The sequence below is a fragment of the Dermacentor albipictus genome, chromosome 2 (assembly GCF_038994185.2).
Source record: "Dermacentor albipictus isolate Rhodes 1998 colony chromosome 2, USDA_Dalb.pri_finalv2, whole genome shotgun sequence".
Lineage (NCBI taxonomy): Eukaryota > Metazoa > Arthropoda > Arachnida > Ixodida > Ixodidae > Dermacentor > Dermacentor albipictus.
In genome coordinates this window covers 51,064,837-51,209,015 of record NC_091822.1, presented here as the reverse complement: position 1 = coordinate 51,209,015, position 144,179 = coordinate 51,064,837, and the positions used below count along the sequence as shown (strand labels likewise).

The 144,179-nt window shown below is 46.4% G+C and overlaps 1 protein-coding gene and 1 pseudogene across 5 annotated transcripts; both read left to right on the top strand.

The window, feature by feature from the left end:
- The first annotated feature begins 66,654 nt into the window (after nt 1-66,654).
- On the top strand, nt 66,655-117,728 carry LOC135904319 (uncharacterized). Of its 5 annotated transcripts, XR_010565092.1 has the most exons (9): nt 66,655-66,704; nt 68,488-68,692; nt 69,296-69,340; nt 75,403-75,555; nt 75,638-75,886; nt 78,033-78,206; nt 86,348-86,534; nt 87,404-87,886; nt 87,963-88,407. XR_010565092.1 is itself a non-coding variant. In XM_070533594.1 (6 exons), the coding sequence occupies exons 1-6, from the start codon at nt 77,925-77,927 to the stop codon at nt 117,724-117,726; spliced, it is 1,128 nt and encodes a 375-aa protein (XP_070389695.1). In that variant the 5' UTR covers nt 76,257-77,924; the 3' UTR covers nt 117,727-117,728. The 5 variants fall into 5 exon arrangements, 2 of the variants coding, with proteins under 2 accessions (XP_070389695.1, XP_065291015.1); XR_010565090.1 differs by having other exon boundaries at nt 87,404-88,407; XR_010565093.1 differs by lacking the exon at nt 86,348-86,534 and having other exon boundaries at nt 87,404-88,407.
- A 22,785-nt stretch (nt 117,729-140,513) lies between these two features.
- Nucleotides 140,514-143,964, top strand: LOC139055412 (uncharacterized; annotated as a pseudogene).
- The last annotated feature ends 215 nt before the right edge of the window (nt 143,965-144,179 follow it).

Below are 144,179 nucleotides of genomic sequence, written 5' to 3'. Positions count from 1 at the left end.
GGTCCTCCAAGGTAGTCCCTTCGTCGTCCACTAAGGGCAGGGGGTGGATTTGTTGCCCTGATCTTTCGTAGGCCATTCCATACTTTGGACTCGTGGGTGTAGGCAGTGATGCCCGAGAGAAACGTCTCCCAGCTAGCCCTCTTTGCCTGTCTCCGTGTGCGCCTTCCTTGTGACTTTGATGATGTGTGTTGTTTTGTGGCGCAAGGGCCAGGTTTGGCCAAAGAGCGCCATGACTGGTGGTAGTGTTATGGATGTATTATGGAAGATGTGACTTGGTTGTAAAGTGGCCTAAAAATAGTCGCTGTAAAGTGCGTAAAATCTACGTGCTATAAAATTATGGCGATGACTAATGACGAATACTATGAACTTTAAAATCCATCGTAAAAGATGGATGCAATGTTTAAAATATGCGAGATGTTAAATTCCTTACAGCACTACTGCCTCGCCAGAGCCCTTGAACCACAAGGGCCTAGAGGCATGTGCTATTAAAAATAATTATCGCAGCGGCATCCTCTGGAGAGAAGAAGCGCTACGAACGTGTGGGGCTAATAACATGCAACACGACATCTTTCAAAAAACCTAGGACGGCGTTGGTGCCAAACAGTGGTTCTGGACCAAGTAACATAACAGGATGAAGGGGGATGTGGTGGCGGTATGCTAAGAGAAAATGTTTTTTTTCTTTCGGATTCAGCTTCCCGACACTCCAGTAGGACGTGGAGGACGGTCAGCCTCTCCCCGCATCTACCACAGGTTGGAGGCTCGTTTCCCGTGAGTAAAAAGTTATGTGTGCCAAAAGTGTGTCCTATTCTTAGACGGCAGAATAGGACATCTGTCCGACGGGATTTGGTTACAGGAGGCCAGAAACCTAATTGTGGCTTTATTACATGGAGTTTATTACTTATTTCTTCGTCCCACATGCGTTGCCAGTGGCTTCGTAGTTTCCTTCTTAACATTCCTTGTGACTTTGCGAGTTTAAATTCCATGAGGTTTTCTGCAGTCGGGGAGCGACGCAGCAAACCCCACGCTTTGTTTTGTTTCTTTCGTGCCAGTCTGCACTGTTCAGTTCACCAGGGTACCCGTCTTTTACAAGTGAGACCTTGTGTTTGGGGAATGAACTTTTGAGCTGCGTCGATTATAAAACAAGTAAAATATGCTACTGCATGTTCTATGTTAAAATCAGTGATAAGATCTCGTGATAAGTAAGTTGCTTACTTAAAATCGTTCCGTTCGGCGGAGGCTAGTTTCCACCGGGGTGTATGTAGGGGGCATTCATGTTGAGGCATTGAATTTAACATTACAGGGAAGTGGTCACTTTCATAGGAATTTTTTATTACATGCCATTGCGAGTCCGGGAATATTGAAGCCGAGCCAATAGGCAGGTCTATTGATGAATATGACTGATTATGAATTTTATAATAACTTGGCTCCTTCTTGTTGAAGAGGCATGCACCCGAGTTCACAACAAAGTTTTCAATGAAACGACCTCTAGCGTCACATCGCGAGTCTCCCCACATGGTGTGGTGGGCATTAAAATCGCCTGCGAGTATGTAAGGGTCCGGAAGCTGACTGATTAGGTTATAAAAATCACTTTTTTCCAAATGAAAATTGGGGGGTATGTATAAGCAACATACAGTGATCAATTTATTAAAAAGAATCGCCCGAATTGACACTGCCTCAAGGGGCGTATGAAGGGCGACATGGTGACAAGCTACGGACTTGTCCACAACTATTGCTACACCGCCAGACGAGAAATTCGCCTCGTTGCGGTCTTTGCGGTATAAGGCGTATTGACGAAGAAAGTTTCTTTGTGTAGATTTAAGATGTGTCTCCTGAACACACAGCACCTTTGGTTTATATTTGTTTAAGACTTCTTTAATGTCATCGAGGTTGTGGATAAGACCTCTAACGTTCCAGTGTATTATATGTGTAGCCATATTGTTCGTGTTTTTATGCTGTGTGTCAAGAGGAGTTAAGTTAGAGCGATGACTTACGGAGCCGTTTCAGGCCCCGTGATTATGGTGCGGGTTCTGTCTTTTTTGGAGCGGTCGTGAGACTCGCGGTGCTCCCGAGGCGCTGGATGCGCCTTCTGGCTCGGGGTTGTGTCCATCGACTCCTGGGAGCCGCTGGACCTCCGCTCACTAGAGCGGGGTGTTTTCAGGGTAGGCCTTGCCTCGAAAAGCAGAGCCTTGGAGGCCACCAACCCCGAGGTCGATGGGCCCTCCTTTAGAGACGGCGCAGCAGCGCTCGCTACTGTCGCCTGGGGGGCTGAGGACACTGCCGTGGCCACACTCTTTGTGGGCCGGGCTGATGCCCCAATCTGCTGCGGTGCTGCCCCCCTACGCGCCGCACCAGCATACCCTGCGGTATGGAGAAAAGAAATACGCTTTCGTGCTTCTTCAAAAGAAATGTTCTCCTTGGTCTTTAATGTGATGATTTCCTTTTCCTTCTTCCAAGATGCACATGACCGAGAGTATGCAGGGTGGTCACCCTCGCAGTTTGCGCAGCGGTATGCCTTGGTACAATTATCGGCAGGGTGTTCGTTTGAAGCGCACTTTGCACATGTGGTACGGCCCCGGCAGCTCTGATAGCCGTGACCAAATCCCTGGCACTTAAAGCAGCGGCGCGGGTTCGGAATGTAGAGTCTTAGTTTTATTTTCATATAGCCTGTTTCAATATACCCTGGTAAAGTGCTTGTGCAGAATGTCAAAATTAGGTGTTTAGTGGGGATCTCTTTGTCATCCCGCCTGATCTTTATTCTTTGCACATTTGTCACGTGCTGTTGCTTCCAGCCTTCAAGCAGCTCGGTTTCACTCAAATGAAGAAGATCTTGTTCAGATACGGCTCCGCGTGTGCTGTTCAAAGAACGATGCGGATTTATCGAGACGGGGGTACTATTAATTTCAACAAGTCCAGATAGATTCTCGTACTGGTTTTTCTCACTAACTTCGAGCAACAGATCACCGCTGGCCATTCTCGTGACCTTGTAGCCGGGACCTAGTTTCTCAGTAAGAAACTTTGCGACAACAAATGGTGATAGGGTTCTTGCTGTTTTATCAGGGTTTCCACAACTTAAGACATGGTACTTTGGATGAATTTCTTTGGTCTGGCCAAAAAGTTTCAGGGAGTCATCGGTGCGCCCTCTCCTGGAAAGTGGGCGATCAGGGAGTCGGGGGAATGATGAAAAAGCCATCAAAATAAATATCCCTTCGGTAGCTATGCCAGCCACCCACCACAGAAACCAACAAGGGGACGCTACGAAGCCCAACAGCTACGAAGACGCCAGCTGTACATAGTCACTACAACCTAATATACGATACCCAAGGTTGGATAACTACCCCAGGTTAACCCTCGCCACCTGGAAGTCTGGAAGTAAGAAGACGCGAAGAGAAGACAGGAAAGACTGAAAGTGAGAGAGAAAGACGAAGATTGAAGAGAAGGACAGGAAAAGCTGACTGCCGATTTCCTCCAGGTGGGTCAGCCTGTAGGTGCCGTCTATGTGAAGCCGAGGCCGAAGAGGTGTGTTGCCTCCGCCGGGGGGCCTTAAAGGTCCAAACACCCATCATCGTCTCAACCGCCAGGATCCCCTTTTCCCGAGACACGGCTAAGCCGCAGGCGCTTACACGCGGGAGGGTCCAACCTTCGTGTGCTCGGGTATGTGCTGTCGCAACACACCAAACGCCTGCTGACGCAGATGCCCCTGCGGGGAAGAGATTTCATGTGTGAAATGAAAGTAAGCCTGGAGTCAAGTATAACACCTGGAAATTTGTGCTCTTTGTTGACAGGAATTTGTCAACAAAGAGCACCAGGCCTCTCTTTCTTGTAAAGAGAACACAATAACTTTCTGGGGCGTTGATTTTAAATCCACTTTGGTATACCCACTTGGACACCTTGTTTAAGCCTTGCTGTACCTGTCTCTCACACATTGTAAGGTTGCAGGATATGGATTAAGTTATTATTCTACGTAGACGATATACAAATAGTATATCGTCTACGTAGACGGAATCAAAAATAGCTGGTGGCAAGGATGCACAAAGCGTGTTCATCGTAACGACAAAGAACGTAGAACTGATGGCGACACGTGGGGTTCCCGAGTTTCCTGTATGAACGTAGGTGACAGAGCATAACCTACATTCACCCGAAATGTACGGTCGTGTAGGTAGCTTTCGATAATGTTTAACAAGTTGCCGCGGATGCCCAGTGCCGACAGGTCGCACAGAATTTCCTACCGCCAAGTTGTATCGTACGCCTTTTCCAAGAAACACAGTTAAGAACGATTGTTTATGTACGAAGGCATCGCGAATGTTTGCTTCGATGCGCACGAGATGGTCGGTTGTAGAACGCCCTTCCCTAAAGCCTCACTGAAGTGCGTCAAGCATTTTGCTGGACACTAGGAAATGTACGAGACGGCGATTGATCATTTTCTCAAAGAGCTTACAAAGGCAGCTCATAAGCGCTGTAGGACGGTAGCTGGTCAGCAATGATGTATCTTTACCGTGCTTCAAAACAGGGATCACAATAGCTTCTCTACATTTAGATGGGAGGCACCCAGTGGCCCAGATAGTATTGAAAAGTGTGAGTAGCGTCAATAGTATGTCGGAGTGCAGATGCTTAAGCATATCGTACATGATTTTATCGAGGGCCAGGGCAGAGCTCTGACATGATGGTAAGCCTGCTTTAGGTTCGGCAATGTTAAAAAGACGGTTATAAGGATCGTTTGGGATACATTTTCGATTCAGTGGATTAAGTTCTTCTACTGCTTTATGTTTCAGAAAGTTATCCGAATAGGGGGTGGAGCTAGACAAGCGCTCGAAGTGTTCACCGAGAGCATCGCCCTGATCCTCCAACTTGTTTCCTTCTTCATAAACCAGAGGCAATGGATGAATTTGTTGTTGCTCAAGTCTCCTTAGACCGTTCTATACTTCTGCATCCTGTTTGTATGAACTAATGCCGTACAAGAACCTCTCCCAGCTTGTCTTCTTAGCTTGCCGTCGCGTTCGTATTCCCTGCGATTTAATATTTGTGGCCGCTGCAGCCGTCGCGCTGTCATGGGTGAAAATAGCAGTAGTTTGTGTACGTGCGATAAATGTCTCTGAAACAAGACAAAAAGAAAAAAAGCAGAAGTGAACCCCGAGTAGCCTAATTATTACGGGGAGATCGGCCACAGCCTTCCTTCGAAGGGCTGTAGTTCACATTTGGGCGATAATACCTATACAATTATTTAATGATTACCTGACCTCGGAGCGCACAGCTTCGCAATGTTCACCGCTGTCTAAAGCATACTATAGTAATCTAGCATTAAGACAGTCTCAGTTTAGTGAGTTGTTTGCAGCTGCTTGCGAAATTAAGCACACAGGGAATGAGCGCATCATAGAACTAGGAAGTTTAGTTATGCCTGAAATACCACAGAAGCGCCAAGTAGGAACCGAATTTAAGTGTTCCATACATATTCACTATAGAATAGAGGAAAAAGTGCAGATCCTTTACTTTGTCAAAATATCTGTGGATAGCCAAAGTATCCGGTGTCACTGATTTCGCTTTTGTAGGCGCTCTCTCAAAGGTATCACACAAGCTATTGAGTCGAGCCAACGAGAAGTATGCGGACGTTATCTCTTAATAAGTTGAATGCTGACTCCGCAATTTCGACAAAAAGTATTATTGTCCACGAACAGCGCATCATTAAAACTCTCTTTGAAGTTGTTAATACGCTTTTCATCATAGGGCTGGAAGGCGGATGTGGTGACCTTATTCCACAGATCCTTCACTTAAAGATAATTTCTTAATTTCCCAGTAGACGCTTTGTTCCCAAGCGCGTGAACGCCAACCGCATGTTTCCCTTGCAATTTTTCGTTACGATTTCATTTACTCATGACTACCTCAAACAGCTTCATGAGTGGGTATTACGTGAGGCATGAGCCGTTGCATCCGTAATGTGTGCACTTAATGACAACCTAGAAACGCCGCGGATCAAAGTGGAGCACAGTGTCGAAGGTGGAAATGTCGAGTAGTCCTGGGCTATAGCCCCGAAAAAAAAAGATGCAAAGTAGTCTGAGCAAACGCGCTTTCTTTTCTTTTCATTCTTTTTTTCTTTCTTATTTTTATAGCCAACCTGTTATAAGCTAGGTTCTGTCGGTTTGTGTGCGTAGGCAAAAAAAATATAAAGAGGAGATGGCGCCCACACCAGAGCTAAAACAGCTAAAGCATAAAGCAAAAGCCTATAACCGGGTGTAGCCCAGCTGCGTTTAATCGCGAGAAATGTCAAAACGTATTGTGATAAAAAAATATCATAATAAACATAAAATTCAGTGCCCTTCCAATCTGTGAAGAAGTATGACCAACGAAACTGAGCTGCAGCTCTGTCAGGGGTCGGCCCGGCATTGCACTATCTTCAGCATCGGCACACGCATGAAATGTTTTTGGTCTGTGTGCACGCAGATGAGATCCGCCATAACCTAGCCATAAGCAGCTTCGCTGTAAAACTAAAACCCGAATAGACACTGTTCAGTATGGATTGCGGTTTGACGTCACTGGTTCTACGGGCAAACCACGTAACCTTATCTCAGTTCCCTTTCCCCGTGTAATGGCTGCGGATGAACAGCGGGCCTAGAAGAACACCGACGTGAATAGAAGCGGGAATGTGTGTGGCGACAGCGGGCGGCACGTAATACGGACGAAGCTCATGCCGCATACGCCAAGCGTGCCCACCTTTGGTGGAATCACCCCTACCGACTCCATTCCCATCGTAATAGTGGGCGATTTCAACACAGACGTGTCCCGGCCCGAAGAAAAGTGGTTCGTGGCGTATCTTTTGGAAAGGCTCGGCATTCAATGCTAAACCAACAACAGGCTGCCCTTGAGGCGGCATCGGTCGTGTATGGACCTCACATTGCCCAAGAAAGTTCCCATGTCGCCACAGCCAGTGTCTGTATATAATAGTGATCATAAAGCGAAAGTCATCAAATAATAAATCTAAAAAAGCAAGCAAGAGACGGTTAAAATTCAAAAAAGCATTGGCTATGCAATTTCATAAAACCACAAACAAAAATCGTGAACAGAGCCGCTATCTTCTACACGTTCGAAAAGCCGACGTTCGATTTCGCCTCACGCGATAGGACTAGATTGACCTAGGCCGCGATATCGGCGCAGCCTGAAGAATCGCGCGAGGCGAAATCGAACGTCGGCTTTTCGAGCGTGTACAAGATAGCGGCCCTGGCGAAATTCATTCTGATATGTGCCTTTTCTCAATCAACATATTCATACACTACAATACATTTTATTAACTCTCTCAAGGTTAGATCAGCAACAAAGAAGAGGTGACGCAAGGCAAAAAGCTGCATTGTTGCAGCTTGAGAGCCACCCTGCGCCCTCTGCCGGGGTGCATAGCCCAGCAGCTGATGACAACAGCAGTCAGTGGAAGAGCGCACACCTGCCGTGGTTGCTCAGTGGCTATGGTGTTAGGCTGCTGAGCACGAGGTCGCGGGATCGAATCCCGGCCACGGCGGCCGCATTTCGATGGGGGCGAAATGCGAAAACACCCGTGTGCTTAGATTTAGGTGCACGTTAAAGAACCCCAGGTGGTCAAAATTTCCGGAGTCCTCCACTACGGCGTGCCTCATAATCAGAAAGTGGTTTTGGCACGTAAAACCCCAAATATTATTATATTATGGAAGAGCGCACTTAGAAACACAAAAGAAACACAGCCACAAAATATCTACATCTGACATTTGCATGAATTTATGCCTCTACTATCACGGGACGTTATTTGAGAAAAACTACTCCACATATCCTATGCACAGGAAACTCATTTACAATTAACCGAGATAGAATGCAAGTAAAATGAAGGTACACGAAGCTATATATATATGTTCTAATCGCGAACTATATACATTCAAACATGAAAATAAGTTTGACTAATTTATGCAGTTTATCGCCATATATATACAGCTCCGGTGGTCATCAACCTTACAGTAAAATGGCTCTGAATTTTTTTTGCCGCTTACACGGCAAGATAAACGGTACGTTGGTCCAAAGGCTAAACGTACTAGGAGAAAGATCAGAAAGCTTGTAATAGCGGTTGGCTAAAAAGTTCTTGCGCTTAGTATATTCAACACGAATACGTGAAAAAGCAAGATCTGAAGATAAGAGTTCACGAACAATATATTTAGAACACTAATCGCACCAAAGCTAGGTCATTTTGGTGGCTGAAAGTCGCTCGATGGTGAATTTTGTTGCATCAGTGGACCGCAGTGAACGACGGTGTTGCTGAGAGAAATATGCTTGAGAAGCGCACAGCAGCTATGGCGGTGGTTTGACGTCAAGAAGACATCCAAAACATACGACTTCTGCAATATGATCGAGCACAAAAAGAAATAGTGTTTGGCGATGTTTCTAATCGAAAGTCCACTCTTACAATACTCCTTTGCCAATCGTCTCTCTACATTTTCTGTTCGAACTACTTTCTGACAATTCTGACTGCCTTAGGAGCTGGTAAATTACGAGCGTTTCCATTCCTGGCTGAATGCTTGGCTGCAATACTCTCCTGAAAATATCGGAGAGCTAATCGGATTGTTTTGTAAGAAACACTAGTGAACTCGGCCATTTTCTTATGCCAAGTCCCAGACCCGGAGAGCAGCACAATCTCGGTCCGAAGGCAATTAGAAGCTGCTACATCAAAAGTGCGGAGTCAAGCAATATCATAGTTTATATACCATAAAGTTTATATATACCATATAGTTATATATACCATACCATATAGTTTATAGACCAAGAATATAAAGAAAGAAAATTAACATTGAAATATTGTCCAAGAACTCCTGCAAATGTTGCAGCTTGTAAAATAGAGGGAGGCGCACTGCATTTACTGCATTTAGCGGTCACCCGATAAATGCAGTAAAAAACGTGACGGCTTATATCTAGATTTGCCATTCCTACTTTCAATTTCAGTTGACAGACACTAGTGTGACAGGAGTAATCAGAACAAATAAATCGAGCTGCGCTACATTGAACTGCTTTTGAATGCTAAAAATGGAAGTATTCTGCGCTCCGCAAAGAAAGCATCTGTGTTCCCCATTAGCGTTTTATTTAGTTATCAGCCAATGAAGAATTTATTTGCACCCAGTGAGTCATATGTTCTTCATTTTTTCTGATGGAGGTTTGAGAGTTCGCATTTTTCATTTCTTTTGCTGATGGTGGGACCATACTGCAGCCAAAGAACATCTCCCTGCTTTTGGCATCACGGCGATGTTACTTACTTTCATGGGCAACGCAAAACAGCGCACAAGATAACACAAAAGCTGACGAAAATTCTGCAGCGTTCAAGTTTGTTTATTTACTTCATACCTCTTTTTTTTCTCCAGATTACGGCACCAACGTTGTTTGCACCTGGACTAATACAAGCATTGTATTGTGAGGCATGACTTGAAGTAATATTAGTAGATGTACTGCTAAACTCCTCTAGCGTTGCGTCGCATGTTCATTCCTAAATACTAGCGCATAATTTCCTAACGCTGAATATCACTCACGCCCACATTTATTCAGTTCTTCAACTTTCCACTGCTGGGTGAAACGTTACTAAATGCGCTATAAGTTAAAGGGTCTAAGGCTCAATTCAATGTCGTCTTTCTTTTTAGTGGGGGGGGGGGGGGAGGGGGAGGAACAACCCCACGAGCAACACGCCGTGGCACAAGTAAAACTCGTTTATTTATTTTAAAACATTAAAACGTGTGAGAAAATTGCAGACTATACGGACAACAGATTCAATGCGGTCAACGTACGGTAAGATACTCGCGACAACGAGTATTTCCCACTCCTCAACCCTAGATAACAAAGATAAGGCAATAAACGCCCGAGTCTCACAACATTTCTGCAGTACACTATTCGGTGCGGAAATGCCATTCGCGCCAGAATGGAATTTATTTACAGCAAATATTTCTGAACACTTTTTTGCCGCGTAGATTCGCAATTGCAGCGATTTGCCCGCTGATATTGTGGAGAGTTCAATGACTTCATATTTGAGCTCGCATGGTACCATGCTTTAACACGATCCGAAAAGTTTTTCTAAGCTTCAAAGGTGCTTCTTTTCTTCAGTTTATTACACTGTATTTTTACTAGGTCAACAAGCAGTGACATTCAGTTCCGCTTTTCTCACCCGCGTGCTGAATAAGCGCTTATGTTTCTTTCACATAATTGCGCTGTTCGCTAGCGTTTGCTGAACAAATCATCACTATGTAACGAAACTCCTGTGAGTATGTATACTTGCTCGTGCCTAAGGCCCGGTATTAACGTTGGTACTATGCATTAAATGAACTAATAGAGTGCGGCAAGCTCTTAGCGGCACAGAAGGGAAGGCGACGCGGCGGGTTATACGTATCCACGGTACACACAGAGTCGAAGACCGCCGTCACTTACAAGTGCTCCTGCCGGCGCAGTCAACGCCATGCGCGCAGCATGTGGAGCCCAGCTGCAGAGCCGTAGTCGGACAGCTTTTCCGGTCGCATCCTGCGAGGTTCATCGGTGCTGATAGCGGGCCGCCGAGGGCGCTATTTTCCATAGTAGAGCTGCTGTACCACTGACAACATACGAAATGAGTCGACCCAGCGCACTCGATACATAGCGTAGCAGAGGGAAAGATAGGAGCGGCTACCAGAGCCATCCCGCGGTCAAGCGTGAGCTTGTCTAGCTATACTGCTAGATTGCTTCGAAACAAACAAGAAATAATGCTGTAACGCGTGCTTTATTACCTTGAACTAAGAATAATGCAATAAAAATACGCGACAGTAGGAGTAATCCCTCTCTCAACAAAATATTGCGACCAGCTGCGGCTGTGTCCATGACTCACAGCGGATCCCACAAAATGCGAAGCATTACCGGGCTCTGTTGCCGAGCTCGTTTTAGTTGGCTCGATTGGTTGATTGATATAAAGGGTTTTATGGCGGAAGAGCCACATATGGTCATAGAGCGGCATACACATAGTGATGGCTTTTTAATGAATCGTTTATGAAGTAGAGAAATGTACTTTGATTTGTAGGTGTAACATGGCGGTAAATACGCCTTAAATCAGTGGCTGTAACTTGCGAAAAATATACAAGTATTGAAAACATGACCAGAGATGTAGACTATGACCGCAATGTTCTGTTTCGCAGAAACAATGTAATAAGATGTGTAGGTGAACGTAGCATTACTGCCTCATCAGGGCCCTTGAATACAAGGGCCGGTAGACACGTGCTGTACTACACTGCAAAAAAAATCCGTAATTTAACGTAGAAAACATACGTAAAAAAATACCGACAGTTTCACGTTTCATCAAAACGGAGGGAGTCTACGTAAAAAAAAAACGGACGACACTTCTGTTTTGTTGAAAACGGAGGAAACATACGTTAAATAGACAAAAAAAACGTGTTTATCATCCATGTTTCCAAATCAGAGAATTTCCGTAAATTGTGGCTGGCGCATACAGCAAGAGTGGAAAGTGCAGGTATAGCCGCATGTCTCTTTGAGTCGATGACTGTTATGATAAATAAATATAAGAAAATTTTGTGCGGTCGAGGTGATGCATTCATTATCACGCGTACTCACTAGTTAGTACTTATTAGCTGTCTAGCGGTAACACAACTATGGACTGCGCAAGCGAAAGGTGGCGACACTTCACTTAATTTCGGTTCGCTGCTCCTGTAGTCGTCAGGTTGTCCGGTTTTCATCAGCGCTCTGTGACCCGTCTTTTGCCAAGTATGTCGTTGCTGGACTTTTGATTTAAAATCAGGTAAGCTTTATTTCACTACTTTCGTCAGTGCTCTTATGCACAGCAGTTGCAAGCTACGCGGAAAAGCCCTAAAGGCCCATAACTGTTGCGAGTCGGGCAGAGTCGTACGCGCGAGCCCTATAAGGAATTCCGTTGGCGAGGGCAAAGAGCTCGCGCGTTCGATGTTTTCAGCGCTTATGAGACATGTATAAACTGAGACAACAGCAGCTCCGGAAAACGAATGTGGCAACAACTGTCCTTTAGCTGCGGGAGCGCTTGACAATACTCTGGATTGGCCTTTGTTGCTGTGAAGCTAGGACTGCGACTTCATTTCTGTCGCCCGTCCAAAGGCAGGATACTTTGTGCTTGCGTTTCGCATGTATGCCGTGTTGCCTGTTTTCCTAAGTTGCGAACTGCGCAAAAATTTACTGCCAGTAGTAGCGCGCTTCAGAATAAAATGACACGTGGTTTACACTTGTATATTTGCGAGAGTTCTCGCGTCCCTTCACAGCATTACAAAGCTGTCGTGGAGTGAAGCCATTATGGAATGCATGTCAGACCCGTGCTCCAGAACCTTTATATGTAGCGTCGTGTAGGCTGAAGTCACAGCCCTTTCAATTAACTTATTTTTTACCTATGGTGTGGCATCTGCAGAGTACGTGAAGGAGCAGTGTGAAGGCATTGCGCTCTTCTGTCACGTCACGCGAGTCCGTGAGTTTACTTGTTATGTCGGTGTCACACTGTCACTTGATCACGATCGGGCCCCATGCGGATCGAATTTCTCGATTGGGATCGACACCGATCCCTGCTACACGGCCCAACGATCCGGATCCAGTCTGGGCGAGCTCAAGCGCACCAGTTGCCGTAAGCGGGTTCGAAGAACTTATGAAATTTGTATAAAATAGCAATATAAAACTCGTTTTTTTGTCAAGAAAACATTATTTCGTTTGTCGTAGTCGGTAAGGAGGTTACCTGATTGTCTGCGTCTCTCAGAACTGCATGGTCGTTAACCTGCGATCGCGATCAGGCCCGATCGCAATGCACGGATCGCGAATTGTGTGGATCCGCAACAAGCTCTATGCGGATTGGTTCCTATCGCGATCGAAAGTGACCGTGTGACACCGGTATTAAAGCTGACATTGTACTTCAGGATGCGCAGTCATTTTTATCAAATGTACGATCTATTTGCGGTTTATGCTCAGACTCATTCCTTTGCTGATGCTCACTTTATGTGAAGAAATCACACTCGGTAATACACCCTACTCTTATTGTGCAGCCGATGCGGCTTTCACATATCCTCAAAATGTGAACTTGTATCTTCATTAATGGCAGACTATATGGACAGCGTCAGTTTAATTGTATTGCTCCATTTGTGAATGTATATGGCCAGATCATGTAATTCTCACATTTGATGGTATTTGTACGAATATGCTTCTGCTTTAAAAAATAGAAGCAGTATTAGTATGAAATAAAGAAAATTACCATTAGCTGACCTGCACATAAATCATCAGAACTAATATACTGGTGTGGATCTCATTATAATACAATGGAAATATTCTTATATTATTGAATAGTTCCGTATATTATTGAATAGAAGGAATTCCGTGAGGTGGTCAATGATCACACACCACTCGCGAAACATACGCTGACCTCGGCATCTACTTCGAAGCAAGTCTTTGAACAGCCTCGCCTGGCGCCATCACTCACTCTTGAGAATTTTGCATATTCTTCTGTTGTGTCCCGTAGACGGACGTAGCCAGCCACAAAGCGCTTGTAATTCCAAAGGGCAGGTATCATACCGGCAGTGCCACGACGCGGTGCGAGCTCCTTTGGAACACGGTCCGAGCATCCCTTCCGAAAGGCACAAGAAGTATCCCTGCAGAAGGAAAGCTGCTGGTCCTTGGAGACGTCGTTTTGGATTCAAAGTATGAAAAGACCCTGCGCCTTGGACCTAAGTTCTGCCTGGACCCGGGTCTGAGAACCGTTGAAAAGTTGGCCTTCGCCCATAATGTGTCATCTAAGGCTCAGCCCGAGGACAGAACTAGGTGTGTATCGGAGTGTGCCGACGCTGTGGCTAGTAGTAGCAGCGCTAAAGTGCGCAGCAATAGGTTTCGGTTCAGCGCCGTGTCTGTCTCCTCCTCATTCTGGTCCCGTCGTTTATGCGCTGTTTGAATTTTTATTGTTACCATGCAACGCCAACTCGCCCAATCCGCTGCCCTTCTGCAGTTCATTTCTTGTACATGGGCTTCTTTTATGTGTCAAAATATTGATCTGTCAAGTCCGGCTGCACTCTCGCCCATCATCGCCGTGTGCATCTGCCGAGCTCGCACCGCGTCGTGGCACTGCCGGTATGATACCTGCCCTTTGGAATTACAAGCGCTTTGTGGCTGGCTACGTCCGTCTACGGGACACAACAGAAGAATATGCAAAACTCTCAAGAGTGAGTGGTGGCGCCAGGCGAGGCTGTTCAAAGACTTGCTTCGAACTAGATGCCGAGGTCAGCGTATGTTTCGCGAGTGGTGTGTGATCATTGACCACCTCACGGAATTCCTTTGGAACACGGTCCGAGCATCCCTTCCGAAAGGCACAAGAAGTATCCCTGCAGAAGGAAAGCTGCTGGTCCTTGGAGACGTCGTTTTGGATTCAAAGTATGAAAAGACCCTGCGCCTTGGACCTAAGTTCTGCCTCGACCCGGGTCTGAGAACCGTTGAAAAGTTGGCCTTCGCCCATAATGTGTCATCTAAGGCTCAGCCCGAGGACAGAACTAGGTGTGTATCGGAGTGTGCTGACGCTGTGGCTAGTAGTAGCAGCGCTAAAGTGAGCAGCAATAGGTTTCGGTTGAGCGCCGTGTTTGTCTCCTCCTCATTCTGGTCCCGTCGTTTATGCGCTGTTTGAATTTTTATGTTTGCTGAATGTGATTAAGGCCTTCACGACGCTTAGGGAGTCTGTATAGATCGCTGCTTTTGGAAGTTTCGATTTTCTTCTATGCTTCACAGCAGAGAGTAATGCGTAGGCCTCGGCCGTAAATATGCTTGTTTCCGGATGCAGTACGTCGGATTCCGAGAAGGATGGGCCGACGGCTGCATAGGATTCCCCGGCATTTGACTTCGAAGCGTCTGTGTAGAACTCTGCACAAGAATGCTTGTGCTGGAGTTCTAGGAAATGCATTCTGATTTCGGCCTTAGGAGCGTGCTTTGTAACTTGAATGAAAGATGTGCCGCATTGTGTCAGCTGCCACTCCCAAGGAAGTAGCAGCTTGGCTGGATGCATTAGGCGAAGCTCGAGGAGTGGAACATGCATTTCTTCACTAAGCTTTCTCACACGCAGCGAGAAAGGCTGTCTTACGGAGGGAAGATTGCGAAGGAGTGTAGCATATGTCATGTCATTAACGGTATTAAAACACGGATGTTGAGGATTTCAGTGGATTTTCACAAAATATGCTTGGCTGATGTATGTTTTCTGCAGATGAAGTGACCACTCATTTGATTCTACATATAGACTGTCGGGCCCTTGGCCCTCTCTGCAGTGCGCACGGGGGAAGCCTTTGAATCGCGCGCCACAACGGCACTCATCGCATGGAGCATGCGCATCGATCGCGGTATCGTAAGAACTCGCGCGGGGACTGCCGGGAAGGCGGCTGCCCGATAAGAAGGCACCGGAGACTGCACTCGGGGCTTTTTTGCGGTGTGCGGGCCTGGGGAGGTGCTGGTGGTGCGTGGCCCGTCTAGGTTTCCTTCCGAGCGTGCTGCAGAGCTCGGGAAAGAGCGTTTTTTGCATTGTGTCCGCATGAAAGAGTGCTCTTGTTGTTCGCTTTTGGGACTGTGTCTGTGCGCCTGGTTTGGTGCTTGCTTGCTCTCTGCGCTTTATGCATCCTGTTATCGCCCGAAAGACTGTGTTGGTTGATGGTTTGTAACGGCCGTTATTTCGTCGCTCCCTTCGACTTATATATTTTGTTGCCTCGTTGTTCTGCTGCTTCCTCCTTTGCCTTGTTCTTTTTTCTGTTATTGACCGCGAGGCTGCGGTAATTGTTTGAGTATCTCATATCATAAATTAAAGCGGTTTTTGTTCTTTGCGCCATTGGGCCTTTGTCGTGCTGGTCGCGGCTCGCGGACCCCCTGAGCGAAGGCGAGGGGCCTTCAAAACTTTGTATGGGACTAGTTCTGAAAGCACCAGTGGCCAGTCGGATTCCTAGATGGTGGACTGGGTCTAGCATCTTTAGCGCGCTCGGGGCGGCTGAGTTATATACTACAGCACCATAATGCAATCGAGACCGAATTAGGCTCTTGTATAGGTTCATTAAACACTTCCTGTCACTACCCCATGTAGTCTGGGATAGAAGTTTCATTAAGTTCATTGTTTTTAGACATTTTTCTTTCAGAAATTTAATGTGTGGAATGAAAGTGAGTCTGTAGTCAAGTATGATACCTAGGAATTTGTGCTCTTTGCTGATAGGTATTCGTTGTCCACACAGTTCTAAGGAAGGATCCGGAACCAGGCCTCTCTTGTAAAAAGCACACAAGAGCTTTTGTCAGGATTGATCTGAAATCCATTCTTGCCAGCCCACATTGAGACTTTGTTCAGGCCATGCTGTACCGGTCTCTCGCACACTGCGAGGTTACAGGATTTGAAAGCTATTTGTATGCCTTCCACGTAGACAGAATAGAAGATTGTCGGTGGTAATGAAGCGCGAAGCGTGTTCATCTTCACGATGAAGAGTGTGCAGCTGAGCACGCCTCCTTGGGGTAGACCCGTTTCTTGCGTAAAAGGACGCGAAAGTACATTACCGACTTTTACCCGGAAGGTACGACTGGACAGATAGCTTTCTATTAGGTTTATCATATTACAATGGATGCCCATTTCTGACAAGTCTCTTAAGATTCCGTAACGCCACATCGTATCGTACGCCTTCCCCATATCGAGAAATATGGATAAGAAACACTGTTTGTGTACAAATGCGTCCCGGATATTTCCTTCTACACGTACAAGATGGTCAGTTGTGGAGCACCCTTCTAGGAAGCCGCACTGATAAGGATCAAGCATTTTGCTCTGTTCTAGGAAATGAATGAGTCGCCGATTTATTATTTTTTCAAACACCTTGCAAATGCAACTTGTGAGGGCTATCGGGCGGTAACTTGCCACTGAGGAAGGGTCTTTGCCTTGTTTCAAAACAGCGACCACAATGGCTTCCTTCCACGCGATTGGAAGGTACCCTGCATCCCAGATGGTGTTGAAAAGTGTGAGCAGTGTAACTTGCGTATCATTGTGTAAATTTTTGAGCATTTCATACATGATTCTATCAGATCCTGGTGCGGAGCTCTTGCATGCGCTCAAGGCAGCTCTCAATTCAGCAATACAAAACGGACGGTTGTAAGGCTCATTCTCTCAACCTTTTCTTGTTAATGGCTTACGTTCTTCTGTTTGTTTGTATTTGAGAAAGGATTGTGTATAATTTGTTGGACTTGACACGCTCTCAAAATATTCCCCAAGTGAGTCTGCCTGGTCTTGCAGTGTATCGCCCTGTGTGTTTTCCAGGGGGAGTGAATGTGTTTGCCGCCCTCTAATACTATTAACTCTGTTCCAGGCTTTGGCCTCATCCCTAAACGAGCTAATACTCGATAACTCATTCCTAAACGTAAGGAGGATGAAAGCATATTCATTCTTAATGTCTATAGTAGCCCAAAGTGCCGACGTCACAAGTTCGGAACTCTATTCAGGAAGGTTCTCAGAATCTCCCAACAAAAGGCCATATTATTATTAGGTGACTTTAACGCTCCCCACACTGCATGGGGATACCGCACAGAGGTAGTCAAAGGTCGTAATCTTTGGCTAGAAGCCCAACAACAGGGACTGACTCTGATCACAGACCCCCAGACACCCACCCGTATCGGGAATAGTGTCAGTGTTGACACCACTCCCGACCTAACTTTCATCAAAAACATAGGCAACTATGATTGGACTAATACCGGGGAAAGCCTCGGTAGCGATCATTATGTCATAGAAATCCACATTCAGGCGGGTCCACCCCGCAAGAAAGGCAAACGAGTTTCGCTCACGGAATGGGACCGCTTCCGCCAGATTCGGGAGACAACCGCCACCGAGCATATAAACGATCTCGAGGCCTGGATCGGGGATCTCAGAGATTGCGTGAAACGCGCCACGAGGGAAATCCCTGAAGACGATGGTCTGGTCGAGGTGGATAGCCGCCTCCTACACTTGTGGGAAGCCAAAAATAGCATGCAAACCCGCTGGAAAAAGAATAAACTAAATCGTACACTCCGCTTGCGCATCGCGCAAATTAACATAGAAATCGAGGAATACGCTAACCAATTAACCAAAAACCAATGGGAAAAGGTATGCGACAGCATGCAGGGACAACTCGGTCTAGCCAAAACGTGGAATCTCCTCCGATACCTTATGGACCCGGATAAGAGTAAATCCGAGCAGAGGAAATGCCTCAATAAGATCACTCACCAATACCAGGGCACGAACGACGAGCTCCTCACAGAGCTCAAAACCCGGTACATAGGCACAAATGCACAAATCCCCCAGAAGCCATACACTGGTCCGGAGAATCTTAACCTAGACGCACCCATCCTAGAGGCTGAAGTACGAGCCGTCTTGCTGAAACTCCGAACTAAATCTGCACCAGGCCCCGATGGAATAACAAATAAGACCCTCCGAAATCTAGACGACGTATCTATCACTGCCCTAACAGAGTACTTCAACCGCTGTTGGGAAACAGGTTCTATCCCCTCGCAGTGGAAGCATGCACAAATAATATTCATACCTAAACATGGTAAGCGACTACAGCTCGAGAACTTGCGCCCCATCTCTCTGACCTCATGCGTAGGAAAACTCATGGAGCACGTTATACTTAACCGCCTCCACAATTTTGCGGAGGACAACAACTTATTCCCGAACTCCATAATTGGCTTTCGTCCAAAACTTTCCACGCAAGACATCATGCTTCAGCTTAAACATCAAGTTCTGGACCACATACCCAAGAATGGTACCCGGGCTGTCCTGGGCCTTGATCTTATAAAGGCCTTTGACAACGTAGCGCATCAGGCTATACTAGAGAATCTGCAGCACCTAGGTGTGGGCCAGAAGACATACAACTACATCAAAGACTTCCTCAACCACCGCACAGCGGAACTAAGAATAGGAGAACTACAATCGGACAAGATCCCTCTTGGAAGTCGTGGCACCCCGCAGGGATCAGTTTTATCCCCGTTCCTCTTTAATTTAGCGATGATAAGATTACCGGAACAACTTAATCAGATTCCAGGTCTACACCACAGTCTGTATGCAGACGACATTACCCTGTGGGTGGTTAAAGGTAGCGATGGAGATGTAGAAACCACGCTGCAACAAGCTGTAGACACGGTCGAAAAGTACGTTACCGACAAAGGCCTCGCCTGCTCCCCGCAAAAATCAGAACTCTTCCTACTCAGAGCCCCTACAAACCGCAAATCCGACACTGCGCCATCCCCGGAAATCACTGTGCGAGCCGGAGGAGGCGCGATCCCGGTGGTGACCACCATCCGTGTACTAGGCCTCTTCATGCAAGCTCACGGGCGCAACGGCAACACAATTCACAAACTGGAAGCATGCGTTCAGCAAACGATGCGACTCATTTCAAGAATTGCCAACCGACACTCTGGCATGAAAGAAGCCAACCTCATAAGGTTGGTACAAGCCTTCGTTCTCAGCCGCATCACCTACATCACCCCGTACCTCTGCCTCAAAGCGGCTGAGAGAGAGAAAATAGAGGGGATTATCCGGAGAGCCTATAAACAGGCTCTTGGGCTACCTATAAGAACGGCCAACGCTAAATTGCTAGCCCTAGGTGTGCACAACACCCTCGATGAACTAGTAGAAGCGCACCTTATATCTCAATACGAAAGGCTAGCTCAGAGTGCCGCCGGGCGAAACATCCTCCAGAATCTCGGCATCAACTACGAGTCGATGCAAAGCATTAAAGTAGACATTTCTCACGATCAGAGGCGCCATCTCAAAATTAATCCACTCCCTAAAAACATGCACCCCGAATTCCACAAGGAAAGGAGGGCCGAGCGGTCCAAAGCCCTACATCAGAAATTCCACGCCTTCAAAGACGTAGTCTATGTCGACGCAGCAGAATACATAGAACGCAACTGTATGTCCCTTGCAGTGGTGGACTCCTCAGGTCAAATACGCGCTGGTGGTTCAATTCGCACCAGAAGCTCTGAAACAGCGGAAGAGGCGGCTATCGCTCTGGCAATAGCCTCCACACATTGTCATTACATTATTAGCGATTCCAGAGCAGCAGTACGCAATTTTGCGAAAGGTCGGGTCTCGGCTCCCGTAAAACACATAATAGACACAAACCAACACCCACGACCAATCCACATCATTTGGGCACCAGCACACTCCTCCCTACCCGGCAACGATGCCGCCCACACCACCGCTCGAGGACTCGCCAACCGAGCACCCGGACGGCTCACGCTAGGATCAGGGAGGGATCGCATGGTCAGTTACCAGGAAATAACTCAGCACTACAGGTTAGCCAGGACAGTGTACCCGCCAGCACACAAATCGCTTAACAAGCGACAAGAAGTAGCTTGGAGACGACTTCAGACGAACACCTACCCCAACCCCGTAGCCTATCACTACTACTACCCGGACCAATACCCTAATACATGTAAGCATTGTCAGCAAAAAGCGGATCTATTCCATATTATGTGGTCGTGCCCAGCCGAAAATCATACAAATCACGAAATAAGTAATACTGAGCAGTGGGAGGCCGTGTTGCTCAGCTCCGACCCTGACCTGCAGGCCAAGGTCATCGAGAGAGCTGAAGAAGCCGCCCGGGCCCAGGGGCTCGTGGCTGCCTAACAACAAGGTCATCCGTCAATACCTTGTTTTCAAATAAAGTCTTTACTCACTCACTATCAGATCCTGGTGCGGAGCTCTTGCATGCGCTCAAGGCAGCTCTCAATTCAGCAATACAAAACGGACGGTTGTAAGGCTCATTCTCTCAACCTTTTCTTGTTAATGGCTTACGTTCTTCTGTTTGTTTGTATTTGAGAAAGGATTGTGTATAATTTGTTGGACTTGACACGCTCTCAAAATATTCCCCAAGTGAGTCTGCCTGGTCTTGCAGTGTATCGCCCTGTGTGTTTTCCAGGGGGAGTGAATGTGTTTGCCGCCCTCTAATACTATTAACTCTGTTCCAGGCTTTGGCCTCATCCCTAAACGAGCTAATACTCGATAAAAACTTGTGCCAGCTTTCTCTTCTGGCCTGTCGGCGGGTTCGCCTGCCTTGGGACCTTATTTTTTTAAAGTTCATAAGATTCTCTGCAGTGGGAGAAGCGCGTAGCAACCCCCACACCTTGTTCTGATTCTTACGGGCGATCCTACATTCGCTGTTCCACCACGGTACAAGTCGGTTGCATGCCAGACCACTCACTTCGCAGATGCATTTTGATGCTGCATCTATTATGAATGGTGTAAGATACTCCACAGCAGCATCAATTTTTAAAGAAGATATGTCGGCCCATGAGATGTTAGTGAGAGTTCGAAATTTCTCCCAGTCGGCTGTGTCTATCTTCCACCTAGGAGCTTGCGGAGGATATTCGTTTTCTTTAGATGTTCTTATCAGTATAGGGAAGTGGTCGCTCCCGTAAGGATTGTTCGTAACTTCCCATTCGAGTTCGGGCAGTATCGACGGGAAAACTGTGCTAAGATCTATTGAAGAAAAGGTTCTGTTTGCTAGGGAGTAATACGTAGGTTCCTTCTTATTCAGCAAGCACGCACCTGAAGAAAAAAGGAACTGTTCAACAAGACGACCTCGCGCGTCTGTACGAGAGTCGCCCCACAGGGTGCTGTGCGCATTGAAATCGCCCAGATGGATGGATGTGTGTTGTTTAGTGGCGCAAGGGCCAGGTATGGCCAAAGAGCGCCATGACTGATAATGTTGTGTTAAGCGCTGATTTGTGAGTGGCGATGGTGGAATGTAACATGGCTGTAAAGTGGCCTAAAATCAATCAGTGACATGGAAGCGTAAAATAGGATATAGCATAAAATTATGATAGTGATACATGTAGTGGTCTCTGGATATAGTACGCGTGATAAGTGATCATGGAGCTAAAATGCGAGAATATGTAAATAGCACTAATGCCTCCGGGGGCCTTTGAGTACAAAGGCTGAGAGGCAGGTGCTTTCTTTTATTGCACCTACCGCAGCAGAAACCTCTGTTAGAGGCTGTGCTACGGATTTCCTGGGGCTATAATATGGAAAATATCTACATCTTTTAAAAATCTAAACAGGGATTCATGTTTGAAGAAAGGTTCTATGCCTACAATCATTTGAGGATGAAGTGGAATTTGTTGCCGGTGAGGTAATGGAAAATGCTTTTTCCTATTTGCATCTAATTCTCTGCATTGCATCAGGATGTGAAGCACGGTAAGTGGCTCACCACACTTATCACACATGGGTGGATCACCACCTGACAAGAAGTATGCGTGTGTACTGTATGTATGTCCTATTCTAAGTCTGCAAAGTATTACTTCCGTGTGGCGGTTCTTTGATACCGGCGGCCAGTTGCCAAGATATGGCTTGATAACATGGAGTTTATTTTCTGTTTCTTTATCCCACAACCGCTGCCAGAAAGCCCTCAGCGCTTTCCTTATGGAGGGCTTAAGGTCCATTACAGGGACAGTCATGGAAATGTCTGCAGCGTTCGCGTGGATGGATGTGTCTAGCTGGTCAGCCAACACGTTTCCTTCAATCTCGCGGTGCCCCGGCACCCAGCATACCACGATTTGCTGCTTGGAAGCATAGGTGGTTAGTAATGCTGAGTAAAGAGATACAATGATAGGGTTTTTATATTTTTTGACAGTTTTCAAAGTGTTTACAACGCTCAATGAATCTGTGTATATAATTGCCTTTGGGATATTACTTTCTTTAATGTGTTTAACGGCAGCCAATATGGCGTAGGCCTCTGCTGTAAAGATACTTGTGCTCGTGTGCAGAACACCGGTATCCGAAAAGGATGGACCGACTGCTGCGTAAGATACGCCAGAATTACACTTTGATGCGTCTGTAAAGAATTCAGGACATGAGTATTTGTGTTGTAATTCCAAGAAGTACATTCGTATATGCGCGAGAGGAGCGCGCTTTGTAACAGTTATGAAGGATGTATCACACTCTATTGGTTGCCACTGCCACGGTGGGGGCCGTATAGCAGGGGACATAAGGTGGTATTCAAGCAGGGGAACTCTTGTATCTTCAGCTAGGTCTCTGACACGCAGTGAGAAAGGCTTTGCCACTGTGGGCCGGTTGCGAAAGAGTTGACAACTGGACAGATCGTTTATGGTGTAATATGCGGGGTGCTGACTGTTTCCGTTTACTCTAAGAAAATACATGAAAGAGGAGTATGTTCTCTGCAGTTCAAGTCACCATTCATCCGATTGATGATGGATATTGTTTCTTGGCGCAAGGGCCAGAAATGGCCAGAGAGCGCCATGACATTTGATTATGAATGGAAATGAGTATCGTTGAATATGGCGTGAAACGAGTGGCTGTATATTGGCCTAAAATATTCGCTATAAAGGGTGTAAAATCTGTATCTAATAAAATAATGCCAATGAAAAGTGAGTTCTATGGTTGTAAAAGTACGTTGTGAATGAGTAGATACTAAAACGTGTTAATTTATAGCAGCACCAGTGCCTCTGCGGAGCCCTTCAGCGCAAGGGCTGCGAGGCATGTGCTTTGTGAGTGATTCCATTGCAGCTACAGCCTCTAGGCAGAGGCTGTGCTACAAATAGCCTGGCCAAATAATGTCTATTGTATTTGTTTCTTCTAAGAAGTTCAGTACTAATTTAAAATTAAATAGAGGGTCATTGCCTAAAAACAAGACTGGGTGTAAAGGTACATTATGACTGTATAAGAATGGGAAGAACTTTTTTCTCTCCCTTTCTAATAATGGGCACTGAACGAGAACATGAAGGACTGTAAGTCTTCTGCCACACCTAGTGCATGTAGGAGGGTTAGTTCCAGCTAGAATGTACGAGTGAGTGCTATAGGTATGCCCAATTCTTAATCTACAGAGCAGTACTTCCTGATGTCTTGTTGTTTTCTCAGAAATCCAGTTCCCTATCTTTGGTTTGATTAAATGCAGTTTGTTGGATACCTGAGTGTCCCATTGCCTTTGCCAATATTTCCGTAGTTTATATTGTAAAAAAGGCTTAAGGTCTGTGTAGGGTACAGGTATACTGAAGTTTGCGTCACAAAAAGCTACAGATGTAGCCCTTTCGTCAGCAGCTACGTTGCCCTCTATGCCTCTATGGCCAGGCACCCAACAAAGAACAAATATTTGGTTCGACATGTATGCTGAGCATAGAAGGTTGTAGACTTCATTAAGGATAGGGTTTTTGTGTTTTCGCAGACTTGATATGCCATTAACAACGCTTAATGAATATGTGAATATGACAGCCTTTATTATACCTGTTTGTTTTATATGTTTCACAGCAGAAAGGATCGCATATGCCTCCGCTGTGAAAATGCTGGTGTTTGGATTTAGTGCACCGGACGTTGAGAATGACGGTCCGAGAGCTGCATAAGCTACACCATAAGTTGACTTTGAAGCGTCTGTATAAAACTCCGCGCAGGAGTACTTAGCCTGGAGTTCGAGGAAGTGTGAATGTATGTGTACCTCAGGCGCATGTTTTGTTATAGCGACGAAAGACATATCACACTGGATATTCTGCCATTCCCAAGGTGGTGCAATGTTAGTGGGAGTCATTAGGACTGTTTCTCGATGTTGAATAGCAGTTTCATGAGCCAGTTGTTCTAAGCGCACAGATAGAGGAGGTCGAACAGATGGGCGGTTATGGTAAAGTATTGCAGAAGATAAGTCATGTACAGTTGAATAACACGGATGTTCGTTATTCGATTTACATTTTAAAAAGTAGGAGAAGCTTAGATACGTTCTGCGCAGATGTAACGAGCATTCGTTCGCCTCCACATACAGACTTTCCACAGGGCTTGTCCTAAATGCACCCGTTGCCAGCCGTATGCCTAGATTGTGGACTGGGTCGAGGATTCTGAGAGCACTATCCGATGCGGATTGGTACACCACGGCTCCATAGTCGAGGCGTGATCGTACAAGGCTCCTATATAGGCTAAGCAAACACCTCCTGTCACTGCCCCAGTTTGTTCGAGAAAGTAGCTTCAGCAGGTTCATTGTCTTCAGGCACTTCGCTTTGAGATATTTCAAATGTGGAATAAAATTAAGTTTTGAGTCCAAGATAATACCTAAAAATTTGTGTTCAAGGCTGACCGACAGTCGTTGTCCATTAAGGTGAAGAGTGGGTCCTGGTGATATGCCTCTCTTGTTTGAGAAGAGGACACATGTGCTTTTTTGAGGGTTAAATTTAAAACCATTTTCTTCTGACCACTTTGAGAGTTTGTTTAGGCCGAGCTGTAGCTGTCTCTCGCAGATGCTAAGATTACACGATCTAAAAGCTATCTGTACATCGTCTACATAAACCGAGTAAAAGAGTGTGCGAGGTATGACGGTGTGTAAGGAGTTCATTTTCACAATAAAGAGTGTACAGCTCAGCACTCCACCCTGCGGTACACCTGTGTCTTGTACGAATGATCGTGACTCCACATTGCCAACTCTAACACGAAACGTTCTGTCAGACAGGTAGCTTTCAATAATGGTCAGCAGGTTGCCACGTATACCCATTCCAGAAAGATCCCGAAGGATCCCAAAGCGCCACGTGGTGTCATACGCATTTTCCATATCAAGGAACACAGAAACGGCAAGCTGTTTGTGGATAAAGGCTTCACGGATGTACATTTCCATGCGGACAAGCTGGTCTGTCGTCGACCTGCCTTCCCTGAAACCGCATTGGTATGGGTCTAATATTTTGTTGGTTTCAAGATAGTGGAGCAAGCGTTTATTCACCATCTTTTCAAAGAGTTTGCATAGGCAGCTTGTCAACGCTATCGGTCTATAACTGTTTGCCAAGGAAGGGTCCTTACCCTGTTTCAAAATGGGAATTACAATGGCCTCTTTCCAGGCAGAGGGAATCTGGCCAGAAGACCATATACCATTGTAAAGAAAAAGAAGAGTTTTTAGTGTTTCAGATGGCAAATGTTTTAACATTTCATATATTATGCGGTCAGAGCCTGGGGCAGATTTGTTGCAGCCGTTTAGTGCTGCTTCAAGTTCTGCTATGCCAAATGGTCTATTATATACCTCACATTTTGCAGTTTTTCGTACTAGCGGCTGCCGTTCTATTCGTGTTTTATGTCTTTGAAATGTGTCAGAATAGTGTGACGAACTGGATATGCGTTCAAAATGCGTGCCTAGATAGTTCGCCTGGTCTTCCATACTATCTCCCTGTGTATTTACTAAGGGTAGCGAGTAAGGTTGTCGGCCTTTTATTCTGTGCACTCTATTCCAGACTTTTGTCTCATCCGTGTAAGAGTTAATTCCTGATATATATTTTTGCCAACTCTCTCTTCTAGCTTGTCGGCGCGTTCTCCTTCCCTGAGATTTGACATGCTTGAAATTAACAAGGTTTTCTGCAGTTGGAGAATTGCGGAGCAACCCCCATGCTTTGTTCTGCTTTTTACGCGCGTTACGACACTGCTCGTTCCACCAGGGAACACGGCGCTTGTTAGATGATCCCTTTGTTTCTGGGATACATTTCGTTGCGGCATCAATCAGAAAAAAGGTGAAGTATCCAACCGCAGCTTCTAGGCTTAGAGCACAGATGTCAGTCCACGATATGAGAGTGATTTTTGAGAACTGTTCCCAGTCGGCTGAATCAGTTTTCCACCGAGGAAACTGTGGGGGACATTCATTCTTCTTCGGTGTAGACAGAATTATCGGGAAATGGTCGCTACCGTATGGATTTCCAATAACATTCCATTTAAGATCAGGTAAAAGGGTGGGAGATGCAATACTGAGGTCTATAGAGGAGTAGGTTTTATGTGCAGTATTATAATATGTAGGTGCCTTACTATTCAAAAGGCATGCACCAGATCAAAAGAGAAACTGTTCAATCAGTCGACCTCGCACATCGCAATGAGGGTCGCCCCATAGGTTGCTGTGTGCATTTAAATCTCCCAGAACCAAATAGGGTTGGGGTAATTGATCTATTAATTTATGGAATTCATGTTTATGGAGCTGGTAATGCGGAGGTATATACAGAGAGCAGACGGTAATAAGTTTGTTTAGAAGTATGGCTCGAACGGCCACTGCCTCTAGGGGCGTTTGTAGTTGTAGATGTTGGCACGCTATACCTTTGTCGATTATAATGGCTACACCGCCAGATGATGCGATAGCATCATCACGATCTTTACGAAAAATAACACAATGACGAAGAAAGTTAGAGTGTTTAGATTTAAGATGGGTTTCCTGTACACACAGCACTTTTGGAGTGAGTTCGTAGGGAAGTTCTTGAACATCATCAAGGTTTCTGAGGAGACCTCTGACGTTCCACTGCATAATTAGCGTGTCCATAATGAAGTTAATTTGGTGCTGTGTGTACGGAAATAGAAGTTATGCCTTAGACTACAGAGCCCTTTCGAGGCCCTGTAATCGGGGTCTTGCCCTTTCTGGAGCGTTCGAGTGAACCTCGCCGCTCCTTAGGCGCTTGGCGCCCCTGGAGGATAGGTGTAGTGTCCATTGCCTCTTGTGAGGCGCCGGACACCTGCTCTTGCGAGCGAGAAGTTACCAGGGAAGGGCCCGCCTTGGAGGGCAAGACCCCTGCGCCCACCAGCCCGGAGGTCGATGGGGTTCCCTGGGGGATTTGGCTGCGCCGGCCATTGCCAGCACTGGAAGGGACCTGGGAGGTTGAGGCAGCCTCAGCTGCGCCCACCTTCGGGGTCGATGGCCCCTTTTCCTCGGTTGGCGGAGCAGCGCTAGCTGCAACCACCGTGGGGGCAGATGGCGTAACTGCCGACTCACTGCGTGTGGGTCGGACAGTCGCCGGAGGCCGTTGTGACGCTGCCCCCTGACGCGCCACATCGGCAAAGGTTTTCTTGGGCAGGTATGATACCCGCCTCCGTGCCTCTCTGAAAGTTATGTTTTCCTTGACCTTGATTGTAACGATTTCCTTTTCGTTTTTTTCCAGGAAGGGCACGACCGCGAGTACGCGGCGTGCTCACCATCACAATTAACAAAATGCGGAGTGTTCTGGCACGTTTCAGAGGAATGTTCTTTGTCACTGCACTTGGCACAAGTCATCCGGCCTCGACAGTTCTGTGAACTGTGGCCGAAACGTTGGCACTTAAAGCATCTGAGAGGATTGGGAACGTATGGCCGAACACGAAGTTTGATATAACCAGCCTCGATGGACTCGGGAAGGACACTTGAGCCGAAAGTGAGTATCAGGTGTTTCGTCTTGATCTCTTTTCCATCTCGCCTCATCTTAATTCGTTTAACATTTACAACATTCTGGTCACTGAAGCCCTCCAAGAGTTCAGCCTCAGTGAGCTCCATCAAGTCATCATCAGAGACAACACCACGGGTGGTGTTCATCGTGCCGTGCGGGGTTATAATTATTTGGGTTTCCCCAAATGACACTAATGTTGACAATTTTTCATATTGTTTTTGATCGCGGAGCTCCAAGAGAAGATCACCGCTTGCCATCCTCGACGCCTTATATCCAGGACCAAAGGCTTCAGTCAATGACTTAGAAACAAGGAAGGGTGAGATAGTTCTTACTGGTTTATCTGGTTTTGCGGAATGGATAACATGGAAACGCGGGAACGATTCTTTTTGCCGTCCAAAAAACTGGAATACTTCATCGGTGCGCCCTCTTTTCTGAGGGCGATCAAGTAGTGGAGGGAAGGAAGTAGCCATGTGTGGACGTGTAGTTTTCGGCAGCAACGCCAGCCACCCACCATGGAGTCCAACAAGGGGACGCTGCAGGGTCTGAAAAACAGGGCCTACTAACGCCAGCTGTACGTTGCCGCTATAACCCAATATGATATAACCAAGGTTGGCTACTCACACAAGGTTAACCTTGCTGCCAGGAAGGTCGGAAGTAATAAAGAAATGAGAAGGAGACAGGAAAGGTGGAAAGTAAGGAAAAGCCGAAGGTTGTAGGGAGAGAGAGACAGGAAAAGGCAACTACCGATTTCCCCCGGGTGGGTCAGTCCGGGGGTGCCGTCTATGTGAAGCAGAGGCCAAAGGGGTGTGTTGCCTCCGCCGGGGGGCCTTAAAGGTCCAAACACCCAGCCTCAGCTCAACCCCCAGGATCCCCTTTTCCCCAGACACGGCTAAGCCGCGCACGGCTACACGCGGGAGGGTCCAACCCTCGTGTGCTCGGGTCCGTGGTGTCGCAACACACCAAACGCCTGCTCACGCAGACGCCCCTGCGGGGCCATTCATCCGATTCAACGTACAGACTTTCCACTGGGCTTGTTCTAAAGGCGCCTGTGGACAGGCGAATTCCTAAGTGGTGGACAGGGTCTAGCATCTTTAGAGCAGATGGAGTAGCCGACTGGTAAACTATGGCTCCATATTCTAGTCGTGTGCGTATGAGGCTTTTGTATAAGTTCATGAGACATTTTCTATCACTGCCCCAGGTTGTGCGTGAGAGAACCTTTAAGATATTCATTGTTTTCATACATTTGTTTTTAAGATACTTTATGTGCTGTATAAAAGTTAATTTCGCGTCTAAAATTATCCCTAGAAATTTATGTTCCTTGTTTACAGGCAGACGCTCATGATGCAACACAATTTCAGGATCAGGATGTAGTCCTCTTTTTCTAGAGAAAACAACACAGGTGCTTTTTTGTGGGTTCAGTCTGAACCCGTTCTCATCAGCCCATTTGGAGACCTTGTTAAGACCAAGCTGGACCTGTCGCTCACAGATTGCGAGAGAACTTGATTGAAATCCTATCTGCACATCGTCAACATAGGTTGAATAAAAGATGTTATGTGGTATGTGTAGACGGAGAGAATTCATTTTTACTATAAAGAGCGTGCAGCTGAGCACCCCGCCCTGCGGCACTCCAGTCTCCTGTACGAATTTCCGTGACAAAACATTGCCCACTCGAACACGGAATGTCCGATTTGACAGATAACTTTCAATAACATTGAACATATTTCCGTGTATACCTAAGTGTGAGAGGTCTCTCAATATCCCGAACCGCCACGTAGTATCATAAGCTTTCTCCATATCAAGGAATACAGATAAGAAAAACTGCTTATGGACAAAAGCTTCACGGATACGTGCCTCTATGCGTATAAGATGGTCACTGGTAGATCGACCCTCCCGAAACCCGCACTGGTATGGATCGAGCGAATTGTTTGATTCGAGGAAGTGTAGTAGGCGACAGTTAGTCATTTTTTCGAAAACTTTGCAGAGGCAACTTGTTAGTGCTATGGGTCTGTAGCTTGATACAGAGGAAGGATCCTTTCCTTGCTTTAGAATTGGGATTACAATAGCCTCCTTCCAAGCAGAGGGGATCTCGCCGAAAAACCATATAATGTTGTAAAGGTAAAGGAGGGTTTTTTGTGTTTCGGGGGGTAGTTGTTTCAACATCTCATATATTATGCGGTCTGAACCTGGGGCGGATGTATTACAACAGTTCAGTGCTGCCTGCAGTTCTGCTATGGAGAATGATTCGTTGTACGCCACACGTTTAGCACATTTCCGATGCAACTTTTGCTGTTCTATTCGGGTTTTGTTCTTTAGGAAGGTTTCGGAGTAGTGCGAGGAGCTCGATATGTATTCAAAATGTGCACCAAGAGAGTTGGCTTGATCTTCCAGGCTTTCTCCGTGGCTGTTTACTAAAGGTAAGGAATACGTTTGTTGCCCGTTAACTTTCTTCACTCTATTCCAGACTTTTCGCTCATCTGTGTAAGAGTTAATACTTGAGATAAACTTTGCCCAACTCTCTCGTCTTGCTTGTCGGCGCGTTCTTCTCGCCTGTGATTTAACATGCTTAAAGTTTTCCAGGTTTTCTGCTGTTGGCGAATCGCGAAGCAGCGCCCATGCTTTGTTCTGGTTCCTCCGCGCTTGCCTACATGCATCGTTCCACCAGGGAACACGCCGCTTAGAACCAGTGCCGCTCGCTTGGGTAATACACTTAGAGGCGGCATCTAGTATAAAAGCTGTAAAATATGTGACAGCATCATCTATGGCTATACCGGACATCTCAGTCCACGTCATATGAGTAAGATCTCGGTACCGTTCCCAATCGCCTGATTCAACCTTCCATCGGGGGACCTGCGGGATAAGTTGATCTTGCTCCGTCGTACTTAAGATTATGGGAAAGTGGTCACTGCCATACGGGTTATTAAGCACACTCCATTTAAAATAAGGTAAAAGTGTCGGCGATAAAATGCTAAGATCTATGGCAGAATATGACTTGTTAGCAAGGTTAAAATACGTAGGCTCCTTTGTATTTAAGAGACATGCTCCAGAAGAAAAAAGCAGCTGTTCAATGACGCGGCCTCACGCATCACAGCGTGAATCGCCCCACAAACTGCTATGTGCATTAAAATCCCCAAGAATCAGATAGGGCTCCGGGAGCTCATCTATTAATGATTCTATGTCTCGATTGATTGATGATTAATGTTTAATGGCGCAAGGGCATCTAAGGCCAAAGAGCGCCAGGACATGTGTTATGGTTTAGTAAAATTGTGAGATTAGGACAATGATTTAAAATAGAGGCTGTATAGAGGCCTACACGTAAGATATATCTTTAAATAATAGTGAATGAATTGTAAAATAACCACGAAGATAAATATAAAGGCTTAAATGCATTGGTTATGGGCACACATAGTAAATTTTTGCGGATTGCCGAGTCCCCTGCTGTACAATTCTTGCCTACGCAAGAAGTGCAAGAGCTCAGATATACTTTTGTGCATCAGATTGTACCTCACCTGTGAGGCACAATCTGAATGTTAGGATGGTACGAGATGATGTCGAGAAAGTTAACTTCTGCAAGATAATTAAGCACTCTTTTAAAGTTAAATATTGCATCCTCTGATAAGAACATCGAGGGATGGGGTGGTATATGGTGTGAGTAGAGTTCTCTAAAATGAGCCAATCGGTGTCGGTGAAGTTCAGGACGTTGAATTAGGACATGTAGGACGGTTAGGTTCTCACCACAGCGTGCGCATGTCGGCGGGTCAGCTGCAGTCAAGAGGTATTTATGAGTGCCATAAGTGTGACCTATTCGGAGTCTTGCCAGGGTGACTTCGGTGTGTCTATCAAGCTTCAGTGGGAAAGGTTTCGTCAACTGCGGTTTAAGCAGGTGCAGCTTATTTTCAACTTCCTTGTCCCACTCAGCTTGCCAATGATTATGGAGCGTCTTTCGTACCGCAGGTTTCATATCTACACCAGGTACCCTGCTTACATCAATTATGTCCCGATGAGCCGCTTCCCCAGCATTTTTGTCCGCCATTTCATTACCTGCGATCCCAGAGTGGCCTGGCACCCAGCAAAGAACAAGAGCAAGGTTTTGTTTATGCGCTACGTGGATCAGTTTAAGGAGCTCGTTAATTACAGGGTTTCGGCTTGCTTTGCCACAGGAGAGGGCTGTGACAACGCTTAAGGAATCTGTGTATATTATAGACTTTTCTATCTTGTGTTGTACTATATAGTCAATAGTGATCAGAATACCGTACGCTTCCGCTGTAAAAATGCTGCTATGTTTATGCAAGGTTTTAGTGTTGGAGAAGTTTGGGCCATGGGCTGCACATGATACCGAATTTGCAGACTTTGAAGCATCAGTGAAGAATGCAGTAGATCTGTACTTGTCTTCAAGAGCCATGAAATGTTGCTGGATGAGGGCACTTGGACAATTCTTTTTCTTAAGCTCTCTAAAGGAAAAGTCACAAGTGAGGGGATATTGCTCCCAAGGTGGGATGGGTTCAGAATAGTCACTTTCCTGCAGATCTGTGAAAACTATTGCAAGTTTTTCAGCAACAGATTTTACAGCCAACGGGAACGGCGGGGCGTATGAAGGCCTGTTTAAGTAAAACTGATTTGTGGACTGATCACTTATGAGTGCTTTGCATGGATGTTGTTTTAGTGACATGATTATTATTGCATAGGTGACTCCCAGATATGCCCCGCAGGGGCGTCTGCGTCAGCAGGCGTTTGGTGTGTGGCGACACCACGGACCCGAGCACACGAGGGTTGGACCCTCCCGCGTGTCGCCGTGCGCGGCTTAGCCGTGTCCGGGGAAAAGGGGATCCTGGGGGTTGAGCCAATGCCGGGTGTTTGGACCTTTACGGCCCCTCGGCGGCGGCAACACACCCCTTTGGCCTCGGCTTCACGTAGACGGCACCCCCGGACTGACCCACCCGGGGGAAATCGGCAGTCGCCTTTTCCTGTCCCCCTCACCAATCTTCGTCTTTCTCTCTTGCCTTTTTCATCTTTCCTGTCTTCTCATCACTTCTCCTCACTTCCTAGTTTCCCGGCGGCAAGGGTTAACCTTGTGTAGCTAGCCAGCCTTGGTTATGCTGTATTTGGTTATAGCAGCGATGTACGGCTGGCGTTGGCAGGGTTTCTATAGCAGGAGCTCCTGTCACGTCCCCCTGTTGGGCTCCATGGTGGGTGGTCGGCATCGCGGCCGAAAACCCAACTATACCTATGGAAAATGCTTTCCCTAAACTCCCTGATCGCCCTCAGAAACGAGGGCGCACCGAAGAGGCCTTTCAGTTTTTCGGACGTCAAGTCCACAATTTTCCTCGCTTTCATGTAATCCACGCAGAAAAACCAGCTAAACAAGTACGAACAATCTCCCCGTTCCTAGTATCTAAGTCCCTTACCGAAGTTTTTGGCCCAGGATATAAGGTGTCGAGGATGGCTAGCGGTGACCTCCTCTTGGAGCTCCGCGACCAGAAGCAATTTGAAAAGCTGCCACAGCTAGTATCATTTGGGGAGAACCAAGTAGTAGTAACCCCGCACCGCACGATGAATACCTCCCGCGGCGTTGTCTCGGACGATGATTTGCTGGAGCTCACTGAGGCTGAGCTCTTGGAGGGCTTCAGCGAACAGAATGTTACAAATGTCAAAAGAATTAAGATAAGGCGAGATGGTAAAGAACTAGCGACCAAACACTTAATACTCACCTTCAATTCAAGTGTCTTGCCCGAGTCAATCGAGGCCGGGTACATCAAGCTCCGTGTAAGACCATACGTGCCAAATCCCCTCCGATGTTTCAAGTGCCAGCGTTTTGGTCACAGCTCACAGAGCTGCCGAGGCCGCCAAACCTGCGCTAAATGCAGTGCTAATGAGCACACTTCTGAATCTTGTGAAAACTCTCTCCACTGCGTAAACTGTGAAGGCGAGCACGCTGCATACTCGCGGTCGTGCCCATCTTGGAAGAAAGAAAAGGAAATAGTTACGATTAAAGTAAAAGAAAACATAAGTTTCAAAGAAGCACGCAGGCGGGTATCTTTCCTGCCAAAGCACACCTTTGCCGAAGTGGCGCGTCAGGGGGCAGCGCCACAACGGCCTCCGGCGGCTGTCCGACCCACACCCAGTGAGGCGGCAGTGACGCCATCCGCCCCCTCGGCGACTGCAGCTACCGCTGCTACGCCAACACAACAGGCGGGGCCAACGACCCCGAAGGTGGGCACAGCCGAGGCTACCCCCACCTCCCCGGCCCCATCCAGCGCTGCCAACAGCCGGCGCAGCCAGATCCCTCAGGGAGCCTCATCGACCTCCGGGCTGGTGGGCGCAGGGATCTTGCCTTCCGAGGCAGGACCCTCACAGAAAACTCGCTCGCAAGAGCATGTGTCCGGCGCCTCACTAGAGGCAATGGACACTACACCTAGCCTCAAGGCGCACCAAGCGCCCAAGGAGCGGCGAGGCTCCCTCGAACGCTCCAGAAAGGGCAAAACCCCGATTACAGGGCCTCGAAAGGGCTCTGTAATTTAATCTCTGTAATCTCGATAATCACTACTTCTGTACACACAGCACCTACTGACCTCCAATATGGATACACAAATAATTCAATGGAACATCAGAGGTCTTCTTAGGAACCTTGATGATGTGCAAGAGCTTATCCAAAAACACAATCCACTAGTGCTGTGTCTACAGGAAACACACCTAAAACCACAACATACAAACTTTCTCCGACCGTATATTAAGTTTCGCAAAGATCGCCATGATGCTGTCGTATCATCAGGCGGCGTTGCCATTTTGATTCATAAAAGTGTTTCCTGTCAGCGTTTACAGCTACAAACGCCCCTTGAAGCAGTGGCGGTTCGAGCTGTTCTTCTGGATAAACTCGTCACCATTAGCTCGATCTACGTACCCCCACACTACAAATTAAACAAACATGAATTTCAGTCATTTATAGACGAGTTGCCAGAACCCTATGTTGTTCTTGGCGATTTCAATGCGCACAGCTCCCTGTGGGGCGACTCTCGTACAGACGCGCGAGGTCGTCTTGTTGAACAGTTCCTTTTTTCTTCAGGTGCCTGCTTGCTCAATAAGAAGGAACCCACGTATTACTCCCTAGCAAACAGAACCTTTTCTTCAATAGATTTTACCATAGTTTCCCCGTCCATACTACCCGAACTCGAATGGGAAGTCACGAACAATCCTTACGGGAGCGACCACTTCCCTATACTGATAAGAACATCTAAAGAAAACGAATATCCTCCGCAAGCTCCTAGGTGGAAGATAGACACAGCTGACTGGGAGAAATTTCGAACACTTACTAACATCTCGCTGGCTGATATGTCTTCTTTAGAAATCGATGCAGCTGTGGAGTACTTTACAGCCTTCATCATAGATGCCGCAACTAAATGTATATCACAAGTAAATGGACTGGCAGGCAAACGGCGTGTTCCCTGGTGGAACGATGATTGTAGGATCGCTCGTAAGAAACAAAATAAAGCGTGGGGGTTGCTACGCGCCTCCCCCACTGCGGAGAATCTTATCAATTTTAAAAAAGTTAAATCCCAAGGCAGGCGAACCCGCCGACAGGCCAGAAGAGAGAGCTGGCAGAACTTTTTAACAGGTATCAACTCGTATACAGATGAGGCCAAAGTCTGGAACAGGGTTAGTAGAATAAGAGGGCGACAAACATACTCCCTCCCTTTAGTAAACACACAAGGCGAAACCCTGCAAGACCAGGCAGATTCACTAGGGGAGCACTTTGAGCGTGTGTCAAGCTCAATCAATTATTCCCAGTCCTTTCTTAAGCATAAAGAAATAATAGAACGTCAGCCAATCATACGGAAATCCAGGCAGAATGAACAGTATAACCGGCCTTTCGGTATTGCCGAGTTGAGAGCTGCCTTGAACACATGTAAAAGCACTGCACCGGGACCAGACAGAGTCATGTATGACATGATCAGGCACCTACATACTGACGCACAAGTTACACTTCTTACACTATACAATACTATTTGGGCTTCGGGGTACCTCCCATCCACATGGAAAGAAGCGATTGTGGTTCCTGTCCTAAAGCAGGGAAAAGACCCTTCCTTGGCGGCTAGTTACCGTCCGATAGCTCTAACTAATTGTCTGTGTAAGCTTTTTGAAAAAATGATAAATCGCAGACTTATACATTTCCTTGAGCTCAACAATATGCTCGATCCTTATCAGTGTGGATTCCGAGAAGGGCGGTCCACAACCGATCATCTTGTGCGCATGGAAGGAAATATCCGCGATGCCTTTATACATAAACAGTTTTTTCTATCGATATTCCTCGATATGGAGAAGGCATATGACACGGCATGGCGTTACGGGATCTTACGAGACCTGTCGGCAATTGGCATCCGTGGAAATATGCTGAACACAATTGAAAGCTATTTGTCAAATCGTACCTTCCGAGTAAAAGTCGGCAATGAACTCTCACGTCCCTTTACGCAAGAAACTGGTGTACCCCAGGGAGGCGTGCTCAGCTGCACTCTCTTTATCGTAAAGAAGAACACGCTACGTGCTTCACTACCACCTGCCATTTTTTATTCCGTATACGTAGATGATATACAAATAGGCTTCAAATCCTGCAACCTTACAGTATGCGAAAGACAGGTACAGCAGGGCTTGAACAAGGTTTCCAAGTGGGCAGACGAAAACGGATTTAAGGTCAACCCCCACAAAAGTGCTTGTGTTCTCTTCACAAGAAAGAGAGGCCTGGTCCTAGATCCTTGTGTAGAACTGGGCGGACACCAAATTCCTGTCAGCAAAGAACACAAATTCCTTGGTGTTATTCTTGACTCTAGGCTCACTTTCATTCCTCACATAAAACATGTTAAAGAAAAATGTCTAAAAACAATGAACCTACTTAAAATCCTATCATACACAACATGGGGTAGTGACAGGAAGTGCCTGTTGAATCTTTACAGGAGCCTAGTTCGGTCGCGAATAGACTATGGAGCCGCAGTGTATCACTCTGCCGCCCCGAGCGCGCTAAAGATGTTAGACCCCGTACACCATCTGGGAATCCGTCTGGCCACTGGGGCATTTAGAACAAGCCCTGTTGAAAGTTTGTATGTTGAGTCCGATGAGTGGTCACTCCATTTTCGGAGAACTTACATCAGCTTCAACTATTTTCTGAAAGTGCGCTCTAATAAGGAACATCCGTGTTTCACAACCGTTAACGACTTGACATGTGAAACACTTTTTCATAACAGACCCTCTGTGAGACGTCCTTTCTCACTGCGTGCAAGAGAACTTAGCACGGAAATGGATGTCCCAATTCTCGACCAACGCCTAATGCCTCCAGCTAAGCTAGTACCACCCTGGGAGTGGCAGCTGATAGAATGTGACACATCCTTTGTACAGGTCACTAAACATGCGTCAGAGACACATATCAAAATGCACTTCTTGGAGCTCCAGTACAAGTACTCGTGCACAGAGTTTTATACGGACGCTTCTAAGTCGCATGCCGGGGTGTCCTACGCAGCCATTGGCCCATCCTTCTCGGAATCCGGTGTACTGCACCCTGAAACAAGCATATTTACGGCTGAGGCCTATGCACTACTGTCGGCTATGAAACATATCAGAAAATCAAATGTTCAAAAAACAATTTTATTTACAGACTCCTTAAGCGTGGTAAAAGCCTTGAAGTCACACTGTAAACACAGAAACCCCGTAATTATTGAGCTCTATTCCGTCCTCTGTAGAGCGTATATGTCTAACCAGCATGTCATTATATGCTGGGTGCCTGGACATAGGGGCATCGAGGGTAACGTTCTAGCAGACCAGATGGCCACATCAATTTCATTGCATACAGTCAGTCCTACTGCTTCGGTCCCTGTCACGGACCTGAAGCCTTTCTTAAGAAGGAAACTGCGAAACCACTGGCAACGTAAGTGGGACGTAGAAGTAAATAACAAACTGCACGTGATAAAGCCACAGTTAGGTTCTTGGCCCTCCGTAACAAAATCACGGCGAACAGATGTCCTGTTCTGTCGCCTCAGAATAGGACACACATTTGGTACACACAACTTCTTACTCACTGAAAATGATCCTCCAACTTGCGGTAGATGCGGGGAGAGGCTGACCGTCCTCCATGTCCTCCTGGAGTGTCGGAAAGCCGAATCTGACAGAAAGAAACATTTTCCGTTAGCATACCGGCAGCATATTCCCCTTCATCCTGTAATGTTACTCGGCCCAGAACCGCTCTTCGACACTAACGCAGTCCTACGTTATCTGAAAGATGTTGTGTTGCATGTTGTTAGCCCAACATGTTCGTAGCGTCTCCTCTCTTCAGAGGATGGCGCTGCGATAGTTCTTTCGTGTAGCACGTGCCTCTAGGCCCTTGTGTTTGAAGGGCTCTGGCGAGGCAACAGTGCTCCAGGCATTTTTACCATCTCATATATTTTCTATTCTGCATCATTCTTTCACGATGGATTTTAGTGTTCATAGTATTCGTCATCTGTCATCGCCATAATTTTATAACAAGTTAATTTTACGCACTCTACAGCGAATATTTTTAGGCCACTTTACAGCCAAGTCACATCTTCCATAATACATCGTCAACATTACAACTTGTCATGGCGCTCTTTGGCCAAACCTGGCCCTTGCGCCACAAAAAACCACACATCATCATCATCATCCCAGATATGTACGTTGATAATCCAGCGGCCACTGATCCGATTCTGCATATAGACTTTGGACGGGGCTCGTCCGAAAGGCACCAAGTGCTAGACGGATACCTAGGTGATATACAGGATCGAGTACCTTAAGTGTTGTCTTTGTAGCCGACTGGTATACAATACATCCATAGTCTATGCGTGACAACACAAGACTTTTAAAAAGAGATATGAGGCAATACCTATCTGTTCCCCACGACTGGTGGGATAAAATCTTTAAAAGGTTCATGGTTTTAAGACATTTCAGCTTCAACTGTTTTACATGCTGCATGAATGTTAGCTTACTATCGAAGATTACACCGAGAAATTTTTGTTCTCTTCTATTTACCAGGCCTCTCCCATGCATCGTAATGCGAGGGTCCGGACATACGCCTCTTCGTCTGGAAAACAGCACACAGGAAGTCTTTTCTGCACTGAATCTAAACCCGTTTTCGTCGGCCCATTTCGTGAGCCGATTAACAGTCAACTGGATCTGGCGTTCACATATGGACAGGTTGCAGGATTTAAAGCTGATTTGGATGTCGTCCACATAGACAGAATAAGACACCATTGGTGGTATAACAGAGCGGAGAGAGTTCATTTTGATTATAAAAAGTGTGCAACTTAGCACTCATCCCTGTGGTACACCGTTTTCTTGAACAAAAGTGCGCGATAGTACATTGCCAATTCTAACGCGGAACTTTCTTTCAGATAAGTAATTTTGCAATATATTCAGCATACTATCACAAATTCCATAGGAAGACAGGTCTTGCAGAATACCGTATCGCCAGGCAGTATCATATGCCTTCTCAAGATCAAAGAATATAGATAGACAGTATTGGCTATGTACAAATGCATCACGTATATATGATTCAAGGAGAACTAGATTATCGGTAGTAGACCTTGCTCTTCGGAAGCCAGATTGGCGAGGGTCCAATATACCATTATATCGCAAAAAGAAGACAAGGCGTCGGTTAATCATCTTTTCAAATACTTTAAGTAAGCAGCTAGTGAGTGCAATAGGTCTGTAACTGTTAACTAAGGAAGGGTCTTTGCCCTGTTTGAGTATTGGTAGGACTATTGCTTCTTTCCAAGATGAAGGTATATGAACAGTTGCGAAAATCTTATTGTAAAGACCTAAGATGCAGTTTAGGGTCTCATTAGGCAGATTCTTGATTATTTCATGTTATTGTGTCAGAACCTGGAGCTGAGCTTCCACAAGAGCCTAGGGCAAGCTTGAGTTCATGGAACGTTAATGGTCTATTGTACCCTTCTGATGTCTTTTTTGGATGTAGAGGAATATTTTCAGCTATTCTTTTATGCTTTAAGAAAATTTCGGAATAATTTTCCGAACTGGATACTCTCTCAAAGTGCTCACCAAGAGTGTTTGCTTGGTCTTCTATTGACTCACCAGAGCCATTGACGAGAGGAAAAGGATTTCGACGTTGTCCTTTTAGTTTACGTACCCTGTTATGTACCTTGCTAACATCCGTGTATGAGTTTATGGAGGATACGTAGCGTGTCCAGCTTTCTCTTTTCGATACTCGGCGAATACGGCGGCCATTTGCCTTGCACCGCTTAAATTCTATTAGATTTTCTGTAGTTGGGTAGCGTGAGAATCTACTCCACGCTTTGTTCTGGAGTTTCTTTGCAGTTTCACAGTCTTTGTTCCACCACGGTTTTGGATTTACTTTGTCTGTGCAGGATTGAGGTATGCAGTTTCGAGCGGAACAGAGGATGTGTTCAGTGATGTAGCTAGCCAGTTCTACACCTAGATGGTCCACTTCTTCTAGGCACAGTTTACTTATGTTTCTAAATTTTGACCAGTCTGCTGCATGAAGTCTCTATTTTTGGGGGTAAGCTGGTCCATCGTGCCACTTTGTTGTTTCCAGGAGTGTCGGGAAATGATCGCTCCCATGTGGATTAGTGATAACTCTCCATTCCAGGTGTGGGAGAAGTGATGCTGACCCTATGGCTAAATCTATACATGAATACGTGTTGTGTGTAGGACTGTAGAAAGTTGGCTCTGTCTTGTTAAAGAGACAGGCTCCAGATGAAAGAAGGAATTTTTCTATTGCTCGTCCTCTCGTATCACATCTTGAATCACCCCAAAATGGGCTGTGAGCATTAAAATCTCCAATTACTATATAGGGTTCAGGAAGCTGGTCAATCAGCTTTTCAAATTCTGCAATGTCTAACCGCTCATCAGGCGATATATATATGGAGCAAATCGTTATAAGATGATTGAACAATATAGCCCGAACAGCCACTGCTTCAAATGAACTCTGGAGTGATATATGCTGGCATGCTACTGACTTTTGGGCTATAATTGCCACGCCACCTGAAGAAGAATTACCATTATTTCTATCTTTACGGAAAACTATGTACTGTCTTAAGAAGTTCTGGTGTGTAGACTTTAAATGTGTTTCTTGAACACAGAGCAGCCGTGGCTGATATTCCGCTAGAAGATCTTTGATATCATCTAGATTGCGTAATAGGCCCCTGGCATTCCACTGAATTTGTGTAGCCATATTGAGGAAGATTTTTGTTGTCTGTGTTCAAGAGCACGTGGTAAAGTAAGGTAAATATGTATAGAAGGACGGTAACCGTTTAGGTTACCGGTCCCTTTCTTTGAACAGTTACAGGTATTTTATCTCTTCTAGCGCGCTCTTGAGAGCGCTGATCTTTCGGCGTCGATGACGCCGGCGATTTCTGATCGACCTCCATAACCTTCTCGGAGGCGCTGGAGGATCGTGAACTAGGCGCTGAAACTCGCGTCCCAGGCCGTGGAGTTCGGTTTAGCTTTGGAGCCTGCGGAACCGAAGTTTGCAGGCCCACCTTCGATGTTGATGGAGCAGCATCTGCTGCTGCCACCAGAGGGGCAGGTGGAGTCATTACCGGACCACTATTAGTGACCGCGGTAGACTCCAGAGGTATTTGTGACGCTGCCCCCCGTCGCGCCACCTCGGAAAAGCTTGTGTGATCTAAGTACGAAAGACGTTTCCTTGCTTCGTGAAATGTAATATTTTCTTTGACTTTTAGTGCAATGATTTCTTTTTCTTTCTTCCATTTAGGGCATGTCCTGGAATATGCTGGATGGCTTCCTGCACAATTCACACAATGTGGGGATGAGTCGCAAGTCTCTGATTGATGTTCATTGGAGCTGCATTTCGCGCAAGTCTGCCTTCCTCGACATGTCTGGGATCCATGCCCATACCTCTGGCACTTAAAGCACCGTCGAGAATTTGGAATGTACGGCCTAACACGTACCTTGATATAGCCTGCATCCACTGTACTAGGCAACGCACTGGTACCAAAAGTTAGTACAATGTGCTTTGTTCGAAGTTGTTCGTTATTCCTGCGGATTAGAATTCGTTCTAACTTGATTACACTTTGGTCCTGAAAACCTTCAAGCAACTCTTCATTGTTAAGGTCCATGAAGTCGTCTTCAGAGATTACTCCACGGCTCGTGTTCATGGTTCGATGTGCGGACACAGTGACTGCTACATCGCCTATGCATTTCAAGTCATTCATTTTCTCATATTGGGTTTTGTCTTTCAATTCACGGAGCAGATCTCCATTGGACATCTTTGTGGCTTTGTAGCCAGGTCCGATCGTGTTGCCAAGGCATTTCGCCACCAAGAACGGGGAGAATTTACGCATGCTCGTGTTGCTTTCGCTATGGATCACATGGTACTTAGGGAAATTTTCTTCATTGTTTTTCAAAAAGAATTGAAAGGTTGCATCGGTGCGGCCTCTTTTTATAGGGCGATCAAGGGAAAGTGGTTTGCTGGAAGCCATATAGAGATCATGAGTTCGGCAGCAGCGCCAACCGCCCACCACCGAGCCCAACATGGGGACGGAGCAGGTCTTACGAGTAAGACAAGCCCTCGCCAGTTGTACGGTGCCGCTATAACCCAATCTGGAGTACCCAAGGTTGGCCACCCACACAAGGTTAACCCTCGCTGCCAGGAAATTCGGAAGTAAATAGAAGAGACGAGAGGAAAGGAAAGATTGAAAGGAAGAGAAAAAGACGCAGAACGGAGAGGGGGACAGGAAAAGGCAACTACCGATTTCCCCCGGGTGGGTCAGTCCGGGGGTGCCGTCTACGTGAAGCCGAGGCCAAAGGGGTGTGTTGCCGCCGCCGAGGGGCCGTAAAGGTCCAAACACCCGGCATTGGCTCAACCCCCAGGATCCCCTTTTCCCCGGACACGGCTAAGCCACGCACGGTTAGACGGATTCTATGTCTCGTCTGTGAAGGTGATATTGTGGTGATATATACAAGGAGCAGATGGTTATGAGTTTATTTGAAAGTACGGCTCGAACGGCCACTGCCTCAAGGGCAGTTTGGAGCTTTAAATGCTGACACGCTACAGTTCTGTCAGCAATAATGGCTACACCGCCATATGATGCCACATCATTCTCGCGGTCTTTGCGAAACGTAACGTACTTTCGGAGAAAGTTTATGTGTATAGATTTTAAGTGTGTTTCCTGTAAACACAGCACTTTTGGATTGTGTTTGTGGATCAGTTCTTGCACATCATCAAGGTTTCTGAGAAGACCTCTCACGTTCCATTGGATTATTTGTGTATCCATATTGGAAGTTATTAAGTGCTGTGTGTAAAGAAACAAGTAGTGATTATGGAGATTACAGAGATTACATTACAGAGCCCTTTTGAGACCCTGTAACGGGAGTTCTGCCCTTTCTGGAGCGTTCGAGGGAGCCTCGCCGCTCCTTAGGCGATTGGTGCGCCTTGAGGGCAGGTGTAGTGTCCATTGCCTCTTGTGAGGCGCCGGACACGTGCTCTTGCGAGCGAGAGGTTACAAGAGAGGGTCCTGCCTTGGAGGGCAAGACCCCTGCGCCCACCAGCCCAGAGGTCGGTGGGGCACCCTGCGGGATTTGGCTGCGCCGGCTGTTGCCAGCGCTGGAAGGGGCCGGGGAGGTTGGGGCAGCCTCGGCTGCGCCCACCTTCGGGGTCGATAGTCCCCTCTCCTCGGTTGACGGAGCAGCACTAGCTGCAACCGCCGCGGGGGCAGATGGCGTAACTGCCGACTCACTGACTGTGGGTCGGACAGCCACTGGAAGCCTTTGTGTCGCTGCCCCCTGCCGCGTCACATCGGCAAAGCTTTTCTTGGGCAGGTATGAAACCCACCTGCGTGCCTCTTTGAAAGTGATATTTTCTTTTACTTTTATGGTCACAATTTCTTTTTCTTTTTTCCAGGATGGGCAGGACCGCGAGTATGCGGCATGCTCGCCATCACAGTTGACACAATGTGGAGTGTTCTGGCATGTTTCGGAGGAGTGTTCTTTGTCACTGCACTTGGCAGAAGTCAGCCGGCCTCGACAGTTCTGTGAACTGTGGCCGAACCTTTGACACTTAAAGCATCTAAGAGGGTTGGGCACGTATGGCCTAACATGAAGTTTGATATAACCAGCCTCGATGGATTCGGGAAGGACACTTGAGCCGAATGTGAGTATCAGGTGTTTCGTTTTGATCTCTTTTCCATCTCGCCTCATCTTAATTCGTTTAACATTAATAACATTCTGGTTACTGAAGCCCTCCAAGAGTTCAGCCTCAGTGAGCTCCATCAAGTCATCGTCAGAGACAACACCACGGGTGGTGTTCATCGTGCGGTGCGGGGTTATAATTATTTGGGTTTGCCCAAATGAAACTAGTGTTGACAATTTTTCATATTGTTTTTGATCGCGGAGCTCCAAGAGGAGATCCCCGCTTGCCATCATCGACGCCTTATATCCAGGACCAAAAACTTCAGTCAATCACTTGGAAACAAGGAAGGGTGAGATAGTTCTTACTGGTTTATCTGGTATTTCAGAGTGGATCACGTGAAAACGAGGGAAAGATTCTTTTTGCCGTCCAAAAAACTGGAATACTTCATCGGTGCGCCCTCTTTTCTGGGGGCGATCAGGAAGCGGAGGGAAGGATGTTGCCGTAGAGGAATGAAATTTTCGGCAATAACGGCAGCCACCCACCATGGAGTCCTACAAGGGGACGCTACAGGGACTGAAGGAACAGGTCCTGTAAACGCCAGCTGTACGTCATCACTATAACCAAATATGAAATAACCTAGATTGGCTAATCACACAAGGTTAACCCTTGCTGCCTGGAAAATTTGAAAGTAAGCAGAAGGAAGGAGAAGACAGGAAAGATGAAAAGTGAGAGAAAGACGAAGGCTGGAGGGAGAGAGAGACAGGAAAAGGCAACTACCGATTTCCCCCGAGTGGGTCAGTCCGGGGGTGCCGTCTATGTGAAGCAGAGGCCAAAGGGGTGTGTTGCCTCCGCCGGGCGCCTTAAAGGTCCAGACACCCAGCATTGGCTCAACCCCCAGGATCCCCCTTTCCCCAGACACGGCTAAGCCGCGCACGGCTACACGCGGGAGGGGCCAACCCTCGTGTGCTCGGGTCTGTGGTGTCGCAACCCACCAAACGCCTGCTGACGCAGACGCCCCTGCGGGGGAAATCGCCCAGAACAACATAAGGTTCTGGCAATTGATCTATATAGGATTGAAATTCATGTTTCATTAATTTGTAACGTGGGGGTATGTAAAGAGAGCTAATGGTGATGAGTTTGTTTAGGAGAACAGCTCGAACCGCCACTGCTTCGAGAGGCGTTTGTAGCTGTAAAATTTGACACGCAATGCTCTTATGGATAACAATGGCGACACCGCCCGTTGATGCGACAGCATCATCGCGATCTTTGCGAAAAGTTATGTACTCTCGGAGAAAGTTTGTGTGTTTGGATTTTAAATGTCTTTCCTGTAAACACAGCACTTCTGGATTGTGTTGGTGGGTGATTTCCTGCACATCATCAAGGTTTTTAAGAAGACCTCTGACGTTCCATTGTATGATTTGTGTATCCATATTTAAAGTAAGTTGGCGCTGTGTACGGAAACAGAAAGATGCCTTAAGATTACAGAGCTCTTTCGAGGCCCTGTAATCGGGATTTTGCTCTTTCTGAAGCGTTCGAGTGAGCCTCGCTGCTCCTTAGGCGCTTGGGGCGCCTTGAGGGTAGGTGTAGTGTCCATTGCCTCGTGTGAGGCGCCGGACACGTGCTCTTGCGAGCGAGAAGTTACTAGAGAGGGTCCCGCCTTGGAGGGCAAGGCCCCTGCGCCCACCAGCCCGGAGGTCGATGGGGCTCCCTGAGGGATTTGGCTGCGCCGGCTGTTGCCGGCGCTGGAAGGGGCCGGGGAGGTCGGGGCAGCCTCGGCTGCGCCAAGCTTCGGGGTCGATGATCTCTCATTCAGGGTTGACGGAGCAGCGCTTATATCCACCTTATATCCTGTACCGAAAACTTCGGTCAAAGACTTGGAAACAAGGAACGGTGAAATGGATCGCACTAGTTTGTCGGGCTTTTCTGAGTGAATCACGTGGAATCGAGTAAAGTTGTGGACATGTCGTCCAAAAAATTGAAAGAGATCTTCGGTGCGCCCTCGTTTCTGAGGGCGATCAGGAAGTTTGGGGAAAGAAGTTTCCATGAAAATGTATAAAAATTCGTCAACAGCGCCGACCGCCCACCACGGAGCCCAACGAGGGGACGTGGAAGAGCTTGCATGCAAGTCTGCAAGACGCCAGCCGTACGCCGCCACTATAACCAAATATGGTGTACCCAAGATTGGATAGCCACACAGGATTAACCCTTGCCGTCAAGAAGAAAGAAGTAAATAGAAGAGAGAAGGAGACAGGAAAGGTGGAAAGTAAGGGAAAGACGAAGTTTGTAGGAAGAGAGTGACAGGAAAAGGCGACTGCCGATTTCCCCCAGGTGGGTCATTCTGGAGGTGCTGTCTATGTGAAGCAGGGGCCGAAGAGGTGTGTTGCCTCTGCCGGGGGGCCTTAAAGGCCCAAGCACCCAGCATCGGCTCAACCTCAAGGATCCCCCTTTCCCCAGACACTGCTAAGCCGCGCACGGCTACACGCGGGAGGGTCTAACCCTCGTGTGCTCGGATACGTGGTGTCGCAACACACCAAACGCCTGCTGACGCAGGCGCCCCTGCGGGGAGAAAGTTGGCCTAAATTAGGCCATCCTACGATTAAGATATATTCCTACATTTAACATATATTTGGTAACAGCTGCCTTAAAGGTAATGTGTTATATGCAAGAGACGCAGGAAGGAGGGCTTTTTCTCTTGTACACATGGTAGGAAAAAGAGATGGCAAATGCTCTGCTGAAAGGTACAGTAACTTCATAGTGATTATCTGATATGTCTATTGTGACCGTCTCACAGCAAAACACTGCGAGACAAAGCTAGTCACTCTTTTATGCGCCAGAAATATTATCATTGAGTACTGGCATGTTCTTGTGAATCATCATGATCATTTTTCGTTCGTCATGTTGCAATTCATGCATTGCACAAAAGGAATTGCCAGGCAGAGGTAGCAAGCCGCAGCTAAACAGCTTCATTTGGAAATTTCTTTGGAGGACTTGAGCTCTGCCCTGTAAATGCTGAGCCAGATGCTGGCCAATACAGTCAAATCTCGAATAACAAATCACGCGGGACTGCGGAAAATCCTTTGTTGAAAAATCGTTGTAATGAAAAACTTGCAGTTATAAGCCAGTGGACAAAGCTATGAAAATGACGTACCTTAGCAGTAGACGTGTGTGCAGACAGGCATGCTCTCAATTAAAAATGTTTCACTCACTTCGAAGAAATCTGTGATTTTCTTCTGGCACGTGCAGCACGCATGACCGATTAGGAATGTGTCTACATCTTCCACTTTGTGCATACGTCATTGCCCCGAGCGATGAAAGCGTGGACTTTGTTCATGTGCACTGAAACATCAACGTTAGACACGATCTTACCTTCTACGCTCAGTCACTTAGTCTTCACCGTTCGGGTCGTGGTCACTGGAGACATTGTGAACGCAGTTAACAATCTCTTCGGTTGTCAGGAATGCCGATGTTAGTGCTACAATGTCTCTTTTCTTGTAGTCGTCGAAGGAACAGACAGCGGGAGGCAGTTCTACAACCTTGATGCACAGGTCTTCTAGGTTGTTGTCGTCACCTCCAGATCGTCTTCAAGCTGCACAGGCGCTTTGACAAGCCCAGCAGTTGCTAATGGTGGACGCCTTCCAGTTCCACCATGCTTCTGTGAGCACTTCCACTGCCGGACGAACGTTGATTGCGGTCAGCTGCTTTCGGCGGAAGTTGATAATCAACCGCTGCACAAGGCACTTATGAAATTCTGCTTTCACACTTTATGATGCCCTAGTCTAGCGATTGCAGCAAGGACTAATTGGTTGCAACTCGCACTAATCCGTACTTCCCAAACTAACATTGAAGCTACGACCAGTGCCCTTTCTGCTGGTGTTGATATATTAAAAAAAAGAGTTGATGAAGTTGAATCACTGCACTCCCAGCCCCGTTATGGCACAAGTGACTACGTCGCTAACCTGGGTTGCCGATTAAAAGGGGGCACGCCACCGAAGGGAACAAGGTCATGTGACTGCCATTCGTTCTGCAGGCCGCCCTTCAGTGGGCCATCGCCCCTCTGCCCAACTGCTTCCTGTGTAGCGAGGTAGCCTGGATGCTTTGCCTCCGTGTTTGGCCACGAACGCACTTCCCGTCTGGCAACCTGGCTGTACTATCAGTGTGGCCGCCCCGTCCCAGCTGCTACTTAGCCAGGAACTGTTTCTCGGCCAGTCGGGGCACGCCACCGTATGGAACAAGGCCTATGGAACAAGGGTTATTGAAGAGCAAGTTGCTGAGGCCCTACCTATGCAGCATCAGCAGTACCCTGTCACCGCGCCACTTAAGGGCCGTTTATAGTCCGACGTAACGCGCGCGCACGCTACGTTACGTTGGCGAAAACAACTCCTTCTATAGTCCGACGCTCTGCAGCGCGGACGTAACCGGCGGCTGCCAGCGCGCCTCGACGGGCCCGGCGCAAATTTGGCTCCTGCTCCATTCGCACGCCGGCGCCGCCAACTGCGTCGACCCACAATGCATTGCGCGCGAAGAAAAATGCGCCAACACAACTCCGCAGACGGCTTTTGCGATCGGCGCGCGAGTTGGCGAAAGTTCTGTGCATGCTCCGAAGATAGCAGCCGACGGCGCGCGCGTTGAAGTATAGAGGAGATGGCATCTCGGCTGGCGTAGCGCAACCGACGTAGCGTGACTGACCGCGAACGACGCTCGCCGTGCGCCGATAACGTCGCACTATAAACGGGCCTTTACCTACGCAACCATCGCCGCGCAGCCTCAAGTTGCTGAGGCTCTACCAATGCAGCATCAGCTGTACCCTGGCGCCGCGCCACCTACTTACGCATCCGTCGCCGCGCAGCCTCCTCGTCAACCACTCGTCGCGCTACATCCCGTTCATCGACCTGCTCCTGCGTCTGCTAATCCTTGGCGCACACAAGACAACAGGCCCATATGTTATGCCTGCGGTATTCCCGGCCATGTTGCACGACTCTGCCGCCGCCGCATGCTGCACTCTGATGGGTTGGTGCAGTCGCCTCCCTACGCCGACGTGCAATCTTTTCAAGACACTTATCTTAGTCGGCAGTCGAACAGGCCACCAGCCGAGCGCCCGGTCCTTCCACGTCCTTCGCCTTCCCCGCGTCGCCGCTCGTTATCCCCCTTGCGTCGGCGCCCTTCACCCACGCAAGAGGAAAACTAAGCGCCGCAGTTCAGGAGGCAAGAAGTGCGTCGCCATCGATCTGTACAAGTCCTCCATTGTCGCCTTCGAACGTTGTCGATCTAACTGTGGACGTCCTCCCTACCGTTGCGCTAACTGATACTGGAGCAGCCATGTCTGTCTAAACGAACGCCTCTCTCACGCCTTACGAAAAGTTACGACGCCACTTTCTGGGTTTTTTCTTCTCACAGCAAGCGCCCAGCCAGTGCAGCCTTCAGCAGCATGCACAGCTAGAGTTGTTATTCAGGGCGTTCTCTATATTATGGAGTTTGTGGTTCTTCAGTCCTGCTCTCACGACGTGATACTTGGGTGGGACTTTCTTTCGCGAAATAACGCCGTCATCTATTGTGCACGTGCTGAAGTCGAATTATCGCCTCTGTGTGACGTACCTCTCGTCGGCGCCACATCTCTTCCCGCTAAGATAGTCCTTCGGGAAGACATCACCATACCGCCGTACTCGTCTGCCGTTGTTCCCGTGTTCTGTGGCGCTGTCTCTGGAGGCACTGTCCTCTTCACTCCTTCGGAACTCTTCATAACCCGCAAAGATGTTCCCCTCCGTTTCACCACGCTTGACATTTCAGCCGGACTCAGCGCCATCGTTATCTGCAATCCGCTTCCTACAGCCCTGACGGCTCTTTGCGGTGAAGCACTTGGCCATGTTCAGCCTCTTGATGACATGTTTTATAACCAACGTGCCGGATGCTTCGCATACAGAGCTCACTGACTTCTGTGCACTTTCCACTTCTGCTCCGCCATCAGGTGACTTATTCACACCTTTCATTGCCGATGACCTTACTTCCGAGCAGCGCTCCTAGCTTCTGCACCTGCTTGCCTAGTTCCGTTCTTCTTTTGATGTCGCTCAGCCTACTCTGGGTCGCACGTCAACCGTCAGCCACCACATCGACACTGGCTCCAACGCGCCATTGCGGCAGCGCCCGTACCGCGTATCCGCCAAGGAGCGTCAGGTGATCAGTGAGCACGTGAACGACATGCTTCAGCGCGGCGTCATTCGACCTTCCAATAGCCCGTGGACATCACCGGTGGTTCTCGTCACAATAAAAGATGGTTCCATTCGGTTCTGCGTCGATTATCGCCGTCTCAATAAGATAACGCGCAACGACGTATTCCCTCTACCGCGCATTGACGACGCTCTGGACAGCTTGCAAGGCGCTAAATTTTTCTCTTCGTTAGATTTACGCTCGGGCTACTGGCAGGTCCCGATGTCAGCAGTTGATCGCCCTAAAACTGCATTCATTACGCCAGATGGTTTATACGAATTTAATGTGATGCCATTTGGCCTATGCCATGCACCTGCTGCCTTTGAACGAATGATGGACAATATCTTGCGCGGCCTAAAATGGAGCACGTGTTTGTGCTATCTCGACGACATCGTTGTATTCGCCCCTGATAACAGCACGCATCTTCTTCGTCTTAGGCAAGTGTTGACGTCCTTGACCAACGCAGACCCGCAACTGAACCTGAAAAAGTGCCAGTTCGCCGCGCGCAAGCTCATCATTCTAGGTCACGTCGTATCACAAGACGGCATTTGCCCCGACCCATCAAAACTTCGCGCCGTGGCAGAATTTCCGAAACCAAAGACACTCAAAGACCTCCGCGCCTTCATCGGCCTCTGTTCTTACTTCAGGCGCTTTGTTCGCAATTTTGCCTCGATAATATCACCTCTGACACAACTCTTAAGTGGCGCCAACGACCTTTCCTCCTGGTCTCCTGCATGCGACACCGCGTTCGTGACCTTACGCCGTCTCCTGACGTCTCCGCCTATAGTGCGACACTTCGACCCCACCGCCCCAACTGAAGTGCACATACCGATGCCGGTGGTATTGGCCTTTCGCCTGGACTTTCGACGAAACTTCTCTCGCAGTATGATGGATCATACCGCATCGTCGAACGCACCTCTCCGGTTGGGCTGCTGAGCACGAGGTCGCGGGATCGAATCCCGGCCACGGCGGCCGCATCTCGATGGGGGCGGAATGCGAAAACACTCGTGTGCTTAGATTTAGGAGCACGTTAAAGAACCCCAGGTGGTCAAAATTTCCGAAGTCCTCCACTGCGGCGTGCCTCATAATCAGAAAGTGGTTTTGGCACGTAAACCCCCAAATATTATTAACGCACCTCTCCGGTCAACTATGTCAGAGCCGCTTACACCGACCTCCGACAAGCGCCGCCGTGGACGGGATGTTGTTCACGTTCACCGCCTGAAACAATTCTATGACCCGCTCGTGTCCCCGTCGTAAGTCGCCAGGATGGCTGCGCTTTTGCACCGGGGGTAATTGTAATGAAGAAGAAGAGCACAAGGACAAGGCCAGCCAGATCGTCAGTTCCGTGCCTGCAGTGGAACCAGTTGGCCAGCCGGATCGCCAGTGCTTAGCACGAGCGTGAGCCGTTCGGGCAACCAGCTGTTCCTGCTCTGCGTGACCTTCCCTCTCGATTACGAACACACGCTACCAACTGAACTGTTCAAACACTCCATTACAATTTATTTATTTACAGTACCCTCAGGGTCCAGACAGGCGTTACAGAGGGGGTAGGTACAATAATATTAATAAATATACACGCTCAAACAACTATTAACATTAAGGTGATAAATTCAAAACATAATCAGTTATTGCAGCCTTGAAAGATGATGCCTCCTCGATGCAGGCAATTGAGGGGGGGAGGCGGTTTCATTCGGCACTGGTTTTCAGCAGAAATGAGTCAGAGAAAACATTTGTGCGTCAGAAAGGAATGAACACTTTAAACCGATCATCAAGACGCGACGACATGTACGAAGGCTCTGGAATTAAGTCTTGTTTAAGCGAGCTGTTTTGGTAGAAGATTTTTTGAAAAAGGGAGAGACGGGAAATTTTTCTTCGAGTGCGCAATAAGGCCAAGGTTTGACTTCATTAAGGAAACGCTAAATGTGCGGTAATAATTAGAAAGGATGAAACGTGCTGACCTGTTCTGAACTGACTCAATGGTATTTGCTAGTGTTTTTTGACCAGGGTCCCAGACAGATGACGCGTACTCTAGCTTCGGTCTAATTAGTGTTTTGTAGAGCAGTGAATTCAAATGGGGGGGGGGGGGGGGTGCGGAGAGGGGCTTTTGAGATATTCGTGCGAATGTAGCCAAGAGATCTGTTTGCATTATTCGTGATATATTCGATGTGCGCATGCCACTAAAGATTACTGTTTAGCTGGATTCCAAGATATTTACAGGAAGTCACGTGCTCAAGGTTGGTTTCATTGATGATATAGCCGAAAGGAGTTGGTGAGTTCGACCGACGTGAGACAGACATAATTTTGCATTTAGTCGGATTTAAGAAGATTAGCCATGGTGAGCACCACCTTGAAATGTTATCTAGATCTTTCTGAAGCATAAAGTTATCATGCTGATTAGTTATTTCATGGTATAGAACGCAATCGTCGGCAAAAAGTTTAATAGAACTATTAACTACGGCAGGTAAGTCGTTTATATAAATTAGGAATAATAACGGTCCCAAGACGGAGCCTTGAGGAACACCTGACTTCACGGCGCAGTGCGGGGATGCGGAATCGTTAGCTGTTACAAACTGGGTACGGTTGTTGAGAAAACATTCCATCCATTTCAGAATATTAGGGTCAATATTAAGAGTACTAAGTTTAAGAAGCAGTAAGTGATGAGACACCTTGTCAAAAGCTTTCGCAAAATCAGTCAATGACTTGGCCTTTATCGAAAGAGGAAGAAATGTTATGTATAAACGATATTAGTTGTGTTGCGCAGGTGTAGTTTTTGCGAAACCCATCCTGAGATGAAGTGAAGAAAGAGTTGGATTCAAGAAATGAGACAAGATTGGAAATATTACGTGTTCAAGGATTTTGCAAGGCACGCTGTAAGTGAAATGGGGAGAATGCGGGTTACCTGATTTCAACAGAGGGACCACCTTCCCCACCTTCCAGTCTGCGGGCAAAGTTGAGCACTCAATAGATTGGGTGAAAAGGTACATAAAAAATATAGAGGAGTAGACAGCAGTATTCCTAAAAAATTTGGAATTAATTTCGTCGGCACCACAGGAAGAGTCTTCTTGTGGTGCCGACGAAATCCTTGCAAAATTGGTGCCCACGAATCCCCGCAAAATTGTGAACTGGATCCATGGGAAAAAAATCTTCTTTGCGCATGTGCGGCACTGTATCAACACAGCAAATAGAAAAAGATTTCGCGAAAGTGTCATTTAGGACATTGCAACATTCTGCATTGCTGCCATTCTTCTGCAGGTTAGTTACCCTGCAAACGCAAGCTGCTTCCGTGCCAATGACCATTTTCTAATTGCGGTGTCGTGCCCCCCTGAGTTGACTGACAGTTGTCGCAATCATTTATACAAGTTGTTATGCTCCTGTTACGTTACCTTTCACGATGGATCTCTTTTCCTTAACTGGCTGGCCACATGGAATTGAATCCCGGCCCTTTCACAGGCGCTGCTTTTTCACTTGAATCTATTTCCAAAGCACTATCTCGTTTAGAATCTTCCCAAAGCACCGTGCTAAATGAACTCGCACTAATACGTACTTCCCAAACTAACATTGAAGCTACGATCAGTGCCCTTTCCGCTCGTGTTGATATCTCAGAAAAAAGAGTTGATGAAGTTCAGTCACTGCACTCACAGCCCTTCTATGGCACAGGTGATTACGTCACTAATCTGAGTTTCCAATTAAAAGCGCTGGCGGAAAACCGACAGAGGCGTTCTAACCTGCTGTTCTTGGGAATTCCTGATGTTAACAACGAAAGCTGGGCACAATGAGAAATGCACGTAACCTCATTCTTATAAGACAAGCTTAACATTTCCTTTGCAGCGGCTGATCTAGAGCGTGCACACAGACTAGATCGCTTCCAGAAAAACAAAAATCGCCCCATCATCGTCAAATTCGCACGTTTTAAAAATAAAACCACCATCCTTCATGCAGCTTCCAAACTTAAAGGTTCCTCTTTTGCGGTTCGCGAGGATTTCTGTACACGGGTGCGCGCAGCGCGGAAAAAGTTATATTCGTTTGGTATACAAAGGGGCTCTTGATTTTAAATTCGTTTGAACAGGCTTATCATAAAAGACAAACAGTTTGTCTGTGACGCCGAGTCTGATTTAGTCACAGAACTAACAGAGTAGCCAGCAACTCGAATTGAAAATCTTCCATTTTCCCACTCTACCCTACCCAGTTATGCGCCGTTAAGGAGCCCCACGTTTCACACGATGACAGTCATGTTAACCAATGCTCGAAGCTTCATGCCAAAAAAAAAAGAAACACTGGAAACGATCATCACGGATGATGACACTGACATTGTTGCTATCCCAGAGTCATGGCTAAACTCTGATATCGAGGACCATGAACTTCTGAACAACACATCGTATACCGTTTATAGGCAAAATAGGACCGGTCGTCGTGGGGGGGGGGGGGGTCTTGGTATCTGGGTATTTGTCCAACAACGGCTCGTCTCTTCTCGTTAGGCTACTGATGGTCACCACGAGATCCTGTCTCACGATTGTACTGCCGACAAGCACGACCATACTGATTTCTTGTTACCGCCCCGCTGACGGTGACATTACATTTACAAATGAACTTAATTCCATCATATCCAATCTAATCTACCCTTTTCCTCATGCTATGCGGTGACTTCAACTTTCCGGATATTGACTGGGAACACTGCATCGCTTCAACCCGCGCTTCCAAAGATTTCCTAGAAGCAGTTCTTATGTAGAACCTTTGCCAAGTAGTTACCAGACCTACTCGCGGTACTAAGATTCTTGATTTAGTACGTAAAAACCCTATAATTTCAATTTTTAATTTAACTACTGCGGGGACGGTAGAGTATCCGTCTCCTGTGCAAGAGGACCGTGGTTCAAATCCCGGTAACGCGCAATTCTCCACCGGAAAATACACAAAAAAAACCTGTATTGAGAAAATTGCACAAATAGGCCTGGAGTGCGGCCTGATCACGGCGACCAGAACCGGTAACGCACTCTCTCACAAGAGCAGGATTGGCCACCCTGGTGCAGTACTTGGCCACCTCCCATATGAATACAACAATCAAACCCCGGCCCTCAGTCCCCAGCAGCCGCGAAGCAACTGACCACGGCGGCGGTCAGATCTGTGACGCTGCAGAGGGTGCTAAGAATACCTGGCTCCGGACAGGCCGCCATTGGAATCTGAACCTGGCAACGTTTAACGTTAGAACGTTATCTAATGAGGCGAGTCTAGCAGTGTTATTGGAGGAATTAGAGGGTAGTAAATGGGATATAATAAGGCTCAGTGAGGTTAGGAGGACAAAAGAAGCATATACAGTGCTAAAAAGCGGGCACGTACTGTGCTACCGGGGCTTAGCGGAGAGACGAGAATTAGGAGTCGGATTCCTGATTAATAAGGAAATAGCTGGTAACATACAGGAATTCTATAGCATTAACGAGAGGGTGGCAGGTCTTGTTGTGAAACTTAATAAGAGGTACAAATTGAAGGTGGCACAAGTCTATGCCCCTACATGCAGTAATGATGACCAGGAAGTCGAAAGCTTTTATGAAGACATGGAATCGGCGATGGGTAAAGTCAAAACAAAATACACTATATTGATGGGCGACTTCAATGCCAGGGTAGGCAAGAAGCAGGCTGGAGACAAGTCAGTGGGGGAATATGGCATAGGCTCTAGGAATAGCAGATGAGAGTTATTAGTAGAGTTAGCAGAACAGAATAATATGCGGATAATGAATACCTTTTTCCGCAAGCGGGTTAGTCGAAAGTGGACGTGGAGGAGCACGAATGGTGAGAATAGAAATGAAATCGACTTCATACTCTGCGCGAACCCTGGCATCATACAAGATGTAGACGTGCTCGCCAAGGTACGTTGCAGTGACCATAGGATGGTAAGAACTCGAATTAGCCTAGACTTGAGGAGGGAACGGAAGAAACTGGTACACAAGAAGCCAATCAATGAGTTAGCGGTAAGAGGGAAACTAGAGGTATTCCGGATCAAGCTACAGAACAGGTATTCGGCTTTAACTCAAGAAGAAGACCTTAGTGTTGAAGCAATGAACGACAATCTCATGGGCATCATTAAAGAGTGCGCAATAGAAGTCGGTGGTAGCGCCGTTAGACAGGAAACCAGTAAGCTATCGCAGGAGACAAAAGATCTGATCAAGAAACGCCAATGTATGAAAGCCTCTAACCCTACAGCTAGAATAGAACTGGCAGAACTTTCTAAGTTAATCAGCAAGCGTAAGACAGCGGACATCAGGAACTATAATATGGATAGAATTGAACAGGCTCTCACGAACGGAGGAAGCCTAAAAACAGTGAAGAAACTAGGAATAGGCAAGAATCAGATGTGTGCGTTGAGAGACAAAGCCGGCAATATCGTTACTAATATGGATGAGATAGTTCAAGTGGCTGAGGAGTTCTACAGAGATTTATATAGTACCAGTGGCACCCACGACGATCGTGGAAGAGGGAATAGCATAGAGGAATTCGAAATCCCGCAGGTAACGCCAGAAGTAAAGAAAGCCTTAGGAGCTATGCAAAGGGGGAAGGCAGCTGGAGAGGATCAGGTAACAGCAGATTTGTTGAAGGATGGTGGTCAGATTGTTCTAGAGAAACTGGCCACCCTGTATACGCAATGCCTCATAACCTCGAGCGTACCGGAATCTTGGAAGAACGCTAACATAATCCTAATCCATAAGAAAGGGGAGCCAAAGACTTGAAAAATTATAGACCGATCAGCTTACTGTCCGTTGCCTACAAAGTATTTACTAAGGCAATTGCAAATAGAATCAGGAACACCTTAGACCTGTCAACCAAAGGACCAGGCAGGATTCCGTAAAGGCTACTCAACAATAGACCATATTCACACTATCAATCATCAGGTGATAGAAAAATGTGCAGAATATAACCAACCCTTATATATAGCTTTCATTGATTACGAGAAAGCGTTTGATTCAGTCGAAACCTCAGTAGTCATGGAGGCATTACGGAATCAGGGTGTAGGTGAGCCATACGTAAAAATACTGGAAGATATCTATAGCGGCTCGACAGCCACCGTAGTCCTCCACAAAGAAAGCAACAAAATCCCAATAAAGAAAGGCGTCAGACAGGGAGATACGATCTCTCCAATGCTATGCACCGCATGTTTACAGGAGGTATTCAGAGACCTGGAGTGGGAAGAATGGGGGATAAGAGTTGATGGAGAATACCTTAGCAACTTGCGATTCGCTGATGATGTTGCCTTGCTTAGTAACTCAGGAGACCAGTTGCAATGCATGCTCACTGACCTGGAGAGGCAAAGCAGAAGGGTGGGTCTGAAAATTAATCGGCAGAAAACTAAAGTAATGTTTAACAGTCTCGGAAGAGAACAGCAGTTTACGATAGGTAGCGAGGCACTGGAAGTGGTAAGGGCATACATCTACTTAGGGCAGGTAGTGACCACGGATCCGGATCACGAGACTGAAATAACCAGAAGAATAAGAATGGGCTGGGGTGCGTTTGGCAGGCATTCTCAAATCATGAACAGCAGGTTGCCACTATCACTGAAAAGGAAAGTGTAACAGCTGTGTGTTACCAGTACTCACATATGGGGCCGAAACCTGGAGGCTTGCGAAAAGGGTTCTGCTGAAATTGAGGACGACGCAACGAGCTATGGAAAGAAGAATGATCGGTGTAACGCTAAGGGATAAGAAAAGAGCAGATTGGGTGAGGCAACAAACGCGGGTAAATGACATCTTAGTTGAAATCAAGAAAAAGAAATGGGCATGGGCCGGACATGTAATGAGGAGGGAAGATAACCGATGGTCATTAAGGGTTACGGACTGGATTCCAAGGGAAGGGAAGCGTAGCAGGGGGCGGCAGAAAGTTAGGTGGGCGGATGACATTAAGACGTTTGCAGGGACAACATGACCACAATTAGTACATGACCGTGGTAGTTGGAGAAGTATGGGAGAGGCCTTTGCCCTGCAGTGGGCGTAACTAGGCTGATGATGATGACCAATAATAAACTAATAAATTAATTATACTACGTTAAAGGTGTTAGCGATCACAGCATTTTGTTTTTTAACATAGCAATAGAACTTCCTACCCGCCAGCAGTCTACTAAATACATCCGAGAGAACAATAAAGCAAACTTTGCAGAAATATAACAATCAGCTAGAATCGTTCTTTGTAGACTTCCATCAATCAGCCCCCTCCAGAACAGTTGAGCAATACTGGTTACACTATAAACATAAGACGTTTCTCTTCTTGATGCTCATGTTCCTCTTGTACGTATTCGCAGGGATGCTGGAAGACACTTGTATTCGAACAACCTTATATTATCTAGGAAAAAAGCGCATTTTCCGCGAACTTAAACGACGCAACAATCCGCAAAAATGGGGAAAATGCTTCACAGTATTGCGGGAATACACGTTTGCTCAGACAATCTAAACGCAAATATTTCCACCAGGACCTGCTGAGCATTCTGCGTGACAACCCTCGCAAATTCTGGAACTGATTATCACCTAAACGTACTTCATGTCACAGTATCGTATTAATCAACTCGGGTGGGTCTCCTGTTTGAGTGAATCAGGGTCCCGATGTCATGAACCTTGGTTATTTCTGGAAGCATTCGGTTCTCTAGTTGGAGGTGTAGGTTCGGCCTGTTACGGTAGTTTCGTCCATGGACTCTGACCCATTCCGACTTTTCTGGAGCACAGGCCATGCCGTGTTCTGCCACAAAGTTTTGAACGGTGTTGATGGCTTCTTGTAGGGTGCTTTCTTTGCGGCCTAACGATCCCTTGTGCATCCATAAGGTGATATCATCCGCATAGAGCGTGAATTTGAGATCTTGGATTTGATGCAACCTTCTTGCCAAATTGTTCATGCCAATGTTAAACAATGATGGTGAGAGTATAGCTCCCTGTGGAGTTCCTTTGATGGGGAGATTGAGCTTGGGTGATCGCATATCTTCTAAACCTATCGTGGCAGTCCTACCAGTTAAGAAGGATTTGACGTAGTCAAACATTCTCTTTCCGCATCCCATTTCTTCTACTTCCTCCATGATGAGCTTATGGGACATAGTGTCGAATGCGCTCTTTAGGTCCAACGCCACCACTATGTTTTCTTCACCAGTCGCCATGTTGTTTATTACTTCGTCTCTTAGCCTAAGGAAAACATCCTGTGTTGACACCCCAGATGTACATTCAGACCTGATTCAAGGAATATAAAATTGTTGTATGTGGTTCAGAAATGCTAACACACTAATATGCTGGATGCTGGATAACTTTTTGCTGCCAAATTGGTTTTAAAATATTTACTCACCTAAATTTAACATATGTTGGTGCCAGGCCAGACCAAAATTAAGACTTGTCCAACCCTAACTTCTGACAGATATGTCGGCATGAAAATTTCCTAGCAAACATTTCTTTGGTGTCCCACCCCTGGTGGAGCCTTGTGCAAGAACAGCATTTGCCTTGGTTTTGCACATTTGTCTGAGCTGAATTGCTTGATATGAACTGTTTGGTTTTCCTCCGTGTTTTTTTCTGTTTCTTTTCTTGCGCGCGATGTCGGTTGAGTTTCACATCCTTTCTAATGTATTGTAGGTGGTGTATTCTTGCAATTCATATCTTAGATACAACTTTACTTTTTTAGTGATAAAAGTGTGCAGTTTTTCTATTGTTGTTTAATGGCGCAAGGACTAGGTATGGCCAATTGTTGTGTGGAATGTGTTGGTCGAAATGCTGCAAGTTTTATTGTTTCTTTGCTTTCGGCCAAGTGTACTGTGAGAAACTATACACTAAACACAGTACATGCCCGAGTTCGTGAACCCTTTAAGCTCAAGTTTTTCACCACATACGGCAGGAAGAGAACAGCAATGCCTCTAGTAAAACTGTGCAGTGCTGACCACACTATAAAAAGGTGGCTCAGGCTACCTCATTAGAAGAGGTGCTGGCCCAGGCAAAACAAAAGCGCATCTGCAATGCAGCAAATGCAAAGGTAAAGTAGAAATCTTGTTTCACCAAGCAGAAACATTCTTTCAGATAGTTTCATTCATGTCGAATAAGAGCGAGCAATGCAAAACGACAAAGATAGGAACACAGAGTAACAGGGCTTGCCAACCAAAGTTTATTCGTGGAAAAAAGCAGTTGCTTTCAATGAATAAATTTCAACTGGTAGTTTGCGTACACCCTGTAACCTTGTTCCTTTAATCAGTATTTTGCCCGCTTGTTCCCCTTCATTATTTCACCAAGATGGAACTACATGAATGATTGCAAGAAGGCTTTTGCTAGCCGTCTTGGAGGAAGATAGGCTTCACATGTCGATAGAATTAGTTCTGTTTTCAGTCACCATTCTACGTTCTGTGAAGTTGGTGGCAGTGCTTCAGGGGACTAGCTTCTGAAAAATTGGTTGGCGACTCACTCTACATTCTTGTTTTTCTTGTTCCCTTCTCTACTTAATGGAAAAACCACAGGTCCTCAAACATTAACATTTCAACATTTGTAAACTTACATATGTAAACATCCTAGTCGCACGCTTCAATTCTTCGATGTGCACAGCTACGTGGTCTACACGTTTTGTACATGTGCAGCCTTATTTTTTCGTATCTTGGTTGATTTTGGCTTAGTAAAAGTAATCGAAACTTGCGATGTTTAATCTCTCTCAATTTACCTAGGCCTAAAGCAGATATCGTCGAAATCCATGACGTTGTGATAAGCTGGTGCATGAACTTCAAGGTGGCATCGCCACCTGCCTGAAGTCTTTACGGCATATCGGGCCTCTTGTTAGAAAAGCAAGACCATTTTTGGTATTTAGAAGAATGATATTTTCATACAAACAAAATGATATTTTTTCACCATCAGCGTCAGCCTACATTTATGTTTACTGCAGGACAAAAGCCTCTCCTGGTAATCTGCAATTACCTCTGTCTTGAGCTAGCCCGTTCTAAGTTGCGCTTCCAAATTTCCTAATTTTCTGCCGTCCTTGACTACACCTCGCTTCCCTTGGCACACATTCTGTAACTCTAATGGTCCACTGGTCCCCTGCCCTACATATTACATGGCCTGTCGAGCTCCATTTTTCCCTCTTAATGTTAATTAGAATATTTGCTATCTCCATCTGCTCTCTGTCCACACTGCTCTTTCCTGTCTCTTAGGTTGCGCCTAAAATGTGATTCCATCACTCCTTATGCGGTCCTTCACTTGCTGTCAAGCATCTTTGTGAACCTCCAAGTTTCTGCTCCACATGTAGTTACTGGGCAAATGCAATGATTGAACAAACCTTTGTTTTCAGCGACACCAGTGAGTGCCTGGGTATGATTTGATAATGCTTGCCATATGTCCTGCAGCACATTTTTATCTATAAATTTTCTTATGATCATGATTCCCTGCGAGTAAGTGAACTACACAAGCCTACTCCTGCGAAGATTCTAAAGGCTGACTGCTGATCGTGAATTGGATGGATGGATGTGTATTGTTTAGTGGCGCAAGGGCCAGGTGTGGCCAAAGAGCGCCATGACTGATAATGATGTGTTAAACGCTGATTGGTGAGTTACGATGGTGGGATGTGACATGGCTGTAAAGTGCTGATCGTGAATTGCATACTTAAATAGATCTATTGCCTTGGAGAGATTGTCTCCTTGCCTGACCCTTCTCTTAATAGCTATTTCTTTGCTTTTGTTGTGGAGAATTTCTCTGTAGCCTCCATTTAATTTTACCATTGTTAGGTACTTTATTAGCTGCTGTTGACAGTATTCTGATATCGTTATGACTGAGCATCAGAGTTGAAAATGTGGTACTGAAGCTTTTTTTTCACTTTTAAAATTTTAGGCATTTTTTTATGTAGAGAGCGACAGCCTAAATGAAGAATATGCTTCCCACAGCAGTGTATTTCACCATTTTTAAATGCAAGAAACAATGAAATTTGTCGCAGTGGATGCTGATGAAAAGTATTGCTCGTTACCTTGTAAATTTACATGGGAGCTCTGGAGCTAAAGCTTCCTATTAATGTCAAGCGTTTGTGTGAAGTAGCCAAGAACACGCTGCAAATTTAATTCAGGGAGAGCTCGAATTGTGCTAATCAATTTCATAAAAAGGGTATTTTAGTATGTAGTGCCCCATAAAAACCACTTGAGATTGTAACATTTATTTTCAGCGAAACTAATCAATCCATCAAAGATGTTCATTTGACGTATACTTCCTGCTTCACTAAGGTGATAAAATTTGTTTTGCAGTTACTATTCACATTTATGGGCCTCATCGTATTCTAACATCTCATGCAATGTCTTATCTTGATTAATCATTGAACAAAAGAAATCAAGCCCCCTTCTAATGCTGTAGTGCTTCGAGTGCGGCGGCGACCAGACTCCTGCTCCAGACTTCGGGTCAGTGTACAGCGCCCCTGCAACTGCTACGATCGAGGAGAGTAAACACGGTGATAGAACAGGCCTCAACAATGCTAGCGTTCGAGCACGGCCAAGGCCTTGCCAAAACCTTTAATATGTGACTTTGTAGAAGTATAAATGCATATATCAAACAACATTTTTCTTTTACATCATTTTTGACTCATGTATTCCCGAGGGACTGGACCGAGTTAGAAGACACCTTTGCAGAACTTTTAAATGAGCTGCCACTTAATGAGAGCGTGTTTGTAGTGGCAAAGGTCATTGCTGCAGTTCCTCCTGGTCTTTTCCTGTCAGGTGCCTGACTCCTTTTACCTGTCATCCTTTATAGCTTTCATGGAACCACCTACGCTCCGTACTGTCTCTGTATAAGTCGCCCTCACTTTGTTTATAAATATATTGTTGAGAGGATAATACTATGTAGACCTTTATTCTGACTAAATGTCTGTTTTCTTGTGGTAAACTACATGTTCGGTACATCTGCCATGATTAAACTTTTCATGTGGAGCATGTTTTTGTCTGGTTTCCTTTTACCTATTAGACATATCCAAGCTTGAAGCCCCGTCCAATGTCACCATGAATACTTTCAACACTACAAACATGAGCCAGCCTATAGTGGAGACCAGCAGCTTCCCACATAGCCTTAGAGAGGCCCTTGGGAATCAAGTGCCCCTCCTTCCAAGGTAGAGAAAGGACTTGGTGGGGCGGGTGTGGGTCACTTGTTGGATTGGTACTCGTGACTGAAGCTGCACAAATTGTAGCTGCGCATCCGCTCTCTCTTGAAGATACAAAGTTAGATGGAGGGCTGCTGGGAAGGGGCAATGACTGTTTTCGAGCAGCTGGAAAACTGCACAGAAAATTGAAATCGCTGCAAGCGATATGTCTCACCTAGGGAAGGAGCTTCAGGCTCTCAAGCAAGGTGGGCATATGGCTGTGCCAACTGGCAGCCAGTCCGAAGATTCGAGCCCACAAGCGACACACAAGAAAAAAAAACAATTTATCAAACGCTAAGGAAGAAAAAACTACAAAGAAATTAATACAACACTCGGGACACAATACATGCAGGACACCTACATAGAACAGAGAACATTCATTAATACAAATCCATTTTCGCGCCCATCCAAAGTGGAGGAGGAGTGGCCACTGCTATTCGTCAAGCCTTTCTTCTACAACCACGCAGACAAACTTCTTGGGAAGGATGTGAAGGTGTGGAGTTACCTCAGTTGTTGCAAGGAGCAAGTGCTTAGATTAAAAGAAAATATTGTAAAGCAGGATCATGCGTGTTTCTTCAACTACACAATGTTCTTCGGTGTTTAAGAGCAATTTATGGAAACAAATGAATGCTATCTCAAAAGTCATTTGAATTTCTCTGGAGTAGTTCAAAAATTAGCTGCCCAATGTCAACTTTCGTAAGCTGGTTCCTAGTATGAAAGCAGATCAAGTGTAAATGAGCAGACAAATTTTTGCACATTCATCACATGCACAGTAGCCCTGCCAGTGTCGTGATGCCAGTAGTCCTTGCCCCTTTCTTACTGTATTAAGCTGAAGGCAACTTTGAGTGCAATGCCAAGATGAACATCACTGAATTTTCCCTAGAATAACTGGAACAGTTAGGCAATGGGTTTTCGCTCTTTGCTTATGGCAGTGGAAGGCTACAGCGCGAGAACCGACGGAGACAAAGGAGGCACACAAAGTACACAGGCACAGCGCTGAGTTTCAGCAAAAATGTTTATTTTGCCGCTACGCACCTGGTTTTAAAGCGAACACTTGGCAAAAAAACAAGAAGAAGATCGCACATGTGCACAGAACCTGCTTGTATCGCTATCGCACCCTGACATCTGAATCTAGGTAGGTCAGCTATTTTTCTCACAAGGCTATTGAGGGACAACTGGCAGTTATTTGCTGCACGTGATATTTTGACAGCCTCGATGATTTCTCTAGTAAGGTTTGATTTTCCACAAGATATAATTTGGCATTTGTCGAAGATAGGTTCGCATCCACAGTTGCGACAGTGGACGCCTAGATGACCTTGAATAGTGTTGCTAACGTTGTTGTGGTGTTCCCTAAGCCAATCATTAATGCATCAGCCAGTTTGCCCGATGTAGACATTACCACATGAGATAGGTATCTCATATACGACACACTAGGCACATTGTGTGAAGCGCTGTCTGTGATTAGTTTTAACACTGGGCCTTTTCTTGGGAGACAGCGTAAATCTGCTTGCTCAGTGACACCAGTTTTCTAGGCGCGGAAAAAACAACTTCAGCAGCTTTTGCATTTAAGCCAACCCTAAATATGGAATAACTGCCTTCTTTGCGTTGTCACTACGTCGTGCTTTTGTGAACTGTGTCCTTGCTTGACCAGCTTTTCTAACTTTCCTAAGTAAGCCTTCCGCAACACTAACCTGCAAACATAAGGTATATCCAACTGCGCTGAGGCGGGTACCTGCGACTGAAAGCTTTCTCCCGCCGTGTGCACACAGTATTTCTTCAAGGTATTTGAAAGGCAAGAGACAACAATACTTCTCTTCACGAGATTGGAATGAAAGTAAAGGCTTGTTCACCTTTGGATCAAACATCAAGCACACATGCTGTGCCAAAAACTGAAGGCGTGGGTCTAAAAACCGAATGTTATTTTCTTCAGAAAGCTCATGCGTCAAAGTTAGGGGACTTAAAACATCTTTGAAAACACCAAGAACACTGCTACAGTCGTATACAAAACGTTTATAAAAAATGAACTCTAAGCCATTCAATTGTAAGTAAGGATTCCTATCCCATTTGGCTAAACATAACTGAGTACAGGCACTATCGAGGAACCGGTCGCAGCTATCCCGCCTCGGCGCAGCTGGATATACATTGTGTTTGCAGGTTAGTGTCGCGGAAGACTTACTTAAGAAAGTTAGGAAAGCTGGTCACACAAGCACACAGTTCACAGAAGTACAAAATAGTGACAACATAAAAAAGGCAGGTATTCCATATTTCCATCGAATCTCGCACAATCTTAAGAAGGTTGGCCGGAGTGCAAATGTTTGTTCTTTTTACCGCGCCTAGAAAACTGGTGTCACTGAGCAAGCAGACTTACGCTGTCTTCCAAGAAAAGGCCCAGTGTTAAAACTAATCACAGACAGCGCTTCACACAATGTGCCCAGTGTGTTGCATATGAGATACCTATCTCATGTGGTAATGTCTACATCGGGCAAACTGGCTGATGCATTAATGATTGGCTTAGGGAACACCACAATTTTAGCAACACATTCAAGGTCATCTAGGCGTGCACTGTGGCTACTGTGGGTGCAAACCTATCTTCGACAAATGCAAGATTATATCTAGGAGAAAATCAAGCCTTACTAGAGAAATTATCGAGGCTGTTACAATTTGACGTGCGGAAAATAACTGTCATTTGTCCCTCGATAGCCTTGTGTGAAAAATAGCTGACCCACCTTGTTTCGAATGTCTGGGTGCGATAGCAATACAAGCAGGTTCTGTGCGCATGTGTGATCTTGTTTATTTTCGCCAAGTGTTCGCTTTAAAACTAGCTGCGCAGCGGCAAGATAAACATTTTTGTTGAAAGTCAGCACTGTGTCTGTGTACTTTGTGTGCATCCTTTCTCTCCGTCGGTTCTCGCGCTGTAGCCTCCCTCTATGTCAACAAACCAGCCCAACTACCGTATTTACTCGCATAATGATCGCACTTTTTTGTCAGAAAAAATTGACCCAAATTCAGGGGTGTGATCATTACGCGGGTTAAATTTCCCGCGGTAAATAATGTTTTTTTTCGTCCCGCGTTTGCTGCGGGATGCGGGTGCGGGACACCAAAACAAAAATGGCGGCCGGCGGAGCAAGCCGAACGCGCCGAACGCGATCTTTTTTTTCTTCTCGTGAGTACATTACGTGCATTGAAACAGTTTATTCCGTGTCAGTGATGAATAATATCATTAATATCGGCAAGTTTGCGGCAATAACGTAGCCATGTCCACTTTGAGGGGACAGAAACAGATGGGCGCGCTTAGGTGCCAGTGACAGAAACCCATGGCCGGCGTGCTGCGGAAACTGCGGCACCTGTTTTCACTACTATCCTAACACGGCACGTTTCCGCTAAGGGTGGGCGAATATCTTAGCTGTGTTACAAGCGTTGGCGTATGAACAGGGTACACTTTTAACGTATCAGTGTAAACATGGCTACTATCATTGCCGCGCGCGATTTGTTGCGTGCTCACGAGTGCAGATGAAAAGAATCGAAAGGCGCCTTTTTTGTTTTCGTTGACTACAACCATTATAAAGCCTACCCATAATAAAGGCAAGTTTGGTTGTGCGGAAAGTGATGAAAGTAATGAAATGAGGCATCTACTTAAGCATGTTTGGTGCGTGCAGACGAGTCGTTCGCGTAGCATTCGACAGATGGTAAGCGCGATCATTATTAGCTAGACTTGGCACACGACATATCGCTGCGGCAAGTTCAGGGTGCGATCATTATACGGGAAATAAAAAAAAATCGAATTTTGACGACAAAATTCAGGGGTGCGATCATTACGCGAGTGCGATCATTATGCGAGTAAATACGGTAGTTACTCTGCTTATGGTAGTTGTCGAATTCGTGAAATCGCTCTGCGATACTCTCTCACAGTTAATGTTTTCAATAAGTAGACCTGGTTGTAGCATAGTCATTCATCTGTATTTTTTGTTTAATTTCAACATTACGACAGGCCCCGTTTCGTGAAAGAATGCTGGGGTGCGCACCACAGCTGATGAATCTAATGGAGTTGACTCCAAGGAAGAAAACTATGCATCTGGTTGTCCACGTGCAAGACCAGAAAAAAGAAAATGAGGAAACGGTTAAAGTGGCTATGCTTCCCCTCCTGTGTGCCCACTTTCAAGACGATGAGAAGTGCCTTTTCCGCGCCCAGAAAACTGGTGTCACTGAGCAAGCAGACTTACGCTGTCTTCCAAGAAAAGGCCCAGTGTTAAAACTAATCACAGACAGCACTTCACACAATGTGCCCGGTGTGTCGTATATGAGATACCTATCTCATGTGGTAATGTCTACGTCGGGCAAACTGGCTGATGCATTAATGATTGGCTTAGGGAACACCACAATAATGTTAGCAACACTATTCAAGGTCATCTAGGCGTGCACTGTGGCTACTGTGGGTGCAAACCTATCTTCGACAAATGCAAGATTATATCTAGGAGAAAATCAAGCCTTACTAGAGAAATTATCGAGGCTGTTACAATTTGACGTGCGAAAAATAACTGTCATTTGTCCCTCGATAGCCTTGTGTGAAAAATAGCTGACCCAACTTGTTTCGAATGTATGGGTGCGATAGCAATACAAGTAGGTTCTGTGCGCATGTGTGATCTTGTTTATTTTCGCCAAGTGTTCGCTTTAAAACTAGCTGCGCAGCGGCAAGATAAACATTTTTTGTTGAAAGTCAGCACTGTGTCTGTGAACTTTGTGTGCATCCTTTCTCTCCATCGGTTCTCGCGCTGTAGCCTTCCTCTATGTCCAACAAACCAGCCCAACTAGTTACTCTGCTTATGGTAGTTGTTGAATTATGAAATCGCTCTGTGATACTCTCTCACAGTTAATGTTTTCAATAAGTAGACCTGGTTGTAGCATAGCCATTCGTCTGTATTTCTTGTTTAATTTCAACATTATGACAGGCCACGTTTCGTGAAAGAATGCTGGGGTGCGCACCACAGCTGATGAATCTAATGGAGTTGACTCCAAGGAAGAAAACTATACATCTGGTTGTCCACGTGCAAGACCAGAAAAAAAGAAAATGAGGAAACGGTTAAGGTGCCTATGCTTCCCCGTCTGTGTGCCCACTTTCAAGACGATGAGAAGTGCCTTTTCCAAGTCTTTGAGGTAGGTTGTATCATTGTGCATTGTTTTTCTAAAGAAAAATTTATGTCATTTTGATTAATTGACAATAGTTTTTGCTGCTGAGAAGTGTGAAAATTAATGTTTCTGTTCCGGGATCTCAATCTGCCAAGTAGCCCTTGACATTATTTTTTAACTGCACTATTTTCGAATCTGCTTACATTTTTCATTGAGTAGTCGAGCATTGCCACACTTCCAGATTTAGTTTTAGGCGGGCATAAGTCTAACAAGTGGATCTGAGTTTCATTTCAACTTAATCTTTTTTTTTTGCTATTTATGCAATACTACTGTTCTGTACACAACTCTGCACTAACCTGGTGCATTCTTTTTGTTGCAAGCTTCATACTCACTCCTTTTTATGTGAACTAGAACACATCTATCTGTCTAAATTATCAGACGGAAGTGATTAGACACCCAGACTCCACATATCTCACATTTATCTTAACTTGTCAAGGGAGACCTCATCTTTAAAAGTGAACTGTGTAGAACGGCACCTCTAATGGTTGAGATTTTGTAAGGACAGCAGTTGCATCTGGGATTACTTGAGTGTGTATAGTTTGTGTACATCAGATCGTTTTATTCACCCAGGAGGGCACCAGTCTTGTGGGGGAGCTTGGTCACCTGCCTTACTAGGTAGGTTCCAATGCAGATATTAATGTCCACTGATCCTTGTATAAAGATCTTAAACAACCAACAAGTCCCGATTACACTGCGCAGTTTATGTGTGAGCGTAACTGCTAGCGGGAGGTGCAGTTGAGAGCTGAACCTCTAAATTTGTCTAGTGCTGGAAAAATAAAGCTCTCACACAATGACTTGCCCTTTACCATGTTGTGCTGCTGCGAGTCAATTTTTGTGAGATGGTCACAGCTCAAGAATATCCACGAACTGCATTCTATCTCTCTAATTCTGCCGTGTTTGTAAAGCCTATCACGCAAAGATATATATGTGTACTCATTCTGTATTTACCTAGCATTAGTGTTAGAAAATGGAGAATAGAGAGTTATAGGTTATTGGGCGGAAGCTGCACTGAAGCGTTGGGGCACGCAAGCCGCCATGCATGCAAAAAGAACCCAAAGCAAGCACAAAGGAGCGCGAAGTGTCATCAATGGCATTGAGGCCCCCCAGTGCTTGGGAGTGGCTTGCATTCCGGAACCTAAAGCTCTCTGGTGACTGAATCTGCAATTATTTCATTGTCCTAAGGACCTTCCTATTACTTCACGGCCTTTTGTTGAATTAGCAGTATTTTTTCAATTATTGTCATCATGGACATTTTCATATTTGTGGCGAAAATGACACCAGGGCCATTTGTGTTCCTAGAATTTAGTTGTGCTTCCTGAAGCTGACAGTGGAAGCACTTTAGTTAGTTAGTTATTTCGGGTTTAATGGCAAAAAAGTGATTAAGGCTATGCTGTGCCAGCCACAAGATATTTAGAAATCTAATGTTAAAGCAGCGAAAGCGTTACATTAGAGTTTGTATAAAAAACCGGTTTCTTCTAGAAAGCTGAAGAAGTCAGTGAAGGACACTAGCGGTTCATCTCCGAGTATTGAGGCGAGGTGTAAAGGTATGTGTAAGTTATAGAGATTATGTAAAAGCTTCCTTATCTGTGTTTCAATATGTGGACATGTCATGATAATGTGCATTACTGTGAGTGATTCATGGGACTTCTTGCAAGTTGGCAGGTTTTCGTTTTGAAGTAGGAAATTGTGTGTCAGGTGTGTATGCCCTATTCGGAGTGTACATAGGATCACCTCATTGAAGCGTTTCTGGTGACTGCATGACTTCCACACGCTAAGCAGGGGTTTTATTGTGTGTAACTTGTTATTTATGCAAGAGTCCCATTCCAGTTGCCACTTTCATGCCGGGGCCTTATGAATCGCTCGGACAGTCTCTGTATGGAAGTGTTGTTGGTGTTATATTTTTGCGCGCTGCCATGAATGCGCATCTATCTGCTGCTTCATTCCCTGGTATCCCAACATGGCTTGGGACCCAGCAGAATCGTAAAGTTCTTCCGCATTTATTATAGGCCAACATGTTTAGGATATCACCAAGTAGGGGTTCAGACGCGGAGCTAAGGTTTAGAGCTTTGAGTGCGCTTAATGAATCGGTATATACGATAGCATTCATCTGCTTGTTGCTGGTAATTTTTTTTTACTGCCATCCATATCGCAAAAACTTCGGCGCTAAACACAGAAGAAAAATTATTTCTCCGAATTTTGCCAATTTTTCGTTATTATTCCGACACCTACGTATTGTTGTGTTTTGGAGCCGTCAGTGTAAAATTCCGTGTAATTTTTATATTTTTCTTGAATAGCTCGGAACTCTTGTATTATGTGTTCTTGTGGAATGTCTTTTTTCTTTAGAAGTGTTAGTGTGCAGTCACATAGCTGTGAAAAGTTGTACCATGGTGGCAATCTTGGTGATGTTTCAGCAACCTGCAAGGCTTCAGAAGGAACATCATAAGTCTGACAGTACTCTTCATGGCGTAAGATTAGTGGCTGAATCATGTTTGGTTTGTTTGTGTACTGTATCCGTGATTTCCACTGTGTTACGATGCTGTAGCATATATGTTGTGGTGATGATCGAATTCATAGTACATAGGAAAGTGTAAGTAGTGCTCTGCGTTGCTGTAAGGAACGCTGATTGCAGCTGACATATAAACTTTGGACAGGCGATGTTCTGGAGGCGCTGCTCACCAGTCGTAGGCCGAGATTATGAACTGGATCAAGTCGCTTGATATATGACTGCCTAGCTGCACCATAAACTACACTACCGTAGTCGAGGATGCTACATAGAAGGGACCGCTATATACTTAGTAGACAAGTTCAGTCAGATCCCCAGTGCTTGTGCAATAACACCTTGAGGATGTTTAATGCTTTATTTGCTTAAATTTGAGTTGTGTTAATGTGGGCCGGGAAGTTCAGCTTTGTGTCAAATGTTACGCCTAAAACTTTGTGGTTGTCTTTGACTGGCAAGGTTGTACCATCCAATGTGAGAACTGGATTGCAGTGTAACCCTCGTTTCTGGGAGAAGAGAACTATAGCAGTTTTGTCTGTTGAAAAACATAATCCATTTTTGTCAGCCCATTGTGTAAGATTATTTATGGTTATAGGAGTTACCTTTCGCAAGTGGGTAGATTTGAGGCGCGGCAAGCTACTTGCAAATCTACTTGCCATTTTCCTCTGTAAATGTGCGTGAAAGTATTGTGCCGAGACGCACCTGAAATGTTCTATTTGCCATAAAATCAGATAGACAGTTTAGCATTCTGCCACGCACTCCCAAGTCAGCCAGATCTCTTAAAATTCCATACCGCTATGCGGTATCATACGCTTTTTCTAGATCGAAAAAAAAAACTGCGAGACAGTGTTGTTTGTGCAAAAACGCCTCACGTATTGCATCTTCTAGTCGCACGAGGTGGTCAGTTGTCGAGCAGCCCTTTCTGTATCCGTACTGGTGCATGTCTGTTAGGTTCCTTGATTCAAGGATGAATGTGAGCCGTATGTTTATGATACTCTCGTAGGATTTGGCTAGACAGCTTGTTAATGCAATGGGCCTGTAGCTTTTTGGGGACGTGGCGGGTTTACCCGATTTCAAAAAAGGAACTACTACTGCATTTTTTCCAGTCTGTAGGCATTACTCTAGATTCCCAAATCTTTTGAAAAATTTAAGTAGTGTTTCTACTGATGCTTCAGATAGGTGTGCCGGCATTGTGTAGTGGACACGGTCAAGACCTGTTGCCGTTTTTTTACCGGCAGAGAGAGCCCTGTTCAATTCTTGCATTGTGAGGACGTTATTATAAGGTTAAGTTGAAGCCCCTGTAGTGGGCATTCTCTGTTTCTCTGCCGACTTCTTATAATTTAGGAAAGCATTGGAGTAGTTTGCCGAGCTGAAGACCTTGTAAAAATGTTCGCCTAATAAGTTCGCCTGGTCCTGTAGTGTTGTTTGTGTGCCTGGACATGTGAGTAGTGGTATTGTGTATGATGTGTACTCCCCTTTAAATTTCCTCACCTTGTACCACATTCGTTTTGACGTGACGGTACTATTCATTACAGATATGTACCGTATTTACTCGCGTAATGAACCCACCTTTTTTCCAGATAAGTTGACATAAACTTGGGGGGAGGGTTCATTACGCGGGGAAAAAAAATTTAGATATTTTTTAGGTCGAAATTTCATGTCACAATGAAGATAGGAAAATCGCAATCCCAACCTTACCTTTATAGTAAAAACACGTACGCGATGAATGTGAATTAAAAATTCATTTTTATTTTCATGCTGCTGGCTGCTTATGGTCTGTCTCACTCTGAGGCATGGTCTGTCACACTTCTGAGGCACAACACGTTCCGGCGCATGAAACGAGTCGTCCAACCACTGCTCGCCTTAAATTCACTCGCGGCAATGCCGTGACTTCTTGCAGTGGCCCGCGCGTGATTCTGTATCAGCTCGTGGGATACGGCACATCCTTCGTTGCGGAGCCTCTTCACATAGCTCAGAACTTCTTCCTCGACGCGAGGAAACTTGCCCTGCTTCGGCCCGCGAAAGGCCCGGCGATCTTTCTTCGTCGCTCTGAGTTCCTCTTGTTGATTCCTCCAGTAGCGCACACGCACGGGGTCTACACTAAAATGCCGTCCAGCCGCGCGATTGCCATGCTCCAAAGCATGCTCCACGACTTTGAGCTTAAAACCGGCCGTGTAGCTAGCGTTACGCCCCATCGCACAACGCGCAGAAAATGCACAGCACGCACTAAATAATGCAAAGGTCGTAGCGAAGCACTTAAACAGCAACAAAATAGGACTGGCGAAATGGCGACCGACGCTGTCCAAGTGCGTTGTCTTTACTTCGTTCTGCCGCCGCCGCGCATGCATGGCGCTATAAGCAGAGGTTTGCTTTGCATTTAATAGATGGCACTCGGCAACCTGCATCATCATCATTGTAAAAAAAAAAGAATCTAGAGAAGTTTGACAAATTGGTTCGAGAAATACAAAGAAAATAGCCGAGCGTGGTGGAAACTGCCGTCACCCCATTTCAAAGAGGACGCCCCAGTAAAGCCCTTTGCGCATCCACCAACGAATCATGCAAGGTCAATGAACGATCAACGAAAGCGTGCAGTCGACGCCCGCGTCACCCGCGTTCGCGTCGCCGGTGTTCAGCATCGTTGGCTTCAAATGATGTTTATTTTATCACTGCGCGATCAGACAATTTTATGATCGTCGACAGTCGACAGCGCCGGCCAATTGAGCCGAGATAACGCGAACATGCTGAACACCGACCCTGCGGGCGGGTGCGCGTTATTTACGCGACGTAAAAAAAAAAAATTCAATTTTCGACGACAAAAGTGGGGGGTGGGTTCATTACGCGAGTAAATACGGTATATTTGCCACGATGATTTCTCTGCTTGTCTTCGAATAAATCGTGCTTTGGCTTTGGCCTGTTTGAAATTTAAAGGGTTGCTATAGGTCGGGTACCTCCGCAGGATTCCCCAAGCCTTATTTTGTTTCTTTTTGGCTTCGGTACACTTGTTCGTCCAGCAGGGATTTAGCCTTTTGCGCCAAATACCGGATGACTGCGATATTGCCTTTTCTGCTGCAGATATTATGACCTCAGTGATTTTTGTTGAGTTCGTCAATGCTTAGTTCACGTGAAAATACAGCTTCCAGTTTCGCGTTTTCCGTAAAAGCCGGCCAGTTAGCGAGATGTAATTTCCACTGACGTGGCCAATTGACTAAGGTTAGTGGTGATAAATGTTTGATGATTGCGGGCAAGTGATCACTGCCATAAGACCTGTCGAGGGCTTCCCATTTAAGATCATTAAAAAGAGATGGTGAGCAGAAAGCTAAATCTAGACAACTAAAACTGCGGGAAGTTGGGGAAAAGTACGTCGGGGCACCTGAATATAAAAGGCAGATATCATTGGATAAAGTCTTCAACCAGCTGTCCTCTTTGGTCAGTTTTGACGCTGCCCCAAAGAGTACAATGAGCATTAAAATCCCCTACTAAAACAAATGGTTTCGGTAATTGATCTGTTAAATTTTGTAATTGTTTAGTTGTGAGGTGGGTGTGGGGTGGAATGTACAGTAAGCAATGGTGATGGTTTCGTTAACTAGAATGGTGACAGCTACGGCTTCTAAGGATGTTCTCAATTGGACGTTTCGGGTAGAAGTGCCGCCCTGCACTATAGCCACTCCGCCTGACAAACGGCTGGAACATTCGCGGTCCCTTCAGACAACGGTGAATCCTTTGAGAAATTGACTATTTTTTGGACCGAGATTTGTTTCCTGAAGACATACAGCAACTGGTGAAAAGATGTTGATGATGTCTGATGTCACCTAGATTGTGTATGAGACCTCTACAATTCCAATGGATACTAAAAGCCATTTTGAAATAGAAAGGTAAGAAATGGCACTATGGAAAGAATAAGAGGTGAGATGTTAGGTGACGTGGATTTAAAAAGGCTAATACAAATGGGTGACAACCTTTAGGCTATCGCTTTCTTATTTTGAATGGTTGTAGGGATTTTGTCCCTCCTACCGTGCTCGAGAGAGCGCTTGTCCTTCGGTGTCAATGACACCGGGGTTCTTGTGTCGACCTCCATCGCTCTCTACAATGCGCTGGAGGAACGAGAGTTTGGGGCCGAGACACGTGCGTCGGGCCTTAGAGTTCACTTGATTTTAGGGCCCTGCGGGGCTGGTGTCTGCAGGGCCTCTGAAGAGGATGGAGCAGCGCCAGATGCATCCACCACGGAGGCGGGAGGGGTCACTGCGGGACCACTGAGCGTGGTCTCGGAGGACTCCTGAGGCCTCTGTGACGCTGCCCCCATCTGCGTCACATCAGCATAGCCTCTTCGCGGAAGGTACGATAGCCGCTTTCTGGCTTCATAGAACAAGATTTTTTCCTTAACAGTTAGTGCAATCACTTCTTTTTCTTTTTTCCAGCAAGGGCAAGACCTTGAAAAAGCTGGATGATCTCCTTTACAGTTAACACAATGTGGCGACGAGGTGCAGTTGTCCGATTGGTGATCATTGGAGCTACATTTAGCACAGGTTGCTTGGCCTCGGCATGCATGTGAAGCATGTCTGAACCTTTGGCACTTCAAACATCGTCTGGGGTTCGAGATATATGTTCTCACATTGACTTTAACATAACCTGCATCGAGTGAAGTAGGCGTTTCGCTTGTTCCAAAGGTGAGTATAACATGCTTTGTGGGGATTTTTTGGTTGTTTCTGCAGATTACTATTCTTTGTACTTTTGTCATATTTTGCGCTTGGAAACCATCAAGGAGTTCCTCATCGCTCAATCCAATAAGGTCTTGTTCAGATATCACTCCCCGCCTTGTGTTCAGTGTTCTATGTGGTGAAATTGTCACTGTGGCGTTGCCAATAGTGGTTAGTTCCGACAGCATTTGAGCTTGATCTTTGTCATTTAGTTCTAGGAGGAGGTCCCCGCTATACATTTTTGAAGCTTTATATGTAGTTCCGATTTTGTCTTTGAGACACTTGGCCACTAGAAAGGGAGAGAGCTTTCTTACTGGTATGTTATTTCCACTGTGGACGACATAGTATTTGGGAAATGACGGGGCGTTGCTCCGAAAGGAGAACTGGAACTGTGCTTCAGTGCGGCATCTTTTCAGACGCCGATCATAGACAGAAGTTTGTGCTGCCATAAGAACATTTGTTTATTCGGCAACAGCACCGACCACCCACCACGGAGACCAATGCGGGGACGGGGCAGAGCTTGTGTAAAAGTCTGCACGACGCCAGTCGTACGCCGTCCCCATTACCAAATATTGACACATGTACTTGTTTTTATCGGGCGACACGTTGTTTTTATCGGGCGACACATGCAGGCGGGACGCGCCTGCATGTATCCGAAGTTTCTGGAAAGTTATCGATGCTTCTAACCGCTGTCTGTTGTCGCCGAACCTTGTGTTATCTGATTTCATCGCTTGACATGAATGGTGTAGAACTTTGTAGAAGGCATGCGGGTCCCAACGATTAGTCTGGAACATTCGATGACTGCTGTATAAAAGCCGACGCGCTTGACCCGCTGATCAGATTTTCGACGATCGCCGAGCGTGTTCGCCGCTATCGTTGTGCTATAAGTGTAGCCTGTTTTGTGGGCACAGGTTCGCCCAATAAAAGTTAGTTGTGTCAATCACAGTATTGCTACTGTGTTATTCAACGTCACCACCACGTGACAATATGGTGTACCCAAGGTAGGATAGCCACACAAGGTTAACCCTTGCTGCCGTGGAGAAAGGAAGTAAATGGAAGGGAGAAGAAGACAGGAAAGACAGAAAGTGAGAGAGAAAGACGAAGGTTAGAGGAGAAAGAGACAGGAAGAGGCGCCTGCCGATTTCCTCCGGGTGGGTCAGTCCGGGGGTGCCGTCTATGTGAAGCAGAGGCCAAAGAGGTGTGTTGCCTCCGCCGGGAGGCCTTAAAGGTCCGAACACCCGGCATCGGCTCAACCCCCAGGATTCCGCTTTCCCCGGACACTGCTAAGCCGCGCATGGCTACACGCAGGAGGGTCCAGCCCTCGTGTACTCGGGTACGTGGTGTCGCAACACACCACACGCCTGCTGACGCAGACACCCCTGTGGGGTCGTATTTTTATGAGTGGATAACATGATATCTCGGAAAGTTCTGCCTTTGACGCCCAAAGAACTGGAACACATCTTTGGTACGCCCTCTTTCTTGAGGGCGATCAGGAAGGGGAGGAAAGGAACTTGCCATAGAGAAATGTAGTTTTCGGCAATAATGCCAGCCACCCGCCGTGGAGCCCTACGAGGGGACGCTACAGGAGCTGTATAACAGGTCCTGCAAATGCCAGCTGTACGTCCTCACTATAACCGAATATGAAATAACCCAGGTTGGCTATTCACACAAAGTTAACCCTTGCTGCCTGGAAACTTGGAAGCAAAGGGAAACTAGGAGAAGACAGAAAAGATGGAAAGTGAGAAAAAGACGAAGGTTGGAGGGAGAGAGAGACAGGAAAAGGCAATTACCAATTTCCCCCGGGTGAGTCAGTCCGGGGGTGCCGTCTACGTGAAGCCGAGGCCGAAGGGGTGTGTTGCCGCCGCCGAGGGGCCGTAAAGCTATAAACACCCAGCATTGGCTCAACGCCCCCGATCCCCGTTTCCACGGACATGGCTAAGCCGCGCACGGCTAGACGCGGGAGAGTCCAACCCTCGTGTGCTCGGTACATGGGGTCGCAATACACCAAATGCCTGCTGACGCAGACGCCCCTGCAGGGGGGGTGAATTCTTTTAGCAAACCTCTCTGTCCCCTGTGCCACTTTTGCCCTTTAACTCTACTCGTCAATTCCTTACAGGTCTGGGATGAGCATCAGGAAACTTTGCTGACAGAGTTCAGCGATACCAGCCTGCAGCTTTGTGGGGATGGGCGATGTGATTCCCCTGGCCACAGCGCCAAGTTCCTCTCGTACTTCTTCCTGTGTCCTGAAAAGAGAAAAATCATACACACAGAGCAAGTTCAAGTGAAGGAGGTAAGTCAAGCAAGAAGCAGTTCAGATGCTTTCATGATAGGTCTTATTATGCAAGCAATATTTACCCCAGCCAACTAAAATGTGGCATGCTACGTTGACATGCAATCTGAGCCGTTAATGGCTCATCGCAGTAAAGAGGTGGTCCTTCCTTCGAGATTTCTAAACTGGGTATTGCTACAATTATATTTTTCAGGCTGTATATCAATACCTTAAACACCAAGATCTGATTAAGAAACACCCATGTATGAAAGCCTCTAACCCTACAGCTAGAAAAGAACTGGCAGAACTTTCCAGGTTAATGAACAAGTGCGAGATAGCTGACATAAAGAAGTATAGTATGGATAGAATTGAGCATGCTCTCAGGAATGGAGGAAGCCTAAAAGCAGTGAAGAAACTAGGAAAAGGAAAGAATCAGATGTATGCGTTAAGAGAAAAAACCGGCAATACCATTAGTAATATAGATAAGACAGTTAAAGTGGCTGAGGAGTTCGAGATTTATAGAGTACCAGTGAAACGCAAGACGATAATGGAAGAGGGAATACTCTAGAGGAATTTGACATCCCACAAGTAATGCTGGAAAAAGTAAAGAAAGACTTGGGAGCTATGCAAAGGGGGAGGCAGCTGGGGAGGATCAGGTAACAGCAGATTTGTTGAAGGTTGGCAGGCAGATTGTTCTAGAAAAACTGGCCACCCTGTATACACAATGCCTCATGACCTCAAGTGTACCAGAATCTTGGAAGGACGCCAACATAATCTTAATCCATAAGAAAGGGGACGCCAATGACTTGAAAAATTGTAGGCCGATCAGCTTACTGTCCGTTGCCTACAAAGTATTTACTAAGGTAATCGCAAATAGAATTAGGAACACTTTAGACTTCTGTCAACCAAACGGCCAGGCAGGATTTCGTAAAGGCTACTCAACAATAGACCATATTCACACTATCAATCAGGTGACAGAGAAATGTGCCGACCAACCCTTATATATAGCTTTCATTGATTACAAGAAAGCGTTCGATTCAGTTGAAGCCTCAGCAGTCATGGAGGCATTACGGAATCAGGGTGTAGGCGAGCCATATGTAAAAATACTGAAAGATATCTATAGCAGCTTCACAGCCACCCTAGTCCTCCAGAAAGAAAACAGCAAAATCCCAATAAAGAAGGGCATCAGGCAGGGAGATACGATCTGTCCAATGCTATTCACAGCGTGCTTACAGAGGTATTCAGAGACCTGGATTGGGAAGAATTCGGGATTAGATGTAATGGAGAATACTGAAGAAACTGCCAACTTTAGCCTCATTCTTTTCGTCAACGGGCACCCCTGTACTCCTCTGAACTCGCTCGGCAACGGGCATCCCTATCGAAATAAAGTTTAGTTGTTTTGTTCACCTCAAACGAAGCAGTCGGTTCTTTTTTGACCTACCACAATTTCCTCAATATTTGGTGCCGAAACGCGGGAGAAACGATTGAACTTATCATTGAGGCAACGAGGTAAACAGACGTCAACACCACAACGAGCTCGGGGAAAACCAGCAACGATCCTCGGGCAGAAAACGGTCGACGAGGCGCGCCTTCAACAAGGCCTAACGACGCCACACCCAACCGAAACCGACTCCACGACTCAAGCCCCATCACGGTAAGCGAATTGTAAACATTGATGCTACATTGGAACGGCTCAAACTGAAAAGAAGTGCATTGAGAACTCAAGTGACTAAACTGATTTCTGAAGCGGACTCATTCTTGGAGAGTCATGCAGACGAAGGGGCTCTTAATGTATTGCCTGCGAGGCTTAGCGCCCTCCAAATACAGCTAAACGAGGTGGACGCCGCCATCGAGCCCTTAGTACAAGACCAAGACGCAGAGCTAAATTATGCGCGGGCCATAGAATACAACGACCGTATCATCGCACACATGGCGAAACCCCGCCAAGAAGAAGAAAAAGACCTGCTAACAAAACAAGCAGAAATGGCGGCGACGCGGGCGCAGAGCGACGGCCCTCCGGCAGGGGCAAAGTGCACAGTGAAACTGGCGAAGCTCGAGTTACAACGATTTAGCGGCACCGCCACGGAGTGGCAGTCCTGGGAGCAGTTCGAGCAAGCGGTGCACGGAAATGACGGCCTCTCCAACGCAGAGAAGTTTCTGTACTTGCGATTTGTGCTTTCGGGAAAAGCCGCAGCGGCCATTGCCGGCGTTCAAGTGACTGGGGCAAATTACACCACTGTCATCGAACTTCTGAAAGAGCGCTTCGGTCGACGAGATGTGCTGATTCAAGAACACCTGACTCAGTTACTCGAATTGCCACCGGTACAGAACGAAAAGGAGCACATCGGCCTACGTCGACTCTATGACCACCTGCAACGCAATATCGCTGGTCTCACGGCACTTGGAGTCAAGACAGACAGTTACGGCGCCCTACTCTCCTCCGCACTCCTGCGAATGCTGCCAACCGATCTTGTTGTCGGATACCATAAGGGACTTTCCACTGCAAGCAAAGATGACGCGATCAGCATCAAGAGTTTGCAAGCTTTTCTTAAAACAGAAGTAGAGAGCAGGGAAAAGGCACTGCAACCTGGTAATCGTGCAGCCAGAGAATCAAAACATCGAGACAAAGAAAAGAGCAAACTTCAAAAAGGGTCAGCAGCTTCTCTTTTTTCTGCGGGTACTTCGAAGCAGTCTGATCCATGTGCATTCTGTGCTGCAAAAGATCATGCGACTCAAAATTGTCAGGCGAAGATCTCATTGGATGAGAAGAAGAAAAGGCTCACTGCAGATGGCCGGTGCTTCCGATGCTGCATAAAAGGGCACACTTCAAGGGAATGCCACAACAAAAGAATAAAATGCAAGGAATGTGGCAGAAGACATCTGACTCAGATGTGTGACCCGACATGGAAACCACCCGAGAATAAAGCCACAGAGTTGCATTCTCGGACAGACAAGAAATCTGAAAAGGTACCAACTGTGCTGCTCCAAACCGCTCAAGTATGGGCAGAGGGACGAAGAAGAGCGCTCACTCGTCTACTCTTTGACGGTGGTAGCCAACGAAGCTTTGTCACTAAAAGACTTTCACGTGAACTGCAACTCGAGGTCCTAGGTGAAGAGGACATCACGATCTACCCATTCGGAGGAGCAGGAAACATTATCAAAGAGAAGCGCAGAAGGGTAAAAATTTGGCTAAGAAGTCAATACGACCGTAAAGAGCACTCTATCGAAGCTCTGGAAATACCGGAGATCTGCTCTGATCGGCTTCATGTTCCTGATGACATCCTAAAAGAGGTGCAAGCGGACATGGATGAACTGGCAGACGTGACTGTTGCGCCAGCCCATTTGATGGAAAGCGGGATCGACATTCTTATCGGTGCTGACTATTATTGGACTTTGGTGTGTGGTGAAGTCAAGAAGCTGCAAGGCGCACTAGTTGCGGTAAAGACCGAATTTGGCTGGACTCTACAAGGAGCGATTCCCAGCAGTAGCTCAGCTGCCTACTGCTCAACCGTGGCAGTGCTACGTGCCGGAGTGTTCGCCGACACCAGCAGCTTGTCCAAGGAGCTCAAATCGTTTTGGGAACTTGAGAGCATTGGAATTACCGACTCTTGTGCCCAAACGAATGAAGAAAGCGAAGAAGTCATGAGCACATTTTCGGCATCGGTAGAGAAAATGGACAAGAGCTATGAGGTAGCATTGCCCTGGAAACCCTTGAACATGCAACTCGCCGACAACAAAGCTGTTGCAAAGAAGCGCTTGATTAACCTCATGAAGAAGTTAATGAAAGATGAGACGACACTGATCAAGCATGACGAGGCTATCCATCAGTACCTGGAACAAAGGTTCGCAGAACGACTTCCATGGCAAGAAAGCAACAACAATGTAAACAGATTATACTACATGCCTCATCGTGCAGTTTTTAGACCTGACAGCCTTTCGACCAATATTAGAGTCGTCTTTGACGCATCTTCTCACGATGCAGGTTGTATATCTCTGAACGAAGCCCTAGAACCAGGACCGAACTTGAATCCAGATTTACTTAAGGTTTTGCTGAACTTCAGAATTCATCGTATTGGATTAAGTGCAGATATTGAAAAGGCATTTCTGCACATTTCGGTGCAACCGGCGAATCGCGATGCCCTCCGATTTCTCTGGTATGCACATCTTCCAACGAAGGAAGACCCAGAGCCTCCTATTGAGGTCTGGAGAATGACACGTGTCCCTTTTGGCGTGACAAGTAGTCCATTCCTCCTCGCAGCCACCGTGCACCACCATCTGTCCACGATAGAAGATTATCCAGAAATAAGAAAAACCATCAGCGAGAGCCTTTACGTGGACGACCTCATAACAGGAGTGAACACAGTGGAGGAGGCTACAGATTTCTACCGAGGGGCACTAGATGTCATGAATCGAGGAAGCATGAAACTGCGTAAGTGGACCTCAAATTCCAAGAAGCTGCAACAGCTGTTCAACGACGAAGGAACCGGATGCACCCTTGGCTACGTGGAATGTCCAACAACAAGTGTCTCACGGGTCCTCGGACTTGTATGGGATAAGGACAGAGATCACCTAGCATTTTCCATGGAGGCCATTTTAGATTTCCTTGACCGAAACAGCAACACCAAACGATTCATTCTCCAAGCATCGGCTCGTATATATGACCACTTGGTCTCATTTCTCCGGTTACAGTTACAACCAAGTTGATGTTTCAAACACTGTGGGAATTGGGTATTGAGTGGGATGCCCCTCTGCCTGAAGAAGTCAAAGCAGCTTGGACGCAGTGGCACACCCAGCTACATCATTTAACGGACATAACAGTGTCAAGACGGTATGGTAGCGTACCCAACGATAGCTGGAAGGAAGTACACATCTTCACAGATGCCAGCCCCAAAGCTTACGGCGCAGTTGCATATTTGCGCATCTCTGGGGTCACGGAAGCAAAGGTTACTCTGGTCCTCTGAAAGTCCCGAGTAGCACCAATTAAGAGAATTTCTCTTCCAAGACTGGAATTGATGGGCATGGTGATAGGTGCTCGACTGCAGGAATATTTGGAGCGGTCACTGAGCCTTCCAATAGCCAAATGGTATCTGTGGACTGATTCATCTATTGCGCTGCATTGGGTGCGAGGTCCCGCACAACAATGGAAACCCTTTGTCGCCAACAGAGTGTTGGAAATTCAGCAGCGATCGGATCCAGACATCTGGAATCACTGTTCTGGGATCGAAAATCTCGCCGACCTTTCGACAAGGGGAGTCACACCTCAGGCACTCAAGTCGAGCTCACTTTGGTGGAATGGACCTGCTTGGCTTTCGAAGCCATCTACTTGCTGGCCAAGGCATGAAGGCACCGCTGACATGATCATCGTAGAGGAGGAAAGAAGAACCCTTCGCGTTCACAATGTGACTGTAAAGGAATCTGTCTTGCCTCTGCAGAAATATAGCTCCCTCTCTAGACTGGTTCGAGTGACAGCCTGGGTTTTGCGATTTTTCCACAACGCCAAGCACCCCGGCCAGAAATACGAGGGACCTATTAAAACTGAGGAAGTTCAAAAGGCGCATACTTGTTTGATTCTTCAAGTACAATTCGAGGCCTTCCAGGAGGAACTCCAGTGCCTTCGCCACTCGACACGCATGCCGAGCGATTCTCCGATACGTGATCTCAGCGTCATCCACGATGACGATGGAGTGCTGAGAGTGGGAGGAAGGCTTGGTGCAGCCGAGTTGTCCTACAACGTGAAGCATCCTGTTATCCTACCGTCGAGACGTCCCTTCACAGAGCTAACGATCAGCGCAGCCCACCGCCGTCTCCTGCATGCCGGCGCACTGGAGGCTCTTACCGAACTGAGGGAAATGTACTGGATCGTGCGGGGAAGGCAAATGGTGAAAAAGGTGCTTAAGAAATGTGTGACTTGCAACCGTTTCAACAGCCGAGCTGCTACTGAGCCAGTCGCTCCTCTACCTCATGAGAGGGTGACACAAGCTCCACCCTTTGATGTTACCGGTGTAGATTTTGCTGGCCCACTGAACACAAAGGATCAACGAGATAACCGGAAGTCTTACATCGTTATTTTCACATGTGCAGTGACCAGGGCAATACACCTTGAATTGGTGACCGACATGTCCACCTCAAACTTCCTCATGGCGTTCCGAAGATTTATCTCGAGAAGAGGAGTTTGTCGAGTGATCTTTTCTGACAACGCCAGGACATTCCAGCGCGCTTCTAGGGATCTAAAGCGACTATGGACAACAATAAGAGGAGAAGAAATTCACAACTTCATCACTAGCCACCAGATCCGCTGGAAATTTATAGCTGAGAAAGCTGCTTGGTGGGGAGGATTCTGGGAAAGAATGGTTCGGTCCGTGAAAACATCGTTGAAGAAGGTCTTGGGAAACAGCTACTGCAACTTCGAGGAGCTCACGACAATCCTAACTGAAATTGAAGCTGTCATCAACTCTAGACCCTTGACCTACGTCTACACGGAGGCGAGCGAATCCGAACCTCTAGCACCATCGCACTTTCTAGTGGGAAAGCGACTGACCACTCTTCCTGACAGTGGTTCCGCTACAGAGGTGGCTCAGCCCCCTGGTCAACTCACTCGTCGCTGGCACTACCAACAAAGGATGGTCGACCAATTTTGGCATCGCTGGCAAAAGGAGTATCTGACGAGTCTCCGGTCAGCACATTTCATTGTTGCAGATTTGTCAAGCGCACTGAAGAAAGGCACTCTCATTTTAGTCCATGAACATTATCTACCGAGGCAACTCTGGAAAACTGGACAAGTGTCAGAAGTTCTTCTCGAACGAGATGGAAGAATCAGAGCTTGCATGGTGCGCATGCCTAATGGAACCACATTGAGAAGACCGATTCAGCTGTTGTACCCCATGGAATACATGGACGAATGACCTGAAGCTCATTCCGGAGGGAGTATGAAGAAACTGCCAACTTTAGCCCCATTCTTTTCGTCAACGGGCACCCCTGTACTCCTCCGAACTCGCTCGGCAACGGGCATCCCTATCGAAATAAAGTTTAGTCGTTTTGTTCACCTCAAACGAAGCAGTCGGTTCTTTTTTGACCTACCATAATTTCCTCAAATACCTTAGTAACTTGCGATTCACTGATATTGCCTTGCTTGGCAACTCATGGGACGAATTGCAATGCATGCTCACTGACCTTTTTTTTCTTCTTTTTATGGGGTTTTATGTGCCAAAACCATTTTCTGATTATGAGGCATGCCATAGTGGGAGACTCAGGAAATTTGGACCACCTGGGGTTCTTTATCGTGCACCTGAATCTAAGTAGACGGGTGTTTTCGCATTTCGCCCCCATCGAACTGCGGCCGCCGTGGCCGGGATTCGATCCCGCGACCTCGTGCTTAGCAGCCCAACACCATAGCCACTAAGCAACCACGGCGGCTGCTCAATGGCCTGGACAGGCAAAGCAGAAGGGTGGGTCTCAAAATGAATCTGCAGAAAACTAAAGTAATGTTTAGCAGTCTCGGAAGAAAACAGCAGTTTACGATAGGTAAAGAGGCACTGGAAGCGGTAAAGGAATACATCTACTTAGGTAGATAGTGCCCGCACATCCGGACCATGAGACTGAAATAACCAGAAGAATAGGCTGGAGTGCATTGGGCAGGCTTTCTCAGATCATGAACAGCAGGTTGCAATTATCCCTCAAGAGAAAAGTGTAAAACAGCTGTGTCTTACCAGTATTCACCTCCGGGGCAGAAACCTGGAGGCTTACAAAAAGGCTTCTACTTAAACTGAGGATGACGCAACAAGCTATGGAATGAATTGTGGGTGTAACTTTAAGGGATAAGAGCTGATTGGGTGAAGGAACAAACCCGAGTTAATGACATCTCAGTTGAAATCATGAAAAAGAAATGGGCATGGGGAGGGCATGTAATGAGGAGGGAAGATAACCAATGGTCATTAATGGTTATGGACTGGATTCCAAGAGAAGGGAAGCGTAGCAGGGGGCAGCAGAAAGTTTGGTGGGCAGATGAGATTAAAAAGTCTGCAGGGACAACATGGCCACAATTAGCACATGACCGAGGTAGTTGAAGTATGGGAGAGGCCTTTTCCCTGCAGTGGGTGTAGCCAGGCTGATGATGATGATGATATCAATACCAGTGGTGCTTTCTGTGCATTCCTGTTTTGCAGAGTGAACAAGTGCAGGCAAGTGCTCAGATGGAAAAAGGGGGCCTCGTAAGAGGTCTGAAATTTTTTTGTGAGCAAGGCACGAGTGTGAGCTCATTGAGTACAGACCGCCACTCGGGAATTAAGCAGCACATGCGGCTGCAATGTCCAGAGATCAATCATCACTTCAACGTGTGGCATGTTGCAAAGGGTACGAAGAAATTCATGTTGTTCACCTGCAATAGATGGCCGATGTGTGACCTAGTGCACTTACTGAGTCGACATGCAATTGTATAATGGATTGTTCATTGGATACATACGCTAAGACAAGGAAATTCATTTAATCATCATACAATCACGATTATGCTACTGCTGTGATGGTTGTTGCAATGTTGTCACATTTGTCATAATATGCTCATTATACTGCTATGGTCACCCCATCGTGATCATGATATTTTCGTTGTACTGCCTTCATCATTCCATCGTCATTATTATTCATAATTTCATCATCCATGTCTCATGAGTGTCATCATGCACTTGTAATGCGATCATGGTCATGGCTAACCCTGGTGATAAAAAAATTTCAGTACGAAGCATAAATTCTTTAGCATTTCAAATTTTACCAGAAAAGCATTTCAGATAAGGAGGAACAATTGTGCTTTGTAACAAGTCATACTTATTCAGCACTTGACCCATCTGTCTGTGTTGTTCTTTACACTATATTAAAATTTCCTGAAACTGAACTAGTCCATAAACAAATACTACTACATGCCTGTTGTGTGCGCATTGTTCGTTCAGCTCCTGAAGGAAGTTGATTTGGGATTTTGAAGGTGTGGTATGGCTTTTATCGCGGTAGGCTATTCACTGCCCTCATGGCTCCTCTGTTCATACTTTCAGTATTCAAGCTGTATCAGCCTTGGTTAGATTCTTGGACAGAGGATGCCTTTAATGAGTTTGCTGGCAACCTCAGTTCGTACAATGCCTACCAGTGCTGCTATATCTTTATGAGGCTTATGGTACGCAAAGTGCAGATCCACCTGACATGGAGCAATAGTGTATTGTGCTGTTGCCTTCTTGCAGGCATCAGGAAAAAGCTGGCTGCAGCTTCACGAAGGGCTGGATGCAGCGCTATTACAAAATGGACACAAGCCATCACCAACCACCTGTACTGGTGTGCATGCTCTTGCGGTGACAATGGGGACATGCTGGTGGCGCCATGGAGTAGCATGCTGAACCACATAAAGAACATACATGAAGGACATGGTGGCCTGTACCCCCGCTGTCTTCACAGAGGATCCTGCCGCCGCATGCATGGCTCACTGCTGGTAGGTACAGATAACAAAACAGCACCAAGATAAAGTACATAAAAGAACTGTATTTATAATTCCCTTTTGTATCAGACTCTCCAGCCTACAAGCTAATTGAGTGCATTGTGGCAGCACCACTATTGCTGAAGGACATCGCCAGCTGTCACCATCTGTTGAGACATACAGCCTAGAGTCTTTCCACAGTTTTCTAAATGGTATTGTCCCAAAGTCCACTGCATTCACATATGAAGGCCTGGTGAGTCTGCATGAGCTGATGTTCTAGCAAAGAAACTACGGTGAATTATTATTGCTGAGACAAAATAATTTTCTAGTACACTGATTGCTGCGCTTCCCTTCAACGAGAACTCCCAGCGAGAGCAAGCAAGGAGCTGTGATGGTACAGAACAGTGGCGCATAAAGTCCTCCAAGGTCAGGCAAAGTACCTCGACAGCAGTGCGCTCAAGACAGCTCCCACATTTGGCAAGCCAATTTGAAAGTACTTGCTGTGCTATGCTTTGCCTACTATTGCAATATGTTATGCAGCAATGTATGTAAAAAAAAAGCGAATGTTTTAGTCCTCCTGTACTGTCTACCAAAAGCATCGACATCTCTTGCAATGGAGAGTGAAGTGACTGCAATAGCTGTTTTTCACAGACATTTCCTGAACCTTCATGGCAGACTGTCCAATAAAGACATTTTGCCAGATCAGTAGAATTTTGTTCACTTTTGCCACGTACTGCGAAAAGCTATACATCATAGGGATGTCTCACTGAAAGGTTGCAATGACAGACACTCAGCGATGGAACATGGAAAATTTGTATGGCCAACGCTTCCGGAGTGATGATGAAGTCAAAGAGGTGAAACGCTTCTTCAATGGGCGGGCGGCGGAGGCCTATGACACTGGGATACAGAAATTGGAGCAGTCCACAAAAATGCATAGAAAAAGATGGTGATTATGTAGAAAAATAGAGCAAAGTTTCACCTTTCCAATGATGTTAATTTCTATGAGATTAAACAATGTTTAAACATGACATCAATAATGACAGTCAATTCGTTTCTGTTGGGTTCCAAGCCATGTTGGGATACCGGGTAACAAAGCACCTCATCATTGGCAGCATACAAAGAGATAACAAACACAACACTTCCATATAAAGACAGCATCCGTTTGATTAGTAAAGCCTTAATGGCAAAATGGCAACGTGAATGGGACCGTTGTGCCGACAAGCTACATCTCACTAAACCCATATTCAGCGAGTGGAAGTCATGTTATCATTAGGAGCCGTTCATCGAAGTAGTTTTATGCTGGCTGCTCATTGGGCACACACACCTCACACACAATTATTTACTTACAAAAGAAGACACACCAACATGCGAGAAATGTCAAGAGCCACTAACAATTATGCACATATTACTGACATGCACACATATTGAAACACACAGACGAGCATGTTTGCACAAACTATAACTACACATACCTTTACACCCTGCTCTAATTTTAGGTGATCCACTAGTCCCATTATGCAACGTCCGTAAATTTCTAGATGACACTGAATTTTTACATAAAATATAGATTATTAACACAGCCTTTCCTTTCATCAACTGGATTTTAAAACACCTCGTGTTTGGCGCAGCATAGCCTTAGCCGCTTTTGTGCCATTAAACCCCATTTAACTAACTTTTAAGCGGAGCATGCACACCTGCACAGGTCTACCACAAAACACGTGCCAATAGAGCTTTGCCCAGAATATGTGCATTTTGCTGCCCTCGACACCAACATTTTCACAAGCTGCACACCTGCTTTATATCAAGATATAGTGTTTCATGACCTAGATTGGCACGTCGATGTGTACGGTGCAGTTAAAGTGCTGCATTCATGTAACGGTGCACTACACAGGGAAGCACATGGGTCAAAGAATTTTTTTTAAATAAATAAAACGAGTACTGTACAAAATTATTTTAAAGACACTCACGACATGTACAAGTGAAAGTGAAATTGCAAAGTGCACAAAGAGCAAGAAATGCATAATTCACGCGAGCCAGCCCCGCAGGGGCATCTGCGTCAGCAGGCCTTTGATGTGTGGCGACACCATGTATGCGAGCACACGAGGGTTGGATCCTCCCGCATGTAGCCTTGCGCGGCTTAGTCGCGTCTGGGGAGAGGGGGATCCTGGAGGTGAAGACGATGCTGGGTGTTTGTACCTTTAAAGGGACACTAAAGGTTACGATTAGGTCAATGTGGATTGTTGAAATACCCTCCCAGAAACGTCTAAACGCTTATTTCATGCCAAGGAGAGACTTATTTTAAGAGAAAATGCATTCTGAAGCGTCCACATACCTCTAGCGCAGTTCAAGTTGCCCGCCCTCCGATCGAGGAGTGGTGACCTCATGGTCTCATAGTGACGTTGCGCCGTCGATGAGTAGAACGGCGTCCGCAGATGGCGCTATGGCTTTTCTGCGCAAAATGCAAATGCGCGGCCAGAAACAGAGCCAAAACAGAGCCGACAGCAGTGCGAAAGCGGGAGTATAGTGGCTAGCGGAAGGAGAAACGTGAAACCATAAGCTGGTACTTCATTCTATGATGCAAACTTCAATGCTCGTCGCAATGGACCCTGACAACGACACACTGGCTTGCGATGCTGGGCTCAACTTCAGCGATTTGAGCACATACGAGTGCGACCTGCTGCTGAAGGCTCGTGCTACCGGCATCGTTGCACCAACGGCGGCCTCGACACCGGCTCTCCAGAGCAGGAAAGCAACAAGAGCTCCAGCGATGCGACCTCGGGCGGCGAAGACAGTCTGGACATGCCGTCGCGACTCTCAAGCACAGACTGGTACGTACAGATGCTTGTTATTATGTGCTGCGTCGGTCGCTTAGAAACTTTACCTGGCATTCGCAATGCGCAGTTAAATCTAATCGAAACCTGCTCGCTTTCTCCTTCGCGGCCAGCTATGATGCGGCGTATCATTTTCGTGTTTTAACGATTGAAAGCTGTTCAGGGCCAAGCCCTAAACAAGCACGGTGCCTCTAGCTTCGTGTTGGATGGACCTATGAGTCGAGCTGTCAACAGTGCCAGACGCAACATTCTGAATTATGTGTGTAATCTGTACCGGCTTGTTAGACTGAACGGCTTTATCGTTGTTTTATGGTGCATGCATTACTGTTACTTTCACATTACACATTACAGGTGCGAATGTTGACACTGCCAGGTGCTGGCGAACTTCCTTGAGCATGAGTGTCTGTGCTGTCATGAGATGGGTGCACCCGAAGTCTCGCTCAACTGCAGGGTTGCATGACGGAGCATCCAGACTTCAATGTTCTGTGTCTGAACATTGCCGTGCTCCATGTGGTGTACCATGCACTTCGTTCATGGGGGCACACCACGAATGATGAAATGCACAAGTTCTCGTTCTTGCACAACTTTCTTTGGACCAATGAAATCAACGTGCATTGCTAAAACACATAGCTTATTACACTAGCAAACACGTCAACTTTTTAAATGCTGTTCGCCTACTTGGGTTGTTTTGGAAGAGACAGAGAACATGAAGAAAGATTTCTCTCAATATGTTAACAGAATTAGTTTGCAAACACAACAAAGTCAAGACTTCCCGTCGACAATTGTTTGCATGAGAAATGAAAATTTTGTGCACATAAAATCTCTAGCTGTGTGTAGGGCAGGAGAGCATACATCAGGCACATACCCAAGGAGGGGCCCAGAGGGGGGGTGCCCCTCTTTCTCCTCCCGGCCATGCCTAAAGCGCCGCTAAATCAATCTTGAGACTTCACAGCTATTCGGCAGTCAACACTGCGCTGCTATTACAGTATTGATGGCCAAGGCATAGAAGCGATCGCTGATCGGGTCAAGGGAAAGGTAACTGAACTGAGGGCATGAAACAGATTGATATTCTCCCAGCTAAAGAACAGCGGAATGTTTGCGCCTTTCTCATTATTTCGATGTTTGTTTCGAAATCTGAAGGTGCTGCCGTTAGAAAGGCCCCACTGATATATTTTCAAGGATCTACGTGTCCTAGTCATCCCTAAAAATTTCAAAATTTTAATCAAACCCTGCAATAACTGTTCAACCCATAAGCAATATGTCACCTGTTACCTTGTCTGCTTTTTCCCCTAAATGTAGAGTATTGTTCGTGCCCGCAATAAATTCATAAGGGCGTTGTCACGTGCCGATGCATGCGACCACGGCATAATGGTTTCAATATTGGACGTCTGTGCTAGCAGTCCTGTGTTCGAATCCTGCAGTCGGACAATTTTAATAATGTTTATTTAATTAATTACTGTGCGGTAGATTGTTGAAATGATGAGCTTGCAAAGCCACATGAAGCCGGAAGAACGAAGTTTAGGCAAATCCGTGTACTTTCCATAATTTCCATGCTGGCTCAACTGCTCCCATTGCAGCGCCCTTAGACACTACCGCCACAGTTCCATCTGGTAATTATTGTATGAAACTCTAGGGGCCTTAGTACTTCACTTGGTAGAGCGTGAAACGAGGGACGTAAAAGAACTGTGATGGTTCTGCAAACATATGTTTCACTATAATTCATCCAGAGCTCCTTAGAAAAACACTATTAGAAATCTTCATTTTACTTGTTCTTGGCTGTGTCTTTTCTGTCCCTCTTTCCTGCGCGATTCAATGTGACGTGGTTCCGTAGGTGCTCAGATGACTAATCTTGCCCTTTGTAATATTGTGCATAAATGGCTGCAAATAAAACTAAATCTGCAACTTGTGCTGCATTGAAAGCCACATTGAGCAGCTTTCAGCTGAACAAGTACAGATATGGGGAAGTGGTATGTGGAATGCAAACACTCAAAGCAGGAGGTAGGTGCCATCATGCATCTCGGAGACCAACACATTATTTAAAAGACCATGGCAAACTATAATGTACTTGCAGCTCCCAAGGATTTTTTTTCCTTTCCGATTTGCAGCCCACCTCTGTGCAAGAAGCAAAATGTATTCTCAAAGTATATTTTTTCTGCACTTTTTTTTTCAGGGCGATTCATTGTTGTGGGATTGCTGTTTGGATGTTTTGTGGAAACCGGTTTCCACATTGCCGAGATAGGATTGCACATGTATTTGTATGCAAAGATGTACAGCTAGATGGTGTGCAATTGCAAGCCTATTTATTATTCTTAGCATAACTGTTCTCCACATTACTGAGTAATCCAAAGTGAAAAGTGTGAAACTGACATTCTGTACCAAGTAAATTGGTCTCAATTCGCAATCAGTTCGAAGACAATTTCACATCTGTGTTTATTTGCTGGACGACAATCATGGGTGCAAGTAACTGGTGTATTGTCCACTTCTTGAAGGGAGTTCTCTTATCCTTGGCCCAGTCTTCCATGTATCCACCAGACAACCTGCTTGTAAGCAGTGTACTATTGATATTTCCTTTAAAAACAATGTTCTTTCCAAAATCACATGCTTTCAGAGCTGCTCCATCAACTCAGTATATGGCAGCACTGGAAAGCCTCTGGTGGAGTCACAGTCATTTGGTCTTTCATGAGCTAGAAGATGCTGTCCATGGTCCAAAAATGTCATTTCACTGAATCGATTTGCAACTTGCGGTGAAAAAGTATACATATTTCATATGTGTACTTTTTTCTCTAAAAGTTGCAAATGATCAGATCAGATAATCAGATCAGCGACGACATGGTTCCACAGTCGTCACTTATGTGATTATTTTTGGTGTCAGAAACTGCACCACAGGAAGTGCCACATGACATGGGACACTGTCATGCTGCAGCATCAAAGCTTGGCAATCACTGGCCACATGTGAAGCACGTTGTTTTGAAGTCATCAAAGAATGTCACAGGTAAAAGACTGATTCATTGATTAGTCTGGAGGTGTAAAATTCTTCTATATCTGTAGTGCCATTCGGTTCCAAAATAAAGAAAATCTTCAATTTGACCTTCCTTTTACTCATTTGTGCTTTCTAGGGCTGCAGTAAAGCTTCAGTGCTGCGACTGCTAAGTCTGGAATTTTTTATCAGGGTCTTATTCTAAAGTGCACAATTTATTCCCTGCGGTGTCAGTTATGAGTAATTTCTGGCCATTTTGGATGCGAACAAGCAAGGCGAAACACAGGTCTTTAATGTTAGCAGTGATTAATTCACTGTGCAAGTGAGTGTCATTTGTGTTGGCAAGTTTTTTCATTCATTAGTGTTAATATCATGCTGGCTAGCTATGTTACTATTGCATAATACATAGTGAAGAAAATGTTTTTAGAACACTTATTTGAAACAATTCTAACAAATAAGACATGCAATCATTATAATGCATGACATTTGGCACAAATTGACAGCCACTGAATAATGGAGTTATTCAACCAAAACGAAATAAATAACATTCACAGTGCGCACAAGATACAGCAATAATTTGGCCTAAGTTATTTCTTGCATAATAAATTTCTGGCAAAAGTGGGCTCTTTAAAATTCCCAATCAACTATATGAAAAACACCACTAGAAGACAATGTGGATGTTGAAAACGAACTGATACACATCTATGTTTCATATTATGTTTCGGATCCTTTACGCAAAAGATCAAGGTGAACTTCAGGCAGCCAAAGCGTACCTACATGCCTGCCTCATCCATCCTACATCCAAAAAGCTGAGCCATTCCATCAATGTGAATAAGAGTGGGTGCTTTTGTACCATGCTGGGATTGTCACAAGAGGACGGAATACTAACAACTATTCTGAGGCATTTGTCCGAATCCTCTAGGATGTCATTCCCAGCCGGACCAAAGTACAACGCAGTAGCCCTAACTGAATTTGTAATGACTAATTGGGAAAAGTATTTTGAAACACAGCTGCTGCATCATGCAAATTATCGTGAACAATCACACAAAATTGATTTCCAGCACCTCCTCCAAAAAATGCCTGAAATCCCATCACAAGCCATAGTCCATGTTGTAGAGAATGTTTACAATGTGCCCAACTCTGGGTAATGTGATGTATGAGGTAAGGGGCTGATGTAGGAGTCTGCAGCTGCTGGAAGAGGAGCCAGGGAGCTTTCTGCAAGTATCAAGCAGGTGTGCAGCGGGCCTTTGTTGGGCTGTTCCCAAACAGCCCAGAACTTACTCCAGGAGACTGCAGAGAGCTGGCTCATCTGGCAATTGGGGATTGACGACTCCCAGGGCAATTTTTCAAGCCATTTACTGCTCAGAAAGATGACATGGCACTTTCACTTTCCCCTGGGGCCAGTGAGCCAGCTGCACAAGAAAGTGCCAACTGCAGTGAGCCACTGCGCAGTCCACAAGAGCCACATGCTGGCTCCAGCCTACAGCCTGAGGTTACATTCTATGTTTCAGCACGCTGATAACCTGATACAGATGCCATGCTCTCTTCATTTTTAGTCTTTTCAATGCAAGTTTTCTCATGCTGCCCACCATTGCATAGCTGTTGATGCAAGATTACTTTTCTGCATTTACAGATGAAAGTGTTGACTGGACAGAACTGATTAAATTAGTAGCTTCACCTGTAGTATCTTTCACACACACACACACGCACACACACACGCATGCACGCACACACACTTTCATTTACAAGTGCATGCATGTGATGAATACTGATGTATAATTTACTGGTCAAATTGCAAACATCTGCTATCTAAGATCTGCAACAACTTAGGGCACATAAAAAAATGAAATTTGCCATCATGACCAATTCTTCGGCCTCCTATCTTATAGAAAGGCAAGATGCATTGTGGCTTATGAGTGTCCACATCTTTAAGCACATGGCAAATTCACACCTAGCAGGTTTGTGCTAGAATGGATGGACAATAGCTGACAAAAAAATACTTTGCAGGACCTGGCAGAACAGTACGAGCACTCATCATTCAACAAGAGCATGCAGTGCATCTACACAGCAGCTGCAAGAGACTTTGCTAGCGCTGCACTCCTGCACTTTGCGAGTGCACATTTGGATGGGATCCCCACCACAAGTGCGATTCACGAATTTCTGCGAAGGTTGAAGGCTTCTGCTGTGGCAACAAAGAGACACGGCAAAAAAATTAAAGTGCAGCCAACAAGCCTTGCAAGGCGTCGACCTGGCTTGTCAAGGGGTTCAGGAAGGATCCCAGCCGGACGACCAACAAAAAAAAACAAAGCAAGTCTATGCCCTAAGCAGAAGCATAAAGGACAATGTGCCAGGAGCAAAATGCCATTAGAGCAACGGCAAAATGTGGTTGGCGATTTGTGCCCATTGTTGTGTCGGTATCTGGAATGCGGCATGTGCATTTACCGTTGTTAGATGATGAAGTGATAGCGCTGTCACCATGTGCATGCACAAGTGTATCTTCGCGTGTACAGTAAAAGCTCGTTAATTCGAACTTCAGTAATTCGAATTTCGGGATAATTCGAACTGTACGATTTGGTCCGGCCAAGCTCCATAGAAGTCCATGTATAAAAAAGCCCGTTAATTCGAACGTGAGTTGGTTCTGCACGGTTAATTCGAACTACGCGCCGCTGCGCCTGGGCGGCGTGCCGCCTGGCACATGGCCAGAGCAGGCCTTGTCGCGAGGCTGCAGCGGCTGAGTTGCCTCCAAAATGGGGAGAGAAGGAAAAAGCGGGTAAAACCGGTGCCAGAACCCGGCGCAGAGGCTGGAGGGCAAGGGGTGACAGCTGTAGCAACAGCTACGCCCTCTCTCTACCTCCGAGAACTGCGGTTTCCGGTTTTGAGCCGCCGATCTCAGAGGCCCAAGAATCTTGTCGTATAGCTGCAGTTGTTAACCGATGGATGGCGCAACCAGCACAAAAAATACAGCGAATCCAGTACATCGCAGCGCCGCTAGCGCTCGAGAATTGAACGAATAGGAGGAGTCTTCATCAACGTCTTTGTCCTGAACTCGCGGTGGTCTTGGCCGCTTTCGGCAGCCTCGAGTTTTCTGGTTTTCGGCGCGCTTACGACCTTTGTTGTGCGGATCGCTTGAAAAGTTGGGCCGCCGTGCTGACGTGCGGTTTCAGAATGGCGTGCGCCCGCGGTAAATACTGCGTTAAAACAATGAAGGATAAATGCGACATCTTGCGGGAAGTGGACGCCGGAGTCTTGTCGAAACAAGAAATCGCCAAGCATGGGATACCGAAGAGCACGCTGTCCACTTATATAAAAAATAAGAGGGCGATTGAAGACGCCTTAGAGGCAGAAGTTGCCAGGGAAAGGAAGAGGATGCGGCTGGTAAAGTACCCCGACCTTCCGTGAAAGGTACGACCTTGTGTTTCGTGCGGTGTCAGGGGAGATGAAGGCTGTTAACTTTGAAACATGTGAAAGTTGGCGCTCCGAGGTCCTACAAGGCTCTACAGATTTTTTCAAACATTAAATTGAACTGGCGCCATGTCCTGCTGCTTCCTGGTCGCGGTGTCCTGTTTTTCTTCATTGCTTTCGTTAGTTCGAACTTCGTTTAATTCGAACTGAGATGGCGTCCCCTTGCGGTTCGAATTAACGAGCTTTTACTGTATATATTCTTGTTCATGTACTGTAATCTTGTAGATGGTTGCTTTCATGCTGCCAGTATGCAGCAGACAATACAGCCGTTTCTTGAAGCCTACGCCTCCCTTTACGGGTACAACAAACAGGCGATGAGGGTGCGATCGAACAAGAACTGAAGATGGCAACGGCGGTCCGCAAGCTACTGGAATTTGATCCCGACAACGTAAGCTTGAATATCTTCCCCAAAAGCTTCGCACATTGACATACAAGAAAGTCGTGTCAATGCTGCGGAAGCACTACTCGCCAAGGCATTCAATCGTGGGCGCAAGACACCACTTTAATCAAAGGAAGCAAGCACCTCAAGAAAGTATCATAAACTTTGTGGTCCAGCTCAAGAAACTGCTAGCCTCATGCGATTTCGGCAACTTCCTGGAACAAGAACTTTGGGACTGCCTGATAGCCGGTCTTTATCCCAAGGCCGTTCATTGTTGGTTGCTGGCCATGACTGATACTGAGCCCACCTGGGACTGTGTTTGCAACACTCTACTACCAGAGATGGCAAGCGAAAGATGCATAGGAAATCGTTGTCTCCGTTACTAGGCGACGGTCGGGCATGCACAGTGTAGAGCCATTTGGCACGTACTGCAGAGACCGTCCATTGCACTCTCCTCCTTGATTTATGCCTCCAGTCTCTGCGAGAGGCGCTGGCGCCCCATACTTGCTATACTGATCGATCAGGTGAGATTTTGTGGCAGATGAACGTGCTTTTTAGGGCTCCGTGGCAGCAACAAAATCATAAGTTTTTGTGCATGCTTTGAGCTTGCTTTTGTTTTTGATTTGCTGATTTTTTTAGCCTTTAAATAATCGGGCAGTTTTCTTGTTTTCTCTGTATTTTTTTGTCTCTTTTTCGTGTGTGCGGGTGTTTCGTGTACACTTGCTTTCGCAGGATAGCCAGAGCACCCTTTCACGCCACATGCTTCAGCATGTGCAACCGGATGGCACGTTGAGTCTTTATAGCCTTTAAATAGTAGCTTGGGAGTGGCAAGACTAATAGCTAGTATTGGTTTTACTGTGTGTGAGTTGGCAGGAAAGTGAGAGCGTGGCAGCATGGTTAAACACACGCAAAAACGTGTCATACCTTAAGTCTCTGTGGCATTGATTGCTGTTAAACATTGGTGAGAATCATTTTGCGACATTTTAAGGATTTAGATCCTGTGCGTATCGGTTTTTGCCACAAGGCACTTGCTCTGCATTATTACAGTATTTGCATTAGAAAAAGCCGTGCAGTACATGGCAAGAAAGCTGGGAAAGCAAACAGCGACCCGAAGGTCCCTCAAGGCAGATGAGGGGACAGATGAGAATGGACAGGGAAGCAAGTTAATCGGCATAGACTGTGATGACAACACTAGGCTGGAGAAAATGGAGGCTTTCCAGGAAGAGCTTGTCAAACAGGTTGAAGAGCTCAAAAATGAGCTAAATAGGGAGCGTGATGCATGGAAGGTAGTGGAAAAAAGACATGAAGCAGCCGAGGAAAAGCTGAACAGAGTTGCCATTGTGAACGAGAATGGTTGTGACAATAGAACCCAGTCAACCGACTTGACAGGAGAGGGAGTGCCAGTGAGAGATTCTTGTGCTGGGAAGGATGAAAAATTCGGGCGAAGTGCACCACAGTAACTGTCTCTCAGTAGAGGACACTTCAACTGTGCTGCACACCTACCTACCTGACAACATCCTTGTCGTTACCAACAAGTGTTGTCGTTACCGTGGAGCAGTGCTTCCTGCGCGGCAAGAGCTGCGTCACACATCTGGCGTACATTGCCGTCGATATTTGGGCAGTTGTCCAGCAGGGCACGGAACGCAGCAGCGAGTGCGGCTATGACTGCGTTTTTTGGGTCGCTGCTCGAGGAGGTTGAGGGGTCGTCAGATGGCTCAGCTGTAGCTGCTTGGGCGCTGTGGCCATGCAGGGCGTCACTGTAAGATAGGCCTTGCGGGGTGCGAGCAGACGTAGATGGAGTGGCTGTATGCGGCTCGGTCGATGCGGCGCCGGCCAGCTCTAGCGCTTTTTTGCGTGAAAGGGGTCGCTCGGATGACAACACAGCCACCTTTCTCTTGCGCAGCCACTCAAAACAGCTCGCCTCAGTCGTCGAGTGACGGCCGCCGCAATTATTGCAGCGTGGCATCTCTGCAGGGCAGTCTCCTGTGGCATGCAACTCACCGCAGCAGAGGCAGCGGGCGTCGTGGAAGCAGGTGGTGCCGGCGTGGCCAAAGATGCCACAGCAGTCACATTGGAGTGGCCGGGGCAGTTTAGCACGAACGGCGCGCAGCTGCTTGAAGAGCCGCATGTTGGTAGGCATGATGTTCACTGCGAAGGTGACAGTGACGTTTGCTCCACTTCGTGAGCATGAAAGCACCGCGACGGGGGCTTCAAGGTTTTCTCTGACTGTGTGGGTATCGAAGGAAGCGTCTACCTCATGGATGATGCCAACACAAGAGTTGCTGTGTAGCGCCTTCGAGCGCACCGCCACGATAGCCGATGTCGCACACTTCGAGGAGGGGCGCCAAGTCGGCACCGCGCGTCACATCTGCGGCCACCACATTCTGACGAGAATTGATGCGAACGCGTCTCACGCTTGCTATAGAGGGCAGCTGGGCGGTGATAGTGTCCCGCAAGAGGGCCAGGAAAGTGGCTTTGCGCCCAATGGGCCGGTATAAAACCGTGACGGTGGGATCATGAGCGACACTACCGTCAAGGGGTGGGGTTTGCGGCTCGAAGTTAACTAGCCGTCAGAAACGGCATCTCCTTCTTGCGGGTTTTTGGGGCTGTACCACTGCGGGCTGGCAGGCATGGGCGTCCTCGGCGGCCGTGAGCGGCAGCGGAGAGTTGCTCAGGATGTGCTCCCCTGTTCCCTCAGCAACTGGGGCAGGCGTGGGCGTACTCGGCAGGTTGTCGTTGGACGACGGGCCGTCGGCGGGATTCTCATCATCAATGGGAGCAGCCAGCGCCGCCGAGCGCGAGCCCTCCTCCGCCGCAGGTGCGGTGGGCTCAGTGTTGTTGAGCGAACGCGACGAGCAGGCCGCCGGCGATGAAAGCGATGGGTAATCCGGCCGGACAGGACTTGTGGCGGTCGAGTTGGTCCCGTCTATGTGGGAGAGTGTGGTATCGACATCAATCATACTGGCAGTGGTCAGGAAGAAAGTTCCGGCACTCTCGGTGGTGTCAGCGGTCGACGGAGAGCTGGCACAGTCATTGGTAGAGGCAGCCGAAGTGGGGGCCTCCTCGGAGGCGTCCGCTGAAGTGGACGATGCAGCGAGGTGGCCGCTATCCGTCATATTCGGCGCATCGAAACAGAAAGCGTGGAGGGGAGTCTTCAGGACAGATTGGGTGTGCGCGGATGGCGTCGCACTCACTTGCGTGGGCGGGCATGACAGTGCGGAGCGCGTCAAGTCAGCCGACAGAGCACGTTGGGAACGTGCTTGCAAAATGCACATTCACGGCAAGGCAGGAGGCAATTTGCAGATGTGATGATGATGATGTGTAGTGTTTTATTGCGCAAGGGCCAGGTTTGGCCAAAGAGCGCCATGACAAGTGGTAGTGTTAACGATGCAATATGGGAGATGTGACTTGCCTGTAAAGTGGCCTAAAAATAGTCGCTGTAAAGTGCGTAAAATCTGAGTGCTATAAAATTATGGCGATGACTAATGACGGATACTATGTACATTAAAATCCATCGTAAAAGAATGATGCAAAATAGAAAATATATAAGATTCTAAAATTCACTAGAGCACCACTGCCTCGTTAGAGCCCTTGAGACACAAGGGCCTAGAGGCATGTGCTACATAAAAGAAATTATCACAGCGGCATCCTCTGGAAAGAGGAGACGCTACGAGTGTGTGGGGCTTATAACATGTAATACAACATCTTTCAGGAAGCCCAGGACTGCGCTGGAGTCAAACAGCGGTTCTGGGCCTAGTAACATTACTGGATGAAGGGGGATGCGCTGCCGATATGCTAAGGGAAAATGCTTCTTTCTTTCATGTTCGGCTTCCCGACACTCCAGGAGGACGTGGAGGACGGTCAGCCTCTCCCCGCATCTACCACAGGTTGGAGGCTCGTTTCCGGTGAGTAAAAAGTTATGTGTGCCAAATGTGTGTCCTATTCTTAGACGACAGAATAGGACATCTGTCCGGCGTGATTTTGTTACTGAAGGCCAGAATCCTAACTGTGGCTTTATCACGTGGAGCTTATTATTTGTTTCCGCGTCCCATAGCCGTTGCCACTGGTTCCGTAGTTTCCTCCGTAAGAAGGGCTTCAGGTCTGTGACAGGAACTGCAGCGGTGGGATTAGCAGAATGCGATGTAACTGACGTGGCCATCTGGTCCGCAAGAACGTTACCTTCGATGCCCCTATGACCTGGCACCCAGCATATGACATGCTGATTACCTATATACGCTTTACACAGAGCAGAATAAAGTTCGTTAATTACTGGATTTTTGTGGTTAGAGAAAGCCATCAAGGCCTTCACAACACTAAAGGAATCCGTATATATGACTGCTTTCTGGAGTTTTGATTTCCTTATATGCTTCACAGCCGACAATAGTGCGTAAGCCTCAGCACTAAAGATACTAGTTTCCGCATGCAGTACATCGGTTTCCGAGAAGGATGGCCCGACGGCTGCATAGGACACCCCATCGTGTGACTTCGATGCGTCTGTGTAGAACTCCGTGCAGGAGTGTTTATGCTGGAGTTCCCGGAAATGCATCTGGATTTCAATCTCTGGAGCGTTTTTTGTAACTTCCATGAAAGATGTATCGCATTGTATCAACTGCCACTCCCAAGGAGGTAGCAGCTTGGCTGGATGCATTAGGCGAAGTTCGAGGATTGGAACATGGATTTCATGACTAAGCTCCCTCACACGCAGCGAGAAAGGCTGTCTTACGGAAGGACGATTACGAAATAGTGTAGCATATGTCATATCATTAATGGTGTTAAAACAGAGATGTTCGGGATTAGAGTGGACTTTCAAAAAATATGTTTGGCTGATGTATGTTCTCTGGATATGAAGTGACCACTCATTCGATTCTGCATATAAACTTTGTACGGGACTCGTTCTGAAAGCTCCTGTGGCTAAACGGATACCCAGATGGTGAACAGGGTCTAGCATCTTTAGTGCGCTCGGGCCGGCAGAGTGATAAATGACGGCACCGTAGTCTAGTCGTGATCGAATGAGGCTTTTATATAGATTCATTAAACACTTCCTGTCACTACCCCACGTAGTCTGGGAAAGAAGTTTCATTATGTTCATTGTTTTCAGACATTTTTCTTTAAGATGTTTAATGTGGGGGACGAAAGTGAGTCTGTAGTCAAGTATGACACCTAGAAATTTATGTTCTTTGTTTACCGGTATCTGTTGTCCACACACTTCCAAGCAGGGATCCGGAACTAGGCCTCTCTTCCTTGTGAACAAAACACAAGAACTCTTATGAGGATTGATTTTGAATCCATTTTGCTCTGCCCACCCTGACACCTTGTTCAAACCATGCTGTACCTGCCTCTCGCACACTGCGAGATTACAGGATTTGAAACCGATTTGAATGTCGTCCACATAGACGGAATACAAAATGGCCGGTGGTAAGGAAGCATGAAGTGTTGTCATCTTAACAATAAAGAGTGTGCAACTGAGCACGCCACCCTGGGGTACATCGGTTTCTTGTGCAAAAGGACGTGACAGCACATTGCCTACTTTCACCCGGAAGGTACGATTGGACAAGTAGCTTTTTATTATGTTTAGCATATTACCATGAATGCCCATTTCTGACAAATCTTTCAAGATTCCGTAGCGCCAGGTCGTATCGTACGCCTTCTCCATATCGAGGAATATCGATAAGAAGAACTGTTTGTGTACAAACGCGTCACGAATATGTCCTTCAATACGTACAAGATGGTCGGTTGTGCAGCGCCCTTCTCGGAAGCCACACTGAAAGGGATCAAGCATTTTGTTTTGTTCAAGGAAATGGATGAGTCGCCGATTTATCATGTTTTCAAATACCTTACACATGCAGCTTGTGAGGGCTATCGGGCGGTAACTTGCCACTGAAGAAGGGTCTTTCCCTTGTTTCAAAACAGGGACCACAACAGCTTCTTTCCATGCCGTTGGAAGGTACCCTGCGTCCCACAGTGTTGAAAAGTGTAAGTAGTGTTTCTTGCGTGTCATTGTGTAAGTTTTTGAGCATTTCATACATGATTCTATCGGATCCCGGTGAGGAGCTTTTGCATGCGCTCAAGGCAGCTTTCAATTCGGCAACACTAAAAGGGCAATTGTACGGTTGATTCTGTCGGTATTTATTGATGAGTGGCTTGCATTCTTCTATTTGTTTATATTTTAGGAAGGATTGCGAATAATGTTTTGAGCTTGATACACTCTCAAAGTGCTCCCCAAGTGAGTCGGCCTGATCTTTCAGTGTATCGCCCTGTGTATTTACTAGAGGGAGTGAATATGTTTGCCGCCCTCGAATCCTATTAACCCTGTTCCAGGCTTTGGCCTCATCTCTGAACGAGTTAATACTCGATAAAAACTTGTGCCAGCTTTCTCTTCTGGCCTGCCGGCGGGTTCTCCTACCTTGGGATTTTATTTTTTTAAAGTTGACAAGATTCTCAGCGGTGGGAGAAGCTCGCAGCAACCCCCACGCCTTGTTCTGATTCTTACGGGCGGTTCGACATTCGCTGTTCCACCACGGTACACGTGGTTTGCATGCCAAACCACTTACTTCGGGTATGCAATGTGATGCGGCATCTATTATGAATGCTGTAAGATAATCCACAGCAGCATCAATTTCTAAAGAAGATAGGTCAGCCCATGAGATGCTAGAGAGAGTTCGAAATTTCTGCCAGTCGGCTGTGTCTATCTTCCACCTAGGAGCTTGTGGAGGATATTCGTTTTCTTTGGATGTTCTTATTAGTATGGGGAAGTGGTCGCTCCCGTAAGGATTTTTCATAACTTCCCATTCGAGCTCAGGCAATATACACGGGGAAACTAGGCTGAGGTCAATTGATGAAAATGTTCGGTTGGCGACAGAATAATATGTGGGTGCCTTCTTATTCAGCAGGCATACACCAGAAGAGAAGAGGAACTGTTCAACAAGACGACCTCGCACATCTATACGAGAGTCGCCCCACAGGCTGTTGTGCGCATTGAAATCCCCAAGTACAACGTACGGTTCTGGCAATTCATCTATGAAGGACTGAAATTCATGTTTGCTTAGTTTGTAGTGTGGAGGTATATAAATCGAGCAAATAGTGATAAGTTTGTTTAGCAAAACAATTCGAACCGCCACTGCTTCAAGGGCCGTTCGTAGCTGTAAATGTTGACATGCTATGCTCTTTTGGATTACAATCGCAACACCTCCCGATGATGCGATTGCATCATCGCGATCTTTGCGAAAAGTAACATGCTGTCGGAGAAAGTTTGTGTTGTGATTTGAGGTGTGTTTCCTGTAGACACAGCACTTTTGGATTGTGTTTGTGTATAATCTCTTGCACATCATCAAGGTTCCTAAGAAGACCTCTGACGTTCCACTGTATGATTTGTGTATCCATATTTAAAGTAAGTTGGTGCTGTGTGTACGGAAACTGAAAGATGTCTTAGATTACAGAGCTCTTTCGAGGCCCTGTAATGGGGTTTTGCCCTTTCTGGAGCGTTCGAGGGAGCCTCGCCGCTCCTTAGGCGCTTGGCGCGCCGTGAGGGCAGTTGTAGTGTCCATTGCCTCTTGGGAGGCGCTGGACACATGCTCTTGCGAGCGAGTTTTCAGAGAGGGTCCCGCCTTGGAGGGCAAGACCCCTGCTCCCACCAGCCCGGAGACCGATGGGGCTCCCTGGGGGATCTGGCTGCGCCGGCCGTTGCCAGCGCTGGATGGGGCCGGGGAGGTTGGTGTAGCCTCGGCTGCGCCCACCTTCGGGGTCAATGGCCCCGTCTGCTGTGTTGGCGTAGCAGCGTTAGCCGCAGCCGCCGAGGGGGCGGATGGCGTCACTGCCGCCTCACTGAGTGTGGGTCAGACAGCCGCCGGAGGCCGTTGTGGCGCTGCCCCCTGACGCGCCACTTCGGCAAATGTGTTCTTAGGCAGGTATGCCACCCGCCTACGTGCCTCCTTGAATGATATATTTTCTTTCACTTTGATCGTGACAATTTCTTTTTCTTTTTTCCAAGATGGGCACGACCGCGACTACGCGGCGTGCTCTCCATCACAGTTTACACAATGCAAAGAGTTCGTGCAAGCTTCAGACGTGTGTTCATGGGCACTGCATTTTGCACACGTTTGGCGGCCTCGGCAGCTCTGCGAGCTGTGGCGAAAACGTTGGCATTTGAAACATCTCAGGGGGTTTGGCACGTATGGCCTAACACGGAGCTTAATGTATCCTGCCTCGATTGACTCGGGCAGGACACTCGAACCGAAGGTGATTATCAAGTGTTTCGTTTGGATTTCTTTTCCATCTCGCCTTATCTTAATTCTTTTGACATCTATAACATTTTGTTCACTGAAGCCCTCCAAGAGCTCAGCCTCAGTGAGCTCCAGCAAATCATCGTCCGAGACAACGCCCCGGGTGGTGTTCATAGTACGGTGCGGGGTTACTGTTAGTTGGTTATCCCCAAATGACACAAGCTTAGACAGTTGCTCGTATTGTTTCTTATCGCGGAGCTCGAGGAGATCACCGCTTGCCATCCTGGTCGCCTTATATCCGGCTCCAAAAACATCAGTCAAAGTCTTTGATACAAGGAACGGTGAAATAGTGCGCACTGGTTTGCCGGGTTTTTCCGAGTGAACTACATGGAAACGTGGGAAGTTGTGGACTTGGCGTCCGAAAAACTGAAAAACTTCATCGGTGCGCCCTCTTTTCTGAGGGCGATCAGGGAATGGAGGAAAAGAGCTATCCATAAATATATGTGAAATTTCGGCAGCAACGCCAGCCACCCACCATGGAGTCCAACAAGGGGACGCTGCAGGGCCTGAAAAACAGGGCCTGCAAACGCCAGCTGTACGTTGCCGCTATAACCTAATATGATATAACCAAGGTTGGCTACTCACACAAGGTTAACCCTTGCTGCCAGGAAGGTCGGAAGTAATAAAGAAATGAGAAGGAGACAGGAAAGGTGGAAAGTAAGGAAAAGACGAAGGTTGTAGGGAGAGAGAGACAGGAAAAGGCAACTACTGATTTCCCCCGGGTGGGTCAGTCCGGGGGTGCCGTCTACGTGAAGCCGAGGCCAAAGGGGTGTGTTGCCGCCGCCGAGGGGCCGTAAAGGTCCAAACACCCGGCATTGGCTCAACCCCCAGGATCCCCTTTTCCCCGGACACGGCTAAGCCGCGCACGGCTACACGCGGGAGGGTCCAACCCTCGTGTGCTCGGGTACGTGGTGTCGCAACACACCAAACGCCTGCTGACGCAGACGCCCCTGCGGGGAATTTGCAGATGTGAGGTTGCAGTCCACATGGGTGGGGCTGCAGGGCTTGTCTGGTTTCCTTGGGGACCAGGTCGAAGCTGGGGTGCCTGGACTCTGGATGGGCAGAGAATAATGGCATTTTGGGAGAACTTCAGAATGGCTTCAAAATAGGTAGGCGTTTAGATGATAGCTTACTGTTCTTACTCAGTGCACCGAAACATCTAAAGTAGAAAGGAGACCGTTATATGTGGCCTTCTTAGACATTACAGGAGCCTATGACAACGAAGACCATAACATTTTGTGGGATATTCTGGAATGGGAAGGCTTAGGTCACAATTGTCTACAGCTTTTGAGAGCTTTACCTAGAAAATACTGTTTACGTTGAACGGGAAGGGATGAGGAGCGAGGAGAATGTTCATATCAACAAGAGACTAAGGCAGGGGTACCCTTTATCCCCACTGCTGTTTATGATGCACATGGTGAGCACGGAGAGGGCACTAAAATATCGGCTTTATTCTCTCATAGAAACAGGCGGGTACTGTAGTAGAGCAGCAGCTTTCAGGTTTATTTTATGCGGACGACATTGTGTTGCCAGCTAACAAACAAAGTGATTTGCAACGTCTGGCTAATATCTGTGGAGAGGAAGGCAACAATTTAGGTTTGAAATTTAGTGTTAGAAAATCAGGTGTTATGGTATTCAATGAAAACAGTGAACAGACAGTGGCGAAACAGGGCCAGGAAATACCTCTAGGTAAGAGAATACAAATACCTTCGTACTATATGGATAAATGATGGCAACACATATATGGAAACACAAAAAAAAACAATAACAGTGAAGGGGAAGAGAAATGGGCAGCCATAATGAAGCACAGAACGCTATAGGGATACAATAGGTACGAGGTCCTCCGAAGTATGCGGAAAGGTGTAATGGTTCCAGGACTTACTTTTGGAAATGCGGTTGTTTGCTTTGAACCATGGGTACAATCAGGACTCGACGGGAACCAAAGGTCAGTGGGCCGCCTTGCATTGGGCGTTCACGGGAAGACTGCAAATGAAGCTGTGCAGGGTGATATGGGCTGGACTAGTTTTGAAGCGAGGGAAGTTCGCAGTAAAATTGATTATGAAGAATGACTGAGGAATATGGAAGAAAGTAAATGGGCGGGGAGAGTGTTGAGGTATCTATACAGGAAAATCATTGATTCACAATGGAGAAAAAGAACTAGGAAGCTTACCAACAAGCATGCGGCCTGTAGTGTGGGCAACAGAGCAACACAGAACGTCAAGTGGAAGGTCTGAGAGGCTGAAATAATGTCATGGGTGGCGGCGATGGAAGAGAAGCCTGCCATGAGTAACTACTTAAGAGAAAAAAACGAAATCAGGAAAGAAACAATTTATAACTTAAAGGGGCGCTCATTACATACCTGCCAACCTGGCGAGATAAAAAATCTGGAGACTTTTTATTTGCGCCAACGGGTGGGGAGGGGGGTGGTTGCATTTACTGTTTCAACTACTGGTGGGACCGGGGTGGGCGGGTTCGTTCAAACTTTCAGACAGTGTTCGTTGAGTCCTTTTGCAGGGACCTTGCAGTAGTAGACTTTGCTCACTTCCAAAATTTGAGTAGCTTTGCTGAAAACATGGTCCAGATTGACGTCCCTTCACTAGCAGCAGGTGTTGGAGGGTTGTGTTACACATTGATGAGCGGAATTCAGTCCTAGTTTTTCAAGCCGTGCTAAAAATCCTCTCACACTCTGTGTTGCTATGCGGTATGATGAGTAAATCCAGCATCACTTTAGCAACTCGGTGAAACGTGTTTTTCATCAGTGTTTTTCATTTTTCCAACCAGAGATCACTGCACGTCCCACCTTTGTTCATTCAGAATGTCCGTGGAGGACTACGTCTTTAGTGTGGTAAGTTCAGCTTCGAGAAGCAGCTAAAGCGTCTTCAGCAGATTCGTTGGGATCTCAGGGCAGCAGCTGAGGGAAACAATAAAGAAACGAAGACTCGAGAGCGATGCCTGTGAAATAAATTTCAGGTTGGCCACCTCCGCATTCTTCAGAGTTGCGTCGACATCCATACTGCTTCGCCTCATCACATTTCGGGAACATTTTTCATAGAAGAGGCCCAACGTGGCCACCGACACTAAGGGGTAGGTTGTGTTCGATGAGGTATCCCGTAACCAGGCACTCCACAAGTATGGGACTGTCGTTGCAGTTGTTCCGGAGAAAGTTCACTATGTTGTCTTGCTGCTCAGTGGTGGGAACATAGCTTTGATGCTTCACCATTGCCACCGGGAGACACGCTGACGTTGCATCCACACGTACAAAATGCAAAATGTTCTCCGTTTCTTGATGTCAAAAAGCACAGAAATTCAGAAGTATAAGACCTCAAAAACTTCTGCAAATACCTTTTCTAGGGCTTCGATAGTGCCATGGCATCAAACACACGAGGATTCTAACTTTACACGGTAACACACACGGCCTAGCCAACACTAATCAAACACACAAGCAGCAGCAACAAGATGCACCATGGAGGAAGGCATGCATGAAATCCAAGAGCTACATTTACTCTGGCTTTGGTCGGCTTAATATAGGCAATGTAGTTGGCTGCTTAGTCGATGGTGCTAGTGCAGCCGTTGTTGGTCATGCTGACGATTACAATGTGGCTGTAGATTCCGCGGTGCCGGTTTCCCAAAAAACCATTATTGCGCAAACAGCGACCACTTTTCGGGAGATATAAGACAGCGATTGTACAATCAGAAAGTTCAGTAAAAAATTGAGTATCCCGGGTGAATCAGTAGGGTTAGCAGGTATGTCATTACTTTTTGAAGCGAGATCGGGATGCCTTAGAACACTCACCTATAAAGCAAGAGATAAGAAGGAAGAAGCAGCATGTGCTTGCTGCGGTAAAGCTAGGGAAACTATGGAGCATGTTTTATTAGAATGTGAAGACGTCTGCCCAGCGGTCAATTTAGGCCTCCTTGAGGCCAGAAAAGGAGGCCAGTGGGCCAAGGAGGCCCACTGGCCTCCTTGAAGCCCTTGGGTTCCGCGAGAGGAGTGGAAAAGTAAACATGTCCACAATAGGGATTAGTAAGAGGTGGTTGGAGGATTGATGGAAGAAAAGTAAGGAGACGACAAAAAACGAAGACATACAAAAGCAAAGCTCACAATAGGGGGTCAGAAAGTTTGGTTGTAGGAGTTCATAGTTTTTTTTTTCCCTTCTTTTTTGTTTAGCCTAGGTAGCACATTAGGCAGTATAATAGCAAGAGCTTGGTGGTGCAACCCACCGCCCCGTTCGAAAGAGGATGCTCATAACATCCATCCATCCCATGCTAACATACTTGCTCTCACATAACAGACAGCTACGTGTCGAGGGCCATCGAAGCACCCAAACCGATCTGTCAAGCAAGAGTTTTGCGATTTCTGTCATGTTGGTTGCAGGTAAGCATGTGCATTTTGCGACAGCAGCACGTCTATATATTTTTTTTTCTCAAAACATCAGGGATGCGTGACCAAACTTGTGAGCGCTGTACACAAATGAAGCGGCCGTTTGTTTACTAAATTTTCTGGGACCATGTGTTGTTGGCGTCATTGCAACGTACATCGCTTTACTATAAAGTCAGTGATTTACGATGCATAGTTCTTATCGTTTCTTTGTGTTACTTTCTTTTTTATACCCAATCAGTTGTCTATCTGCAGTGCGTAATCGGTTCTGTTGTCCTGCGCCCGACAAGATGCCGTACTGCTGTGTGTCACGCTGCAAGTCATCCAGTAAAAAAACGGACGCTGGGCATATCATTCCATGAAATACCAAGCGATCCAGAACTGCGCGTAAAATGGCTAAAAGACATTTCTCGTAAAGACTGGGTACTGAATACAACGTTGTGCTATTGGACTGTATGCAGCCGACACTTCAGTTCATCTGGCTTCATGGAAGGTTGTAAAATTCGGAAACTTAAAAAAGACGCTATCCCCAGCATTTTCGAAGAAATCCGGCATACTTGCAGCCTCCTAAAAAGAGAGAGAAGTGACGCATCAGTGAAAAAGCGCGAGGCTGCTGCGCTAGCGAACCCACAACCGCCGAAGCAACGAGCAGTCATTGATGACAACCAAATGGAGTCGTGTCTGCAACCACTCGACGAATTGTCGGTTGTCAACGTCGCCTTTGAAGATTTATCACCTGTGGACCGGCTGCACCGGTACCGGACCGTTGCCACCCGTAAAAAACGGCACTAGCGAGCGCTGCACTACCGCGACTGTGCAGTTGCACAGAGCAGTGCAAGTGTCCTCACAATTCTCGGTTTCGACAGTGGACAAACGGAAGTGGACACGCAAAAAACGAGACAAATGCACATATTGAGCGGCTCAAGAATATCGTTGATAATCGCGAACAGGAAATACAAAAGCTTAACGAAGAGTGCTTTGTTCATGCATTCCTCTAAGTTGTCGACAAAACGAAGGAGAAAGACTTGGCTGCGTAATTATTAGTAGAACAAGTTAAGAATTTCGGAAAAACGAAACCCATGTGGTCTGATCTGACAGTGCACCATATGCTGTGGTTTTACGTAACCTCTCGACTCACGCATACGAGCATAGAAGGACTACAGGCATTTTCCAGCTGCTTAGTCGAAGCACTCTGGAGCATTTTATGGGCTTATCACGTGGAGAAGTCGGCGTGACGGAACTCGTGAAGCAAAGGCTGTCAACTGAGCTCGCTTCTGATCCCTCATTGCAAGCCAGAGCGTGCTCGTTAATTCTAGATGAAATGTGCGTGAAACAGAGGCTGTTTACCATAAACAAAGGGACGCCTTCATCGGCGAAGTAGACTATGGTGGGAGCATTCCTAGGAAACAACAAATGAGTGTGTGCTAGCCAACTTCTGTGCTTTGTCCACAACGGCCTTTCAGTTTCGTTCAAAATACCCGTGGCCTACTTTTTGACGAGAAATGTCACTGGCCGTGAGCTGCACATGCTCATGCAACATGTCCTGAAGGAAGTTGAAGACAGGATTTTTCGTCGAGTGCATTGTCACCGACAACCACAAACTCAATGTCTTAGCGCTCCAACTTTTATGTAACGGAAGCCTCACGCATTGCACTGAGCACCCAGGAACACCGAATCGAAAACTTTTCTTAGCACTCGATCAGTGCCACTTGGTCAAAAATGTGTGATCGCAGTTTTTGTCCCGTAACATTGGAAAAGGTGGCTAAATAACGGCGAACCACTTGAAGAGCCTCTACAAAATGCAGCAAGGCAGCCTTGTAAAGCCAGTTCGATTTCTAACGAGAAAACATACGTTCTCCACAAATATTGAAAAAATGAACATGAAAAGAGCAATTGAAGAAGAGAGAGAGAATGAGCATGGAGTGAACTGTGACAAGCGGGCAGAGTTGTTGAACCGGCGCAGCAAGCGGCACGTGAATTGGGCGTCGGGCAAGGTGTGGACGGCGGCCCGAGCTCCCGTAGCCGGAGCCTCTGTAGACACGGCCCTGAGTCCGTTCCGATCTTCGGCAGTGACGTGCAGTGACGACAGACCCAGCAGCCCGGCGCATCTCCAGCTCGGATGTCCTACTTGACACTCCGCAGATAAGCCTACACTACGTGTTCAGCAGCTCTCAGAACTTTCCGCTGGACTGTGGTTTTTTAATCGCGTTTAATCTTTCATTTAATTATTCATCGCGTGTTGATTCTTGTATGTCATGTTAGGGTAGTGTCTGCCACGTTTACTGTCGCATGCATTTTGTATTTGTGTCGTGCATTTTTTTTTTTTTTACGAGTGTTAGGAGTTCCCACGTGGTGGGCTCAGTGTCGCGCGAGTGGCATCAGGGCTTGTGTTGTGCGACCCGCACGCCTTCGCGAGCTAGGACCCACTGCTTGTAGTTTGTGTGTTTTTTCATTATGTCGCGCACATGATTTTATTTTATTAAATTGAGTGTGTGTGTTGTACATCGCCCTCCGTCTCATGCCTCTGGTTCACGGTTGATCAGGCGTGGACCTTATCGCTGGTCAGCAGATGAACCATCAGTAAACGTACGCGGGGTGGGTTTGTTGTCGCCCCATCCCCTCCGGTTCAGAGGGTGCGAATAGCTCACCATCAATCCTTGACGAAGATGCTCAGCAAACGACTCGGCGAACTTGTTTGCATAAATGTGGCGGTCATCGTCGTCGTCGGCGCTGCTAACTTCAAGGCCCTCGGTTGCAAGGTGCTCCAAGAGTCACTGATGATTCTTGTGCCTTTCGTAGCCGCCTTCGTTGTGCCATGGTGCAGTTATGCCTTCCTGGATGTAAATTGACGGCAGCAACACACGAAAACGCCATGAACACAATGCAACAAACCTGCACGACGCTCCAAAACTCTCGACGGCGAAAATGTTCGCTGGCGCTGTAACCTGTCGGCAACTGCGTCTAACTGCGGCGGTTAGTATCATGTGATACTCCTCTCGGCCAGATCGCGCCTACGCTCTTTCTTTGAAGTTAGTGTGGTTGGGAGTGCTCCGAGTCTGAGGCTGACGCTCGGAAAGAACCATCCAGACGTGGTCCGAGTGCTCGACTTCTACCACCGGAATGTGTAACCACTTTTCAGAGCCCTCTTGAGCGCTCAAAAACTACTATCCGAATACACTATACGTTTACAACCCTGGAAATGGCCTTGCAGTGACATTATGGAGGCTGAAGTTAGTCAAGCCGTAGTGCCAGGATGTGTGATAGTTTAAAATTATGGGGTTTTACGTGCCAATACCCCGATCTGATTGTGGGGCACACCATAGTGGAGGACCCCAGAAATTTGCACCACCTGGGATTCCTTAACGTGCACCGAAATTTAAATACATGCGTCTTGTTGCATTTTCCCCCCATCGAAATGCGGCTGCCATGGTTGGGATTCGATCCTGCGACCTCGTGTTTAGCAGCCCAATGTAATAGCAACTAAGCAATCGCAGCCGATGCGTGATAGTTTAGCTTAATTCTGTGGGGGGGGAAGGCACGATGGAATAAGGTTGCACGTTTGGCTTGTTCATGCATCATATTGAATTCCATTGGCACAGCGAATAAAGACGGGGCGAAGAGGCACAGAAAAACATACACATGCAGCAGTAGCTTTTGACAATACAGCAGACTCCTGTTAAGACGAACTTGCTTAAGATGAACTCTCGGTTAAAATGAACAGCGGAAGTTGTTTGTCTGGTTTCCCATAGAGTCAATGCAAAAAAAAATCCGCTTAATATGAACACTGCACACACGCTAATCGGTTAAGATGAACTTTCACGGCCGGCCGCCGTGCCTTAACCGCGCAGCTTTGCTCGAACCCGAGCAGCACTTTAGAGGAAAAGAAAAAAAAAAGAACAATGAAAGCTTTTCTGTGGCGTCGACGATCTGTGCAATGCGGGGAGACGAGGAGACCTAGCCACCTCGGTGTTTCTGCGAAGGTTCCGCTGCTCCTCCTCTCCCCACCCTTCCTGACTCACTCCTCCATCTCCTCCCGGCCCAGCTATAAGAATTAGCCGTGCTCTCAAGTTCATTCTCTCCTTTGCCTCCCCATCGCCGGACCCTCCCACTCTGCCCTGCACAGCGCCGATGCAATGAGCCCTTCATACGAGGCATTTTCAGTGCTGTGCTACTCCCCTTCCCCCCCACCGCAGCACCTCTCACAATGATCTTTCCTCTTTGTCGCTACAGCAGGTTCGCGTCGCGCTGGCTTTCTCCGAACTTGCAGACTGCAGGGAGAAAACAGGAGGCAGAGAGAGAGAGAAAGACCAAGCACGGCCTGGCCAGTAAAGCCAGCGAAACTTTGAAAAAAAAAGGCAAAGAGAAAAAGCGAGAAGATAAAGCAGCCAATGCTGTTTCCCAATGGTGATCACGTGATAGTGCCGTCATGCCAGTGCTACCAACCTTTGCGTTTGCTGACCTCCAGCTATGCCAACTACGCAGTAGGCATATCCCTTCTTTGTGGCATGCATGCGCGCTGTGTCCTGCTGTCTCCTGCCAGTCTGTACACCGTCACATCGTGGTGTGCATTGCTTGTTTTAATGTGCACCCTGTTCGTCGTGTTGCTAGTATGGCAAGTCAGCCAACAGGTCGGAAAAAGCCACTTGAACTTCGTGAGAAGATCGAAGTTTTGACCGAGGTTCGCACCGGCCGGCTTTGGAAGGCTGAAATTGCGCGCAAGTTCGGCATCGTGAAAAGTACCATGAGTGGTATTGTGAAAGACAAAGCACGGATGACCAGTGCTCTGCAAGATTGTGAGTTTGCGCCAAACCGTAAAAGGATGCGCACAGCTATGCACAAAGACCTAGAAGACGTTCTTCTTCCTTGGCTAAAGAGAGCGCACGGTGCGAATTTGCCAGTGAACAAAGTCATATTGAAAGCGAAAGCATAAGAAATTGCCCTGAGGCTGAATGTGGAGTTTCCATGCAGTGATGGGTGGCTTGACTGTTTCCGCAGAAGGCATGGACTGGCGTTTCGTTGCGTTGAGGCCGCTGCAGTGGACGAAACAGCCTGCAGCGATTGGAGGCAGAACAGACTGAATGACCTTATGGAAGAATATGACCCTCAAGATATATGCAACGTGTATGAAACTGCCCTTTTCTACCAGCTGCTTCCAAACAGAAAGCTCGCATTTGCTGGTGATAACTGTGTGGTGGGCAAACACAGCAAGCTTTGGGTAACGGTCCTCGTGGGCGCAAATACGACTGGGGCTGACAAACTAAGGTTTCTGGTGATTCGGAAGTCTAAAGCACCACGCTGCTTTAAAAGCATAAAAACGCTGCCGGTCACGTACATAACTAATACGAAAGCGTGGATGACGCAAGCGCTTTTCGAGCAGTGGCTTCAGGAGATGGATCATCGCTTCAAGAGAGAGAAGAGAAAAGTTCTCTTTGTTGTTGATAACTGTCCCGGACACGGTCACGTCGCCGGACTTTATACCATCCGTTATGTTAGAGGTTACTAAAGTGACCTTTGCCAATGCCTTCCCAGATGCGGGGTTTATGGCGCCTAGTGACAGCTCAGCGCAGAATGACTGTGATATTATGAGTGAGGCCTCCACTGTGAACTTAGAGGAGAGCAGCATTGTTTTTACGCTGAGCAGTAAGGGTGTTTCCATTGACATGAGTGCCTATGTCAGCATTGATGAAGGTGTGCAAACATGTAGGGCTGACACACTGGAAGCTTTAATTGAAGAGGTGCTCGATCTGCCATCAGAAACTGCGGCTGACGATGACAGCATGGATGTTCTGCCTGAATCTGCACAAGTGACCTGCAATGCAGCTGATGCATGCCTGGATACTTTAGTGCAGTTTTTCGAACAATGCGAGGACACTGAGGAATATGTCAGAAAATTAAGTGAGATGTCTGCATTTGTAGCAGCCAGGCGATTTTCTCGAAAGACACACAAGAAATAGATCACAGACTGGGTAACAGTCAACAGTGCCTCATGCCTTACTACGGCAATGTGTAGCATACCACTAATAGTGCAATAAATGCTTATGTTGCAATTATTTTTTCCCTGAAAGGCCATTTCATTCATTTGTTCTCATGTACGAGGTATTTGGACACACACTGCATGCTAAAACATCATTTTTAGAAGCACTCCTGATTAGACAAGCTACTGATAAGATGAACACTTTTCATGGTCCCTTGGAGTTCATCTTAAAGGGAGTCTACTGTACATTTATTTCAGAGATGAGCAGTACATATATCCTCCACTGCGTGTGTCACTGGAAACATGCTCCGAAAAAGTCAGCAAATGCGAAAAACACAAAACATGCACAACTGCAGGCTTGTGCTAAACTATTATGACATGTGCAAAAATTCTAATTGTTTTGTTGATAATACCACGGAAGGTTTGCTGACACATGCGTCTGCATACGTGGCTATGTATTGTGCTTCAACGATTAGTCTAGTCATTGAATTTGCCCTCTTATCCAGAATAACAGTTTGCTAAAGTTTCACTTTATTCAGAGTAAGAGAGCAAATGAAATGACTAGGGTAATGATCGAAGCCCAATACATATAGCCATGTATGCTGATGCCCTGCATCAGCAACCTTTCATACTATCATCAACAAAACAATTCGAATTCTTGCGCATGTCTTAATAGCTTACCACGAGCCTGCAGTTGATACGTATATTTTGTTTTTGCATTTGCTGACATTTTCAGAGCACATGTCCAGTGACACACGCAGTGGAGGCAATGTGTACTGCTCATCTCAGAAATGAAGCTATTGTTGAAGGTTAGTGCTGCGTGTGTATGCTTTTCTGTGCCTCTTCGTCCCATCTCTTTTCCGCATCTCAAAAATTATGGGTTTTAACGTGTCACTTTCTGATTATGAGGCACGCCGTAGTGGAGGACTCCGAAAATTTCGACCACGTGGGGATCTTTAACGTGCACCTTAATATAAGTACACGGGTGTTTTCGCATTTCGCCCCCATCGAAATGCGGCCGCCGTGGCTGGGATTCGATCCCGCGACCTCGTGCTCAGCAGCCAAACACCATAGCCACTGAGCAACCACAGCAGGTTCTTTTACGCATTTCATCGAAAGCGCACATCAAAGACGAAATGCTGGTGAAGCTTCTTCTAGAAGCTATCCTCTTGTCAGAACAAGCCACTCTGTTGACTTTGTATCCTGCGACGGAGCAACGTGGAATCTGAGCATGTGGAGTTCATTTGGAGTTGGCTGTATGAAGCTAGAAGTTTTGTTCTGTTGTGCCAATTCCCAAATGCCTCCTATGGACATGGGAAATGCAAAACAATACGTATGCATAAGGCTCATTCTTCGTGAATTCGTGTTGTTTCTGCGCTTTTGCTCAATACCAGCAACATCGTCCCAAAACCGTGCGTGTTCGTTGTTTTGTTTCAAACGCTTCTGTCACTATTGGTGCTGAGGGAATTTTAAGGCTCATAAAGCAGATATGCTACATGCTCTTTTCTTTTTCTTTATTTCAGCATCCTCAGGCAAGATCACCTGCAAAGTTACCCATCCTGCGGACCCATCCAGAAACCACTTCTGCTCTGACTTCCCACATTTAGTCAAGTGTGTTCGCAACTCGTTTGTAAGCACCGGTTTCACCACTCCAGACGGTCGTGCATGTGCTGAGCACATAGAGGGAGCATGGGACAAAGACAAAAGTTCTCTAACCTTGAAGGCCATGCCACATATTACAAAAGCACACGTTCGGCCCAAATCATTTGAGAAAATAAAAGTGAGCTTGGCCTTCACACTGGGCCAAAAATGACATCAACAGCAGTGCAAACAGACACAACTGTAACAGACAAGAGAAAATCCACGACCGAAGTTCTCACACAGATGCCCACACACATGCCTGCATACGCACAAAGTCAAACAGAAACCGAGCTGGAATTAAGCAAAGCTTGCAGGAAGAAATCTGCCACAGAAACACATCCCACGCAGATCTACCCGCAAAAAGACAAATAAGTGACAGCCATCGCAAGTTAATAACTCTTACCTGCCATGAAGCACCAAATTCCTACAGGCTAGAAAACTTACCAAAAAACGTGCAAGCAACACTTCTCATCTGAAAATGTGCACAGTCTGCACAGAGAGCAATATAATCCCTGAAGGTCTAACACTGAAGGCTATACCAGCTCTAGGAACACTCCCACCATACCATCGTGCAAACTGGCAAACATTGAACAATGCTTCACTTTTACTTTTGAATATCCTCAAGGAACACTGCTAAGAACAACTCAAAAGCTTTAGCCAGACTTCAGAATATAGTTCTGACACCGGACGAGAAGAAAGATTGAGCATTACGACGAAAACCGTCTAGAAAACTGGTTCAAAAATGCAGGAAAAAAGTAAACTTTAATCAAAAACAACCTCCCAGGCAAACAGCCACCTCACGCCAACAAGAGGGACCTCGAGTCTAGAATTACCAGACATGGCGGCAGCTTCCACAAAACTAAACCAGTCTAATAAAGAGAAAAACGAGAAATCCAGTCAATTGTAGCAATTGCTACAAAGGAAATCCAAACGGGTTCTTCGGAAGAATAGCTTCACAGTTGAAGGAAAATTTGTCCTGGTCTGGAACTCGAACCCGGGACCACCTCCTTTCCAGGGCAGCCGCTCTACCATCTGAGCTAACCAGGCGGCTAGCAGATGGTAGGGCAAAGTCGAACTCAACAACTCTGAAGCAAAGGCAAGAGTTTGAAGTACTAGTTCTGCGGAAACCCGCAAGATGGAAGGAAGTAATTAATAGAGAAAAATGAGACATCCACCCAATCGTAGCAAGTGCTACAAAGGAAACCCTGTGGGTTTCCGCAGAACTGGTTTGTTAAACCAGTCTAATGATGTAGACATTTCAAAAACATTAAGTAAAGAAAAAATGGGCATGCTCAGCAAGGGTCTATAAACTTTTGTCCACCAAACAACTCAAATGAATTCGTGCTTCACAAGGACCTGTCAGATATTTCCCAACAAATGCGTATCAGACACTTTTGCGCAGACAACAGCACACCAGACAACGGGACAACATTTCGACAACCAGAACAAGAAATAGAACTTTACATATACCTTAAAACTGTCAGTGAAGAAATTACAAGCCAATCCAAGACATCTAAGCAACCTAAAAACATAACTGCATCAGAGAGTCGTACCATTTCAAATATTAGTTGCCGGAATGACTGAGTTATTAAGGATATGATAAGAAGCCAATAAACACTGACACCAAGGACAACATAGGGGAAATTACTCGTGCTTAATAAATGAAGTAATGAAAGTATAAATTATTGGAAATTAAAGTGGATGAAAAGACAACTTGCCGCAGGTGGGAACCGAACCCACAACCTTCGCATTTCGCGTGCGATGCTCTACCAATTGAGCTACCGCGGCGCTGTTTTCCCATCCACTTTCTTGGGTATTTATGTGTCCTAGTAGAACCCTGGGAGTGTTAGCCAGCGCCGCCACTCACAGACCTTGGCGGCGGACGTGGAACGTCCTTCATGCCGCAGGCGTCACGAGAACGTGATCTTTTTGGGTGAAGGCAACTGGTCAATAAACCAACATATGCTACCTAAAGGCATCAATGTTGCCGGATTCGGGACCCTCGTTAAGTAATCAACGAGAGGAAAGGGGGTTAACCCTCGGTTAACCCTCTTTCCTCTCGTTGAGTTATTAAGGAAGCAGATAAGGGTGGAAATAGACTTATTTGGCCAGTAGAACAATACAAGCACGAAGCTTACAGACAAGTAAACAACACAGAACATTAGCGTAAGCTAGATAATGATCTGAGATTATCCTATACACACTGACAATTACCAACAGGCTGAAATCACTTTTGGCTGATGAATTGATAACACCGTCAGAATACACATTTGTTAAACCAAGCAACAAAAGTGCTGGGCGCTTCTACCTGCTTCCGAAAATTAATAAAATTCCATGCACTGAATTACACACTGCTAATACCCCAGGGCGCCCGATAGTATCAAACAACACCCCGACAGAGAGCATCTCCACATTCCTTAACGACTTCCTTGGTGACTTTCCAAAAGCACTTCCGTCATTTGTACAATATGCACCCCACCTACTGAGAATTATGGAGGACATTAGTAGTAAAGGCACACTACCCAAAACAGAATCCTCAAAGCACTATACGGCATGGCTCTGTGCACGAACATTCTAATCCCCGATAATTTATCTTCGATAAAACAAACACTGTCCAAACAGAATGCACAACACTCTATTGAAGTCTACTTGCCTTTCCTTAAATTAGTTCTAAGACATAACTACTTCGAATTTGAGGAGAGTTACTACCTACAAATACATGAGACAAGTATGGGTAGGTCTTTTGCACCAATCTACGTGAACATATTTATGGGGATGCTTTCTTTCTCTTTCTTTATTGATCTATTTAAGACAATATACAGATTGTCTTAGGGGACACGGCTAAAGGCAAACATTTGCCTGACTAGGCCGTGCCAACCTGAACACAACTGAGTCACTTCAGGAACACTGCGTTCTAAAACAGATTTCTTATCGCGCTGCACTGACAAGCCCCACACATACCTGCGCTACATAGATGACATATTCATAATATGGGGACATGGTCAAGGCAGTCTAGATAAAAATTTAACATTTCCGAATTCTTTTCACATCAGAATCTTCAATGGAGCGCATAATCTTTCTGGACACAACATGCATTGACAATGGGACCCTAAAGACAACGCTGCATAGGAAACCTTTCGACAAACTATAGTACCTAGAATATATGAGCCACCATCCCACATTGCAAACAAGGCACCTCTAAAGGCCAAGCGACACGACTATGTCGCATTTGTATGGAAAACCAAGACTACATAGATAGACTCGATCACAGGCAAAATAAAGATTGAATGGAAGGAACCCAACATCATTTTTGTTTTACTTTCCTCAAACCCGTTCATAAAGTACTCACTTTGGATGTCCCATACATCCACCTGTACTGTTTGCACTAAATGTCTAAACCAGACCTATCACTATTTCCTTCTGAATAGGCAAGGCAAAGTTTCACTGAAGAATGCATTTGTTTCATGAGAAAGCCACAAGACTATTTCACTTTCAATATAAGAAGCAATATAAGAAGTGCATATAAGCAGACCTATCACTATTTTCTTCTGAATAGGTAAGGCAATGTTTCACTGTTGAATGCATTTGTTTCAGTGAGAAAGCCACAAGCCAATTTTGCTTTTAATATAAAAAGCACACTACGTGCAAATCAGCCTTTCAAAAAGATAGGTCCACCTATCGAAATGCCAGCCAGCCTTTATGAGGCACTTTAGCCCTGTTTATACAACTTCTATCCACACAGTGCGCTTCCATCTGTCGGTGCCTTTGTTCAATTTGAATATAAAAAGTAGTCATCCACTCCAGCCTTCTGTAGTCTGCCAATCATTCACAATACAAAAAAAATACCAAGAGTGAAGCCATAAGTGCACATGCAACTGCCACGAAACTCCCTGCACTGCTTGTTGCCACTTTTGTCACTGAAGTACTAGAACTGACACATAAGCGAGTACAAGAAAACCAAAGCAGACAGTACATTTACACTACATGCTGAGTAATGTTCATAACACACTGGAAAAGTAAGGAGTAATGTCCATGGTTAGTATAAGAAAACTTTCCTCATCGAGCACTCCACTGAAAGCGAGACATTGCTTGTAGTACACATACAACTTGTCCAATCCCCACAAACTTTACTTGCACAGCATATAGAATGTTGACTCAGTGCTTGTCACTGTTTCCTGGTGTCTCCTAAAAGTGTGGAGAGTCAAAACACTTAGGTAGTCCGGCGTGTGGCAATATGCTTTGCAAGTGCACCTTTCACTTCCACTCATAGTGGCTCATTATGACTGCTTGTACATACTGGCTGAGCCTGCCTTGCATCTTTACTACAAACAACTTCAATCCAGCTTGCATCAGTGATCTGTTAGCTGCTCATAGATGTTCAGAACACAGCAAGCACAGATGATGCAGTTTAAATCATCGATTTTACATTCCAGGCCCTTCTGCATGATTTAGAACCACGTTTTCAGTCGCCCGAACGCGTTTTCCACAATGCATCTTGCACTTGACAGATTATAATTGAAAATATGGGATACTGAACCAGTAGGACCTGGCCTTGCAAAAGGTTTCATCAAATGAGGCTGTAGAGGGAATGCTTGGTCATCCAAAAGAACAGGCCTAACCGATACTCCTTCAATTGATTTGGCACACAACCTGAACAAATTGCTGCGCAGTATACTTGGCAGACGTGACCACTCAAACACTGCCGCATCCTGTACTCGACCCAGGGATCCTACATTCGTGTACATAAATCTATAGTGGTGATCAACAACAGCGAGAAGAATTGTGCTGTACCACCCCTTATACTAGAAGTAGTCGGCGGCGGGCTCTTTCGGAGGGCAAACTTCAATATGACAGCCATCCAGGGCACCTATTCCTTGAGGAAACCCTGTAACAGCGTTGAAATGATGCAGATGCTCTGCTAGCCTTTGTGCCATGGGGAACCGCACAAACTGCGGTTCTAGGCACCGCACAACACCACTGCAAAACTCGCAGAATATTATATTAATCTACCGCACTGAACTATGGTTACCGGTAACTACAGATGGACATATGTTGCCCGGGAAAACCTGTCCTCAGTTAGTGCCGCTGCATTGCTGTGAAACAGTTCATGTGATACTCATTACTGCGAATAAAAAATATATTTGTTTAGGAGTTCTTTCTAAGTACATTGACATAAAAGCTGCATGTTCTTTTAAGTAAGTCCATCTTGCTACCACCTATGCTCTCTGAGCATACTGATGCAATTGCTTTCGTGGGGTTTGGCAGCAGTTAGAGCCAGTCAGTCAACTGTGGACGAAAGTCTATTTCACGCTCGGTAAAGCCAAGGCAATCCATTGCTCAATTGGTATTTTTACCCGAGCACGTGCACTGTGATTAGCTGTGATCCCTGTGTTTCTGGTGTTTTTGCTGGACTGTGTACGTTATTGCTTCACGTTTTTTCTTCTGTCGCTTCTGGCAGCTTTGATCTGGTGACACAAACTGTTCGATGGCGCTGAGCAACGTTGTATGTTGTGATGGGCACGAAGACCTCGACGACTTCTTTATTATGCTTGCCGCTCAACAAACAGCGCTGCACAATAAGCACATGGAATTGCTTCGTGTACTGCAAGACATTGAGGAACTCGAACAGGAAAGAGAGAAAGCAGAAAGGCAGTGTCGTCTACTCATGGCCACAGCTGTTCGGCTTTGTTCCCAAGAGCGGCATGTGTGGTTGCACCCACGGGCACAATCGTGGTATGAAGGCACGCTCCCGCACTTTCCCAAAAGTGTATTCAAGGAAAACTTCTAATGCAGTCTGTGCACGTTTCGATATATTGTGAGTGTGTGCCAATTCATGGCAGGGCAAGACATGAACATGCGCAGAACCATCCCTTTGAAGAAATGCGTGGCGATTCCGTTGTATCGGCTGGCTAAATCCGTTGAAGACAGAACCGTGGCCAATCTTTTTGGTGTCAGCTGTTCATCGACTGACATGCGTCTTAAATGTCGTTAGCATGCCCGTTTAACCAGAGTATTAGACGTGCTTGTCGGCTGGCCTTGTTCAGAGCCATGTAGCATTCTGCTTCCCTGCGCTTAACGCAGCTTGTGACATCCCCTTTTGACTGCCCACAAAAGAAAGCCACTGCACTCAAAATTCTGTTTTGAGAGAAAGAGCAAGATTCTGAGAATGGTGGCATTGTTCCGATTTGAAGGACTTCAAAAAAGGGTCACATTTTAGTGGGGGGAGGGAGAGAGACAAACGAGAGAATGTGACCAGCAAGCAATAGGAGGTTGTCCCATAGGTTTTCGTATAGGTTTTCTGAACAAATTTGAAGCACTGCTGACAAAGAACTCACCTGCCACCTGGAGAAAAGGAACTGGCAATGAAGTGAATCATGCATCCGATTGGTTTAGAGTGTGAACTCTAACCAATGAGATGCATGATTGTCATCGTCACTTCTCATTACCACGAGCAACTGGTGAGCGCAAAGTCACCATAGCAAACATAATGCTCCAGTACGTAGCACGGGAAAATTGAGCGTGGAGATGGGAAGAAAGCAGGTTGTTTTGGTCGACGTCGACAGAGTAAATGCTTCAAACAGTGACACGGTGGCCAGCATAGTCCGCAAGGCTCTACTGACTGTAGGCAAGACGTGGACCGATGTAGCTGTGGCCACAGACTCAGCGGAGTACATGCGAAAAATGGTATGAGAAATCTGTCAAGCTGAAGGGATCGAAATCTTGCATGTAAACAAATTAGCACACCTGACTCGCGCGTGTGTTGACCATGCCATTTCTTTACCATGCATGTCAACAGTTTGACACATAGTAGTCAGGTTTGGAGTGTTATTTTAGCAAGCTAACAAGCTCTACGAAAAGTACATCGAAATTTGTGCTTCTAATGGCCTCTTTGGACCTGATATTAAGAAACCACCTTCTGTTGTCCCGAATAGATGGCAAAGCTTCTACAAAGCCCTTGTGGTTGTAAAAGAAGTGTGCAGCTTGCTAGAGGAACTGGCTGAAAGCTTGCATGATAGCAGCAAAGTGGGAGCTATTCGAGTGATACTTTCTGAAAAATAAGTTGTTTATGCGAAGGCAATCCTGAAAAGAGACACGCTCGGCCCCGTTTTAGACGTCCAGAAAACGCTTGGAAGCGAAACATTTGATGCCAAGCTTTGATCACCTCGTTAACGTCAAGTTGCAGCAGACTGTCAACGAGCTTTCAACGATGATCAGTAAAAGCGATCAGGCCAGAGCTGTTTTGTCTATGTTACCCAAGAGCAGCATCACATTAGTAAAAACATGTGAAGAGTTCTGCAGGAAACTCGCCACAAAATGGCACTGCACTATTGAACAGAACATCTCGGACAAAGACGAAAACCAGCTAACTTTGTGGCAGTTGTGAGCCGTCCTGAATCCATTTCAGAAGCATCGCTTGGGGTAGTCATTTGACGACTAGCTGATCTCTGTTCACATCCGTAACCGACTATGTAGATACACTTCACGACGAGTTCAACCAGTACTTGCAGAAGCAAGCCCCCCAAACACAGGTGTTAAACTCATTGCATATTGGCATGATTGTACTGCTCGCTACCCCAAGCTGGCAAATGCTGCACTGACATTGTTGTGCCTAGCTAATGGAAGCTGTGATGTCGAGATAACTTTCTCCCAGCTGAGATACGTTCAACGACCGGACAAGTATCGAATGGAGACTGACATATTACGCATGCAGATGATAATGTAGTATACAAGGGTATGTAAAAAAATCGATGGCCAGGTTTTCGTGAATAGAATGTTTCATTCCTTAGAAGTTATCAATGCTATTTACTGTCATCATTACTGATTCATTTGCAAACAAATGCCAAACTTTGGAGAGCATTTGCTAGAAAACCCTGATGTCCCCCCAGTAACTAGCTTGAAACAAACACCAATTTTAATACGTCATAGTTAAGAAGCCCGTGATATCTTCTGATAAAGTCAACTCAGTGTATTACTTCGTAAATCTGTACATTTAACCCAAAGAACCTATAGAGTCAACGACTGAATTTTCGGACATGCCTGATATTTCGGACGTCTTTGCGGCCCCCATGTGCCCCATAGAATCAATGTATAAGTACATCTGAAGCTTCGGACACTCGAACTCCCTGCCGTTCAATTTTCCTGGCTTTTTGATGCAACGGAAGGTCCTTTGGCTCCTCACACAGCGCCCTTGCGAAGGAAATCGACTTGCAGCCGAAGCATATCAACGCTTTGAACCACAACTAGCCGAATCTAGCCGTCACACACCGATTTGGTCTGGCCACGCTGGCTATGTCCATCGCTGCACTTCCGCCTCCGGCGAAGTTTCCGCAGCGGCGCTATTTCATTTGTTTGCGCAGGCCACGTTTTGGCTAGCGTGGTGTGTGGTTGTGCTGTTGTGTCAAGTGCGCTCTGGGACGCTAGGCCTAGGTGCTTCGACGCTCGTCAGCGAACTCCACTGTTCGCAACTTGAGGATTTCGCTTGCCTTCGATGGCCCCCATTGCATCTTCGTCGTCCTCGCCGATGGCATCGAAGAGTGGAAAGCAGTACCATCAATTAATGATGGAGAAGAAAGCCGCCATTATTACGCAAGTCGTGAGCGGCCGAGCACAGGCTGACATGAGCAAGGAGTTCGGCATTTCTAAGCAAACAGTTTCGGATTTTCTCGAGAACAAGGGCAAGATCTTGGAAGTGGCCGAAAAACCATCTGGTGCCCAAAAAAAGAAAGCAAGCCAAGGTGTTCATCCAAAGCTTGAGGAAGCTCTTGCCGTGTGGCTTAATTCGATGATATCAAGGTGGTTGCCGGTCTCGGGCTGCATCTTGAAAGAAAAAGCGGGAGCTCTCGCGGTTCAAATGGACATTGAGGATTTTAAATTTAGTGATGGATAGTTGAGGAACTTTAAACATCGGAATGACCTCGAGTTCAAGAAGATGTGCAGTGAGAGCGGCACCGTCGACAGTGCAGTTATAGAGCAGTACCGCAACGGAAAACTTCAGTCTTTGTTGCAGCAGTGGCTTTGCAAAAAATAATTAAAGATGGTGTTGTTCCGTGCCCATTTGCAGACAATGCACCGACCTCTGACTTCTCCAAGTGGAATTTTCAACCTGACTGTGTGTGGCAGTACCTATACTTGAAAACTTCGACCATTCGTCAGGCCAATCGAGGCTGGGCACTAAAAGAAGAAGACTATGTGAAGAACATCAAAGTGAATTTGGGCACTGCCGATCCTAATACGGGTCTGGTGCAGGCGACGTGTTCTCCATCAATGAAGAGTGGGGTGTATGTAGTTTCTGCATGGTTTGAGAAAACCACGGGCAACATCGTTGGAGCCCACTGGCAATGTGTTGCCGGGTGAGCACATGTTTGCTTCTATATTGGTTATTGTGTAAGACATGGCAGATATAACTAACTTTAAGATTAGGGGACGCAAACTGTGCCCAAGCTTTCAGAGGTGCTAACCTTCGGGCGTGTAAAAAAACCCAAAGCTAGTAGCAAGGAGCAGAAAGAGCCACCAATAGAGTTGGCCTTCCCCAAGGCTTGGCTGTGGTTTGCGCCTCCTAAAGCTCTGTATTACAATTAATTCGTTCATCCAGCGCTGTAATTTTCTTTGTCGCTACGACAAATTGGTGATCTGCGAGTTCTTGTGCAGCGTTGAACAAGCTGTCGAAACAGCAGTAGCCAGCATGAGAACGTGAGGTGCACTTGCCATGCAAATAGTTGATTTTGATAATAGTGCAGCTTTTGTGACGTGCACGTTTGTGTTACAGGCATGCACTTACCAAGTGTCCTACATATTTTAATATGTTGATAGTTCTGCATGGAAAGCAAATATGCAATGTGGATGCTTGAGCGAGCTCGTTGGTTTCGTCTGGTGGGGTGAAGTGCATCAAACAAAGCAAGCAGCACCACTGCGCTGTCGCACGCTCTGTGTGTGTGCCCATAATGAGTATCACTTTTCTGGCAAATGCAGTTGCATTTAAGGGAATCCTGAAGCTTGCCGACTGAAATAACATTGCAGCTCTGGAAAAGGGCAGTTTACAGGCAGCAAATAGCACGTTCAGAACTTGCTCCAAGAGCAGCGAGTAGCGCAACTTGTGTGTTGTCATCACATCTCCAAGTAGCAGGTGTCGGAGTCCCCTTGGCAGACATGTTGCATGCCACAATTGCACCTATCTTTAGAGGGCTTAAGATTGCAAGCACTACAAATATTGAAGGCAACATCAAATATCCATATTGGTATGTGCGCTTGTGATGTTAGTATTTATGCCTTCCATCAGACATATCTTTTATCATTATCATATGCATTCACCTGTTTGGCTTGCAGCTTGAGTGAAACCTGCCAGCATGTTGCAGCCACATTACTTGCAGTTGCAGAGAAAGCAGCTATAAAGAACATCTGCACCGACATTCCATGCAGATGGATTGTGCCTTCAGAAGGCATTAAGTTCAATGTATTGTATTATTACAAATAAACATGGCCTTTTGTAGTTTGAACTCACTTCATTGAGTGTGAGCGTTTAGACCCAAGTGTTTCAGATCACTCGTGCTCTCCAGCCTTAACAATATCTATTTCATCGGACAAAACAAGGCAAACAGGAGGTCATGTTGGAGCTGTAACACAGTCACTTAAACTGTTGTGTTTCTAACAAGTTTTTTAATTAGGGTAGGTCGATGTTGGCAACCTGTGGTGGCCATGTTGTTTTGGTGCCATCTGTCTAATCTGCTGTGTATTGTTCAGTTATTGATGCCAAATCACCAAGGCAAGTTGCATGATTGAGCAGCACGTTCAAACGTTAAAACTTTATCATCAAAATGACTGTTCGTTAATGCAAACATTGCAGGCATTGCACGCACCGGTGAACGCCCGACGATCACAACACGGCGTCATATGGTACATCCCTTTCCAATTTGCTCTCCGGATGTACACTGCATTCCAGATGCGGATCGAGTGTTCCTGCTCTCACTGCACTGCCACCTGACTTTGCAGTGTGCCACGCTCTACTCCTGTTCTCTCAATGGAATTTGCTAATAGACTTGGCGCTGAAACAACTTAGTGACTACGGAGAAGATGCTGATGATCAGTTCAAGGAGATCTTTTTAATTATGTGAAGCAACGACAAAAGGATTAAGTGTTGAGGCAGAGATTGCTACAAAAGTCAGTTCTCAAAAGTACAGAAACAACCACGCTTCCTCTTCTCCTGAAGAATATTACAGATATGCTTGCTTTTTTCCCGTATTTGGAACATCTGCAGTCTGCATTGACAGAGAGCTTCACTGGTCACGGGGCCATGCTGTAGTCTTCAACTCATGCTGCCGAATTATGCTGCTCACAGCAAAATTCTACATAGTGGACATGGAACCCAAAAATCTCAAAGTGATCAAAGGACTGTGGGAGATATGGAAGCAGAAGTGGAAAGTAACACCTCCAGAAGAGCTGCCAAAGTATGCAACCGAGGCCCTCAAGCAGTGCAACACCAGCCTGTTTCCAAATATCAGAATTCTGCTCAAGGCACTTGCCACGCTTCCTGTCACCTCAGCGAACTCTGAGAGAAGCTTTTCAACACTGAGGCGCCTCAAAACCTACCTTCGCGACAGCTCTGTTGAGGAGCGATTGTACGGGTTGGCCCTAATGTCGCTCTACAGAGAGTCCGTTGACATTAAAACTTAATTGTTTACAAGGAAGGCACAGAGACGTGTTTTAGGCTTCCAAACTTAAGGAGCCAGGGTGGAGAAATACTTTGAAGCAAACGGACGCACCGCGCTGCAGACTTGTGGGACCTGACAAGATCGCTGCCGACCCTTCCATGCCATACGCCGGATGAAGCTCTTCTAGAGTGCGCCTCAATAAAATGAATATTTCCACTCTTCCATCTTTTTATTTTTAGCTCTGAGTAAGGCTGTTTTATTTTTATTATTAAAATCCATTCATATTATTCATCCGTATAAAAATACTATACTACAAGGAAGGTTCATCACAAAACTAAAAATAAAAACTATTAATAAAATAGTACTTAAGAAGCCACATAATTTACATACTATGATTTTTACCGAAAATATTTACTGAAAAATAGGTGCTTTCCTCAAATAGTCAAGGCCTTCAGCAAGTGCCCCCCCTCCACATAAAAAATTTCTGGCTACGGGCCTGGCTGCAGTTATTGCACTACCTCCGCTCGGAAGAATGCAAGCCTTCTAAGAGAGATGACACCACAAAGTCTAAACTTGCACTAGGAGATAACCTATCAGACATGCATGTAGAGCGGATAATAAGCGCTCATCTAAAATTGATGTCAGCCTTAGACGATGCTGAGCGTGAAGATATAAGCCTTCAGACTATGCCAGGCAGATAACAAACAATGGCATGCTGCACGCACTGGCTGTCTAACTGATTTAATGCTTAAACGGTTTTGCCGTTATGTCAAGCCTGAAGGCTATTGAGGACAGTACTTTATCGTAATGCTACAGCAATGTGAGGGGCCATAGCATATGGATGGAAGCATGAAAAGGATGCTGTTGATTCCTATGTGCAGCTCCAGCAGCTGAGAGGCACAAATGTGCGAAGCCATGAAACTGGGCTGCACATTCATCCACAGTATCCTTTTCTGGCAGTTTCACCCAACAGAATTCTTGTTTTAGACGGAGAGGAAGGCCTTTTGGAGGTTAAGTGTTCCTTCTCAAAGAAGGGCCTTACAATTGAACAGGGAAGCAAGGACAAAAAGCTTTCCTGAGTCCTTGACGACCATGAAGTAGCACTAAAGAAAAATCACCCCTATTGCTTTCAAGTGAAAGGGCAAATGGCCATCACTGGCCACGCATGGTGCGAATTTGTCATTTGGATAGAAAATCAGCAAACAGGTGAGCCAGACTTCATTCAGGTACAGAGGATATACATTAACAGTAACTTCTGGGAAAGTGAAATGCTGCCAGCACTGCTGCATTTTGCAAAGTGGGCATTTGTACCAGAGCTGATAACAAAGCATATGAAACGACTGGGCACACTGTATTTAAATGGGCGGTATGCTTTATACATGAAACTGCATAATTGAGGATAGTACTTTATCCTAATGCTACAGCAATGTCAGAGGCCATAGCATATGGACGGAAGCATGAAAAGGATGCTATAATAATAATAATATTTGGAGTTTTACGTGCCAAAACCACTTTCTGATTATGAGGCACGCCGTAGTGGAGGGCTCCGGAAATTTTGACCACCTGGGGTTCTTTAACGTGCACCTAAATCTAGAAAAGGATGCTGTTGATTTCTATGTGCAGCTCCAGCAGCTGAGAGGCACAAATGTGCGAAGCCACGAAACTGGGCTGCACATTCATCCACAGTATCCTTTTCTGGCAGCTACACCGAACAGAATTATTGTTTTAGACGGAGAGGAAGACCTTTTGGAGGTTAAATGTTCCTTCTCGAAGAAGGGCCTTACATTTGAAGAGGGAAGCAAGGACAAAATGTTTTCCCGACCTCTTGAAGATAATGAAATAGCACTCAAGAAAAATCACCCCTACAGTTAAACCTGGATGTAACGAACCTATATGTAACGAATTCCTGGATTTAACGAAGTTTTTGAATTCCCCAACGCTGCCCCCATTGAAGCCCATGTATTTTCGACCTTGATGTAACGAACGCGTTGCGGCGGTTAGCCTTGATGTAACGAACTCCCAAAGCTGATCAGTCATTACGTTTTGCACTTTTAAGGAAAATTCGGCCGAAGAAATGCTCTAGATTATTGAATATTAATATTGTAAGGAGCCAGCAGCTACGCGAACGCCAGGGATTGCCGCGACCGAGCAAAGTTAGCAATGATGATGATGATGGCTGCAACTAGCGCCGCTCCGTGCCTAACGTAGCAGTCTTTTCAGGCTTTGCTTGTCTAGCGTGATGCCAGGTGGCATTGGTATCGGCAGCTGATTTCTCTTTCAGATTTATTTTGTTTCGTATGGATTTGAGGACAAGCATTCTTATTTAGTGATTTTTATTTGTTTCAACGGCTTAGACGCACTTATGTGTAAGATTTCACTTGAAAAGCAACGCTGATAGCCGGTTCTTTCATTGCCAGGGCGCGGGAAGGGAGAGGGACGATGACGAACGACACTCCATGACGAACGACATGCGTCACTTTTTTTTCTTTCTCTGTGGATGCGTTGCATTCGCCATTTTGAGAGTTGTTCTGCGTTCTGCACGTGTGCGTGTGTCAACTGTGCCCTGGTACTGGTTTGTCCGACTTGTTTTGGAGGTGCTAGGCCTGCCTGTCGGCGTGTAGTCGTGCGTCTCCGCTTCTAACTACGTCGTCGGTTGGTCGTGATGAGTTCTGCTGCCAGAAAACGAAAAGTTCTGTCTTCTGAAGACAAACTCGCAATTTTAAATGCTGTCTCCGCGGGCGAGAAGAAGGACGTTGCCGCCCGTTTCAGCATTCCAGCGAGCACACTATCAACGATTTTGAGTGCGGAACACAGCATCAGAAACGCAGTGGAGTCGGGAACAAGCTCGAAGAAAAAAAAGACTGAAGCTGTCCACATACACTGATGTGGACAAGGCAGTGTTCACGTGGTTTTTGGACACGAGAGCCAGAAATGTACCCATAAGTGGTGCGATCTTGCAACAGAAGGCAAAGGATTTTGCCTGTATCTTGGGCCATGATGATTTCAAGGCAAGCAACGGGTGGCTGCAGGGATTTAAGAGCCGGTATGGTGTCGTCGGAAGAGTAATCAGCGGCGAATCTGCCTCCGCAGACAGCGATGCTGCTGCTTCGTGGGTGGCTGACGAGCTGCCTGGAATCCTGAGTCGCTTCGAGGCGGCTGATGTCTACAATGCCGACGAGACGGCTCTATTTTATCAGATGCTTCCGGGCCGCACGCTAGCGTTAAAAGGCGATGACTGCCGCGGTGGAAAGCAGAGCAAGCTCCGCATAACGATTCTGCTGTGTGCCAACCTCGACGGCACAGACAAGCGAGTCCCGCTAGTTGTCGGCAAAAGTGCCCGTCCCAGGTGTTTTAAGGGGACGAAGCGTATGCCCGTGAAGTATGTGGCGAATTCCAAAGCTTGGATGACTCAGCCAATATTTTCTGAGTGGTTGAAGGAATTTAACCAGGACGTCAAGCGGCAAGGCCGTAAAGTTTGCCTACTGCTGGACAATTGCTCGGCGCACCACGTCGAGGGCCTGCAGCTGTCGAACATCGAACTGCATTACTTCCCGGCCAACTGCACGTCTCTAATACAGCCCCTGGACAAAGGGGTCATTAACAGTTTTAAATGCTGTTACCGGCGCCGACTAATCCAGAAGATACTTCTCGACATCCGTCTGGAACGGGAGATGAAGATCGACATTTATCAAGCAGTCGAGATGCTTGCTGCCTCCTGGCAAGAGGTCAGGGCAGAAGTTATCGCGAATTGCTTTTTAAAGGCCGGAATAGCCAAAAACGCACGGGCTGGTGCCGACGAGGAGGAGGAGGAAGACCTTTCTACTCCGTCCGATGTGGCCGAAGCGTGGAACGAGCTATGCACTAACGGTGGTGTGCCCGACGACGTTGAACTGACTGACTTTTTGTTTGCCGACAACGCCGCCATGGCTACAGAAGAAATGTCTGATGCAGCAGTAGCTGAAAGCGTGCAAAATCCCGATGGCGGTGATGATGGTGCCTGTGAGGCAGATCCGTGTGACGTGCCTTCTGCAAAGGAGGTGATGAACGCAATGGACGTTATGCGCCGTTTCGTCGGCTCGCTCGACGATGAAGGAGCTCTACACGATTTAGCTTCTTTGGAGCGGCGTGTTGTGCCGTCACTTGTGCCGAAGAAGCAAACGGAAATTACGCAGTTTTTTGGTGTAAAATAAATGCTTGAAGGGTGAGTTCACCTTCGCGGATATATTGAGCTATTTGGTTTCGTTTCTGCATCATTCGTACGATCCTTCACGCGAAACCTGCATGTAACGAAAACCTGTATGTAACGAAAAATTGCGAGCTTTTGTCAACTTCGTTATATCCAGGTTTAACTGTATTACTTTCAAGTGCGAGGGCAAATGGCCATCAGTGGCCACGCATGGTGCGATTTTATTTGGATAGAAAATCAGCAAACAGGTGAGCCAGACTTCATTCAGGTACAGAGGATATACATTAACAGTAACTTCTGGGGAAATGAAATGCTGCCAGCACTGCTGCATTTTGCAAAGTGGGCATTTGTACCAGAACTGATAACAAAGCATATGAAACGACTGGGCACACTGTATTTAAATGGGCAGTATGCTTTATACAAGAAACTGCATAATTGAGGATAGTAATTTATCCTAATGCTACAGCAATGTCAGAGGCCATAGCATATGGACGGAAGCATGAAAAGGATGCTGTTGATTTCTATGTGCAGCTCCAGCAGCTGAGAGGCACAAATGTGTGAAGCCACGAAACTGGGCTGCACATTCATCCACAGTATCCTTTTCTGGCAGCTACACCTAACAGAATTATTGTTTTAGACGGAGAGGAAGACCTTTTGGAGGTTAAATGTTCCTTCTCGAAGAAGGGCCTTACAATTGAAGAGGGAAGCAAGGACAAAATGTTTTCCCGACCTCTTGAAGATAATGAAATAGCACTCAAGAAAAATCACCCCTATTACTTTCAAGTGCGAGGGCAAATGGCCATCACTGGTCATGCATGGTGCGATTTTATTTGGATAGAAAATCAGCAAACAGGTGAGCCAGACTTCATTCAGGTACAGAGGATATACATTAACAGTAACTTCTGGGAAAGTGAAATGCTGCCAGCACTGCTGCATTTTGCAAAGTGGGCATTTGTACCAGAGCTGATAACAAAGCATATGAAACGACTGGGCACACTGTATTTAAATGGGCGGTATGCTTTATACATGAAACTGCATAATTGAGGATAGTACTTTATCCTAATGCTACAGCAATGTCAGAGGCCACAGCATATGGACGGAAGCATGAAAAGGATGCTGTTGATTTCTATGTGCAGCTCCAGCAGCTGAGAGGCACAAATGTGCGAAGCCACGAAACTGGGCTGCACATTCATCCACAGTATCCTTTTCTGGCAGCTACACCGAACAGAATTATTGTTTTAGACAGAGAGGAAGACCTTTTGGAGGTTAAATGTTCCTTCTCGAAGAAGGGCCTTACAATTGAAGAGGGAAGCAAGGACAAAATGTTTTCCCGACCTCTTCAAGATAATGAAATAGCACTCAAGAAAAATCACCCCTATTACTTTCAAGTGCGAGGGCAAATGGCCATCACTGGCCACGCATGGTGCGATTTTATTTGGATAGAAAATCAGCAAACAGGTGAGCCAGACTTCATTCAGGTACAGAGGATATACATTAACAGTAACTTCTGGGGAAATGAAATGCTGCCAGCACTGCTGCATTTTGCAAAGTGGGCATTTGTACCAGAGCTGATAACAAAGCATATGAAACGACTGGGCACACTGTATTTAAATGGGCAGTATGCTTTATACAAGAAACTGCATAATTGAGGATAGTACTTTATCCTAATGCTACAGCAATGTCAGAGGCCATAGCATATGGACGGAAGCATGAAAAGGATGCTGTTGATTTCTATGTGCAGCTCCAGCAGCTGAGAGGCACAAATGTGCGAAGCCACGAAACTGGGCTGCACATTCATCCACAGTATCCTTTTCTGGCAGCTACACCGAACAGAATTATTGTTTTAGACGGAGAGGAAGACCTTTTGGAGGTTAAATGTTCCTTCTCGAAGAAGGGCCTTACAAATGAAGAGGGAAGCAAGGACAAAATGTTTTCCCGACCTCTTGAAGATAATGAAATAGCACTCAAGAAAAATCACCCCTATTACTTTCAAGTGCGAGGGCAAATGGCCATCACTGGCCACGCATGGTGCGATTTTATTTGGATAGAAAATCAGCAAACAGGTGAGCCAGACTTCATTCAGGTACAGAGGATATACATTAACAGTAACTTCTGGGAAAGTGAAATGCTGCCAGCACTGCTGCATTTTGCAAAGTGGGCATTTGTACCAGAGCTGATAACAAAGCATATGAAACGACTGGGCACACTGTATTTAAATGGGCGGTATGCTTTATACATGAAACTGCATAATTGAGGATAGTACTTTATCCTAATGCTACAGCAATGTCAGAGGCCATAGCATATGGACGGAAGCATGAAAAGGATGCTGTTGATTTCTATGTGCAGCTCCAGCAGCTGAGAGGCACAAATGTGCGAAGCCACGAAACTGGGCTGCACATTCATCCACAGTATCCTTTTCTGGCAGCTACACCTAACAGAATTATTGTTTTAGACGGAGAGGAAGACCTTTTGGAGGTTAAATGTTCCTTCTCGAAGAAGGGCCTTACAATTGAAGAGGGAAGCAAGGACAAAATGTTTTCCCGACCTCTTGAAGATAATGAAATAGCACTCAAGAAAAATCACCCCTATTACTTTCAAGTGCGAGGGCAAATGGCCATCACTGGCCACGCATGGTGCGATTTTATTTGGATAGAAAATCAGCAAACAGGTGAGCCAGACTTCATTCAGGTACAGAGGATATACATTAACAGTAACTTCTGGGGAAATGAAATGCTGCCAGCACTGCTGCATTTTGCAAAGTGGGCATTTGTACCAGAGCTGATAACAAAGCATATGAAACGACTGGGCACACTGTATTTAAATGGGCAGTATGCTTTATACAAGAAACTGCATAATTGAGGATAGTACTTTATCCTAATGCTACAGCAATGTCAGAGGCCATAGCATATGGACGGAAGCATAAAAAGGATGCTGTTGATTTCTATGTGCAGCTCCAGCAGCTGAGAGGCACAAATGTGCGAAGCCACGAAACTGGGCTGCACATTCATCCACAGTATCCTTTTCTGGCAGCTTCACCGAACAGAATTATTGTTTTAGACGGAGAGGAAGACCTTTTGGAGGTTAAATGTTCCTTCTCGAAGAAGGGCCTTACAATTGAAGAGGGAAGCAAGGACAAAATGTTTTCCCGACTTCTTGAAGATAATGAAATAGCACTCAAGAAAAATCACCCCTATTACTTTCAAGTGCGAGGGCAAATGGCCATCACTGGCCACGCATAGTGCGATTTCGTCCTTTGTATAGGAAATCAGCAAACTGGTGAGCCAGACTTCATTCAGGGACAGAGGATATACATTAACAGTAACTTCTGGGGAAATGAAATGCTGCCAGCACTGCTGCATTTTGCAAAGTGGGCATTTGTACCAGAGCTGATAACAAAGCATATGAAACGACTGGGCACACTGTATTTAAATGGGCGGTATGCTTTATACATGAAACTGCATAATTGAGGATAGTACTTTATCCTAATGCTACAGCAATGTCAGAGGCCATAGCATATGGACGGAAGCATAAAAAGGATGCTGTTGATTTCTATGTGTAGCTCCAGCAGCTGAGAGGCACAAATGTGCGAAGCCACGAAACTGGGCTGCACATTCATCCACAGTATCCTTTTCTGGCAGCTTCACCGAACAGAATTATTGTTTTAGACGGAGAGGAAGACCTTTTGGAGGTTAAATGTTCCTTCTCGAAGAAGGGCCTTACAATTGAAGAGGGAAGCAAGGACAAAACGTTTTCCTGACTTCTTGAAGATAATGAAATAGCACTCAAGAAAAATCACCCCTATTACTTTCAAGTGCGAGGGCAAATGGCCATCACTGGCCACGCATAGTGCGATTTCGTCCTTTGTATAGGAAATCAGCAAACTGGTGAGCCAGACTTCATTCAGGGACAGAGGATATACATTAACAGTAACTTCTGGGGAAATGAAATGCTGCCAGCACTGCTGCATTTTGCAAAGTGGGCATTTGTACCACAGCTGATAACAAAGCATATGAAACGACTGGGCACACTGTATTTAAATGGGCGGTATGCTTTATACATGAAACTGCATAATTGAGGATAGTACTTTATCCTAATGCTACAGCAATGTCAGAGGCCATAGCATATGGACGGAAGCATGAAAAGGATGCTGTTGATTTCTATGTGCAGCTCCAGCAGCTGAGAGGCACAAATGTGCGAAGCCACGAAACTGGGCTGCACATTCATCCACAGTATCCTTTTCTGGCAGCTACACCGAACAGAATTATTGTTTTAGACGGAGAGGAAGACCTTTTGGAGGTTAAATGTTCCTTCTCGAAGAAGGGCCTTACAATTGAAGAGGGAAGCAAGGACAAAATGTTTTCCCGACCTCTTGAAGATAATGAAATAGCACTCAAGAAAAATCACCCCTATTACTTTCAAGTGCGAGGGCAAATGGCCATCACTGGCCACGCATGGTGCGATTTATTTGGATAGAAAATCAGCAAACAGGTGAGCCAGACTTCATTCAGGTACAGAGGATATACATTAACAGTAACTTCTGGGAAAGTGAAATGCTGCCAGCACTGCTGCATTTTGCAAAGTGGGCATTTGTACCAGAGCTGATAACAAAGCATATGAAACGACTGGGCACACTGTATTTAAATGGGCGGTATGCTTTATACATGAAACTGCATAATTGAGGATAGTACTTTATCCTAATGCTACAGCAATGTCAGAGGCCATAGCATATGGATGGAAGCATGAAAAGGATGCTGTTGATTTCTATGTGCAGCTCCAGCAGCTGAGAGGCACAAATGTGCGAAGCCACGAAACTGGGCTGCACATTCATCCACAGTATCCTTTTCTGGCAGCTACACCGAACAGAATTATTGTTTTAGACGGAGAGGAAGACCTTTTGGAGGTTAAATGTTCCTTCTCGAAGAAGGGCCTTACAATTGAAGAGGGAAGCAAGGACAAAATGTTTTCCCGACCTCTTGAAGATAATGAAATAGCACTCAAGAAAAATCACCCCTATTACTTTCAAGTGCGAGGGCAAATGGCCATCACTGGCCACGCATGGTGCAATTTCGTCCTTTGTATAGGAAATCAGCAAACTGGTGAGCCAGACTTCATTCAGGGACAGAGGACATACATTACACAGCCATTTGAGTACTGACGATGCCACCCACATAGGTGGCGAAACGCTTATGTTTTTGTTATCTTATTGTTCAGTAAAGCCAATGAAAACACGTTCAAGTAGGACATATATTACCAGCATCTTCTGGGAAAATGAAATGCTGCCAGCACTGCTGCATTTTGCTAAGTGGGCATTTGTACCAGAGCTGATAACAAAGTATATGAAACGACTGAGCACACTGAATTTAAATGGGCAGCACGTTTTATTCAGTAACTGCAACAAGGTTTCTAGGTTTGCAAGCCTGGAAATGACCTTGCAGCGACATTATGGAGGCTGAAGTGAATCAAGCCGTAGTGCCAGGATGTGTGATAGATTAAAATTATGGGGTTTTACATGCCAATACCATGATCTGATAGTGAGGCATGCTGTAGTGGAGGACCCCAGAAATTTGCAACACCTGGGATTCTTTAATGTGCACCGATATCTAAATACACAGGTCTTTATGCATTTCACCCCCATTGAAATGTGGCTGCCATGATTAGGATTGGATCCCGCTACACCATGCTTAGCAGCCAAACATCATAGCCACTAAGCAACCGCAGCGTATGTGTGAAAGTTTAGCCTACTTCTTTTCTTTGGGGAGGGGCGGGGGGGGGGGGGGGGGGCAGGGTACATGGTGGAATAAGGTTCAGTGATGTTCAAAGAAATTGATATTGGCCCATCTCTAATGTTCAGAAATGTTTAAAACTCCTTTTACTCGTGGTTAGATCTACATTGTATTTATCTAATTGTATTTTTGTGGGAGCCAGTTTCATGTTTATATTAGAAAAAGTTATTTGCCTGTAGAGTGGTGCATTTCCCTGCTTAAGGTTTTGTGATTTCTTCTTTCAGGGTTATTGTTTAAACATACAGGCACAGAAGACCGGATATTTTTGCAAATGCATATGTTCTAAATGTCTCTGGCACTTATTCCTGCATTGGTGCTTGCAATTTATTCCAAGAGATCTGTTTATTGCGACAGAGAATTGTTATTCTGGAATATAGCGTTAGGCTCACTGAATAACTACACATGTGCTTCATAGCTTCCCATAGATACACTGAAATTTCAGGATAACACATAATTGTAAGCTACTGTGTTTATACATTCGAAGTTTATTTGCAATGACAAGTAGAATACAAGAACAGTCATGTACTTGTAAAACATGTTACAGAACTCCATGTATACAACAGATTGAAGACAAAGTACAGAGGCTGCTTGCATCTTAAGTGTCTTGCATGTTCAGCATAACTGATGTTTGAGAGACAGTGAAAACAACATTCTCAAAAGAGTGCTCACATATAACCACTGTGATGATGAATCACACCATCTCAAGACGTAAAAGCGCTCTGCTGCTGCAAGGACAAGAACAAGCCCCACGTGCAATCAGGTATCTCTTTATCGAAGACATGTGTAGACTTCGGAGTATTCGCTCTCTGCTATCAAGCTGAAGCAGGGACATGCATAAATTATCACAAGCTTTAACAATCTGTTTGCACTTTCAGTTGAAAGCATTGCATTGCTGGTGAAATTTATGAATTAAAGTCAATCTGGCCTGAAATTAAAATTTTGCTTCCTGCAGTCGCTAGAATTTTTTTCAAATGCAACACTTCTCACTGCAAACGGTTCAATGGCATTTTTATGAAAGCATTTGTGCTTTACGTGCACTTGCATAAGCAGCATCAGATTTCATCTCGAGCCAAAAAAATTTGTTTTATGTGAGATTATGAAGGCGCCTGAACAGCGCTTTCGCTACTGGGGTTTGGGTCATGGTGCTACGAGAGGGACAAAGACGATCACCAACATGACCAAAGAGACAAGGTAGTGGGGCTAACCTAACGTTCAACCATACTGGTTGTACCGGCCATATCTTCTGCAGAGTACACATGGTCCCATTTAACCTTATATCTCTGCCCTTTCCATATGTATACTTTGGCTTTTTTTCCATGGACCTAAATGTGTATGAACTGATAGACAGCATATGTCCAATGTTCATCCAGTAAACAGAAATAATGGAATTGTTTGAAAAGCTTATGAGCATGAAATGGCAGCCTGGGAGGTCCCATCCTAGAGAGGAAGTATATTGTCCCATTTCTATGCTCATAAGCATAGCGAACAAGTGAACTAGGGACAACAGAACCAGTTTCAGTGGTTTCTCACTTGCTCAGAGTACAAAAGCATGGACATGACACCGTGAGAGAAAAATGCGCTGCATCGTTGCATGCCATTCTATCGAGGAACATTGAACTTAGTGATGGCTAATTTATCGAATTTGATTGTTGGTGCTTTTCTGTTGTGCTACCGTGTCACTGCAATCTTCGCTAATGGCAATGCTGGCAAAGCAGCCCAAGTACTAGGCGAAGGACTTGGCAACCAAAGTGGAAATTTTGCAGGCCCTGAAGGACAGGGTCTCCCACCAACAAGCCATGAAGTGCAATGTATAAAGAAGTACCTTGTGCACATATGTCGAAAATGAAGATCAGATTTTTCAGGTGTTTGAAAGTGAAAGTTCCGTGCATCACGAGAGCAGCTGCGAACAGCAGCTCATTCAGAGTGGGATGAGGCCTTGCCTCAGTGGGTGGTCAACTCGTATAATTGAAATCTGCTATTGAGTGGACCCCTCATCATAGTGCATGCCAACAGACTTGCATTGATGATGCACAAGGATTCATTCAAAGCATCAAAAGGGTGGTGCATGCACTTCAGAGAGAGAGATGTTCTCGCTTTCAAAACAGTGTGTGCTGAAAGAGGTGCTGTGAACGAAGACATCATCAACGACTGGAAAAATGCTTAGCTGCTAAAACACATCACTGCCTACGATCCAAATGATATATTTAAGGGGGGACGCAACCTTTGAAAACTGAAAAATCACGAAGAAGTCGATTTTTGGAAAAGTAGATATTCCGGTTGTGTGTGTTATAAACTACCTTTTCTATAATTATCAATGTCTAATTCGTCGTAAAAATATTGGAAAATTAAATATATAACAAGCCGCGAGCCGAAGCAAGCGCGGAAAATGCCCTAACTATGCGCGCCCGCCATTCCTCTTCCACTGAACCGAGCACTGGTCTTGTTTTGTTCGTGAATTCTTGCGTTTCTCTTTGCCGCCGGCGGTGACGGCAGCGTGCTAGAGGCATGGCTAGCTTTTGATTGGGGGCCTTGCGGCAGCTTTCGAGTTTCCCGTGTCTGAAATCCGAGGCTACACTTGGACCAAGCGCGCGCTCCTCGAGAACGCGGGGAATGGGCGGCTGCTATTGGCTGCTGCGCGCGCTGATGCAATGTTCACCGCCGGCTGCCCCCTGAACATCATCTGCTGTGCTTTCTCTCCTTTATGCAGTGTGTTCGCCTTTCGCCATTTTTGCTATCGCCATCTTTACAGTCTGTCGCCATGCCCCTTGTTTCGTGCAGCCTGTTGATCGTTGCGTGGTCGATCACGATGCCTACGACGAAATTCAAGACACGACACGCGTTCGGTGGACGGAAGCATTCTATGAGGTCCATCCGCATGGCGAAGCATGCTGCCGACGACTGCACCGACGCTTCCAGTGTCCTAGGACCTGCTACAACGGTACAAGACGAATGCGTCGCCGCATCCAGCAACGTGCTACCTTCTGCTTTATCGGCACAGGAATGCGTGGTTTCAAGTGCGCCTGGTGACCCGAGCCCATCAACATCAACGACCCCGGCCTTCAGCTCCGGTCCCGCATCTCCTCCTAAGGGCAAGAACGCGTCGTCCACCGTTCGCTTGGAAACACATTTCTTGACACCCAAGGAGATAGAGGCGGCAGAAGCACAAGGTGCTGCCATTCAGGATCAACTTGGAGCCATGCCAGCCACACACGGAAAGTGTCAAGCCATGCCGCCCGATCCCGGACTCGCCAGCGCTACAACTGAAGGCAGGAAATTTTGCCTTGTGCAAATGGATGTGCTGGGCGACCTGCTCTCCAGCACCTTGTGCCAGCATTGCCTTGCAAGCGGGCTGAAAATTCAAGAAGGCACCAAACTTGGACTGGCAACATAACTTGAGTTGATGTGCCCACATTGTGAGATTGTTGCGAGTGCGTGGAATTCTGCGCGTCAGAGCGAAGGACAGGCTTTTGCAGTCAATATTTGAGCAATTATGGCGATGAAACAAATAGGGAAGGACCACACAGCTCTCAATGACTTCTGGGCAGCAATGAACGTGTCGCACAGAGGTCTTCACCATCGGACGTTTCAAAAGCACTTCAAGACCTTCAGGGACCCGGAGGCTAAGTGCATGGAAAAGTTCTACGCCAAATCTGCAACTGCGATAAAAGAAGCCTACAAGCAGATGGACCCAGGCTTTTCCAGGGACATCACTGTCATGTATGAAGGGACCTGGCACAAGCGTAGTCACAGGTCGCACATTGGAGTTGGGGCGATCATTGAATACCACACGGGCCTCATCTTGGATGCTGTAGTCCTATCAAACCAGTGCCTTGGTTGTCAGATAGGACCGAAACCTGGGGACTCGGACTATTTAAGCTGGCGTGAGAGTCATGTATGCCAAAAATACACTGATGCAAAATCCGGGAGGATGGAGGTGGAGGCAGCCCTGATCTCTTTTTATGTTCTGTCAGCAAACACAATCTCCGTTATGTAACACTTGTGTCTGACGGTGACAGTGCCACTTTCTCTGCCCTTGTACAAGAGAATGTTTATGGCCTTGTTCCTGTTGTAAAAGAAGAATGCCTGAACCACGTCCAAAAAAGGATGGGGACTGCACTGCGCAATCTTGTGCAGAAAAGTGAGAAGCCATTAGGAGGAAAGGCAGGCTTACAAAGGCCCTCACGGACAAATTAACAGGCTACTATGGCTGGGCCCTCAGGAACAATCCTAATGATGTGGCTGCCATGCAGCGTGCGGTGATGGCATCATACCACCACGTCGCTTCAACTGAAGCAGCGCCTTATCAAGAACTTTGTCCTGAGGGTGCCAACTCATGGTACCGGCATAAGGCTGCTGCGGCAAAAGGAGCAGCCCAGCTGAAACATACGTACAACCTTCCAGGCTACGTTGCTGAGGCTATGCTGCCTATATATAAGCGCCTCTCGCAGGATTCTCTGCTCTGACGCTGCCTGGGAGCGAAGACCTAAAGCGCATCCGAGTCTTTTCACTCAGTCCTGTGGTCCCTGATGCCCAAGAAGCAACACGCATCTTTGATTGCTGTGGAGACAGCACTGCATGAAGCAGTGCTAAGGTATAATGCTGGACGCTGCAGGGCCACAAAAGAAGTCTCTGTGTCGGTGGGGCTCACACCTGGCCACCTAGCCATCTAGCGAGCGGCTGAGAGAGATGCCCTGCGCATGGGCAAGGCTGAGAAACAGAATGAAGTGAAAACTCAGAGGCGCCAAAATAAGAAAGAGCACAGAGACAGCTCCAACTATTCAGCAGGATCGTTTTAGACCGGGAAATGTCTCCAACTTTTCCAACCGGGCACCATTTTGGGCTTGTTTGGAAGCTGTTTTCTTTGTGCGTATTTTGCACCGGTTTAAAATGGTGTAGGTGAGGAGGTACCGACACTATTGCGTCATTTCTCAAGGATGCGCCCATGCCGCTGATTGGCCAAAGCACACGCGCCCCACCGTGCGCCTTGCTCCTATTGGTCTGGCGTCGTTTG

Bases quoted from the DNA above. Each gene is read 5' to 3' on its own strand.
- LOC135904319 (XM_070533594.1), top strand. From the start codon at position 77,925: ATGCCTGCTGACGCAGACGCCCCTGCAGGGGGGGTGAATTCTTTTAGC. The intron at 78,207-86,347 runs GTAAGTCAAGCA...CCTGTTTTGCAG, and splicing joins AGCAAGTTCAAGTGAAGGAG to AGTGAACAAGTGCAGGCAAG. The intron at 87,649-101,126 runs GTAGGTACAGAT...CCGACACTCCAG, and splicing joins GCATGCATGGCTCACTGCTG to GAGGACGTGGAGGACGGTCA.